Source organism: Pongo abelii, chromosome 10 (assembly GCF_028885655.2).
Source record: "Pongo abelii isolate AG06213 chromosome 10, NHGRI_mPonAbe1-v2.0_pri, whole genome shotgun sequence".
Lineage (NCBI taxonomy): Eukaryota > Metazoa > Chordata > Mammalia > Primates > Hominidae > Pongo > Pongo abelii.
The window spans coordinates 33,913,834-34,058,012 of NC_071995.2; the positions used below are offsets into that span (position 1 = coordinate 33,913,834).

The 144,179-nt window shown below is 41.1% G+C and overlaps 1 protein-coding gene and 1 pseudogene across 2 annotated transcripts; one reads left to right on the plus strand and one right to left on the minus strand.

Moving 5' to 3' along the window:
• Positions 1-8,391: 8,391 nt before the first annotated feature.
• Positions 8,392-113,952, minus strand: PKP2 (plakophilin 2). 2 transcript variants are annotated; one of them, XM_024257391.3, is made up of 13 exons: positions 113,626-113,952; positions 95,916-96,028; positions 94,842-95,539; positions 85,964-86,099; positions 68,038-68,245; positions 58,281-58,458; positions 41,389-41,506; positions 39,799-39,963; positions 38,685-38,858; positions 20,076-20,229; positions 13,748-13,937; positions 10,286-10,373; positions 8,392-10,134 (listed from the first exon to the last, which is right to left on the minus strand). In XM_024257391.3, the coding sequence occupies exons 1-13, from the start codon at positions 113,846-113,848 to the stop codon at positions 10,066-10,068; spliced, it is 2,514 nt and encodes an 837-aa protein (XP_024113159.1). In that variant the 5' UTR covers positions 113,849-113,952; the 3' UTR covers positions 8,392-10,065. The 2 variants fall into 2 exon arrangements, with proteins under 2 accessions (XP_024113159.1, XP_063568181.1); XM_063712111.1 differs by lacking the exon at positions 113,626-113,952 and adding an exon at positions 97,648-98,263.
• On the plus strand, positions 80,146-80,488 carry LOC112135756 (large ribosomal subunit protein eL33-like; annotated as a pseudogene).
• Positions 113,953-144,179: the final 30,227 nt, after the last annotated feature.

Here is a 144,179-nt window from a genome sequence, read left to right on the forward strand (position 1 = left end):
CTTGGTTCAAGTGATTCTCCTGCCTCAGCCTCCCTAGTAGCTGGGATTATAGCGCCCGCCACCACGCCCGGCTAATTTTTGTATTTTTAGTAGAGACGGGGTTTCACCATGTTGGCCAGGCTGGTCTTGAACTCCTGGCCTCAAGTGATCCACCCGCCTTGGTCTCCCAAAGTGTTGGAATTACAGGTGTGAGCCACCGTGCCTGGCCCAAAGATCTCTGTTTTAATGTTATAAACATTTAAGAAACTCCATTAACAAACAAGATTAGGTTTTTCCGGTAAATTAATTATTCCAATTCCTAGAAAATAAAAATGGTTAGAATATGTACCAGGGTTTAGTGCAGAAAACACAATTCACTCTAGATATCTGCAGAAAGTATTTAATTTTTTTTTATTTCCATAGGTTATTGGGGAACAGGTGGTGTTTGGTTACATGAGTAAGTTCTTTAGTGGTGATTTGAGAGTTTGGTGCACCCAACACCCAGAAAATATTTAGCACTGGAATTTGGGTGCTTATATAACTGTGGAAAGGGTTGGAGGAGCACAAGTTGGGGCAGGCTGCTGCACTTAACTGCCACCACATCTGCCACTATCAAGGATGCCAGCACTCAGGAAGCTGGTAACTAGAGGCTGATGACTTACACTGGGACTTGCTCCCCAGCCATAACACCTGCTGGAAAATGGCCTCCACCTTCTTATCCAACTGATCCTACTGGCAGAACCTAAGGTGCATCCAAAACCCAACTGTGAGGGGCTGAGAAATCTAGCCCCAACGATACAGTAGGAAATTCAGAAGTCAAACAGGGTGCTGAGTGCCCAAAGGCAAGATTCATTAAGCAAAAATCCCACAAATCCACATAGGACTGTTTATTATGACTTGGCAATGTTTCCTAAACATAATATGCACATGCAAAACTGGATGCCTTTTGTCATACATTGCCTCTGTTAGATACATTGTATTAGGCAACTATGGTTTTCCTGCAAGTCTTTAAAAAACGTGACCTAAGTTTGGCAGAAAACGATTTCCTCTTGACATCTATCAGCAAATACACTGTAGAAAGCAGACTTTGTTTGCTACACAGTATTTCCCCCCACCCCTCATCTTTATTAAGGTGTAAGTGACAAATACAAAAGATATATATTCAAGATGTATAATGTGATGTTTTCATATATGTATATACTGTGAAATGACAACCACAATCAAGCTAATTAACATATCTATTACCTTAGCTTTTTTTGGAGAGATTATTTAAGATCTTTCTTAGAGAATTTCAAGTATACAATACAGCATTAACTAGTTACCCTGCTGTACATTAGGTCTCCAGACCGTATTCACCTTAAAACTGCCAAGTTTGTTGGCCAACATTTCCCCATTTCCTTACCCTTGGCCCCCAATAACCATTCTTATAATGATTCTATGACTTTTTTTTTTTTTTTTTTGTGACACAGTCTTGCTCTATCACCCAGGCTGGTGCAGTGGCACGAACACGGCTCACTGCAGCCTTGACCTTCTGGGCTCAAGCAATTATCCTGCCTCAGCCCCCTGAGTAGCTGGGACTACAGGTGTGCACCACTACGTCCGTCTAGGTTTTTGATTTTTTGTAGAGATGGGAGTCTCACTTTATTACCTAGGCTGGTCTCGAACTCCTGAGCTCAAGTGACCCTCCTGCCTTGGTCTCCCAAAAGTGCTGGGATTACAGGCATGAGCCACCATGCCTGGCTGAGTATGACTTTTTAATTTTTATTTATTTTTTGAAATGGAGTCTCACTCTGTTGCCTAGGCTGGAGTGCAGTGGTATGATCGTGGCTCACTGCAGCCTTGACCTCCTGGGCTCAAGTGATCCTCCTGCCTCAGCCTCCTGAGTAGCTGGGACTAAGGGCATACATGCCACAATGTCCGACTAATTTTTTGTAGAGACGGGATCTCCCCGTGTTGCTCAGGCTGGTCTTGGACTCCTGCGATTGCAGGGAGTGCTGGGATTACAGGCATGAGCCAACATGCTCAGCCTATGACTTTTTAGACTCCACATGTAACTTAGATCATTCAGTATTTGTCTTTTTGTGACTGGCTTATTTCACTTAGCTCAATGTCCTCAAGGTTCAGCCATGTTGTAGTGTGTGACAGGACTTTATTCATCTTTAAGGCTGAATAGTATTTATCTATCTATCTATCTATCTATCTATCTATCTATCTATCTATCTATCTAGTGTGTGTGTATACACACACATACATACCACATTTTCTTTATCCATTTATCTATGACAGACACTTAGTTTGTTTCCATATCTTGGCTATTGGTTAGTTATATAGTTTTACAAATTGTTTTAGGTACTACTTTTTTTTTTTTTTTTCCTTACAGGTATGGTTCCCAAGGGAAATTTGGCACCATTAGGTCAGTTCTGTTCCTTCCAGCTCTCTCTTGGACTTGTATTGTCTATATAGCAGAATTAATTTCACAGCATGGCTGAAGACTGCTTTGTAAAGAGCATTATCAATAGGATAAAGGGCTCTAAAGTCCAAAATTAACTCACTGAATTCAATTATCTGTGTATTCTCACTAGCAGTTTAATCTTCTAGTTGGTGTTCTAACTTAGGACAGAGGCATTGTATCTCCTGGGTTTGGAAATTTTAATTTTTTTTTTTTTGAGATGGAATCTTGCTCTGTTGCCTAGGCTGGAGTGCAGTGGCGTGGTCTCAGCTCACTGCAACCTCTGCCCCATGGGTTCCAGCTATTCTCGTGTCTCAGCCTCCCCACTAGCTGGGATTACAGGTGCGTGCCACCATGCCTAGCTAATTTTTGTACTTTTAGTAGAGACGGGGTTTCACCATGTTGGCCAGGCTGGTCTCGAACTCCTGACCTCAAGTGATCCACCTGTCTTGGCCTCCCAAAGTGCTGGGATTACAGGCATGAGCCACCATGCCCGGACTATTTTTTTAAAATTTGATTTTGCTCTAGATGTGGTGTCAAGAAGTAATAGTTACAACTAAGTTTGAGTGTGATTTATAAAAAACAAAATAGTAGCTTAAACCCAATTAAAGTTTATTTCTCTCTCATGTGTGCAGATGTCTGAAGGTAAGGGATCCAGAGCTGCTGTGACCCGGCTCCTCTCAGGTCACTGTACTGCCATATAAGAGTGGCCTCCATCCTTGTGGTTCAGGAAGGCAGCATCAGCTTCCAGGCAGGATGAACAAAGTGGGAAAAAGGAGGGCAAGGGCACACACATGCCCACCATCTCTGAAGGAAGGCTTTGAGGAGCTGCTGGGTTGTCCTTCACTCACATCCCACCGGCCAGCTCTCAGTCCCATGCCCTCACTCGGTAGTGAGGAGGGTGAATGCAGTCTTTCCTTTTTCTTTCTTTCTTTTTTTTTTTTGGGCAGCAGCAAGATTTATTGTGAAGAGTGAAAGAACAAAGCTTCCACAGTGTGGAAGGGGACCCGAGCGAGTTGCCTGGGGAATGCAGTCTTTATTCTGAGTACCATGTGCTCTGTTAGACTTTCTATTGTGTTGGAAAAAGGAGAAAAAGGATATGGTGGAGGCAATGAGAGTCTTTGCCACATCTGACTTTCATATGAACAGAAAACATGTGTTGGCTCCAAGTTATCTTCCAAATTTTTTTTTTTTCCCAGAAAAGTAAATCAATAATTACTATTGGGCTGACCTAATCCATTATTTACTCTGAGTAGTACAGATGCTTTTTTAAAACTAGGAAAACATATTATTTCCACCTGGGTTAGCGAGACCACATTGTCTTCTGCTGCAACCCTAGCAGCAAGAAGGGGAGTCCTCTCACTTTGTGTCCCTGGAAGGCTCCCCTGATTTGAGTTCTCCAGGATGGGGTTTGGTGTGGAAATGGGGAGGTCAAGGAACTGTGCGGTTGTGAATAACAGATCAGCAAGAGAAGTGATTGAAACCTGGAGCCATGAGGAGAGGCTGCTGGGAACGAGGAGATTCCGCAGGTACATTTACCCCGCCCCTCATTTCCTGTTTTGCCACTGTGGAATTTGCTTTCTGCTCGAAGATGATCCCTGGGACCCGGTGGAAAGCATGGGAATAAACGGGTGGTGGTGGTGGTGGTAGGGTCGGGGTGGGGGGAAGAGGCAGGAGGCAGACGTTGAAGCCCGGGGGTCCCTGGGTAGCAGCCAGATCTACAAGAGGAAGTAATCGTTACCTTTTCTTGAGTGCCCAGGTGGCAGACATTTTGACAACATCATCTCATTTTATTCCCTCAACAATCCTACGAAGAACTGAGGTAAAATGGACACCCAGAAAATTAAAGTCACCTGCAGAGTCACGCAGCCAGAGACAAAGTCAGAATTCAAATTCACATTCTCTCCACTGGGCTACACTGCCAGGGCTGATGTCTCAGTGGGGAAACTAGACTATCCAACAACCTCAGGCGCAGACCGACTTTCTTTCAGAATGATTCTGTCAATGAAGGTACAACTTCGGGTCCATAATTACAACTTAAAGGTGAGAAATGGTGGATGTCAAGCAAAGGAGAGAATGAAAAAGAGGCACCATAGCTTCTGAAATGACTTTTCTACTCCCTGTTGTAAAACTGAGCATCACTTTTATTATTCTCCCTGAAATCACTGGGCTAACTGCAGTTCCTAGCTCGCCCATCATTCTTTACCCACAGATTTTCATGGACTGGGTCCTAAATGCAACACAACAATCATAGTAGAAAAACTTACAGTAGACACACCTGCAGGGTTTGAAAAAGCAAGGTTCTCTTATAGGCCAGGTGAAATCAATTTGCTAACAAAAAAAAAGTTGAATTCTTCCTTCATTGAGTGTCTCTCTGAACTACATCCAGTTATCAATGTTGGCTAACTAGTCTACAGCCATTTTTCCCCCCTTGCTCAGTAAAACCCTCCGTGAGCCTCGGGAGGTAGGCCCAGCCTTCGGTGAAATGTAATTGGCTTAAAGGCATAGTAGTCGCACTTTTCTCACCAGAAACTGGCTTAGGAATGGATGTGCAACGCAATTCTGGGCAATAAGAAATAAAAGATGTTTGATGGAGATTTCTAGAAAAATTTACTTATAAAAAAGGGCTCAAGAAAGGTTTATTCTTCTGGCCTTTGGACATGGCTCTGTGAAGATGGAATGTTTGAGCTTGATGAACTGTACTGAGAGCCAGATAAACACCCCTTGTCCTCTTGCGTATGGCACAGGTGGATGTTGGTCAGAGTTTACAGCAGCGGCATAGCTTCAAGAGTTGTCTAAGAAAAAAAGGGCTTACAGCTTCAAAGAATAGGTCTCTGACACGCAGCATAAGCTGTCCCTCCTTGGAGATTTTACAATTACAGTGCACTCATGGCATGCTGAGAAGTCATGCCATGGCCAAGAATCTTTTGATCTTTGTATAACTATGCTTTTTTCATAAAGAACATACTTATTTAAGTATGGGATATTTCTTTTCTTGTAACACTTAACTACCCACAGAGGACTCACGTTCTGAGGAATGGACATTCAGAGTCACTTGCCTGGGCCATATTTGTTTTCCTCGTTTCTACCTGGCCTTCTATTGGGGCTTTTAACTGAACCAGCCATATCTACAAAGAGAAATTCACAAGAGATGAACTTAAAACGAAAAGCAAAGACCTCCAAACCAGGGAATTGCAAGTAATTTAGTTAGCATTTGTATTAGTTTGTTTTCACACTGCTATAAAGAAATACCCGAGACCGGGAAATTTATAAAGGAAAGAGATTTGATTGACTCACAGTTCCACATGGCTGGTGGAACCTCAGGAAACTTACAATCATGGTGGAAGGGGAAGAGCCATGTCTTACATGGTGGCAGGCGAGAGAGCAAGTAAGAGCAGGGAAAACTGCCTTATAAAACCATCAGATCTCATGAGAACTCACTAACAGCAGAACAGGATGAGGGAAACCGCCCTTATGAGCCAATATGATCCAATCACCTCCCACCTGGTCCCTCCTGCAACATGTGGGGATTATAATTTGAGATGAGATTTGGATGGGGACACACAGCCAAACCATATCAGCATTTATTGAGTAGATACTATTAGGCACTGTTTCAAATGCTTTGTATTTATTAACATAGTTAACCCTCAAAACAACCCAATGAGGTAAATCCTACTGTCACTCGTACATTACAGATAAGGAAAGCTGAGGCTCAGGGAGAATGAGATGTGCCTCAGCTAATAAGTGGAGAAACCACAATTTGAGCGCAGGCTGGCTGTTCTAGAATGAGTCCTCTTAACCATGATGTCATACTGAACTCTTTACTCTCTAAAGATAGCAAAGCCAAAGAGACCTCCACTGTTCACCAGCATGGAGACATGGATTGTTCATTCTTGGTTCACAGGGGACTCCCAGAGAGGAGCCAGACCATTTAGGTTCACAAAGCCCCTCTGCACTTTCCAGCTATGACAACCTCTGTCTGCTTCGAGGTTTTCTTTCTCACGCTTTTTAAAATGTTAAAAAGTAGGCCGGGTGTGGTGGCTCACACCTGTAATCCCAGCACTTTGGGAGCCTGAGTGGGGTGGATCACGAGATCAGGAGACCAAGACGAGGTGAAGCCTTGTCTCTACTAAAAATACAAAAAATTACCCGGGCGTGGTAGCATGCGCCTGTAGTCCCAGCTACTTGGGAGGCCGAGGTAGGAGAATTGCTCAAATCTGGGGGGCGGAGCTTGCAGTGAGCCGAGATGGCACCACTGCACTCAAGCCTGGGCCACAGAGCGAGACTCTGTCTCAAAAAAAAAAAAAAGAAACGGATGATTTCATGAGGCTGTGAGAAGTACTCAATATATGTCCACTATTATCCTATCAAAGCTAGTCTCATAACAGCCTCCCCCTATTGATCCTGGTTTCATCCTCTATGTTATGCCAGAACAAGCCTATCACCTTCTCTACAGTGGGCTTTCAAATATGTACAGAGAGGTGACACAACACCCTTCTCAGGCTAAGGACTGCTGGATCCTTTCACTGAGTCTCCCAGACTAGGGCCTTCAGGGCACTTTCCCTTCTGCTCATATTTTCAGCAATTCTTATGCCAATGCTTGGGATTTTTGAGCTCTTTCCTGAACATCATATCACAAAGAGTTTTTCTTATAGTCCTTCAAAGGTTAACATTTACTTCATAAGTGATGAAACTGTCAGTGTCACTATAAACTAAAACATGAAACTTAAAGCAGAATTTTATTTTGAAGTTTGTTCCCTTTTTTATCTATTTTCCCTCCCACAGAAATACTTTAATCCAACAGTGATCTTGAAAAGAGCCAGTTATATGGTCATGTTGAGCATTAGTTGAGTGTATGACTGTATGTTTTTCTTTTCTGTCACATTAATAAGAACTGAGTCTTTTTCATGCAAGATGATACTTTGAGGAGGATTTGACCAAATGCCTTCTAAATTCCCTCTTAATCCTGAGATTCTGTGATTTGAGGCTTCTTTTGCAATTTTGTTCAATGTACACACATACTGAAGTCCTCCTTATTGCAAAGCAGTAAGTTCATTAGACATTTTATTTAGGGGAAATCTCATTTTATAACTATAGTATATAGGCACACATACACACACACACATATATATGTAGGTGTCCATATATAAACGTATGTGTGTATATATATATATCTCTCTCTCTCTCCCATCTCCTGTTTTCTTCTAAGAAATTGCTTCTTCAGAAGGTGATTAAATTGGTTTTATAGTGGTTTAGCTAGTCCTGCTGCTTATTCTCCCACTTGACATGTTAATCCCCTCTCTATTTTATCAGATAACCCTTTGGTTATTGCCATCAGATCTAAACAAACGTTTCCAGTGATGGAAATCTAGGGCAGCAACCTCCTTCATCCCAGAAGACCATTAAGAATTCTTGACAGAGAGCAGCCCTTTGGAACAAATAAACACAAATAAACAAAAAGGCCCAGCTTTGCCCATTAGTTTCTCTGAAGGCATGGGCCCTGTCTGGGACACATAGGAAAACAAACACATTTATGTATAGACCTGTGATCAAAACTGTTCATTCACAGAAGAACCTCCCTGAGAGGTGTTCACAAATTGTAAAGTAGTGAGGTGTTTGCAAACAGAGTGGACAAAGCAGCACATGGAAATCAAACGTAGTCTGTCTTTTCACAGTCACAGAATCACCCAATAATATACTAAAATCTAACCACAGCTAACATGTCTGCATGTATCCTCATTTTTATGGTCACCATCTCGTCCCACCATTCTTACAGGAAATGTCTCTTGGTAAAAAATTTAGGATTTTAATTAGGGGGAAAATATAAGTAATTACAAAGTATCAAACCCTTAGTAATTGAAGTTTACAAGGTTAAATCCTCAAATTTTATGTCATTCATACCATATATTCCAAGATACACAAATAAACCAGATATACACAGACGCCAATGCAAGCAACACTACTTTTGTCTCATTTTGTATTTAATATTATCGAAGGCTTTATTAATGCCTTAAAAAACACAAAAAGTTCTGAACACACATTTATTATCTGGAGGAATAAATGCACTCCAAATGCTTATCATCAGAACTCTGGAAAAAGACATATAAATTCTCTCCAGTATTTTAAAAATTGGTATCTAAATAATTTCATTTTGAACTAGGTTAGTAACCTAAGTTGTCTTCATTCAGCTTTTAAAATTGAAAAAAAATTGTTTCAAATATAATAAAGACTTAAGTACACATTCAAAATTTATTTTCTATTACACTTTTCTTGCCAAAAGGAGTTGAAGAATTTTTTTGCTTATCTTACTTAGGACAAATGTTGTCAGATTAAAAAAAAAACAGAATAGTAGTTGTAAAGACTAACTCTATATGAATGGTTTTAATCATAGCGCAGTTAAAACAACATTTAATGTAGATTCATTTCGCTGGATGATGTCACCATTTAAAATATCAGTATTTCTCATATCATTTCTGGAATGGTCTTGACACATTCTTATATCTTCTTCAACATGACTTCTTCACTTTTTTTCTCTAGAGTTTTCTTGAGTTAAAATAATGGCTTGAAGACGATCATATGAGATCTAGTGGCTCTGTGATATTTCTTAAATGGTGGGCAAGGCTGGGCTGGTTGATAATGTAACTCATTAACATGAGCTGTATTTTCAGTGCCCCAGGCTGGCCGGACAGTCTGATAGAAGGCCTTAGTTCCTCTTGCAGATAAAGATAGAGTCCATTCTTTCACTAGTCTAGGGCAGTGGCCAAAAAAGTCCAGGAAAGGCATTACATAGAATGCCATCGTTTAGAAGAGATTTGGATTTAATGGCGTTGTTATAGGTAAAGTATTTCTTGAGAAAAATCTCATTCACTCAGTGTTTGGGGGAACGTTAAATTTTATAATCACAGTTGCCATTCTCTGTGGAAAAGATTTTATTTATTTATTTATTTTTTATTTTACTTTAAGTTCTGGGAGGAAAAGACTTCTTTAATTTGCTATGATAACTTCCTCTCAATTTCTTTTTCTTACAGTCATGCATACTCTGTAATCTAAATTTCTTAAGTTTATTTAAAAATCAGAGGAAAAAAACCCAAGGGGATAAAAACAAGCACAAAGTAAAGAAAGAAACCAATAATTTTGCCATTATACTTTCTTCTGGATAACTACAGATATTTCTTGTCATTTCCATTCTGTTTCAACACTGCAGAACAATACACTGGAGGCCCAATGGCAAAGCAATGTGCACATGAGTGACAAAACATGGGAACCAGAAAAGGAATATAAATGTAAATCAAACTTTTAAAATCCCAGTAATGCAACAGCTTCTTTCCTTATTTATTGGATTAATGTCCCTTCCACATGAATTCACATTTTGATTCCAGGAAGCCATGTACCATAAGCCCTAATAACAAAGACCACTATTTGTCGAGCCCGTGGCCGGTATCTACTGGTGGCAAACTTGCAAAGGTCTTCTGAAGACTCATAAAATTATGTTCTATTTGTTTTCTGGATTCAGGGGACCATGGAAATAGAAAAGGATAGAAACAAGGCATGCTTTTGAGGTTTCTTGGGCTGGGTAGTAGAAAAATAGGTGTTTTCCTTTGGGGATTTTTGCAGCCTAGAATACTTTGTCATTTTCCTCAGTCTTTAAGGGAGTGGTAGGCTTTGGCAGTCCGGCTGTTGACAAAATCTGTCTTCTTAAACTGAGCCTTTGGAATAAGCAAACAGAAACGTGAAAGGTAACAAAACTGGCACATGATAAAATGCAGTTTTTTAGTGATTTCTTACTAGGGTCAAGTCAAGTGGGCCATTATTACCTGGCTCTGTTAACTATGACACATTCCTTGTTCATGTTCTTACCTTCTTGTAGGCATGATGCAGTTCCGTGTGTGCCCACAGAGAATACAGAAGGACGGAAGCAGCTTTACTTGCTTTGTTGGAGGCATAGCTGAAAAGAAAAGGACATTCTGAGATCAGGGAGAATGAGTGAGGTTTCTGGATGCTGCCTGTGGGCGTTCTGTAAGACCTCTTCGCTCCTCAACTGCTACTCCCCAGCAGCCTTCCACGAAGTCAGGCCACTCGGTGACCAGACAATTAGGCAGCAAGCTCTGGAAGGCGGGGACCATATCTGTTTTTGTTTTCTTTTTAAACCACTAGCACAGTGCTAATAAATAAATAGTTTATAGGCCAGGTGGGGTGGCTCACGCCTGTAATGCCAGCACTTTTGGGAGGCTGAGGTGGGTAGATCACGAGGTCAGGAAATCGAGACCATCCTGGCCAACATGGTGAAACCCCGTCTCTACTAAAAATGCAAAATCTAGCTGGGCGTGGTGGTGTGTGCCTGTAATCCCAGCTACTCGGGAGGCTGAGGCAGGAGAATCACTTGAACCCGGGAGGCGGAGGTTACAGTGAGCCGAGATCACGCCACTGCACTCCAGCCTGGTGACAAAGCTAGACTCCATCTCAAAATAATAATAATAATAAATAAACAAGTAATTTATACAGAAAAATCCTTGATATTTATAAGGAATGTATCTTTAGATATGTTATAAATCCTTGAATTATTTATAGAATATAATCTATATTTGTATCCTTATAATGTATGTTTATAGAATAAAAATGCATGAAACCATGACTGAAAAATACATACGATTTTGTGACATCATGAATGTAGGAGTAAAGTAATTTTTCAAGTCAATAAAAGAAATTCTTGTGGCAGCCCTTGTTAAAGCAGTTTCAAAATCTCTTTACGTTTCCATATAGAGCAAATGGAAAACTTGTTCCTGCTATAAATATAAGTCACCACTGCATTTGAACTGTACTTAGTATTTCATATTCTGCTTTTTTTTTGAGGCTGGAGTGCAGTGGTGCGATCTCGGCTCACTGCAACCTCCGTCTCCCAGGTTCAAGCGATTCTCCTGCCTCAGCCTCCGAAGTAGCTGGGACTACAGGCGCATGCTACCACGCCAGGCTAATTTTTTGTATTTTTAGTAGACACGGGGTTTCACTGTGTTAGCCAGGGTGATCTCGATCTCCTGACTTCATGATCTGCCTGCCTCGGCCTCTCATAGTGCTGGGATTACAGACGTGAGCCACTGTGCCCAGCCCATGTTCTGCTTTTACATTTATCCTAAATGTCCCACCTCTGGCTTTAGATTAGTGCCGCCTTAGATCTCTTTCTCTTCTATCACCTGATTAGCACATGGCTGATTTTTTTTCTTAAACAAAGATTTTTTTCCCCCCATATCATAGGCATTTGTAAGCATAAAACCAAAACCAGAGAGTACAAAGATGTATGGAGAAGAGCATGGTGTGTTCCTTCAAGAGTGAAAAGTTTTTCTCCTCCATACTAGCCTGGCAGGGAGGAGCAGTCAAATCAGCACTTCACAGACTTGTTAGTAACCCCTGGACTTTTCAGAATCACTTGGTAATAACTGAAGGGCAAATAAATCCATCAAAGTGATGGGTCTCTAATATTCAAAACTGTAAAAAGTTATTAAATTGCAAGGCTGTTATATTCATCATGTTTGTTTATAAGTTGGTTGTTTGATACTTGGTACTCTTTTATTCAAAGATGTAATGTTATAAATGATAATTAGTTCCCAGGCTAGTCCACAAATGATAGGTCAGCTATCTAGTAAGGAAAGAGCAGCAGACACCACTGGCAAGAAGCTCCTTGTTAACTTTTGTTTTTGAGACAGGGCATGTGAGGACTCACAAGTGGACACTCAGGGCAATAAACAAGTAACAGAGTACCTCACCCCCTATCTTGCTAAGCTACCAGAAGTTTCCAAAAGTAATTGCATATTCCCATGTGCAACAATTGTTATGTCTGAATACTCAAATAACGAGCATCATACTGTCTTACAGTGATTTGCTTGGAAGTTTGGATGACTATTTGGAAGAAAAGTCATTTCTGTTTTGCAGCAGTAATTCACTCCACAAAGACTGAGCAACTCTAATACTATCTGCCAGCCTCTGGGGATGGGTGAATATTCTTGGGGAACTGACACTCCAGCCAGTGCTCAGGGCTTGTTTTAATCTGACTCTGAATGCAGTCTTCCTTCCTTGTGTGCACTGCAGAGTGGGGCTGCAGAGCAGAAGGGGCCTAAATTGGGTGGGGCTGTAGTAGAGGTAATATGTACATCCCTGTACAGCCAAGCACACATTTCTTCAGTACAGGTGAAGTCATCTGCTTTGTAACTCATTAAAACTAGGCTATCGTAGCCATTTCTTTTCTTGTTTGGTTATTTACAAAAGTAACATATCTATTTGTAATAAGTCAAACAATTCAGAATTGTATAAAGAGAAAAAGATAATCTTCATGCCCCTTTCCAATCTCATCACTCTAAATTAACTAATAGTAAATAATTTGGTTATACAAGGTATTTCATTCTCCTCCCTTTTTTTTTTTTAATGGGCAAAAGTTGAAAACAGGAACACGGATGTGGAATGACATGCATTGGACCTTCTATTATCAAAAGGGAATAAGATGCGGAAGAGATAAGATAGAGAAAAAACTGTGAAAGCAAGACTTCCTCATCAGGCTACCCCCCCGACTGCTTCTCCTGTGCCATCACTGCTGCTGCTGCTTTTTTTTTTTTTCTTTTTTGAGACAGAATCTCACTCTGTCAACCAGGCTGGAGTGCAGTGGCACGATCACGGCTCATTGCAACCTCTGCCTCCTGGGCTCAAGTGATTCTCAAGCCTCAGTCTTCCAAGTAGCTGGAATTACAGGCACGCACCACCACACCCAGCTAGTTTTTGTATTTTTACTAGAGAGAGGGTTTTGCCATGTTGTCCAGGCTGGTCTTGAACTTCTGACCTCAAGTGATCCATCTGCTTGGGCCTCCCAAAGTGCTGAGATTACAGGCATGAGCCACCGTGCCCAGCCCATCACTGCTTCTTCTAAGCCACCTGGTGTGACGTCCCCTCCTAAGATGGAAGTGAGGAAAAGGGCACTTGCCTATTCAGAGGACTCCTGCTTTGCCTACATTCTGCTGTTATTAAATCACAGCTGTGGCTTTGGGAAACTAATTCATTAGGCCAATACAATGCTGGAATGCACAACCAAGAGAAGCTCTGGAGTCTGACGCTCTCTTGATACTTTAGAAGAGAAGGGACAAGCATGTGGTGTGGTGGAATCAGTTCTTTCCTTGGCTAATCACTGAGGGCTGACCAGATGATCTGGCCTGGCTTTATGTCCTGTTTGCTGCCATGTTGCACATGATGATCATGACTGCACATTCACACCGGATTATTTACACACAGGCTGGTGAGGGGAAAGGGAGGCAGCTGACGGGCAGAAGCTGAAGGACTTACGCATCGCCTGCACTAATGGCCATAATTTTCTGGATGCCTCCGGTGTTTAGAAGGTCCCGTGCATTCTGGTAACTGTTTTGGATTATGTTGTTCAATGTGTAACAGGCAGAGGCTGTAGTTTCAATGAGAAGGTCAGTACTCGGGACTGTGTCAGGAATGATGGAAACCAAATCAGGGAGAGTTTCTTTGGCTACAAAATGAAAAAAAAAAGACACTTGATTAAAAAGATTGTTTCTTAATCCCAAGATCCCAATATATTTTGGGTAAAGAACATTCTTTTTTTTTTTTTTTGTTTGAGACGGAATCTTGCTCTGTTGCCCAGGATTGAGTGCAGTGGTGCCATCTTGGCTCACTGCAAGCTCTGCCTCCCGGGTTCACGCCGTTCTCCTGCCTCAGCCTCCCGAGTAGTTGGGACTACAGGCACCTGCCACCAAGCCTGGCTAATTTTTTTTTTTTTTTTTTATATTTTCAGTAGAGACGGGGTTTCACCGTGTTAGCCAGGATGGTCTCGATCTCCTGACCTCGTGATCCGCTCGTCTCGGCCTCCCAAAGTGCTGGGATTACAGGCGTGAGACACCGCGCATGGCCAAGAACATTCTTAAAAAGAAACACAGCTGGTTAACAACACATGGAAAGATGTAATTTCCCTAATAACAAATTTTTTAAAAATATCTGAAAAGAGGATACTCTGTGCTCAGTACATTGAAAATCTTTTCAGAATGTAATTTGGCAGAAATGTCAAGAACTTAAAACATTTTCATCTTCTTCAATTCGGTAATTCCATGTCTAGGAATACATCTTAGAAATATCACTTTGAAAACGAAAAAAGCTTTCTACAGAGATCTTTATGACAGTACTACATGTAACTGAAAAACTAAAAAGTCTGAATATCCTTATAATACGAATATGACTAACTAAAACACACCTGCAAAGACTATTATTCATCACAAAACCTATCTATGAAGCATATATAATAAAAAGAAAATAATTATGTTAATAGTGTATGTGAAAAATCAGTATATTTATATAAATAATACATAATATTATTGGCCAGGTTCGGTGGCTTACACCTGTAATCCCAGCACTTTGGGAGGCCGAGGCAGGTGGATCACTTAGGGTCAGGAGTTCAAGACCAGCCTGGCCAACATGGTGAAACCCTGTCTCTATTAAAAATACAAAAATTAGCTGGGTGTAGTGGCACATGCCTGTGCCTGTAGTCCCTGCTACTCAGGAGGCTGAGGCACAAGAATTGCTTGAGCTTGGGAGGCAGAAGTTGCAGTGGGCAGAGATCACGCCACTATTCTCCAGCTTGGGCAACAGAGAGAGACCCTGTCTCAAAAAAAAAAAAAAAAAAAAAAAAAAAAGAATACATAATATTACCAAAAAACCCACCTGAGGAAAAATGTTAATAGGAGCTGTTTTTCTACAACAATATTAATAGTGAACTAAAATCTTTTTTTTTTTTTTTTTTTTTTGAAACAGAGTCTCGCTCTGTCACCCAGGCTGGAGTGCAGTGGTGCGATCTCAGCTCACTGCAAGCTCTGCCTCCGGGGTTCATGCCATTCTCCTGCCTCAGCCTCCGGAGTAGCTGGGACTACAGGTGCCCGCCACCACGCCTGGCTAATTTTTTTGTATTTTTAGTAGAGATGGGGTTTCACCTTGTTAGCCAGGATGGTCTTGATCTCCTGACCTCGTGATCCGCCCGCCTGGGCCTCCCAAAGTGCTGGGATTAGAGGCGTGAGCTACCGCGCCTGGCCGAGCTAAAATCATTTTTAAGGCCAGGCAAGGTAGCTCATGTCTGTAATCCCAGCAATTTAGAAGGCTGAGACAGGAGGATCACTTGAGCCCAGGAGTTTGAGACCAGTCTAGAAAATATAATGAGACCCTGTCTCTATTTAAAAAAGTAAAATTAAACAGTAAATAAATAATAAATGAATAATCTTTGCTTCCCAAGGTTTTTCCAATACATGAGTAATACTACTCTTGGTTTTTTTTTTTTTTTTTTGAGACGGAGTTTTGCTCTTGTTGCCCAGGCTGGAGTGCAATGGCGTGATCTCGTCTCACCACAACCTCCGCCTCCCAGGTTCAAGCAATTCTCCTGCCTCAGCCTCCCGAGTAGCTAGGATTATGGGTATGCACCACCATGCCTGGCTAATTTTTTGTATTTTTTTTTTTTTTTTCAGTAGAGACGGGGTTTCTTCATGTTGAGGCTGGTCTTGAACTCCTGACCTCAGGTGATCTGCCCGCCTCAGCCTCCCAAAGTGCTGGGATTACAGGCATGAGCCACTGTGCCTGGCCTACTGTTTTAAAAAGAGAAATAAACTATTTTAAATGTACTTTTCTACTATGTATATAACTTCTTGGTTATAAGCTTTGAGTTTGGCTTTTTTTTTATACTAACAAGAAAGGTATTAAAAAAATAGACATGCCACTTTCACAATTAGGCTATAGAAAATAAAATAGACACATAGACCAATGGAACAGAATAGAGAACCCAGAAATAAAGCAAAATACTTACAGCCAACTGATCTTTGACAAAGCAAACAAAAACATTAAGTGGGGAAAGGCCACCCTATTCAACATATTCAACAAATGGTGCTGGGATAATTGGCAAGCCACACGTAAAAGAATAAAGCTGGATCCTCATCTCTCACTTTATACAAAAATCAACTCAAGATGGATTAAAGATTAAATCTGAGACCTGAAACCATAAAAATTCTAGAAGATAACACTGGAAAAACTCTTCTAGACATTGGCTTAGGCAAAGAGTTCATGACCAAGAACACAAAAGCAAATGCAACAAAACCAAAAATAAGTAAATGGGATCCAATTAAACTAAAAAGCTTCTGCACAGCAAAATAAATAATCAGCAGAGTAAACAGACACCCCACAGAGTGGAAGAAAATATTCACAAACTGCATTCGACAAAGGACTAACATTCAGAATCTACAAGGAACTCAAAAAAGCAAGAAAAAAGCCAAATAATTCCATCAAAAAGTGGGCTAAGGACATGAATAGACAATTCTCAAAAGAAGATATACAAATGGCATATGAAAAATTTTTTGATATGCCTCAAACATATGAAAAAATGCTCAACATCACTAATTATCATGGAAATGCAAATTAAAAGCACAATGAGATACCACCTTACTCCTGCAAGAATGACCATAATTTAAAAATCAAAATATAATAGATGTTGGCATGGATATGGTGAAAAGGGAACACTTCGACACTGCTGGTGGGAATGTGAACTAGTACAACCACTATGGAAAACAGTATGGAGATTCCTTAAAGAACTAAAAGTAGAATTACCATTTGATCCAGCAATACCACTACTGGGTATCTACCCAAAGGAAAAGAAGTCATTATATGAAAAAGACACTTGTACATGCATGTTTATAGCGGCACAATTCACAATTGCAAAATATGGAGCCAACCTAAATGCCCATCAACCAACAAGTGGATACAGGAAATGTGGTATATACACACCATGGAATACTACTCAGCCATTAAAAAGAAAGACATAATGGCCTTTGCGGCAAATTGGATGGAATTAGAGACCATTATTCTAAGTGAAATAACTCAGGAATGGAAAACCAAATATTGTATGTTCTCACTTATAAGTGAGAGCTAAGCTATGAGGATGCAAAGGAATAAGACTGATATAATGGATTTTGGTGACTCGGGGGAAAGGTAGGAAGGGGTGAGGGATAAAAGACTACACATTGGGTACAGTGTACACTGCTCAGGTGACAGGTGCACCAACATCTCAGAAATAATCACTAAACAACTTTTCTATGTAACTGAACACCACCTGTACCCAAAAATCTATTGAAAATTTTTAAAAGGTGTAAATATTTGACAAATCTACTGGAACTTGTCCTGTAGTACATATTTTGGTCAATGTGAACTTGTGCTTAAACTTTTTGTAATAGTTATTTTCATGTATGTTTTCCTCTTTTTCCTCTAACCACTTTATACTCTTCTTAAAAGATAGAGAGCATGCATCTTTTGCTTTTGCTGATCCCCACAGCTTCCAAATACGTGTTGTGTTTATCAGGAATTAACAAATACTGCCTAATTTTATTGTGTGCCTTCATCTGCATTCATGTGGCATCTTGAAGCACATTTTTCTCTCTATGATACTGATTGTAATGAATTGTGTGACTGTCTCAACTTCAAATGAGGCTGTGGGTTCCTTGAAGCCAATTATCTTATTTCTGTGTTTCCAGCATTGATCATTATTCCTGTAATGGACAAGTACTCAATCAAAGGCACTGAATGATATGTCATCATAATACCTGGACCTGATTGACAGGTAAGGCATACCTTTTGCTCACAGGCCTGAACACTTTCCTTTTGACTGTGGTTCAAGCACACAGCATACTGTGGAGAGCTCAGTGTTCATCTAAAGCCAGAGTGCTGTAGTTTCAGTCCTGGTTCTGCTACTTTACGGCTCTATGGCCTGAGCACGCTACTTAATGTCTCTATTTGTTTTTCCCTAAGTTGCAATGTGGGATAATAATGTCTACGTCACAGGGTTGTTTTGAGGGAATGAGTCAATGCATGTTAAATGTATTGCAGTAGTGGGCATGTGGTAAGCTCTCAGTGGATGCTATTATCAGAAGTCTTCCTCTTTTTAATAAGTTAAACTACAGAATGAAAGGCCTTGACTGGCAAAATAGCACTGTGAGATACAAACCCATGTCTTCTGTGTGAAATCTGTTATTCTGTTACCATGCTCCATTGTCTGTCTTTAAGTTTTTGAGAAAATGTAAGTTTCAAGTTTATTTCTCTAGATGTAAGTGAAACATAACAACTTTATTGCAGGTAAGAACAGGGAAAGTTACCTGGCTTAGAAAGCTCTCATGAGAAACGCAAAGCATGTGTTCAAGCTGACTTTCACTTATTTCTTGCTATTAAAATTCTGAATTAAGAGAAGTCCTTTTACTTATATATTTGACATGAAGCCAATTTGGAATTTTAAAATTGCATTTATCTTGCTGAAGCCTCTTTTCTCTGCTATCCTTAAAGTGAAGTTTATCAACAGAATCATCTAATATAAACCATGTGGCTACAGCTATACCTTCCCGACATTTAGGGGACTGCAGAACCTGAGGCCAACAGCATTTCTGCCCTGAAGGTACATGCTTAATGTGTATAGCGCTGTTATTTACCTTGGTGGTGTTTTAAAGATGGAGTCAATTTTTCTTTTGGGAAAAGAACAAAAAAGGGAGAAGATAATACACCTCTATTGAAGTTCAGCACAAAAGACCACGGGGAGAGCATTTTAATAATTCTGAGAGTGCCTATGGCGAGGTCTCTTTCAGATTCACTGAATATGTTCCAGGCTATCTCTACTCATAATGAGCATGAAACCATTGTATAAAACCTCCTGTCAAATGTGCTGCTGGCTGGCTTTGAAAATGACATTACTAAAACATAACTGCAGCCTTTAATATCTCTGGGGCTAAATATGTGCATATTTAAAAATCTAATCCATTAAAACAAGCAAAATATTGTTTATAATTTTTGTGAAATGCTGTGAAAAACTGAATTTGAGTTGTTAGAAACGACCGATTTACAGAGCATTATGAAGCATGTTTAATTTTAGCATTATCTTTCTATCATCTCAGTTTGTAATTTTCTACTAGATACAACAAACATTTATCACATACTTCTTGGTATAAGTAAACAAATAAAAAATTATGTTATTTGATAATGTAACACCGTTATCATCTCTGTCAACAATATAGTCAAAGGCAAAATATGTCTCATCACAGTTACTCAAAAAAAATCGATGCCAAATTTGCTATATTCGGTGACTCCTTTTTTGTCTTTTTATTGTGATCTGTTTATCCATTTTTTAAATAGTCCAACACACTGCCAAACTACTAAAGTAAACCACCACTATATGTGTTTTTCAAATGTTCTAGAATTGTGGTGCTTAAGAGAGCCACAGAGAAAACATTCTGAAAGACAACTATATGGATTAGAAAGACTTCACTGGATGGTATGACTGAGGGTGCCGCCCAGTGAAAAATATCAACAATATTACTTATCTTGTTAATTATTAGTATGCTCTAAAATTTCTCTTTTGTAGTAATTTTTTTTTAAAATGTTGGATATTTAAAAAAAATCTCTGGTGAGATCCACTGAGAAAGCCTGTTTGTGATATCTGGCGACACAAAAGGCAGGCCGGTTTATCACCTACTCCTTACTCCCATTTCCCGTGCATCTTTGTGAACGGGAGGTGATACAGACAACATTTCATTGCATTGTATCTTCAGCATGTACATATTACACATAGATACTTATACCCACTCACCAATTTCATTCTGCAGAGAAAGATTCCGGGACAGATTCCTCAGCAGCGAGATGGCTGTCTTTTTCACACTTGGGTCACCAACATGCAGCATCTTTCGGGTGTGCTGCAGGCCACTTTCCTTCTGGACAACTGTCTGAGCCACTGATGTCGGCATCTGTTTTGTGAGACGTATCCTATAAGTGCTATTGTATTTGATTTCACGATAACATTAAGTTTTCTGTAGATTACCAGAGGTTGATGAAGATGTTTTATTTTTATCTTATTTACTTATTTTGAGACAAAGTCTCTCTCTGTCATTCAGGCTGGAGTGCAGTGGTGTGATCTCAGCTCACCACAACCTCCACCTCCCAGGTTCAAGTGATTCTCCTGCCTCAGCCTCCAGAGTAGCTGGGATTACAGGTGTGTGCCACCACGCCCAGCTAATTTTTTTGTACTTTTAGTAGAGATGGTGTTTCACCATGTTGGCCAGGCTGGTCTCGAACTCCTGACTCAGGTGATCCACCTGCCTCAGCCTCCTAAAGTGTTGGGATTACAGGCATGAACCACCATGCCCAGCCGAAGATGTTTTAAAAATTAGAACTGTGATGAAACTAGTCTAAAGGTATTTTCTTTAAACTCTTATTAGGTTTTCAAGTCAATTACTAGATAAAAACTGTTTATTCAGTACTTTTAAATGCAATCTTGGGGCCAGGCGTGGTGGCTCACACCTGTAATCCCAGCACTTTGGGAGGCCAAAGCTGGCTGATCACCTGAGGCCAGGAGTTCAAGACCAGCCTGGCCAACATGGTGAAACCCTGTCTCTACCAAAAAATACAAAAATATTAGCCAGGCGTGGTGGCACATGCCTGTAGTCCCAGCTACTCATGAGGCTGGGGCAGGAGAATCGCTTGAACCTGGGAGACAGAGGTTGCAGAGAGCCAAGATCATGCCACTGTGCTCCAGCCTGGGTGACAGAGTGACACTGTCTAAACAAACAAACAAACGCAATGCAATGTTGGATTTAATTAGGTTATTAACATTTTTTTCCATCTGTGTTTATAAATAAAATGGATTTCCCTTTTCCTTTTCTTATACTACCCTTTTCACTTTTAGAATCAAGGTTATACTAACATCATTAAGTTAGTTGGGTAGTATTTAATCTTTTTCTATCTCCTTTAGCTATTTGTGTAATACAAGTAATCTCTTCTTTTGGTAGAATTTGGCCATACAAATTGAATATCCCTTCACTGAAATGCTTGAGACCAGAAGTGTTTTGGTTTTTTTCAGATTTTGGAATATTTGCAAATATATAATGAAATACCTTGGGGATGAGAACCAAGTCTAAATATGAAATTCATTTATCTTTCATATGCACCTTACACTCATAGCCTAGAGGTCATTTTATCCAATATTTGTAATAATTCTGTGCATGAAATAGTTTGTATACGAGGAGCCATTGTAAAGCAAAGGTGTCACTAACTCAGCCACCCATGTGGACAATCTGTGGTTGTTTGGCATCACCATTATTCCTGACTCTGAATTCATGTACTACTGATAAGCAATCATTTTCTTACACTTACACATGTACTTAACAGTTAAAAATATGATACGCCATTAATACAGGTAAAAAAAAGAATGTGTTCAGGTAACTAAGCAGCACAGTAGCATCACCAGAATACCTGTCTCAGCTGTTAGACAGCAACAGACACGGCAGGCTTTCCGTCTCTACCATGCTGTGTTTTGATGGAAAGGTTACTGTCCACTGTATTTTTTGTTTTCAGGTGAGAAGAAACATGAAAAGCAATTGAGGGACCAGGAACTGGGTCCTTTAGGGATGAGGAGGCATTCTGTTGGATGGTTTTGCAAAATGTTGCCTCTAGAGTCATCTGCCTCGTTAACAATGGCTTTTTTTCCTTCAACTTTTAAGCTCAGGAGTACATGTGTAGGATGTGTAGGTTTGTTACATAGGTTAATGTGTACCATGGTGGTTTGCTGCACAGATCATCCCATCACTAGGTATTAAGCCCAGCACCCATTAGCTATTCTTCCGGTGATGCTCTCCCCCATCCCCCAACAGGCCCCAGTGTGTGTAGTTCCCCGCCAAGTATCCATGTGTTCCCATTGTTCAGCTCCCACTTATAAGTGAGGCCACGTGGTGCTTGGCTTTCTGTTCCTGCATTAGTTTGCCAAGGATAACAGCTTCCAGCTCCATCCATGTCCCTGCAAAGGACATGACCTCATTCCTTTTTATGGCTGCACAGTATTCCATGGTGTGTATGTATGACATTTTCTTTATTCAATCTATCACTGATAGGCATTTGGGTTGATTCCATGTCTTTGCTATTGTGAATAGTGCTGCAATGAACATATACATGCATGTATCTTTATATGAGAATGATTTATATTCCTTTGGGTATATACCCAATAATGGGATTGCCGGGTCAAGTGGTATTTCTGCCTCTACATCTTTGAGAAATCACCACACTGTTCTCCACAGTGGTTGAACTAATTTGCACTCCCACCAATGGTGGAAAAGTGTTCTTTTTTCTCTGCAACCTTGCCAGCATCTGCTGTTTTTTTGACTTTTTAATAATCACCATTCTGACTGGCATGAGATGGTATCTCACTGTGGTTTTGATTTGCATTTTTCTAATGATCAGTGATGTTGAGCTTTTTTTCGCATGTTTGTTAACCACATGTATGTCTTCTTTTGAGAAGAGTCTGTTCATGTCCTTTGTCCACTTTTTAATGGGGTTGTTTTTTTTTTGTCTTGTAAATTTGTTTAGGTTCCTTGTAGACTCTGGATATTAGACCTTTGTCAGGAAGATATATTGTAAACATATTCTCCCATTTTGTAGGTTATCTGTTCACTCTGATGGTAAGTTTCTTTGGCTATGCAGAAGCTCTTTAGTTTGATTGCATCCCATTTGTCAATTTTTGCTTTCACTGCTATTGCTTTTGGGGTTTTTGTCAGGAAATCTTTGCTGGTGCATATGTCCTGAATGGTATTGCCTAGATTTTCTTCTAGGGTTTTTATAGTTTTGGTTTTCACATTTAAGTCTTTAATCCATCTTGAGTTGATTTTTGTATAAGGTATAAGGAAGGGGTCCAGTTTCAATTTTCTGCATATGACTAGCCAGTTCTCCTAGCACCATTTATTAAATAGGGAATCCTTTCCCCATTGCTTGCTTTTGTCAGGTTTGTTGAAGATCAGATTGTTGTAGGTGTGCAGTCTTATTTCTGAGTTCTCTATTCAATTCCATTGGTCTATGTATCTGCTTTTTGTACCAGTGCCATGCTGTTTTGGTTATGGTAGCCTTGTAGTACAGTTTGAAGTCAGGTAGCATGATGCCTCTAGCTTTGACCTTTTTGCTTAGGATTGTCTTGGCTATTCAGCTCTTTTTCAATTCCATATGAATTTTAAAATAGTTTTTTCCAATTCTGTGAAGAATGTCAATGGTAGTTTAATGGGGATAGCATTGAATCTATAAATTACTTTGGGCGGTAGTTTATTGAGAGCTTTTACCATGAAGGGATGTCGAATTTTATCAAAGGATTTTTCTGCATCTATTGAGATCATGTGGTTTTTGTCTGTAGTTCTGTTTATGTGATGAATCACGTTTATTGATTTGCGAATGTTGAACCAACCTTGCATCCTGGGGATGAAACCCACTTGATGGTGGTGGATAAGCTTTTTGATATGCTGCTAGATTCAGTCTGCCAGTATTTTACTGAGGATTTTTGTATCTATGTTCACCAAGGATATTGGCCTGAAGTTTTCTTTTTTTGTTGTATCTCTGCCAGGTTTTGGTATCAGGATGATGCTGGTCTCATACAATGAGTTAGGGAGGAGTCCCTCCTTTTCAATTTTTTGGAACAGTTTCAGTAGAAATGGTACCTGCTCTTCTTTGTACATCTGGCAGAATTCAGCTGTAAATCTGTCTGGTCCTGGGTTTTTTGTGGTTGGTAGGCTATTTACTACTACCTCAATTTTAGAACTCATTATTGGTGTATTAAGGGATTCAATTTCTTCTTGGTTCAGTCTTGGGAAGGTGTATGTGTCCAGGATTTTATCCATGTTTTTCTAGATTTTCTAGTTTATGTGCATAGAGGTATTCATAGTATTCTCTGATGGTTGTATGTATTTCTGTGGGGTCAGTGGTGATATACCGCTTATCATTTCTGATTGTGTTATTTGATTCTTCTCTCTTTTCTATTAGTCTAGCTAGCAGATCATTTTACTAATTTTTTTTCAAAAAAACAGCTCCTGAATTTGTTGATTTTTTGAAGGGTTTTGTGTGTGTGTGTGTGTGTGTGTCTGTATCTCCTTCAGTTCCACTCTGATCTTGGCTATTTCTTGCCTTGGGGTTCGTTTGCTCTGGTTCTCTAGTTCTTTTGGTTGTGACGTTAGGTTGTTACCTTGAGATCTTTCTAGCTTATTGATCTGGGCATTTAGTGTTACAAATTTCCCTCTTAACACTGCTTTAGCTGTGTCACAGAGATTCTGGTACACTGTCTCTTTGTTCTCATTAATTTCAAACAACTTCTTGACTTCTGCCTTAATTTTGTTATTTATCCACAAGTAATTCAGGAGCAGGCTGTTCAATTTCTATGTACTTGTGTGGTTTTGAGTGAATTTCTTAATCTTGAGTTCTAATTTGGTTGCACCGTTGTCTGAGAGATGGTTTCTTATGATTTCGGTTCTTTTGCATTTGCTAAGGAGTGTTTTACTTCTGATTATGTGAACAAATTTTGAGTAAGTGCTGTAGGGTGAGAAGAAGAATGAATATTCTGTTGTTTTTTGGTGGAGAGTTCTGTAGATATCTATCAGGTCCGCTTGATCCAGAGCTGAGTTAACTCTTCTTGTTGAATTGAACCCTTTACCATTATGTAATGCCCTTCTTTGTCTTTTTTTGATCTTTGTTGGTGTAAAGTCTGTTTTGTCAGAACTAGGATTGCAACCCTTGCTTTTTTCTGTTTTCCATTTGCTTGGTAAAGTTTCCTCCATCCCTTTAGTTTGAGCCTAAGTGTGTCTTTGCATGTGAGATGGGTCTCTTGAACACAGCACACCAATGCGGGTTGGCTCTTTATCCAGTTTGCCATTTTGTGTCTTTTAATTGGTGCATTTAGGCCATTTACATTTAAGGCTAGTATTGTTATGTGTGAATTTGATCCTGTCATCATGATGCTAACTGGTTATTTTGCAGACTTGTTTATGTGGTTGCTTCATACTGTCACTGGTCTGTGTACTTCAGTGTGTTTTCATAGTGGCTGGTAATGGTTTTTCCTTTCCATATTTAGTGCTTCCTTCAGGAGCTTTTGCATGGTAGGCCTGGTATTGACGAATTCCCTCAACATTTGCTTGTCTCAAAAGGATCTCATTTCTCTTTTGTTTATGAAGCTTAGTTTGGCTGAAAATGAAATTCTGGGTTGGAAATTCTTTTCTTTAAGAATTTTAAATATTGGCCCCCAATCTCTTCTGGCTTGTAGGGTTTCTGCTGAGAAGTCTGCTGTTAGTCTCATGGGCTTACCTTTGTAGGTGACCTGGCCTTTCTCTCTGGCTGCCCTTAACACTTATTCTTTCATTTTGACCTAGAATCTGATAAGTATGTGTCTTGGATAATCTTCTCATGGAGTATGCTACTGGGGTTCTCTCCATTTCCTGAATTTGAATGTTGGCCTGTCTTGCTAGGTTGGGGAAATTCTACTGGATGATATCCTAAAGTATGTTTTCCAACTTGGTTCTGTTCTCCCTGTCTCTTTCAGGTACCCCAATCAGTCGTAGGTTCCGTCTCTTTACATAATCCCACATTTCTTGGAGGTTTTGTTCATTCCTTTTCATTCTTTTTTCTCTATTCTTGTCTGCCTGTCTTATTTCAGAAAGATAGTCTTCAAGCTCTGAGATCCTTTCCTCCACTTGGTCTATTCTGCTGTTGATACTTATGATTGCACTGTGAAGTTCTCATGTTATATTTTTCAGCTCCATCAAGTCAGTTATGTTCCTCTCTAAACTGGCTATTCTGGTTATCAGCTCCTGTATTGTTTTATCATGATTCTTAGCTTCTTTGCATTGGGTTACGACATGCTCCTTTATCTCAGCGAAGTTTGTTATTTCCCACCTTCTGAAGCCTACTTCAGTCAACTCAGCCATCTCAGCCTCATCGCAGTTCTGAGGCCTTGCTGGAGAGGTGTTGCATTCACCTGGAGGAGAAGAGGCACTCTGTCTTTTTGAGTATTCAGCATTTTTGCATTGATTCTTTCTCTTCTTTGTGGGCTTATCTACCTTCGACCTTCGAGGCTGCTGACTTCTGAAGGGGTTTCTGTGGGGTCTTTTTTGTTAATGTTGTTGTTGTTGTTTTCTGTTTTTTTTTTTTTCTTTTCACAGTCAGTCTACTGACTGTTAGCAACCATAGGGCTGCTGTGGTTTGTTGGGGGTCTGCTCCAGACCCTAGTTCCCTCTGCTTTTCCTGTACTTGGAGGTATCAACAGTGAAGGCTGTGAAGCAGCAAAGATGGCAGCCTGCTCCTTCCTCTGGACACTCCATCCCAGGGTGGGTACTGACCTGCTGTTGGCCCAAATGCTCGTTTCAGAGGTGTCTTAAAGAAGCAGTCTGGCTGTAGAGCAGGTGTGCTGTGTTGGGGAGGACCCTTCCTCATCCGGACTGCCCAGACTCTCTAGAGTGGGCAAGCTGGAACAGCTCAGTTGACTGAACCACAGAGATGGCGGCCTTCCCTCCTGCTGGGAGCTGCATCCCAGGGAGAGATCAGAGCTCTCTGTCCATATAAGCCTGGCTGGAGTGATTGAAGGCGCCCCACAGGGAGGCCCTGCCCAGTGAGGAGGAATGGATCAGGGTCCCACTTTAAAGCAGTTTGGGCACAATCTGGCACAGCAGCTGTGCTGTGTTGGGGGGTATCCCTTCCTCATCTGGACCACCCAGACTCTTTGGAGCTGGCAGGCTGGAATGTGCAGTTGACCAAACCACAGAAATGGTAGCCACTCCTCCCCCAGGGAACTCCATCCTGTTTCACACAGAGACTCATTGTGTTGCCATTGGCTGGCTGGAATTCCAAGCCAGTGGGACTTAACTTGTGAGGTGCTGTGGAAGTGGGGCCCGCAGAACAATGCTGCTTGGCTCCCTGGATTCAGCCCCCCTCCTAGGGGAATGTACAAAGGGATCTGTTGCCTTGCTGGAAATTCTGGGGCCGGAGTATGTAAAACTCTTGTCTCTGTGTGTACCTGTGCTGAGACTCCACACAGCTCTGTTTATTGGACCCAAGGCCCTGGTAGCATGGGCTCATGAGGGGATCTCCTGATCCACAAGTTGCAAAGATCTGTGGGAGAAGCATGGTTTCCTGGGCAGGTTGCACAATCAGTCACTGCTTCCCTTTGCTGGGGGTGGGTGTTCTGTTGGCTCCATGAGGCTCCTGGGTGGGCCACTGACCCACTCTGCTTTTCTTTATTCTCTCTGGGTCAGGATAATTATCTAGTCAGTCCCAATGCGAGAACCTGGATATTTCAGTTGAAGGTGCTGAATTCACTTGATGCTTTCATTCCTCTCTGTGCTGTGGACTGCAGCTGCTTCTAATGGGCCCTCTTGGCCCCCATCTCAACAATGGCTCTTATTTTAGCAGTCTCTCTTTGATTTTATAAATAGACATGAGTTGTTCTGTTATGAATGCCTGCTGCTCTAGTTCTTCAACAAGCCCATCACACGATTTCACCCTGTCATCTACAGGCACTTTTTCTGCAGTGTTAACAATATCACTATTACCACAATTACCTTATTCAGAATCATTTTGGCCATTTCACCATTAATCAATGAATGAACAAGTGGAGCCTTGTTATCAATGTTAGAAACTTCTTTAGTATTCACTTCTTCCAGCTTACTGACGGACTGTGAAGGTCTATTTTTTTGCAAAGGTAAGAAGTTCAGCCATCATTTTTTTTCTCACTTGACATATATAATCCTTCAAAGTCACCATCTGGTGACTTCATTACTACTGGACATAGTTGTAGGCCAGAGTTGTGCCAGTCATGCACACCTGTTTCAAGCAATGGTAACAGCATATAGAGCATCCTCAGGCTAAACTCCTTTTGGACACTTTCTCACACCCACACCTCTGCACACTGCTGGTAGCTAGCATGCTATTCAAGAAAAGTGTTTTTTTAATCTACTCTTTATTGATCTAAGGATACTCTGGTCACATGGTTAAATTGACGAAGTCACATTTGGGGGAAAGTACATAGAATAAACATTTTTTAAATGAGAATTTCAGCTGGGAGATGAGCAGAACAGTTGTCATGTAATAACAAAATCTTTGCAGTCATCATCCAGTTGAGTCTCCCTGCAGCAAGCATGAGCCACTTGGTACCAAATGTTTGTGAAACCAATCAAAAAAGATGACCCTGGTGCTCCATGTCTTTTTGTTAGCATAATAACAGACTGGTAAGAAATTCACTCCTTGAAAACAGTGAGGACACAAGTTTTTAATCTATCACCCCACTTATGTATGCCTGATGCATTAGCACATCCCAGCATATTCTGTTCTTAGCAGCCTTAATTCTAGTAGGTGCTGTCTCATCAGCTGTAGTCAGTGTCTTTCTGAGGCAATGATGCCAAAACAATGATGTTTCATCAGCATTATAGACTTGTTTTGGCTTCAGATTTTCATTAGCCATGACTCTGGCAAACTCAATGAATTTCTTCACTGCTTTGTGATCAGCAGATGCTTTATCATCACAAATCTTTAAAAATGTAATGCTGTGTCTTTTCTTAAATTTCTGCAACCAGCCTATTGATTATTCACAGTTCCTTTTAATTTTCAGTTCATCACTGACCTTTGCTTGTTTCATGGTCAGCATACCATTATGTGCCATGTGTTCACTGTGACGTGGACAGATCTGCACTTTCAATACATGATCAAGATCTTCAAGTTTGGCTTTATGCAGTTTTCTAATCTTCACTAACTTCTGTGAATCAGTTTCGGCATAGAACTTCAACGGTGTATCCTTCTGTTTCTTCAGGTCATATATGGATGTTTCATATACTCCTGTCCAGTTTCTCCAACAGCTTGGCTTTCTGTGCTAGGGGTAAACATAAATGCTTCCTCTTTTTATCAGTTACCCTGAGGGGTATCTGCAGGCCATTTTGTCATTTTCAACAATATCTTTACATCACAGAGCAAAGAGAGTAAGCAAGCAAACACAGTTGAGTCATGCATGTAGGTCTTGGCTCCATGTGGGGCATTGTGGGAAACCTGCCATCAGCATGCCTGGCCTGCACACATGCCATTTTACTATCCTTTGTGGGTGTGCTTGCTTGCGTGGGGGAAACTGGGTGTATGTGGAGAAGATATATATGGCAGTTGAAGAGAGCTGGGAGGTTTTTGTTTTTCTGCTTGGGGATGCTGAGTAAACTGTGTATTGTGTGCCTGTGTTTTGACTGTGACTTGTCACATAAGGTCAAGTATAACATTTTCAACGCATGGTGTCATGCTGGTGCTAAAAAGGTTTTGGATTTTGAAGCATTTCAGATTTTGAAAATTTGGATTAGGGATGCTCAACCTACATTGCTGTATATCTGCCACTCACTTCCACGGTGACATGGAATCTGTGTTCACCCAGAAAGCTAACTGAGCTGAGAAAAAATCTTAAAGGGAGATGTCTTTCATTATTTCAGTTTATTTACTGGTTGATGATTAGTCATCTTTTCTGTTTCTTCTTGTTCAAGTTTTGGCAATTTACACACACTAATTAATTTACTCATTTCTTTTTCTTTTTTTTTTTTTTTTGAGACAGAGTCTTGCTCTGTCACCCAGGCTGGTGTGCAGTGGCGTGATCTCGGCTCACTGCAATCTCCACCTCCCAGGTTCAAGTGATTCTCCTGCCTCAGTCTCCTGAGTAGCTGGGACTACAGGTGCCCACCACCATGCCCGGCTAATTTTTTGTATTTTTAGTAGAGACGGGGTTTCACCATGTTAGCCAGGCTGGTCTTGAACTCCTGACCTCAAGTGATCCACCTGCCTTGGCCTCCCAAAGTGCTGGGATTACAGGCGTGAGCCACCATGCCTGGCCATTATTAACTTTTAAATGGGAAAACTCATCACTATTTCCATACAAATGACTTGCCAATTGACTTTCTGTAACCCACTTATAAGTTTGGATGTATATTCGGTCAAATCCACGTTAACTTGATCGCAGTCCTTGCATTTGTTATTCCTGGTTGTAGCTGTAAACTATCGTGGGCACAGTCAGTCTGAAGGTGAGAATTTTATTTTTGAAAATATAAAATATCTTGACTTCCAGGAGCTTACTAGAGAAATAAAAAAATGTAGCCTGCAGTTTTCAAAACCAATTCATCACAAGATTGAAGGTTATAAATCTAAATAATGGTCAGTATTGGCCCAATAGTGACCAAACAAACATAAAACAAAAATGTAAACAAAACCAAAGCAAAAAACTGAACAAAACAAAACCCCCAAACAAACAACCAAACAAATGGACTAAGCCATAAGGACCCCTTGTGAACTGTCATATGGATGTCTGGATTTTAGGAACAGGATTATCAGATCAGTGGGAGAAAATGTATAAACATTGAGAAGTAGAATCATTTCAAGTTCATTTTGGGCCTTCAGATATGACTTTAATGCTAATCAACTTACTTTAAACTGAACCTGCTTAATATATAATGAAACAAATAATTGTCATGGCTTATTGTTTTTATAATTTAGTCAGTATCTTTTTTTCAATATTAAAAATAGTAGGAAGAAGCTGGGCCTGGTGGCTCATGCCTGTAATTCCAGCACTTTGGGAGGCTGAGGCAGGAGGATTGCTTGAGGCCAGGAGTTTGAGACCAGCCTGGGCAACAAAGTGAGACCTTGTCTCTATAAATGATAAAAAAATTTAGCTGGGTGTTGTGGTATGTGCCTGTGGTTCTAGCTTCTTGGGAGGCTGAGGTGGGAGAGAATCACTTGAACCCTGGTGGTCAAGGCCGCAGTGAGTCATGATTGCACCACCGCACTCCAGCCTGAGTGATAAAGCAAGACCTCATCTTGGGGAAAAAAAAAAGTAAGGAGGAAGAAAACATGTAATTATTAGATACAATTGCAATACTCTATTAGTTATTAAAACGTAACTTTTATTAGACTCTGAAAGTGTCCATGACTCAAAGGAATTTAATTACTATTTTATAATTTTTGTTCTATTATAAACAAATTAAAATTTGTCTTTCATTAATTTGCAGAACATTCTATTAGACTATTTGCTTTCCTCTGAGAAGAATCCTTCCCCTGTAGCCATCCAAGGAGGAGACTATTGGACACCACTCCTGTATCCTGGGCCAGGAGGGACGTTTGGTACTCCTCTCTCTTCCCAGCTGCGCTTCTGCACTATTCTGTTTTCCCTCAAATGCGTAAGTCCTGCTCTTCTGAGTCACCACCGTCCATCTCTACCACCCCCCCACAGCATTTTCTTTGCTATCACAAGGCCTATTGTTCTTTCCTTAACATTTGCTGGAGGCTTTGGAGCCCAGTTCACAGCCTTCTCCACCTCCTATTCATATACCTCATCAAAATGATTACCTCACAGTTCCTAGACTTCCCCACAGTCCCTGACTTTCATCTCTTCCATACATCAGCCACTCACTTCCATGGTCACACAGAGCCTGTGTTCACTCAGAGACATGTTGCCTCTGAAAACATAAACTCAGCAATGTCAGGCTCTGAACATAGTTTCCCGTTCTCCTTGCTCTCCCTCCCTCCCTCCTACCATGTTTCTCTTCAGCCTCATCAAGAACTTTAGTCCCTTTACCCAACCTTCATTCCTTACACCTCAAGTTATCAATTCTCTCCTGTCTTAAATTTCTTATTTAGACTACAGTGCACAAACCATTACATTAAATATTATCTTTCCAGGCTGGGCACTATGGCTCAAGACTGTAATCCCAGCACTTTGGGAGGCTGAGGAAGGCAGATCACCTGAGGTCAGGAGTTCGAGACCAGCCTGGCCAACATGGTGAAACCCCATCTCTACTAAAAATACAAAAAATTAGTTGAGCATGGTGGTGGGCGCCTGTAATCTCAGCTACCTGGGAGGCTGAGGTAGGAGACTCACTTGAACCCGGGAGGCAGAGGTTGCAGTGAGCTGAGATCGTGCCACTGGACTACACCCTGGGCGACAGAGTGAGACTCTGTCTTAAAAAAAAAAAAAAAAAATTCCAATACTCTCAACAATCTTGTCAGTCCGGTTTATTTTTCTCTTACCCATCAAAACTGCAATATAGGGTTCATTTAACTTTTTTCTTTTCTGATTTTATACTTGTCTACCAAATATTGCTAGGGCAAACAATGCATTTGCAGAAGAACCAATCTGCAAATTATGGCCTCCAATCTCTACAAGGAACTCAATGTTGCTAGTAAACTTGTTGTCTCTTAAACACCAGTGGGGGTTTCAAAGCCTTACACCAGAATCACCCTTGTAAAATTTAATCTGATTATGTTCCACACCTCAGATTTAAACCCTTTCATGACTCTCCATCGCCTTCCGAATGATGTTCAAACATCTTAGTATGGCTCATACAGTCCTCTGTAGCCTGACATTTTCTTTCATTTCCTTCCTTACCACTACTCCCTAATTCTCTAGATTACAACTCTCCTAAACTGCCTATCTCTCCTACAAGACCATTCATTAGCCTCTTGAAAGAATGTATCTTATCCATCTTTTCTCCACCTCAGTGCCTTGTATAGTACCTTGCACATGATAGGTCCTATACAAATGTTTACTGACCTGAATTGTATAAATAATATGCTATCAAGTTTCCCTGAAGATTTATCATCTCAGAAGGTACTTGAAAACAAGATGAGGAATCAAATAGTCACAAAATATTTCTTAAAATTTTTGTTTTCTTTTAAAACATGAGAATTTCTTCAGAATTAAAATCTCACTTTATAGATATATCATACTATACTATTTAATGATATACGCTGAGATATAATAAAGAGCATTAATGTGTTCATGTTAATTGGTAAGAACAATCATTGAAAACATGTGACTGTAGATGAGGTCTGATTCCTTAAATGCTGTTTGCTCAGCTTGGGGACCGCGTGGCAAAATTTCACTAATTCCGATTCGCTGAGGGAAATGAGAATGCCTGAAGTAGGATGACCTTTAGAATTTGCTCCATAAGGAAAATAAGCAATGAGTGCTACCAAATAGAGATTCTATATTCTAGCTTTTGTAAGTACGTGAGAATGACTGTTAATTAGCTGGTCAACTGTTTGCAAATAACACTTCTAATTCATATTGCCTTGATCATTAACGAGGTTGAAAAATGTTTTCAAATGTTTATTGGCCTTTAAAAAAAATTTCAACTTTTAGATTCAGAGGGTAGATGTGCAGGTTTGTGACATGGGTATACCGTGTGATGCTAAGGTCTGTGATATGAATAATCCCGTCACCCAGGTAGTGAGCATAGTACTCAAGAGTTAGTTTCTCATCCCTTTCCCCCTCCTTCACTCCCTCTTCTTGTAGTCCCCAGTGTCTATTGTTGCCATCTTTATGTCCATGAGTAATCAATGTTTAACTCCCACGTATAAGTTAGAATATGTGGTATTTGTTTTTCTGTACCTGCATTAATTCACTTAGGATAACGGCTTCCAGATGCATTCATGTTGCTGCAAAGGACATGATTTTACTCTTTTTTATGGCTGCATATCATTGCAGGGTGCATATGTACCACATTTTCTTTATCCAATCCACCATGGATGGGCACCCAGGTGGATTCCACGACTTTGCTATTGTGAATAGCATGGTGATGAACATATGAGTGCACGTGTCTTTTTGGTAGAATAATTTATTTTCCTTTGGATATCTACTCAGTAATGGGATTGCTGGGTGGAATGGTAGCTCTGTTTTAAGTTCTCTGAGAAACCTCCAAACTGCCTTCCACAGTGGCTGAACTAATTTATATTCCCACCAATAGTATGTAAGTGTTCCCTTTTCTCCTAAGCCTCACCAGCATCTGTTGTTTTTTGACTTTTTAATAATAGCCATTCTAAGTGGTATGAGATGGCATCTCACTGTAGTTTTGATTTGATGATTAATGAGGATTAGTGATGATGAGCATTTTTTCATGTTTGTTGGCCACTGGTAATATCTTTTTTTGAGAAATGTCTGTTCATGTCTTTTGCTCCCTTTTTATATGGGGTTATTTAGTTTTTGCTTGCTAAATTTTTTAAGTTCCTTACAGATTCTGGATTTAAAACTTTACCAGATACATACTTTGTGAACATTTTCTCCCATTCTGTAGGTTGTCTGTTTACTCTGTTGATAGTTTATTTTGCTGTGCAGAAGCTCTTTAGCTTAATTAGGTCCCAGAATAGACAACCCAGCAATGAAGCTCCACACCTACAGCCATCTGGTCTTTGACAAAGTTGACAAAAATAAGCAATGGGGAAAGGACTCCCTATTCAATAAATGGTGCTGGGATAACTGGCTAGTCACATGCAGAAGAACAAAACTGAACCTCTACCTTTCACTATATATAAAAATTAATTCAAGATGGATTTAAGATTTAATTAAGACCTCAAAATGTAAGACTCCTAGATGAAAACCTGCAAAACACCATTCTGGACATTGGCCACGGGAAAGAATGTATAACTGTTGGCTATTTCAATGTTATCTTTCATCAAGTGTCTATTAAGTCTCTTGTACATTTATTTTTCTATTGGGCTGTCCATGTCTTGTTTATGTATTGTTACCTCAACTCTTTATATTTTCTGGATACCCACGTTTGTTACTTACATATGTTGCAAAAATCTTTTCCCATTCTGTGGTTTGCCTTTTTAATGTCTTAACATGTCTTTTGATAGCATAAGTTATTAATTTAGTCAATTTATCAAATATTTACTTTAAGGCTAGTCCTTTTTGTGTCCATTTTAATGAAGTCTTTCCCTATTCCAGGTCATGAAGATATTCTTCCATGTAATTGTTTAGCATCTTTATTATTTTACCTTTCATATTTAGGTTTCATTCCTGTTGGTATTTATTTTTGGGTAAGGTATGCGGTAGTGGGTAAGATCCCAACCCCCAGGTCACAGTACCAGTCTGTGGACTGTTAGGAACCCGCCGCACAGCAGAAAGTGAGCAGTGAGCGAGTATTGTTAGTGTTTGAGCTTCACTTCCTGTCAGATCCGCAGTGACATTAGATTCTCACAGGGGCACGAACCCTATTGTGAACCGCACATGTGAGGGATCTAGGCTGTGTGTTCCTTATAAGAATCTAATTGATCTAAGGTGGAACAGTTTCATCCTGAAACTATCTCTCCCCAGCCTAGTCTGTGAAAAAACTGTCTTCCATGAAACCAGTCCCTGGTGCCAAAAACGCTGGGGGCCGCTGAGGGAATATGTTTCATTTTTTTCCGATCGATATTAAATAAAGGGCTTTTAAAACTGTTTATTTCAGGCTGGGTGCAGTGGCTCATGCCTGTCCCCAGCACTTGGGGAGACTGAAGTCGGCAGATCACTTAAAGTCAGGAGTTCGAGACCAGCCTGGCTGACATGGTGAAACCCATCTCTACTATAAATACAGAAATTAGTTGGGAGTGGTGGCACACGCCTGTAATCCCAACTACTCGAGAGGCTGAGGCACGAGAACTACTTGAACCCAGGAGACAGAGGTTGCAGTGAGCTGAGATTGCACCACTGCACTCCAGCCTGGGCAACAGAATGAGACTCTGTCTCAAAAACAAAAAAAACCCCAAAAAAACCAAAACTTTATTTCAATGACTTTTAACTTTTACTACACAATGTTTAATCTTTTAATTTATATTATATTTAAAGAGCTTGCTAAATAAGTAAATTTTATTATTCCATCCTTTTGCTACTAGAGTGACCATTATATCTGAACGAATAAAGCTTAAACATACTTTTACTAACTAGAAATTACTGTTGTAATTCTGTATGTAAATTATATACTCTGTCTTTTAGGAAGCCATTTATTTCAGCTTGGGTTCTTTGCCACGTAAGGTGCACGGTCATTAATTGTTCAGTGCTATCTCAGTTATGATCACATGGCCAATGGACTTGATATTTTCTGGTACTATGTGTATGACCTAATTTTCATGTTTTCCTATTCAATGATTCCTTGTTTGAAATTATAAAGCCAGAGATCTTTATCACAGCATGTGAGCATAGAAAAGTAGGAAAAGTAATTATTAAAAAAACCACATATGTCAAAATTTTAAAAAGCATCCCGTAACTTAAAAGAATAAAGGGAGGCTGAGTGCAGTGGCTCACACCTGTAATCCCAGCACTTTGGGAGGCTGAGGCTGGTGGATCACGTGAGATCAGGAGTTTGAGACCAGCCTGGCCAACATGGTGAAACCTCATCTCTACTAAAAATACAAAAATTAGCTGGGCGTGGTGGCGGGCACCTGTAATCCCAGCTACTCGGGTGGCTGAGGCAAGAGAATTGCTTGAATCCAGGAGGTAGAGGTTGCAGTGAGCCAAGATCGTGCCACTGGACTCCAGCCTGGGCAACAGAGTGAGATTCCATCTCAAAATAAATAAATAAATAAATAAAATAAAATAAAATAAAATAAAATAAAGGGGCCTCATATTTGTCCCATGCTGCTAATGATTTTCTCTTATAAATCTCCAATCAAGTCCAATTCTAACAACCTTGGGTATGAATCAGTATCAGTTTAGTGTAAGCTTCCCTTTAGGGATGGCCTATTAGGCCCCTTAGGTATGACTTGGGCCCTTTATGGACCTGGTACCTTAAATTTTTCCTAGTACTTTAAATTTCTGTTTTTCATCCCAGTAACACTGTTACTCAACACATGGATTTGTCTTATTTACTGCTGTGTAACCTACACCATAACTGCTAGTGTCTGTTATGTAATATGCTCAAAAGAACGTTTGTTCAGCAAATGAATGTAGGAACTTAGGAACTACGTAAGACACCAATATTCAGAGATTAAGTGGCATAAATATCCCTGTATCCTCAGAAAAATGAAAGCACCCCTGGTCTGGATTCTGTGGGAGGCTCTTGGAATGGAAGAGGCTAAAATCCAAGCTTAAAGGGTTAGCTTATATTGAACTAGACTCAGACCACAGCAAGCTTACACACACACACACACGCACACACACACACACACACACGCACACACACACACACCCCCATTTAATTTTCTTTTATGCTAGCTGAGAATTAATAAGAGGGCTTCTATAGTTTAGCAAAGTAAGAGAAATGGTTTTGGGAAACCTAGCATAGGAAAATGGGAAATAACGTGATTCATTAGCGTCCCTGTGTCATTAAGGGCTCCTTGGTAGTTTCCAGTTTCTTTCTCAATGTACATTTTGCAGAAAGCCAAACAGATGAAAGTTTGGTTGCATTCTTAACCACAATGCTAAGGTAAGAGAAATATTGGTTTTAGCATTTCAAAATTTTATTCAAACAGAGAACGAGCTTCTGTGTAAACACACATATTAAAGAATAAATATGGTTTCTCAAGGAAAACATAAATATTTTTCACTACTTACAATAGTACTTTTCTCTATAGAGATAATTGGAGACTAGACAGACAATGAGCTATTTGGGGGGAGTTTATTCTGATCGTTTCATGACCAAGGCAAAGAACACAAGCTTAGTTTAAATCATTAAATACTTATAGAATACCTTAATATATAGGAAGGGTATAAAATACATGGGGAAGGGAATAAGCTTTTACTATTTTAATTATTTTGACTTTGCTGGTATAAAGTAAGTGCATCTGGAAAGAGGATCAGCTCTTTATTTTGTAGTTGAATTTCTGGGACACAAAAGCACAGATGGCCTTTCCAACTCCACACTGCAGTAGACATCTGCTGTTGTTTTTGCCTTCCCAGCATTTATTCCTCCTTCCTTTGGTAGTAACAGTCTCATTTTCCATTAGGGAGCACTCCTTTACTATTTCAGCCCATGTGGTACAAGTGGCAGTGGCCCTCATCCAATCAAACCCATCCCCTGGAAGTGCACATCTGGGCATATGATCCAGACTTGGCCAATTAGAACATCACAACCTCATAGACACAGGTACTGGTTCGAAAATGGGCAAGAGGCCCAAGCCAGCCCGTGAGACATATTCTCCGACTGCTTAACAACACTATTGGGAAAATGGTAGTTTGTTTCTTGTGGAGGACACATTGGGCTGATAAAACGTGAGCCTGAAATAATTCATGGCTGTCTTTGTTACCCTATGGAGAGAGCCTTTGAGAACAAAACCAGCAGAGGAAAACCAAGCCCGGAGATGAAGAAAATCAACTGTAATCACTGGTGCACCTAAGTCCAGTCATGACAGAAAGAAGGCCCACCCTGGACTTTTCAGTGCCATAAGCCAAAAATTTCCTCTTTTTTGCTTAAACCAGCTTGAGGCAGGATTCTGAGATCTGTAACTGAAAGAGTACTGACCAATAGCAGCCTGACTTGACTTTGCATAAGCTGAGACCAAAACCTTCTGTAATTTCTGAGAATTGTCTTGACTAAAATAAGAAACGTTTTTCCCTTCCCTCACTGTTTCATCTCTGAATCGAATGTAGGTATGTCTACAATATCATTATTTTAAAAAGTAGGAAATCAGGCCCAATACTCACTGGTCCACTTCCGGCCGTGAGGTTCTGCAGAGCTCCTAAGGATGCTTCCTGTGTGTAGTTGCGGACACTCTTGGCGATCAAGGACAGATACATCCTTATCACGATGGAGTGCCACAGCCACTCCACGCCCTTGGGGTTGCTCTTTTCCTCTGGCATCGGCATGTCCTGGTATTGCTGACCCCACACAAAAGGAATCCAGAATTAATGCATGTCAGGTGATGGCTATAATTTCACACTCAAACCAGGAGACCAGAAATACTGTCTAGAAAGGCTCATAATTTGCATAAGAAGCCCTTGAAATAGAAATTTTAAAAGCAAATATATATGATTTCTAATCACTTAACTTTTAGCCCATAATGATTATTTCTTCCTAATAACACTCCACACCCCTAACTTGATATTTCTCCCAGTGAGAGAAAATTCAGAGAATTAAGCATAGGCCATTCTAGAATGGTTTTCAGGCTGCTGTTGAGCTAAAAGCTAAATTAGTCACAACCACCCTGTAGATAAGAAAAACAGGCCTGTTCCCTCAGAGTCTTGTGAAAGTGTCCAGGATAACGCCAGGGTTCTAAATTTACCAGCTGGTCTCCACAAATACCATGATACTCAGAGAAGGAGGGGAGGTTACATTCTTTTAGTTTTCATATCAGTATGGAAATAAATATGTATTCCTTCCTATGAGGTTTGCTTTTAGTATGTCCAAAGTTTGTTTTTAGAATACCCAAGGCCAAATATCAGGGTCGACTTTAATAAAAACAATTTATATACAATTAGCTATGCTGCATTAAGCTTATTTCCTAACCTATAAGGCATAAAGCAATATGGTTCATGGGTAGCCATGAAAATCTGGAGCCAGACTGCCTGGGATTGTATTCAATCTCTTCCACTTATTTGCGAATTATTCCGGGAAAATTAATCTTACTGTGTCTCTGTTTCCTCACTGGTAAATGACGGTATTAATAATACACACCTCAAAAGGTTGATGTAAGAATTAAAATAACTTAAAATAGTGCCGATATATACCAAGTACTTAGACATACACGTATACACAAACACACACTCTCTCTCATTCTCTCCCTCTCTTTCTCATTCTTTCAAAAACTTCCCAAAATACCTCTTTTACTTTCCTGCTTCGACTGCCAAAACATCCAATACTTTTGTTGTTGTCAGTCTGGATATTCCGGTTTTGAATATAGATATTCTGGGAATATTTCTCCGGGAGCTCTGCCTCCAGCTGGTAGGAGAGGTTATGAAGAATGCACACACAATTCTCCGTGGCCTGAGAAAACAGGACAAGAATATTGATTGTATACATATAGATATCCTTGCTGGTGTGATATCACAGGACACAGGCTTTAGCTCTTACAAGGTTTACCAGATGCAACTGGGTGTGCTTAAACTGCGGGTTGCCTGGGGGAAATGCAATGAATATGGCTAGAAAAGCTAAGGTTATCATGAATAGTCAGGAGTACAATGCTAAGAAGTAGAGGCTGAATTTCTTAAACAATGCAGAGTCTTTTTAGTTTACTTTCTAAAGAGTGTGTCCAGAACAACTGTATAGCTTAGATACGTAACTTACTAGCCATGTTGAGTTGGAGAAGAGGAGGGGATACTGTTTATAGGGACCAACTAGGAGGCTATTGCAATAATCGGCATGAAAGATGCACAATGTAGGAAAACATTAGAAGCATTAGAGGGAAGTGTAAGAACTGAAAGCCTTTTCAGAGGTAGACAGCACACGATTACTCAGATTTCCATCTTCTTTTGGTGGATGGTGATGATTATTAAGAAGGATTATAGGCTGGGTGCTGTGGCTCACGCCTGTAATCCCAGCACTTTGGGAGGCTGAGATGATGGATCACCTGAGGTCAGGAGTTCAAGACCAGGCTGGCCAACATGGCAAAACCCTGTCTCTACTAAAAATACAAAAAAAGTTAGCTGGGCGTGGTGGCGCACACCTGTAATCCCAGTTACTTGGGAGGCTGAGGCAGGAGAATTGCTTGAACCCAGGAGGCAGAGGTTGGCAGTGAGCCGAGATCACACCACTGCACTCCAGCCTGGGCTGGGTGATGAAGCTAGACTCTGTCTCCAAAAAAAAAAAAAAAGGATTATAAAAAGAAGGAGCAAGTTTGGGAATGAAAAAAGAGATACATTAAAATTCATTGCTGAACATGTAGCATTTGGGCTCCTTTCAAATATCCACATAGTGCGGTTAGACAGACAGACACTGGAGCCTAGAAAATAGAAAAATAAGGCAATAGGTTTTAATATTTCTTTTTTTTTTGAGACAGAGTCTTGCTCTGTCACCCAGGCTGGAGTGCAGTGGCGCAATCTCTGCTCACTGCAAGCTTCGGGGTTCACGCCATTCTCCTGCCTCAGCCTCCTGAGTAGCTGGAACTACAGGCGCCCGCCACCACGCCTGGCTATATTTTTTGTATTTTTAGTAGAGATGGGGTTTCACCATGTTAGCCAGGATGGTCTCGATCTCCTGACCTTGTGATCTGCTTGCCTCAGCCTCCCAAAGTGCTGGGATTACAGGTGTGAGCCACCACGCCTGGCCTAGGTTTTAATATTTCTAAGGATGTATGGAAAATCTTAGGCTCAGCAAATGAATCAGTGAATAAACCTAAAACCAAGTGGCTATCTTAAGAATATTCTGAAGCATCTTAGTAAGACAAAACAGGATATTTATCTCTTGAATTACCTTGTCATCTGGCTGGTAATCTGCAATGGTTCCTCTGACATAATGGACCAGTGAGTCAATGAGTCCTTCACATCTTCTCATCGCTTTTCTCCCATCAGGGCCAGCAGAACTCATGTTTCTATCAGAAAAAACAAAAAACAAAAAACAAAAAAAGTAAGTCTAGGCTGTGTATCCAACAGGTCTTTGTTTTGACGTTTTACTTGATGCTTCTTCCAGGTGTTTGGAAACTGGCAAATTTGTAAAAGTGTGACAGACTTGCCCAGTCAACAAATCATTGACTGCCTAATGGATCAACTATGAACACACTTTCTAAATATTTCCAAACAACACATAATCGTGTCATAAGTCTTCTACTTCACTCCAGGTACCATGATCAAAACATTATTTACTTAATCTTCACTCCATTTTGAGTGTGGATATGAGGCAAATGTTTTTGCAACTAGAACAAGAGCAAATGGCACATTAGACATTATAATATACTGGATGCCAAGTCCCAATTTGCCCCACGTTTTAACTCTAAGTAACTTAAAGTTGCTCTGGGCCTCAGTTTCCTCACTTGTAAAGACAGTGTGTTGGACTACATTCTTTGTGGTTTTCTAAGTTTCAGTATAAACTGTTATTGACAAATATTAAATCAGATGCTCTAAAATGCGATTTTATCATTAAAAGGCAGAGAGATGTTACAGAAAACATGAAAGAGCTTGCAGTGTGTAAGGCTTCAGTCAAAAGTATGATCTATAAACATCTTTACACTTAGTCTATTTCTAATATTGCTAAGTCATGACACCTTTCTATAAACAGTAACTAAACCTATAATTGGAAGTTATTTACTGAAAGAGAAATGAAACTTATCAAATACAGGAAAGTAATGCATTTGGGGATTACAGTGCAGATTCAGATCATGTTTATAGTCTGGTATTATTGTTACTACCTTCCCTTAGATTAAGTTTTTCTTACTAGCATTAACTACTTAAAAATATTTTTTTTTCCAAAAATGTCAATACCTTAGTCAACAAGAATGACAAAAAATAGGGCCTTCAGGTTTTAAGAACTTGAGAATCACCTCTATTCCCAACTTTAATTGCTAAGAACTGTCCCTATAAAATGTATCAGATCAGTTTCTTTTTTTTTGAGACGGAGTCTCACTCTGTCACCAGGGCTGGAGTGCAGTGGCGTGATCTCGGCTCACTGCAACCTCCGCCTCCTGGGTTCAAGCGATTCTCCTGCCTCAGCCTCCCGAGCAGCTGGGACTACAGATGTGCGTCACTACGCCCAGCTAATTTTTGTATTTTTAGTAGAGATGGGGTTTCACCATGTTGGTTGGCCAGGATGGTCTCTATCTCTTGACCTTGTGAACCGCCCGCCTCGGCCTCCCAAAGTGCTGGGATTACAGGCATGAGCTACCACGCCTGGCCCAGATCAGTTTCTTTTACTGGTAGGTAGAATATCCAAAATATGTTCGGGACTTTTTCTTTATAATGTGTTAGTGTCATTCTGAACATCAAAAAGAACTGCAACTTTGAGACATTTTTGAGCCTTATTTTCTTCATCTTTAAAATAATATAGGCCAGAAGCTGTGGCTCATGCCTGTAATCCCAGCATTCTGGGAGGCCAAGGCAGGAGGACTGCCTGAGCCCAGGAGTTTAAGACCAGCCTGGGCAACATGGCTAAACCCTGTCTCTACGAAAAAATACAAAAAATTAGCTAGGCATGGTGGCATGTGCCTGTAGACCCAGCTACCTGGGAGACTGAGGAAGAAGATTGCTTGAGCCTGGAGGTTGAGGCTGCAGTGAGCCGAGATTGTATTACTACACTCCAGCCTGGGTGACAGAGCAAGACCCTGTCTAAAAAATTAACAAAATAAAGTAATATAATATAAGTGATTTCCAAAAGACCTTCTGCCTTAAAATACTGCTTTCAGTGCATGTTTGTCAAAGAAACAAAGGTGCCTAAGCATTATATCAAGAACTAAAGGTGGCTGGGTGTGGTGGCTTACGCCTGTAATCCCAGAACTTTGGGAGGTCGAGGCGGGCGGATCACGAGGTCAGGAGATCGAAACCGTCTGGCTAACATGGTGAAACCCCGTCTCTACTAAAAATACCAAACAAAATTAGCCAGGCTTGGTGGTGGACACCTGTAGTCCCAGCTACTCGGGAGGCTGAGGCAGGAGAATGGCGTGAACTCGGGAGGTGGAGCTTGCAGTGAGCCGAGATCGCGCCACTGCACTCCAGCCTGGGCGACAAAGCTAGACACCGTCTCAAAGAAAAAAAAAACTAAAGGGAATGAGAGGAAGATGCACAATATTATACCTTGCTTTCACGGAGATCACAGCAGACTGTTTTAACCCTCAAAAATGGCAATTTCATGATTCAACCTGACAGTTGAGGAGATAACATACCTAAAACTAAGAATATACTAACAATTTAATGGTTGCTGAATTGATACAGTGAATTTTTTAACAAAATCTCTTCTGTAACTGATTCTCATTTGACCCTTCTACTTCCTTATTAATTTTTACTGTACCTGAAAAACTCGGACAGTTTGTTCATTTAAAAAAAAATGAATGGGTTCATAAGCTGGAAATAAAACAATTTTTTACTTAGCTTTTTTCAAAGAATGATCATTTCAACCAAGATCCTCTATCTACTTTGTGAGCCCTCTAAGAATCATGGGGCTTCAGAAGCTTGAAAAAGAAACTGAAAAAGCATCTTTTCCAGTCTCCTTATTTTATACATGAAAAACTAGAAGCCAAAAGAGTTTCCGTTACTTTTCCTGGTGACAGCAAATTAGTGGTAAAGTCAGGAAAAGAGGGCTGTTCTTTATTCTGCACCCAGGGTGGCCCAGAACAGAGCAAATCCCATCTAGCATTCATTCAGTCTGCAAATACCATATGTCCCCAACTACGTGATGTTATCAAATGTTTAAAAGCTTCCCTTTGGCCTTTTCAACCTCTGGCCAGGATAAATGGCAGTAGTTTAAAATTGCTTTGACAAATCAAAGGGTCTTTCTTCCTGGCTAAGCCCACTACATACCTTGCAGATGGATGACTTAGCTTTGTTTAACCCCAGGGTGTTTATTTCGGGTTAGAATGGTAAGTCAAGTTGGCAGTACTGCCAGTTCACAAGTACTAACTGTTGTCTTGCTGTTTGGTATTATCCAGACTCTACTTGCTTGAAATGGGACTTATCAGGGGTTTCTGGCAGTTGATACTTTTGCTGACAGAAAGTGCATGGAACCCCATTGCTTTAGTATTTGCTCCTGCATATCAAAAATAGTTCCCACCTTACTCAACTACACAGAAATATGAATGATAAGGGCAGATTATTTTATACCACTGCATCCATGAATAGAAGTCATTAGACAGAAAGTAATTTGTTATTGCACCACTCCAAAAATAACCAATAACTATAGAAAATGATACATCCATCTTAAAATATTTTTTTTTAACAGCTAGTACTTAAGCTTGTGGGAATCAGAAAATTAACATGGATACCCTTAGGCAGAATTCATCTTTTTTATAACATATCTCTTGAATCATAAGAACTATTTATTGATTAGTTTCCCATACATTACCCAATGGTGGCTCAATAGAAAAATATCTCAAAACTGTAAGTGAAATATACTGAAACAATTAACTTATTGAAAATTAAAAGAGAATGAGCATACAAACATGGTAGTTACTCAATAAATAGTGCTTATTAAAGTTACCAATAGAATATATTAAAAATGTGTAATTTAGTGCCTGTTGTTTGCATTTGATTAAACGATGGGTTTATTTCCCCTGGTATAATCAAGCCTAAGTCTGAGTAAATATCTGCATACCTTTAAGAAAACTAAAACTGTATACTGTTATATACTGAAATTTAAAAACAGGTCCTTAGGGGTTGAAGGCAAGGGGCTAGGGCCTTAGGAGAGGTAGAGTGAGGAAGGAGACAAACTACTCTTCACATAAAGGCAGGAATTATTTGGAGTTCTTCACCTCCACTGGTCCCAAATGGGAAGACACCAGTTTGACTTGTGGCCAGTGCTTGATATCGGGAAGAATCTCTCCAGCAATATGACTTGTAATGGGGGAAGAAATAGAATCTGAACCTCTGTGTGTCTCTGAAATGGTCACAGAGCTTCACATATTTAGGAGGATTCAGGTGTTTTATCAGAAAGCAAATCTGTGACTTTTCACTCCCTCTAGGACCTCTTATCTCACACATTCCTGAGTGTCACAATGAAAAAGAGAAAAGAAAACACAACACCCTGGACCGTGATAGAATTAAAAGAAAGAATGGTATGTTAATGGTTGAGATTAATGACAGTGTGACTAAATCTTAGATTCATATGGTAAACCGAAGAATGGACAGTGACAAATGGAAAAAAACAGCTGCAATTTAGTGTTTGCACTAGACATTATGGTAGGCAACTTATAAATAGCATGATCTGTAATTTTCACAAAATTCCTGAAATTAGGAGAATTTCATTCTGGGAAATTCTGACCTGTGTTTCTCATTTAAAATCAGAATTAACTGCTCTAACAGGATTGTTACAGGCTCTTCCATATAAGGTAGGATATAAAGTAGTTTGTCTGTGGCTTATGTGCAGGGGTGCTGTCAAATACGCTTAATTGACGAGCGCTGAAAGGAAGTTTGTTACAACACAGAACATCCAAGCTCAGTGTACAGTGTGTGGTCAGCTGGTCTGGGGAAACAATGAGCTGAAGGAGATGGTTAAAGTAAAAGGCTACAGTTAGTTTCCAGGATATGAGAATGGCCGGCAACAATAACGTCTGAGTGCATCTTTTCAAGACACTTCACCACCAGACAAAATAAATAACTTTAGGAGGCAGAAATTTTTTTTGTTTTGTTTTTTTGAGATAGTCTTACTCTATTGTCCAGGCTATAGTGCAGTGGCACGATCATGCCTCACTGCAGCCTCAACCTTCCAGGCTCAAGCGGTGCACCTATCTCAGCCATCTGAGTAGATGCGACTATAGGCATGCACCGCCAAGCCCAGCTAATTTATTTTTTGTACAGACAGAATCTGTGTTGCCCAGGCTGGTCTTGAACTCTTGGCCTCATGTGATCCTCCCACCTGGCCCCCAAAGTGCTGGGATTACAGGTGTAAGCCACTGTGCCTGGCCCAGAAATTTCTTTTTTTATTTTTTTTTGTTTCTTATTTTTTTTTTGAGACAGAGTCTCACTCTGTTGCCCAGGCTGGAGTGTGGTGGCACAATCACAGCTCACTGCAGCCTTAACCTCCTAGGCTCAAGGGATCTTCCCACCTCAGCCTCCTGAGTAGCTGGGACTACAGGCGCATGTCACCATGCTCAGTGGATTTATTTTTTGTAGAGACAGGGTCTCATGGCATTGCCCAGGCTGGTTTCAAACTCCTGGTTTCTAGCAATCCTTCTGCCTTGGCCTCCCAAAGTGCTGGGATTACAGACGTGAGCCACCGTGACCAGCCAAAATTTTGCTTTTTAAATGGGACTATTGCTACTTGATAATAGGTATGGTTTTTTTACTAACACACAGTTTATGTGCATGTATTGTATACAAGGCCTGGTGGCTGTGGGACCAGTCTTTTTTTTTTTTTTATTTTTTTGAGATGGAGTCTCACTGTGTTGCCCAGGCTGGAGTGCAGTGGTGAAATCTTGGCTCACTGCAACCTCCGCCGCCCAAGTTCAACCGGTTCTCCTTCCTCAGCCTCCTGAGTAGCTGGGATCACAAGTGTGTGCCACTGTGCCCAGCTAATTTTTGTATTTTTAGTAGAGACAGGGTTTCACCATGTTGGCCAGGATACTCTCAAACTCCTGATCTCAGGTGATCGGCCTGCCTCGGCCTCCCAAAGTGCTGGGATTACAGGTGTAAACCACTGCACCTGGCCTGGGACCAGTCTTCAAGTTCTAATCAGCACTCTGAGATAGTGATCACTTCAATGGTTTTAAAAAATTATGCACGCATCACCAACAAGTATAGGCTTCCTAATACTGTGTAATGTAAATTGTATGGTAAGACCCTAAGTGGTACCAGTCAGATAAACACTTGGTGGGCAAAGTTAAGAATCTATTCCAAGACTAAGTAGGTACTTGATAAGACATCAGCTGATACGGAGGCATCCTTCTTCCTCTTGTTATTTGAGATTTAGGCTTGGGCTTTTGTTTAACTCCCACCTGATACACATCAAACAGTTGGGCCTTGTCTGTGATTAACTAAGAGAAGCAGTACAGTCAGCTTGTGGTTGCACACAACAAAAGGGGAGCCTCATTTGAACTGGCAGAGGAAGAAAAACTCGATGCCAAAAGAAGGCTTGTCTGTTATTCTAAAGTCAACATTATTTCCTGAAGGTATCAGCAAACATCAGGCAAAGTCAGCTGTTCATCTACAAATAGAGAACACTGGGAGGCAGAACAAGGCCCTACAGCCTACATATCTTGGTCCTACGGGGACAAGCAAAATTAATGGAACAAAGCTATGTTGTCATCTGTTCCATACCAAGAAACCAGAAGGTGGTAGAGGAGAAAATCTAACCTTAAAAATCCTTTAGCTCTGGCCAGGCACGGTGGCTCACGCCTGTAATCCCAGCACTTTGGGAGGCCGAGGTGGGCAGATCACCTGAGGTCAGGAGCTCGAGACCAGCCTGGCCAACATGGTGAAACCCTGTCTCTATTAAAAATAAAAAATGAGCTGGGTGTAGTAGCGCATGCCTGTAATCCCAGCTACTTGGGAGGCTGAGGCAGGAGAATCACTTGAACCCGGGAGGCAGAGGTTGCAGTGAGCCGAGATAGTGCCACTGCACTCCAGCCTGGGCAACAGAGTGAGACTGCATCTAAAAAAAAAAAAAAAAAAAAAAAAATACTTTAGCTCTGCTTTCCTGCATTTTCAGGTTTTCCAAAAGCATTCTGAATAGTTAATTCAGCCAGTAATCATCTGGCTGGTAGGCTACATTAATTTCCTCTCAATTAGCTAGAATATGTTATGTAGGACAGAATCCCAAATTCCATTTAAAATTAATTATAAACAGCAAACTGTAATTTTAAAAATATACCTAAGAGCTACTGCAACTTGAATAAGCATTCTTGACACGTAAAGGAGATGTTTGGAATGTCAGACCAGGAATAAGAAAGATGTTTAAGACCTAGAGTAGAATAATATGATGCTCAATCCATACCTCCAAGATAGGCACAGATTTTAACCACACGATAGTGACAAAATCATCAGCTGCTTTATCCTGATGTATCAACCCACTCACTTTTTATAATAATGAATAAAAAAAATTTTAGCAGTCACTTTGATTATGATGATAGTCTTAAATTTTTTGGAAAAAGACTTTGTGTCACAAAATACAGTTCATAAAACACCAATTTGAGCTATACACAGATATTTTTCTTTAAACATGAAGATGGTATTAAAAGTATCTGATGAAGACATTCTTCTGAATTCTTTTTTCTGCCCAAGACTCAACTCATAAGCTAACTGATTAAGAAAGCCCAGCAAAAAGAGTCCACTTGATATAATGAGTAAAAATTAATCTTTTGTTTCGTTTCCTGATTTTTATTCCTCTGTATTGTTCCTATTCATGTATTTTCAGGCAGTCAATATTTATGCACTGATTGATAAGAATAAAGGGTCTCTTTAGCAAAGAGAAGTGTTACATAATTTCTGTAAAGTACAACTTTTAATCTGGACCAATCTGGTAAAGATATGAATAGGACAGTGGAAAATGTTAGTCTGAAGAACAGGGACCTTTGTAAGGTGGTCAACTGGTTGTAGATGTGCTACTTCAGGATCTCAGTGAGACATGTACTCTTAAAAACACTGGGTTCAGGAAGACCATGGGTGACCAGGTAAGCATAGCCGCAATTGTTTTGATTTTGTTTGCTTTAACAACTTAAGAACTGTTGAGAGATTTCAAAATAATGGCCTAAAACCCTGAAGCTTAGTTCATAAAACAATCATTTTTAAAAATCAGGATCTTCTTTACCCATTTAAATACCACTTCCACCTTTTAAATTTACTTAAAGAAAAAGCTGGCCAGGCGCGGTGGCTCCTGTAATCCCAGCACCTTGGGAGGCCGAGGCAGGCGGATCACGAGGTTAGAAGATCGAGACCATCCTGGCCAACATGGTGAAACCCTGTCTCTACTAAAAATATAAAAAATTAGCTGGGCGTGGTGGTGAGCGCCTGTAGTCCCAGCTACTCAGGAGGCCGAGGCAGGAGAATTGCTTGAACCCGGGAGGCGGAGGTTGCAATGAGCCAAGATTGTGCCACTGCACTCCAGCCTGGTGACAGAATGAGACTCTGTCTCAAAAAAAAAAAGAAAAAAAAAAAAGAAAAATTTACAAAGTAATTTAATTAATTAAGCCATGTACTTGTTTGTATATCTAAAGTAACCAACAGAAAATATGGTTATGACTGGTTATGACAGTGTAACATTAGAAATATTGCCAATTCCATTATTTATTAACTTTATATTGCTTATGTTTACACATGAAACATAAAGAGTTTAAATAATTAGCCAAATAACTGAGGCTGAAGTTGATGATTCAGTTGTCTTTCTATTTCTGGGAAAGCCAGTCTCTGGGCTGAACTATCTAGATACTTTCATCAAGTTTCCATTTTGTTTGCACTATCTCATCTAGCATTACTCTTCTAGTTTTATGGTAAATTCTTTTCCAGAAGTAAATGCATTTAGATTCTGATCTTCAATAGTAAGTTCTGGCCTCTTTTGGGGTCTCCATCTTACAAAAAAGAAAAATAGCTATTTGATAGTCAAGAAAATTAGATCCTGATTTAATTATCTTATGAATTATCTGGGATTATGCACAAGGCTAGATCAAATAAGTCATGAGTATTCAGAATAAGATATGGATGAGCAAAGGTAACTAGAATGAAAATGCATACAGGCCAGGCACGCTGGCTCACACCTGTAGTCCCAGCACTTTGGGAGGCCAGGCAGGTGGATCACGAGGTCAGGAGTTTGAGACCAGCCTGGCCAATATGGTGAAACCCCGTCTCTACTAAAAATATAAAACCCAGCTGGGCGAGGTGCCATGCACCTGTAGTCCCAGCTACTCGGGAGGCTGAGACAGGAGAAACGCTTGAACCTGGGAGGCAGAGGTTGCAGTGACCTGAGATCATGCCACTGCACTCCAGCCTGGGTGACAGAGCAAGACTCTGTCTCAATAAATAAATAAATAAATAAATAATAAAAAAAGAAAGAAAAGAAAATGCATAATCATGAAAATGTAGATGCAGTAAATTTCTAAAGTTTGGTACCAAGATATGTATTAAAAATTATATTCGGTATGTGGTTTTTTTGGTGTGTATGTGCTGGAGAAGACAGTTGTAACTGAATGCATTAAAAATGTACATGAAGACATTCATTTTCCAGAGAGTAGCTCATATTGATATTCCAAAACAACTTGCCTTTAACTCTGTGACTAATTAGAAACAAGACTGATAGTTATAGCCTTTCTTTCTAAAGGTACAGTTTGCTTCCTCTGACGACTCCCCACTCCAGCTAGATTTCCAGTGTAAGAGACAATGAAAATTTCTTTTAAGAATTTAAATAATTTTAAGTAATAAAATTTAATGTATAAAAGGATATTATACATTCAAAACACATTTACTATACGATGACAGGTGGGGAAAAGTGAAATTTATGCCATTTGTAGGAGAAATGCATTACAAATTGCTTTTCTTCTTTAACCAGCATACACAGGCATAAAATGCATTGAGAAAAAAGAATATATTTTAAAATCTGTAATGACAAATTCTGGGGAGGGCTTCACAAAGCAGACTGCACCTTTATCTTAAGGTGGCAATTTTATAAGCCTGTCTCGTAAGTAGACGGTCAAGAAAATATAGTAACTCAGGAAAGTGACTTTTTAGGGCTTTATGAACTCACATTTTAAATATGACTATAGTATTTAAGAATGTTGGTGATGACCTAATGATAGAATGATGAACTAAAGACTGAGAGGACATTTAAACACCTACTCATCCTTTAACAGCTCTTTAAGTTTGACTTTCTCGAGAAAAAATTCCCAACTCCCAAGGCAAAGTTAGTGAAGCAACTTTCATCCCTCTCTTAAATCTCTTACCAAATGCATTGTCATGATCTCTTCAGGTGCCAGTTTCCTCCATGAAACCCAGAGTTCCTCCAGGGCAAAAACAGGTCCCATTCCCTTTTGAAATCTCAGAAATTTAAATAGTGGTTTGGATAGAGCAGGTCTTCAACAAGTACTCAAGGAATAACAATAGGGTTGGATAAGAGGGAGAATAAAGGCAGACCAGTGGCAGAATACCAAGAAGGCTGGACTAGCTGTCATTCTCAAATTTCTGATAGCTGGTTCTACAATTGTGGAAGAGTCTTGGGGACTTAATTTCTTCACCTGAAGAATGAGGCCACTAACAGAAGCTCCCTAGATGTGTTTGTTTTTGACTTAAATGTTTTCCAAAAAACTTGACTCTCACTGCTCTTGGGGCAAGTGTTTTTTCCCTTCTCTAGTCTGATGAAGCCCCTACCATTCCTCACGGTCTTACACCTGCCCACTTAAGTGCCTACCTGAACCGTGAGGCATTTTAATTTATTACCTCTAAATTGCTTCCAGGTCTTGTCCTTTAAGAGAAGAAAGAAGACTTGGGGGGAGGAGGGAAGAAAGAAGAAAAGAAAGAGGAGGAAAGAAGCTATAAGAATAATATGCAGAAATGATGATAAAACTTTGGCAGCAATTTCAGACTTATCCCAAATACTAACCATTGGTTTTATTTATGCTACATCCAGAGGTTTTCCAATCAGTGATGTAGAAAACAGAGTTAATAGTCAGGTCACACCAATTCCCTAGGAACTGATACTATGAGCCACAGTATAAATTCATATTAAATTAAAAAAAAAAAGGGACTCAAAATAGGGGTGTGTGTGTGTGTGTGTGTGTGTGTGTGTGTGTGTCTAGGGGAGTATAGAATCAAAGAAGACAGCCATTTCTTTTTTTTTGAAGTAGAGTCTTGCTCTGTTGTCCAGACTGGAGTGCAGTGGCGCGACTTCGGCTCACTGCAAGTTCCGCCTCCTGGGTTCAAGCTATTCTACCTCAGCCTCCCGAGTAGCTGGGATTACAGGTGCCCGCCACTATACCCAGCTAATTTTTTGTATTTTTAGTAGAGATGAGGTTTCACCATGTTGGGCAGGCTGCTTTTGAACTCCTGACTTTGTGATCCGCCTGCCTTGGCCTCCCAAAGTGCTGGGATTACAGGCATGAGCCACCGGGCCCACCTACTTTTGGGTAATTTAAAATTCTAGGCCTATTATATAAATATTTTGGAATTTGAAATATTTGGAAGAGCAATCTGATAACTGCAATACATATTTTAACTAAGTTATACTTCTTACTCCAAGTAAATAAAGGATGCTGTGAAAAAAAAGAGATATTTTAGCAGCTTTTCTCCACTGAAGAAGAAAAAGAGGACAAAAAGAAAGAAGAAGAAAACATGCTGAAGTTTCATTATACTGTCCAAGAAAACAAAGGAATTGTTTCTTCTTTGAAAAGGAATGTTTTAGAGAAATATGCCTGTACCTTAGTTATCTAGACTGTGATGTTAAAGTAATCAACTAATGGAAATTCAATGCTAGCAGTGTGCTGATAAATGTTTAACAACCAGCTTTCTGAGGCGGGGGAGGGGGAGATGTCTGACTTACAGTGTTTGCCAATTTCTTTCTTTCTTTGTTTTTAGAGATGGGTCCATGTAGCCCAGGCTGGACCTCTGGGCTCAAGCAATCCTCCTGCCTCAGCCTCCCAAGTTGTTGAGACTACTGGCACACACCACCATGCCTGGCTTGTGTTTGCCAGTTTCTTAGTAAAATACTCCCATCATGGCTAGTTTCAAGCTACCAACATGATGTCACTGAACACGGAATTATGCTGCAATGCCAAGAATCACTCTCACTTGCTGGCTCCAACACATTGGAGTGTACAATTTATTTTCCTCTCCTATCTTGGATTTTACCACTCATTAAGCTAGTGGAGTATTACTTAAGAAAAAATTGGAAACTTACGTGGGCACATGGTTATCCCTATTGCAAAATTTGTATCACCTTTAAGTGAGTGACTTCAATTGTGAAAAGTATGTAATTCCAAAGGGACCTAAAGACAGCACCGATGCCTGTGGTAAATGCTGTTGTGGGCACATGCTCATCCTAAAGACAAATGATCCGATACATCCTCAAGGTGGTGGACCTGACAGTGCTAGTCTTTTTTGAAGGATAAGTTATGCATGTTCTCTTAGATGAGTGATCTCACCATAGAAGCTTCAGGTGGGCAGAACTGAAGTCACTAACACAAGTTCATTAGTTAAGCAAACATTTTACATGCAGAGCAGATTTACTCAGCACCATTGCCACATGCAGACCAGAAATGATCTCAATGTCAAGTCTAGTAAACGGAGAAAGTTCACTGTTGTATGCACAAGTTTTTCTCCAAAATGGACGGAAATAATTTGCTATAGTAATCTAAATCAAACACAATGCCCGAAATACTACTCAATTTAGTTCACTGTCGGCTCTGAATACACTCTTGGCTCTGAAAATAACACCAATGAATTTGTGGCAATTAAGATATTCGGTAACATTCATGATTTTTAAAAATATAGCTAAGATTAACTCTTACTAGAACCAGTCAACATCTGTCTTATAATTTTTAAGAGTGAGCTGTAGACATAAATGAGCAACTACTCAGCAGATACTTTCATGTCCTGGAAATCAATGCTACGTGACTGCAGGTTCCATGGAGGTCTTTTCTTACATTCTGACTCATATCCTGAATATTCTCCTAGTGGCCTTTCTATTCATTGTGACAACATTTACCCTGAAGTCGTCTGCAATGCCATCTCCTACCTTGGAAAGGTGTCCCATTTCATATGCTTCATCTTTGTATCTTCTTTGATTATATGAAATGCAGTGCAGAGTTCTACATGTACAGAACTTCAAAAAGAACAACACTGAAATGCTGATACAATGCCCATAATGACAACTGAATATGTCTGTAAATTGGCAATATCTGACCCTGTGATGTCTTGAGACTATGAAGGGCAGGGGCTTTATCCACAAAATCACAATCTGTAGACATGTGACAAATACTAATGTATCATACTGACTAAGACCTTTGGCTTTGAAGACAAGCTTCCGGCATTTGAGTTTCAATTCTGTCTACTACTAGCCATATGACTTTAGGAAAATCACTCAACCTCTCTGAGGCTGTTTCCTCATCTATAAAATGAGGAAAACCTACCTTGTAGGGGCTGCTGCTGAGAGTAAACTGAGAAAAGCCTCATAAAGCATTTAGAGCAGTTTCGAGAACATAACAACAATAAATGTTAGCTATTATTGTTATAAATGAGATATACAGATGAAATCGGAATGGACAGTTTAGTAAGCGTATACATTATGGCACTCACTTCCCAGATTTTGGCTATATTCTGCTTTTGGAAGGTGAAATTCAAAAGAGTGGTCTGGACTGTTTTGCAAACACTGTTTAAAACGGTGCTATTCTGACTGGAGTGCATTCAGCTACTATATGTTCTGAAAAATGTGTGCCAACCAGGGCATTGCTACAACCAACCAATGTATATCTTCTACTCATCAATCATAAGGGGAGACTACAGGAAGAGATTTGTAACTAACATCGTTGCCTTTAGATTTTTACCTTCACAGTACACCTTTCCTGTTGATACTATTCTTCTTCTTCCCACAAAAATTATCATATCTCTGTCCTCCATACTAGCTAATTTTGCTTACAGAAGAAAAAAATTAACTCCTGTTTCTCAAAGAACTGAAAACAGAATTAACATTCAATCCAGCAATCCCATTACTGGGTGTATATACAATGGAAAATGAATTGTTCTATCAAAAAGGCACATGGGCTCGTATGTTCATCACAGCACCGTTCACAATAACAAAGACATGGCTAGGTTCCCATCAATAGGAGATTGGAAAAGGAAAATGTGGTACACATACACCATGGAATACTACACAGCCAAGAAAAAGAATGAAATCATGTCCTTGGCAGCAACATGGATGCAGCTGGAGGCCATTATTCTAAGCAAATTAATGCAGCAACAGAAAACCAAATATCACATGTTCTCACTTAAAAATGGGAGCTAAACACTGGGTACAAATAGACACAAAGATGGGAACAATAAACACTGGGGATTTCAAAAGCAGGGAGGGACAGAGCAGGAAAAAGGGTTGAAAATCCATCTATTGGGTACTAAGTTCACTATTTGAGTGATGGGCACATTAGAAGGCCAAACCTCGGCATCACGCAATGTACCTGTGTGACAAACCTGTACATGTACTTCCTGAATCGAAAATTAAAACAAAAAAAAATTAACTCCTTAATGTGATCCTCAAGATCCCCACTATCTGGCTTTAGCCTATGTTTCCAATTTGTTTGATTACTTTCTACCACAAACTCCATACTCTTATCAGACTTGATTATTCACCAAATTCACCATGTATTTTCATTTGTTCACTCATTCCTTTATTCATTTTATTCAAATACCTTACTTACTATATGCTAAAAACTTTGCTAAGTGTTAGGCATTAAAAATGTTTTATAAATGCATAGGCTTAGCTTTTATGGCACAATCTATTAATAGTAGCAAAGGTATGTAAACAACTATCATATAACAACAATGTGACAAAATCAGTAACAGTGGTGACTTGCCTATGAATTCCCATTTGAACCCTCAGGAACAAGCACTAGCTTTTGCTGGGGAAGCTGGAAAATGTTTCATAGAACATTTATGAACATTATGAACTTTATCTTCAGTTTTAAATCAGTAGGAGATTAAGTATTCAACAGGCAGATAACAGAAAATGTTTACCAGGCAAATAAAATTAAATACAGTATTGATACGAAAGTACTATGACATCTAAGGAAAAGCAAGCACTTCGGTGGGTGTGAAGTATATTTGTGGGAAAAAAGGTGGTAATGAAGGTTGTGGATAGACTGAAAAAGGCTGTGTATGCTGTGATGGACCAAGGTGTCTTCCATTTTTGTTTGGTTCACCCAGTAAGTTCTTCCACCCCTTTTCTTATGGTAACAGATCTTGCTGTCCTTGCTATGAAAGGAGGTTATCTGATCCAGGCTTGGACAATCCAGGCCAACAGTGGCTCAAATGATGTGCCCCTTTCTGAATCAAGGCCAGGAAAAAACTTTCCCTGTGACTGGCACAATCATTTTAAGAAAGATGTGCACTTTTTTTTTTTTTGTGGCTAAGCAAGGGCTGCCTACAATTAGGTTATCTGCTCAGTAGAGAAAGCTTGTTTGCATTTGCAGAAAATGAGCCCACTATGAAAAAAGAAGAGCAAGCAGAGATGAGATACAAACAGAAAAAGAGTGAGTCCCAGGAAAGCTGAATTCTGTCCCAAAAAGGGAATACGGCCATGGTTCCTGGTATACTTCCTTCACTTCCTCAAGTGACCTGCAATATCTCAGCCACATGGGCCAATGAATTCTGACTTGTTTCAGTGAGTTTAAGTTCGGTTCCCACCATTTTCAATGGAAAGAGTCCTAACACATCTGCCATACTAAGAACTCTGTTTTATGTGGTAAGGCAATGGGAGCTGGAGAGAAACTTTAAGACGTGAAATGTGTTTAAGCAGGTGAGCGATGGATCAAAGTGCACTAGAAAAGCAGATTCAATGGGCAGTACAGAAGATGGATTCGAGGAAGGCCACTTAGGCACTTCTTATGCCTTTCAAGAATGTGGTCCTTTATCTTTAGAGAATTTCTGACTACCAAAATAGTCCAGCAAGGCCCAGCTCACTTGACACCTCTTCTCTAGTGCCCTTCTGATCTCACCAGATGCCATGAATGGTCCTTTGTTCTGCATTCCCGCAGCACTTCACTTGTACCTTTGACATCCTAGTTTGCAAACTTCAGTGACTGTCAGAATCATCTAGAGGCTTGTTAAAACTAGATTGCTGGGCCCAACCTTGAGTGTTTCTGATTCAGGAGGTCTGGGGTGGGACCTGAGAATTCTAACAACTTCCAGGTGGTGCTGGACCTGTGGCCAGCTTTGAGAACTGCTGCTCTAACACATTTCATTGTAGCTGTCTTCTAGTTCACTTGCTTATCTGTGTCCCCCGCTCCACTAAACATTCCTTATGGATATTCTTGTTTTGTATTTTTTGAGACAGGGTCTTGCTCTGTCACTCAGGCTAGAGTGCAGTGGTGCAATCATGGCTCACTGGCACCTCAACCTCCTGTGCTCAAGAGATTCTCTGTCCCAGCCTTCTGAGTAGGTGGGACTACATGTGCACACCATGATGTCCAGCTAATTTTTTCATTTTTTTGTGGAGACAGGGTCTTGCTATGTTGCCTAGGCTGGTCTCAAACTCCTGACCTCAACTGATCCTCCTGCCTCAGCCTCCCAAAGTGCTGGTATTACAAGGTTGAGCCACCGCACCCAGCCAAGGGTTTTCTTATTCATCTTTGTATAGCCTTCAGTAGCTAACATAATGCTTTACACAAAATTGGTATTTGATATCTATTACTATGTGATTAACTATGGAGAAGAAATAAACATCTTATCATAATAAATTCTTTCAGTTACCATCCAAATAAAGTCTCTCAAAAAATAAACTGTGTAGGCCGGGCATGGTGGCTCATGCCTCTAATCCCAGCACTTTGGGAGGCCAAGGCAGGCAGATCACTGTACTCCAGCCTGGGCAACAGAGCGAGACTCTGTTTTAAAAAAGATAAATAAAACAAACAAACAAACAAACAATCAAACAAACTGTGTAACTAGAAAAGAACCAAAGGCAGAATATATCCTGACTTCCTTGGGGCTACCTAATTTTTTACTGCATCTTCTATCAGGGCAGGGTACAGGTAGCATTACCTTAGGCATCCAGTGACGTTGTAGAATATGTCAAAATCGAGCAAACCATTTGCTTTTGGGTAGTCTCCTTCAGGCCACCCAGAAAAGGGGATGATGATATTCTCCGTCAGCGTAAGCAATGCTTCCGTTATCATGAGATTCTTGAGTTTGTCATTAGATGACAAATTCCACAGCAAACCTAGAAAAGCACAGAGTTACCATGAAAACAGTGCAGGGTGGGACCAAAATGACCGCTGAAAAGTTCAGTTAAGGCCATCAACTCCAGGGCTATGACTAGTCATAAAAAAATTTGGGGGTGGGGGGGCCAGCCCCTTTCTCAACTGGAAGAACCCAATTAGAACTCATTAGATGGTGATGGAGGCTAACCCACATGAGCAATAAATACATGGCTTAGGTTACAAACTGTGCAGGTTTAAACTAATCAGATATACAAATAAAGGCCAGACATACTTAAGCATTTATTGCTGTTTCTCTTAAAGGGCCCTACCACAAAGCTGACCTGACCGGGATAATAAAGTCTGGGCTCACCAATAGGCAGGCTTAAAATGGTCCTATTGTAACTAAAACATCAACATTTTTAAAGAGTCATATTTTTTTCTCCCTTAGATACACATGGGAAAATATCTTCCCTGCCTCCTTCTCACTAACTGTAACTTTCACCTGACATTGTGCCTCCCGGTAAGAGCAGGGAAGGTCTGCAGAAAGCCTTTCTCCATGCCTGTCAACAGGAAGCTGATCAACATCACCAATTAATGTTATTGACTGCTACCCAATGACAGAATCACGTCCTCCAGCAATTTATTCTGGCTACCTCATGTATTCTTATGTTATAGTTTGGCAGTGAAGGAGAGACAAGAGCATCTTCCCTATCGGCCAACTTGCATGGCCTAAGTACTGCTTAAAGATTAGTACCCTATTTACTCATTAAATTTTCTCTTTCCTCTTGAATCCCCCATATTAAAGAGAAAGACCATATAGGCCAATCCAGAAGAAACTGAGATAATAGCATGTTGTACTTTACAAGGTATATACTGTGACATACAGACTGAGGCTGGGTACTGAGAGAAAACAGAAAGTGGCATATACATTTAGGATTTTTTTGTTTCTGAAATTTGGAGCTCGAATCCTTCTGATTCAGTGGAAGGAAGGCTGTACACCAATTGCTTGCTATTCCAGGGACTCCCAGCAGGTGTAAAGTTGCCTCGTCATCTTTCTTTCTTTTTTTTTCTATTGCCCATGCTGGAGTGCAGTGGCGGCTTGATCTCGGTTCATTGCAATCTCCACCTCCCAGGTTCAAGCGATGCTCCTGCCTCAGCCTCCCAAGTAGCTGGAATTACAGGTGCCCGCCACCATGCCTGACTAATTTTTCTATTTTTAATAGACATGGGTTTCACCATGTTGGCCAGGCTGGTTTCAAACTCCTGACCTCAAATGATCTGCTGCCTCAATCTCCCAAAGTGCTGGGATTACAGGCATGAGCCATTGCCTGGCCCGCCTCATCATCTTTCATACCGTAATAGGTTACACTAACTCACTAATGCCCAGGAAAAGGAGAAGAGGGGCAGAAAGAGAAGGGATGGATGACTCTTTCCTTTCTACCCTATCCTTCTCACTGCCCAGGCAAAAATTCCTACTTCTTTTTTCTTCACCCGAGATGGAGTACTGCTTTGTTGCCCAGGCTGGAGTGCGGTGGTGCGATCTCAGCTTCCCGAGTAGCTGGGATTACAGGCACACACCACCAAGTCTGGCTAATTTTTGTATTCTCAGTAGAGACAGGGTTTCACCATGTTGGCCAGGCTGGTCTCGAACTCTTTACCTGGTGATCCGCCCACCTCGGCCTCCCAAAGTGCTGGGATTACAGATGTGAGCCACTGTGCCTGGCCCAGCAATTCCTACTTTTTTTTCTTTTTTTTTGAGACAGAGTCTCACTCTGTCACCTAGGCTGGAGTGTAGTGGCACAATCTCGGCTCACTGCAACCTCTGCCTCCCGGGTTCAAGTGATTCTCCTGCCTCAGTCTCCTGAGTAGTTGGGATTACAGGCGCACACCACGACGCCCGGCTAATTTTTTTGTATTTTTAGTACAGACGGGGGGGTCTCACCATGTTGGTCAGGCTGGTCTCGAACTCCTGACCTCGTGATCCACCCGCCTTGGCCTCCCAAAGTGCTGGGATTACAGGCGTGAGCCACCGCGCCCGGCCAGCCATTCCTACTTCTTAAAATGACTGTATGGTCTGTGCAAAGGAAAAAGGAAGCACAGGTACTCAGGGCTGGCTCCTTTATGAACATAGCAAATGTGGCAGACTTGGCTCAACTATGTGGCAAACATCGCCTCCCCTGAAATAACAGTCTGTATAGTTAAAGCTTGGTAATTACTCAGCATACTTATATTTGGTCCAACCAATTAGAACACATTAGGCTTCATGCAGTCTTTTGGGCTTAAACAGTTTGCTTCTGCTGTGCACAGGTAGCTACTTTTTGAAACTGTAACCAGATTTCGACTGGAGCCTACACAGAGCTTCCATTAGATACAGTGACACTGGGTCTGGTGTCTTGTGAGAACTAGATTTCTGGCTTATGAGGAGGTATTTTCCTGATCAAACTAGCATTTGGGGTTAAGGAGCAGTGTCCCTCAGCCACAGGTTTTGCAACACAATGACTTCATTCCTCCCACTTCTCCTTAAGAGGCCCTGGAAGAGGGACAGATAAAACTCAGAAGGTGGTTGAAAACAATTTAAAGGCAAGTCTGAGGTTGAGTTTTGGTTACTAAGCTACAAAAGCAAGTTAGGAAGAAGAGAGAAATGAAGAAAAAAAAAAAGCTTCTTTAGTCCTAAATAAGCAAACAAATTAATAGTCTCTGCCTGCCAGAAGCTTAAGAACGTGAAGCATAATGACATTTCCTCCTTTTAAAAAGGACCACACAGGGCACTCAAAGGAAAAGTACACCTTACAATAAAAACCAGAGAGGATTAATTGGAACAAAGGGAGTGGAATTTTCCTTCAACAGTCAGTATCCTTCAGAGCTTGGCATGCTCCATTATTTCTACAAAAGTATATGATTTTGGAAGTTTCAGTATAATTTTAGAATTTCTAATATAGGATTTTACATAGAAATGTCATGCCTGTCAAATTTCTGGGTGGCATGAAAGCTGTGAAAGAACTAAGATGTTCAATAGAGATTCAGGATTACATATGCTTACACACACACACCCTCACACAAAATCAGTGAGTAACCAACTACAAACTGGGAAAATATGTACAGTATGAGATAAAAGGTTAATACTCTTAATATATAGAGTTCTTATAAATCACTAAAAAGTGAAACACCAGTAGAAAAATTGGGAAGGTACATAACACAAAACCAACTGATATTAGGAACTAATGTACACAGGAATCCATGTTCTCTAGTAACTAAAGAAATGCAAATTTAAACAACTAGATATCATTTTCCATGACTAGAGGAGGCAAAACCAGAACCAATGAGTGGAAATTCTAAAGAAGGAGATTTTGGCTCACTGAAAGTATAAACTTCTAAGAGAGCTTTGAAGAAAACAGAAGGAACTACTTGTAAGACCCAGCTCTATCACTGGAGGGAATAAAAATTAGCTTATCTCTTATCAGAAAGTAGATGAGGGCTTTTACCCTGAAATTAAAGTGTTAGACTAGATGAGCAGTTTCCAAATGAGCCCGGTGACAAAACAGACTCACAGTCTTGGGCCATGCCCCAAATTTGCTGAGCCAGAATCTCAGGATGGAGTTCAGGAACTTATATTTTTTTAAAAAATTCCAGTTTTGGGCATGAGGAAACCAATGGACTAGATGATTCTGAATAGATGTCCCTTCAATGATCAGATTCTGGATTACCTAATATAATATTTACGGTTTGGGTTTTCATGTGTCTCATCTTTAACTGCTGGTCAATTTATTCATAGTGTTTTAATGTCTACTAGTATAGTTCTTTGTTGCAGATGGTCTGTCTGCCTGTAATTTTCTACTATGAGACTCTCATTCTAGCCAAAAAGAAAGGGATCCGGACTCTGTTAAGGGATATAATTAGAATAATTATCAATTATAAGAGACAGTAACTGCATTATCCAGAAATTTACTGCCAACTGTGATGTTTGCAAAAAATAGCTAACCAGTAAAGGGATCTTAGATATTACAACTCATGTTAAATAATAATGACCTCGGCCGGGCGTGGTGGCTCACGCCTGTAATCCCAGCACTCTGGGAGGCCAAGGCGGGCGGATCACGAGGTCAGGAGATCGAGACCATCCTGGCTAACGTGGTAAAACCCCGTCTCTACTAAAAATACAAAAAAAATTAGCCAGGTGTGGTGGCGGGCGCCTGTAGTCCCAGCTACTCTGGAGGCTGAGGCAGGAGAATGGCGTGAACCCAGGAGGCAGGAGAATGGCGTGAACCCGGGAGGCAGAGCTTGCAGTGAGCCAAGATCATGCCACTGTACTCCAGCCTGGGCAACAGAGCGAGACTCCATCTCAAAAAAATAAATAAAAATTAAAAAAATAATAATAATGACCTCTAGGACAGAAAATACAGTAATTTAACAAATCTGCCTTAACACTTAGGCAGCAAAACTTACAAATTTTATGATTAAATAAATCCCTATCTTCAGTGAAAAAGAATGAGGAGGGAAAAGATGAGGACAATGACCGCTTGGACAAGGACAAGAAAGAAAACTGGTTCTTTTTAACCGTGTTTTTCAAAGTGGTCAAAGAGTGGGAGGAATTTTTTTTTTTTTTTTCTTTTTTACAATTTCCCTTGTACAGATATACCCCTCCTTTCACCTAAATTTTGCAAATCTTAACTGGAATATCAGATTATTGAAACGGCCATGTTTGCCAAGTTATATATAAACCCAGGGTACCTTGTTACACATTATGAATGCAGAATAAAATAATATACAATTACTTAAAGAAAGTGCATAATAAATATTTTATAGCAAAACATTTTGAGTATTTTATTAAAATACAGCAATCCAATTAAGTACTTTTATAAAACATGCAGGGATTAATATGCAGTTTCAACACATTTCACTGACAATCACCCCTGACTCTTTCATATGTAATGAAAGAGGGATAAGAATCCCTGCTGCACTCTTATCATGACTTGTCCGTTTTAATCCAAGGTATATCCCTGCTCACTCCAGCTAATGCTCACTACTCAGTGACCTTGAAGATGAACTTCTGAGACCAAGATGTGCCGTTCTCATTTCAATTACGGGAACACTACCACATTCACTTAGTAAGGGAGAAAGAACAATCTCACCGGGGTGGGGGGAGTGGGGGTGTCTTTGATTCTGAAGTTCTTTCATTAGAAGAGAAGATCCTAGGCTACTACTGCAGAAGTAGAGCGAGAGATGAAGACAGCTTGAACCAAGGCAGAGACAAGAAGACAGAGGGGCCGGCGCAGTGGCTCACATCTGTAATCCCAACACTTTGGGAGGCCGAGGCCGGCAGATCACCTGAGGTCAGGAGTTCGAGACCAGCCTGACCAACACGGAGAAACCCCGTCTCTACTAAAAATACAAAATTAGCCAGGCATGGTGGCGCATGCCTGTAATCCCAGCTACTCGGAGGCTGAGGCAGGAGAATTGCTTGAACCTGGGAGGCAGAGGTTGCGGTGAGCTGAGATCGCACCATTGCATTCCAGCCTGGGTAACAAGAGTGAAACTCCTTCTCAAAAAAAAAAAAAAAAAAGAAGAGAGAGGAAGGGTGTCAAAGAGGAGCGAGGAAGAGCTCTCTGATCAGAGTCTCAAAGACAAGCCCCTTCTGAAAGACTATACAAATGAGTCATCACGTGCCTCAAAAGTAGGTGGTGAGCCAGCAAAACACTCAAATACAACTAGGTTCAAACCTGGGCTTTCTTCTTTACTATTTATGCAACCTTGGGCAATTTACTTAACCCCTCTGAGTCTCACACTGATCATATGTAAATCACCAATTATGCTTTCACCTCTTACGGAGTTGTCAGGAGAAACAGGGATAAAAAAACAGAAAGCCCTAGCTTAGTGACCAACACATAATAGGGGTTCAGAAAAAAAAAAAAAAGGTCTAAGAAATAGACCAGTAAGATTCACATATATACTTACTTTCTTTGTGTTTCTAAACAAAGAAATAAATATGTCTATATTAGGTTAACAATTTATTTCTGAGGCCCAGAAAGCCCTTATTTAGCTCTTCTATTAGTAGAGCCAAAGGGAGTAATTTAGAAGGATTTGTATCAGATGTTCAAATGTCTGTTCGGTTCAATTAGCATGTAATGAACACCCTCCAGTAGGGATGTTTGGCTTATACTAGAAATCCTGGGTGCTGCACAATCAACTTCCATTTATCAACTCTATAGATGATCTAATGATGCCTGAATGGTTTCATATAGCATCAACATCACAGAATGTTCTCTGACGTTAGTCTCCTATTGCCTATGTAGAGGAGGAAGCGTGATTCAATGGCTTGTTCCCTTGACACACACACACACACACACATGCAAGCACACACACACTTCCCAAGCTCTCTAACTACCAGGCACTCTAACTCCAAATCACGATATTTTCCATGTCTCCTCTAAATGACCGGCAGCTAGTTTCTTTCTGCCTCTTTGCCTTGCTAGTGATGCTCACTTTGTGAGGAATAACTTTCATCCTCCTTCAAAACACCAATCCAAAGCCTATTCCTCTTTTAAGGTCCACAATGAAACATAACCCCTTCAGGAAGTATTTCCTGACTATAAAACTAGTAGATGGGGAAACAAAATCCAATGCGGGTGCAGTGGCATGTCCCTGTAGTCCCAGCTACTCAGGAGGCTGAGGCAGGAGGATCTCATGAGCCCAGGAGACCAGCCTAGGCAGCACAGTGAGATCCCCATCCTTTAAAAAAAACAAAAACAAAAAAACCCCAAATCCACACCCTCCCTAGGCTGTGATTCTCAGTACCTGACCCCTGAAAGCCACTCTGTAAATGTTGGTTAAATGAACGGAATCACTTTTAATTTCTACAGGCATTTTAATACAAATCATGGCTATGAAAAGAAATCCCTCATGGGACATGACAGAATGCTGGCAAGAGGGTAGCATGGTACTGGTCAGGCGCGGTGGCTCACGCCTGTAATCCTAGCACTTTGGGAGGCGGAGGCAGGTGGATGGCCTGAGGTCAGGAGCTCGAGACCAGCCTGACTAACGCGGCGAAACCCCGTCTCTACTAAAAATACAAAAAATTAGCTGGGCGTGGTGGTGGGCGCCTGTAATCCCAGCTACTTGAGAGACTGAGGCAGGGAGAACTGCTGGAACCCTGGAGGCAGAGGTTGCAGTGAGCTGAGATCATGCCACTGCACTCCAGCCTGGGCAACAGAGCAAGACTCCGTCTCAAAAAGAAAAAGAGAGTAGACAGAGTAGCATGGTACCTCACATAGTTTTATAACATTAAAATATATCAGAATTTAAAACGTGATATTTAGCAACATGTATACAGCTGGAGGTCATTATCCTAAGCAAATTAATGCAAAAACAAAAAATCAAATACCACATATTCTCACTTACAAATGGGAGCTAATCATTGGGGATACACGGACATAAAGATGAATAAAAGAGGGAGGAAAGGATGGGGGCAAGGGTTGAAAAACTATCTGTTGGGTATTATGCTGAGTACCTGGGTGACAGGACAATTCGTATCCCAAACCTCAGCATCACACAATATACCCATGTGACACACTTGAACACGTAACCCCATATCTAAAATGAATGTTGAATTTTTTTAAAATGTGATATTTTAAGATATAAAGCGAGTAGAGATAACATAATGACAAAATCTTTATAGAAAAATTAAACCTATTGTATAACTAAATGAAGTAGGTAGAAGAGCAAAATATATTCAATTCACTTTAAAACAATATTTGTGGAGTACTTCCTTTAAAAGTATTTACCAGAACACTGTCAACTATTACACATAGTTAATAAAAAGAAAAACCTCTTCTACGGTATATATTCTTTGAGCATTGGTTTCCTCATCTGTAAAATTGAGATATAACACCTGATAGTACCTAGAAACCCAAGGTTTTTGTGATAATTAAATTAGAAAATGTACGTATATCACTGAGACACTGAAGATATTTAACAAAAATTTACTGATGATTGCACTCAGTTATGCCTCCTGCAATCTTTGTTAATTTTTTTGAGATAAGGTCTCACTCTGTTGCCCAGGCTGGAGTACAGTGGTGCAATCATGGCTCACTGCACCAGCCTCAACCTCCTGGGCTCAAGCAATCCTCCCACCTCAGCCTCCCGAATAGCTGAGACTACAAGCACACACCACTAACACACCTGGCTAATTCTTTATTTTTCGTAGAGACAGGGTCCCACTATGTTGGCCGGGCTGGTCTCGAACTCCTGGGCTCAAGCAATCCTCCTGCCTTGGCCTCCCAAAGTGCTGGGATTACAGGCATGAGCTACTGCACCCAGCCCCTCCTGTACTCTTTGTACTATGTGCAGGGAACACAAGCGGAGAGCTGATGGTGATGGCGGGGAGAGTGCTTATTCTGGAACAAATCATTTTCTCTGGTTTAAATCATTTTCTCTGGAATAAATCATTTTCTCTTTTATCATACGATAAAAAAACAGTCGTTCATTTAAATGAAACTAGCCCCTTCTCTTCATGCTTAGAGGACATATTACTAACGCTGCTGTTTTAATTCTATCTGATTAGTCCATCTCTCCAATTCATTGCATAAAAAGGAGACATTTGCTCAAATCAGTATTTGAACAAAAATATGAAGTAGAGAATTAAAAAAACAAACATATCCAGTTACTCTTTTCTTCTTTCTTTAAGGTTGCCGTGAGCTAAGGAGGTGGTACTGAGAGGAGTCCAGATAATGGAAAGATTGGAAAAAACAGTTTCTGATATTTGATTAAATTGATCCTCCACATTGGAAAACTATGTGACACTCCATTTCATTTTCTTTTTCTATAGATCCAGCAAGCTGGTTGTTGAGTAAATAATACAAACAACTGGGTGTGGCTCTTGTCAGTTTTCTTTAGAAGGTTTGGGACACCTAGGATAACAGTGAAATCCTACACGTTCTTAAACTACAAAGTGGGCTGTCAGTGAATTTAAGCAGAATTTTCATTGCAATGAGTCTTGTCAAGTTGTTTTTAAAGCCATTTAGTCAAAGGTGCATAGAGTTTCTAATTAAGAATATTAAGCAAAAGCCGCAGAACATTTTCCCCTTTAGAAAAAAGGAATTCAGGCTGGGCGCAGTGGCTCATGGCTCATGCCTGTAATCCCAGCACTTTGGGAGGCCGAGGCGGGCGGATCACGAGGTCAGGAGTTCGAGACCAGCCTGGCCAACATGGTGAAACTAAACTTTAGTAGAAACATGGTCTCTACTAAAAATACAAAAATTAGCCGGGTGTGGTAGCACATGCCTGTAATCCCAGCTACTAGGGAGGCTGAGGCAGAATTGCTTGAACCCCGGAGGCAAAGGTTGCAGTGAGCTGAGACTGCGCCACTGCACTTCAGCCTGGGTGATGGAGCAAGAGTCTGTCTCAAAAAAAAAAAAAAAAAAGGAATTCGAATATGGCTCAAATTTGGAGTCTAAGCCAGCAGCTAACAATGTTCCTTTAAAGCCATCTCTAGCATAACAATGAGCCCATCAATCATTTGCTCCATGAAACTTAAGAAAAGGAGATGATGTAAGGCATCCGGCTGGAGCACAAATCTGTTAGGTTCTTCAATGTTCAGTAAGCACTACCTGTTATTTGTTTTTTAGTCTCCAAGTCTCTGGTTTGCTTCAGCACCTGGAGCAGCCGAGGTACCCCATTTAGTTCAGCCACCTCCAATTTGTTGTCATTGTCTTCAAATACTAAGTTTCTCAAGGCCCCACACACAGCTCGCTGAACATCTTCATACTGAACTTTTAGGAGCTGCAGAAGCTTGGGGATGCCACGAAGCTGGTTAACCTGGGGAAGAAGTAGATGCATATTTCTAATATTAATTTTGATGTGGCATCAAGGCATTCAATGTAATACAAATAGATGAAGTTTACTGATGCTGATTATAACCCTTCTTCATCAACAACTATGTGTAGCACAACTGAGGCTCTTGTAGAATATACCCTGGCTATAAGGCAGTATCTGTCATCAAGGAACTTATAGTAAATTTGGGAAGTTAAGACTGAAACCTAGGAAATAATTGCAGGGGAAGATTAAGTGATAAAGGGTACTAGTTAAACAAAGTTAAGTGATAAAAGCTTGGAGCATAATAGAAATGAAGAGAATTGAGAATCTAGGCAGTAAGGAGAGTTTTTTTATTAAAGAATCCAAAATTACGTACGTTTTTTCCTAAGACAAAACTTTATAGTCCATATAAAATGAATAGTATCACTTTCATTAACAGAAATAAAAATGCATTTACCATATCAACCTCAGTAGTAACGCAAACTAACCCTAATTCTTTTTTTTTTTTGAGACGCAGTCTCGCTCTGTCACCCAGGCTGGAGTGCAGTGGTGGGATGTCAGCTCACTGCAAGCTCCGCCTCCCAGGTTCACACCATTCTCCCGCCTCAGCCTCCCGAGTAGCTGGGACTACAGGCGCCAGCCACCATGCCTGGCTAATTTTTTGTATTTTTAGTAGAGATGGGGTTTCACCATGTTAGCCAGGATGGTCTCGATCTCCTGACCTTGTGATCTGCCTGCCTCAGCCTCCAAAGTGCTGGGATTACAGGCGTGAGCCACTGCGCCCGGCCACTAACCCTAAATTCTTATAATCAATTGCATGGAGTATTTTAAAAGACTTATAAAACTTATGCAAGCACTTTAAGCAGATAAAATAATTTTACACTTTTAAATGTGTTATTTAAAAAATATTCCTTCTATCCAAATACATAAGAAAGCGCATGCTATTAGAGAAAGGGCACAACCAGGAATGGGAAACAAATTGATGTAAGAAGGGGCCAAATAATCCTAATCTAAGCAGGGAGATTTTCTGTTTTAGTCAGAAAATATTATCTAAAGAAATTAAAGGTAGACACAGCGTTGGTGAAATAAAACATTAGGTTGTAGACTGAAGGCTTTCCTTCTCTTAGGCTTCCATTCACATCTGATTTTGAAACTTTTAAGCTGCCAAGAGCTGTTGGTAAAGATCTCATTTTAACTATCTTCATGCAGAAATTTTGAGGAAATAAGTTTTCATCAATGGGCATGAGCTTGCCTTTCAGATGAAGTTTGTCACTTAGGAAGGACACCCTAACTGCCAGCAGCTTATGCTCAGTGCAGAGCTGCACGCCTGGCCCAGGGCAGATTTGCATATTTTCTATGTACCAAGCTCTAGCCTCCCTTTCATAGACAGGTAAATGGTATTTAGGACACAGCCCTCCAATATTACATATTCCTTTGACAGGACTGGAGAAAAGACTAGAAAGGTGGAAATAAATATCAGAATTGTAAAACAATCTAAATAATAGCCACAACAATAACAACCACAGTCATCATCATAAAGCAAAAATTACAACTCCTCTCCCTCCTACTTCTAACATTAAGAAGCGTCAGTATAATGTTAGGAGTTTTATATACATTATCTAATTAATAGATTGCAAGAACCTTAAGAAGAAAGTACTCTTGATTCCTTTAAGGCTTCACTGGACATAATAAGGAGTAAATACTTCCACCTGCTGGCTCCCTTCTGAGGAGACATTTGCAGAACAAGAGACATGGGAGAGTGGCCACAGCAATTCTGTTGGACTGTGTCTAAAGCCATTTAAATGCATGATAAAGATTTCTTAGCTGGCGGGGCACGGTGGCTTATGCCTGTAATCCCAGCACTTTGGGAGGTCGAGGTGGGCGGATCATGAGGTCAGGAGTTCAAGACCAGCCTGGCCAACATAGTGAAACCCCATCTCTACTAAAAATACAAAAAAATTAGCCAGGCATGGTGGTGGGCACCTGTAATCCCAGCTACTCGGGAGGCTGAGGCAGGAGAATTGCTTGAACCCAGGAGGTGGAGCTTGCAGTGAGCAGAAATGGCACCGCTGCACTCTAGCTCGGGCGACAGTGTGAGACTCCATCTCAAAAAAAAGATTTCTTAGCTGTCAAGTAAATCTGGTCCAACAGATTATTTCATCACTTCATCTATTCCTATTACAGGCTAAGTATCCCTTATCTGAAAATCTGAAATCTGAAATACTTCAAAATCTGAAACTTTTTGAATGCTAACATAATGCTCCAAGGGAGTAATTCAGATCTTGGATTTTTGGATTAGGAATGCTCAACCAATGTAATGCAAATATTCCAAAATCTGAAAACCCCTAAATTCAAAATACTCCTGGTCTCAAGCATTTTGGATAAGTGATACTTAACCTGTATTACATTTCCTTAAACGAAAAAAAAAAAAAAAAACAAAATACACAATTTATGTTAAAACAATCTGTAATTCACGTTTTCCTAATTCTCTAATTTTTATTTCATGGTAAGGTTTTAAGGTAAATTCATACTTTTTTTTTTTTTTTTTTTTTTGAGACGTTGTCTTGCTCTGTCGCCCAGGTTGGAGTGCAGTGACACAATCTTGGCTCATTGCAATCTCCGCCCTCTGGGTCAAGCAATTCTCCTGTCTCACTCAGCCTCCCTAATTGCTGGGATTACAGGCACGCCCTACCACACCCAGCTAATTTTTCTATTCTTAGTGGAGATGGGGTTTTGCCATGTTGGCCAGGCTGGTCTCGAATTCCTGACCTCAAGTGATCCACCTATCTTGGCCTCCCAAAGTGCTAGGATTACAGGTGTGAGCCACCGCGCCCAGCTGGCTTCCTCCTTTTAATAAGTTAAACTACAGAAAGAAAGGCCTTGACTGGCAAAATAGCACTGTGGGATATATACCCGTGTCTTCTGGGTGAGATCTGTTATTCTGTTACCATGCCACAGTGCCTGTTTTTAAGTTTTTGAGAAAATATAAGTTCATAATATAAATTCACACTTTATAAGCTTCATGAATGCCAGGTAGACCAAATCCTCCCAGTAGCAGTATACATATCAGATGCAAAAACAAAATCCTATTTGTCCTGAGGTACTTTGGAAGCTTTAGAAATATTTTATTAACTTAATTCATAATTTATAAGTTGCTTTCTTCAAAATATGATGGGAAATGACTTACTGGCCATATTGCATTTCAAGCTGAAATGATAGAATTAGTAAGAAGTGGCATACAGAAGCCTCCCCAGCTCAGACCTGCTCCCTTACCCTGTCACCTTTATCACTTTGGCTTTCAGCACTTGCTCTAGCCCGGAAAGAGAGAACTATAGACACACCAGTGCTCAGATAAAGGCCGAAATCCGGCTACAGCTCTACTTACTGTAAAACTCGACTCCCTAGTGTCTGGCACTTATCCCAAGCTTAAAAATAGACTTTAGTTGCTTTCATCCATTTTATCAAGCAAATGGATATAAATCCTGCTAAATGCAAAAAGTTAATGACCTTCTCCTTGCATGTAACTAGAAGATGGTAGGTGATGAATCCTATCCACATTAGGACCAATGTCAAATATGCTGCTCTTGTCCCTTAACATTCAGTGAAGCAGCTGGAACCAGGGAGGTTTGATGAGTTTCCCAATTATACTGAATCCTCAGGGTATTTTTCCCTCCTTTGGGAAAAGGAAAAAAGAAATAGACTACCATGAATGTTTCAGAACTTCAAAAAAGTTCTCATTTGAGTTCGTTTCTAAATACATGAAAGGGCAGAGTTACATATGAGAATTTTAACTCTCTCTGTGGCTTTATTCTATCTTCCCTGTCAATTATAAAATAAGTAAATGATGAGGACTTCTGGTTGCAAATAAGCATAGGGAACACACAGCCTCTGCTGAGGCAAAGGCTCTCTCCAGACCTGGAGCCTTTGCTCTCGCTTCCTCCTCCTGTCTGGAAGGTTCATTCCACTCTGCCTCTCTTCTGGCAAAGCCCTACTCATCCTGTGGGATCCAGCTCAAATGTCACCTCCTCTATGAAATGTCACTCCCTTTCTCTGCTTTCCTTCCCATTAGAATTAATCACTCCCTGTAAACTGGCATAACCTTTCAGGAAGGCAAGTGGCAATATGTGTCAAAACTTTTAAAATATTCACTTCTAGTAACTTTTATTGGGAAACAATGTGAAATGAAGACAGAGACTAACATGCAAAAATAGTGACTACATCTTTTATAATAGCAGAAAATAAGAAACCATTAACATTCAGCAATGGGGGAAGACTGGTTGATGGTTGTCACATACCCACATGTTGAGGTATCCACGGGAGAGGCAGAGCTGACAGGCACTTTATTAGCCATACAGTTCCCTCATTAGTCAAATGGGAATTACTGTGTAAGATGAGCAGTTACATGTCAGGCACACAGTAGTTACTCAACACAAGGTAGCAACTACCATCACCTTTAAAAATGTTAACTGAAATTTATAAAATATTAATACTATAAAAATTCATATGTCATTTAAAAAATGGAATAAGGCCAGGCATGATGGCTCACGCCTGTAATCCCAGCACTTTGGAAGGCTGAGGCAGGTCAGATCACTTGAGGTCAGGAGTTCGAGACCAGCCTGGCCAACATAGTGAAACCCCGTCTCTACTAAAAATACAAAAAATTAGCTGGGCGTAGTGGCGCAAGCCTGTAATCCCAGCTACTGGGGAGGCTGAGGCAGAAGAATTGCTTGAACCCGGGAGGCAGAGGTTGCAGTGAGCCGAGATCGAGCCTCTGCACTCCAGCCTGGGCGACAGAGCGAGACTCCATCTCAAAAAAAAAAAAAAAAAAAGGAAGAAAATATCTATGAATTTCTACTCATAAACACAGGCCAAAAGGAAATGAGATTGGGGAATTTGGGAGAAGTGTTAAATGTATGAATAATAAATAGGATCTGCCATTTTCTATGTTTTCAAATAATGAGCCTGTATTTCTGTACACTTTTAAAAATCGAAATAAATTTTTTTTTTTTATGGGGACAAAGAAAGCTATGCAATTTGATTGAAGATATGTAAATATATGCATTAAAAATTAGAGAACAAAACCAAAATGATAATGGTGAGATTATGGGTGCATTTTCTTTTTTGTTTTTTAATTTCTCAAATTTCTTATCAAAAACTTGAATTTGTTTTATAATAAGTTTTTGCAAGACATTTATGGCAGTAACTACTTCAGTGATGAGATATGAAACAGGCATGAAAATAAGGCCATGTTAAGAAGGGTCTTACAGACTAAATTATGGGATTTGTCTTTTATCCTGCAGGCAATGGGGGCAGTTATTGGAAAGGTCTCCCTGGGGGCTGTGAGGCATGAGACTATTAGGAATGGATAAGAATGGAGACAGGGATGTTAATCTGGAGAAAGCTGGATTAACAGAAGATGGTGCTGGGACCAAGACAGTATCTCTGAGTAGGGAGGGAAAGATGTGGGTAGATTCCAAATACTTTTAGAAGTAGCATTAATAGGACCTGAAGACTGAGTGACTATGAGAGGTAAGGAAAAAAGAAGGTTCACCGCATGTTCTCACTCATAGGTGGGAACTGAACAATGAGAACACTTGCACACAGGATGGGGAACATCACACACTGGGGCCTGTCATGGGGTGGCGGGAAGGGGGAGGGATAGCATTAGGAGATATACCTAATGTAAATGACGGGTTAATGGGTGCAGCACACCAACATGGCATACGTATACATATGTAACAAACCTGCATGTTGTGCACATGTACCCTAGAACTTAAAGTATAATTAAAAAAAAAAAAAGAAGATTCAAAGAGTATTGAAGTTTTGGTGTCAAATTACCTGGGTGAACTACCCTCCTACCATTCACTCTGACAGGGAACAATATGCTCGGAGTTATTGCCTTGGGGCAGGCAGTGCACCATTATCTGACTGCATTCTCAGGACAACTTTTGGTAGAACTATTTCCACTTTGTAAGTAAGAAAGCTAAAGCTCAGAGAAGTAAAATATCTTGCCCAAGGGCACCTATGTAATTAGGGTGCTGGGATTCAAACTCAGCTAGCAGTGACTCTTCAGAGTCCATAATTAAACCACCAATGTCCTGCCTCCCAGCCCAACAGGACAGAGGGAGGGTTGGAGAGTAGAGAAGAAAAGTAAAAGAAGATAATATGTTCAGGCCAGGCGCGATGGCTCATGTCTGTAATCCTAGCAATTTGGGAGGCCAAGGTGGGAAGATTGCTTAAGCCCAGGAGTTTGAGACCAGCCTGGGCAATGCAGGGAGATCCCATCTGCACAAAAAATGTTTAAAAATTAGCTGGGCACAGTGGCATGCACCTTTAGTCTCAGCTACTTGGGAGGCTGAGACAGGAGGATTGCTTGAGCTCAGAAGGTCGAGGCTGCAGTGAGCCATGATAGTGCCACTGCACTCCAGCCTGGGCAACAGAGTGAGAACATGTCTCAGAAAAAAAAAAAAAAAAAAAAAAAAAAAAGAGAGAGAGAGAGATCAACAGCATCAAACACAAAGAATCCTAATCAAACAAAATGAGGACTGAAAAGCTGCTACTGGTTTTAAAAGTATGATGATTTAAAATTTTGATCTCTATGTCCAAATTATAATTTTCTTTTATACATACATTTAAAAACTATAGCACCATGTTTAATCTAAGAAGGATTTTTCAAATGTTCTTGGGTTATGATATTATAATTCTTAGATTTTCTATGAAGCATATACATTTTTAGGTTTGCATATAATTTTCATGTTTCATCATTCTCAAAACCAGTCTTTCTTCTACCTTTATCTCCAAGTGACAGTCAAGCCAGCAAGCACAACTTCAATCCTATGTATAAGCAAAATGATATTTTTAATCAAATTAGTAATTTAAGAGAGAGCAGAAATCTAGCCCAACTTGGGAAACAGAATAAAAATCCCGGTAATTTGTACTACGAAATCGAAGCATACGTAATGATGCCCAGTTTTTATAAACTGGGAATAGGCCCTGGTGTGGTGGCTCATGCCTATAATGCCAGCACTTTGAGAGGCCGAGGTGAGAAGACTGCTTGAGCCCAGGGGTTTGTGACCAGCTGGGAACACACGGAGATCCCATCTCTACAAAAAAAAAAAAAAAAAAAAAAAAAAAACACGCCCCAAAAAACCAGGAATAAAAGATTTAAAGATTTATCTCTGACTAGCTATTAAAGGATCAATATTCAGCCCCATTCCCTTCACCGTATAAAGAATGTTCATCACTAGCTAAATGTCTTCTAAAATCCTTATTCATTCTTCCTACGGAACAAATAGGCAAAGCGTCAGTGAGAAATGCTCCATAATTATACAACTTTTGAAATGGCAAAGTCTAGATGTAGGGATAGGTCTTTTAAAGCAATATCTAAAATACAGACATCGAGATGAAAAATATTTAGTTTGATCTCACAAGAATTTTAAAATCCTGCATGATGAAAGATACAAAAAACAAAGTTAAAAACAACAAAAATAAAGCAAGAGAACTATTTGCCACATATGTAACAACAAATTAGTATGTGTAATATGTAAAGAACTGTAAATCATTAAGAAAGAGATATATCTTAGTAGAAAAAATACACAATGGATTAAAAATGACAATTCACTGAAGAAATACAAAGTCAAAAACCACACCAAAAGTTGCTCAACTTCATGAATAATTAATGAAATGCAAGTGAAAAAAAAATCAGCAGAAGCTCTTTTGTGTGACCCTTACTTGACTGACCTGCAAGGCTAACCAACAACATTCTCTTTTCCCTCTGTGAAACCTCCTTGATTCTCAGAGTACTATCAAAGCTGGTAGGTTACTCTATTTGAGCCTTTGCACTTCTATTTCTACCAATTGAGTTACATGTTTACCAATAGTAATTTAGGTTTGCTTCCCAGGGTATTTATGTCAATTGTATTTGTTGTAATTATGTAATTTACTTACCTATTCTATAAATGGATGAAATATAAGTATAGAAAGAGTACTTATTTCTCTGAAAATTAACTTGAATGCTTTAGAAAGACTAGATAAAGGTGAAAAGCTTAAGAGAGCTCTGTAATTAGTGATGGATAGAATTAATGTAAGAGACTAGGATTTGAACTCAGATGAATTAGTTCCATTAAGTTCTCATTACACTTTAAACTTAAACTAAAAATGGCAGATGATATATAATGGGCATAGTTTATGCATACAAGACGATGACAAATTCTATAAAAGGGTTTATTTTATCATTTAAAAAAATATTTTTCTCAATAACTTTTTTGTGTGTGTATGTGTGTGTGACAGAGTCTCTCTCTGTTGCCCAGGCTGAAGTACACTGGCATGATCTTGGCTCACTGCAACCTCTGCCTCCTGGGTTCAAGATATCCTCCTGCCTCTGCCTTCTGAGTAGCTGGGACTACAGGTGCATGCCACCACGCCAGTTAATTCTTGTATTTTTAGTACAGATGGGGTTTCACCATGGTAGCCAGGCTGGTCTTGAACTCCTGATCTCAGGTGATCTGCCCGCCTTGGCCTCCCAAAGTTCTGGGATTACAGGTATGAGCCACAGCATCTGGCCCTCAATAACTCTTTGATTGGACAACTATTAGTCTTGATTTCAAATATAAGAAAATTTCTATGATAATGAAATGCCTATTTTTGCTTATCAGATTAACAAAAACAAACAAAAGAATAATACCTTGTGGTAGTAATGGTACATGGAAATGAACACTCTGATAAAATGTTGATGGGAGTGTAAATTTGTACAATTTTTGGGAGGACTTATTGGGGAGCTATTTACCAAAATTAAAAATGACTCGATAGTAATTAACAACTCAACTTACCTACTGCCTGAAACAAAAATTGGACAAAACATACAATGGTTTCAATAACTGAAAATGAGTAAATGATGGATGGCGATCCCTTAGATATCACTGCCTCGGGAGAGTTCCCAGGCTATGGGGCAGTGAGAGAAAACTTAAGTGAAACTCAACAGAGTTGAGGGCACAGAGCTCAGAGTTTGAGAAGACCAAAGGGGCTAATTTTTGCAGAAAAGAGTACCACAGAGAAAAGAGCTGAACAGAAAGAGAACTCCTGAGATCTGCAGAGGACCTGCCTGCTAGTATTCAGTAGAGTATTAATTAGTACATGTGGTATGAGGAAACTGTCTGAGGCCAGGGAAATAATCATCCAAAAGGATTTAAGGGAACAGCTCCTTATCTTCACACAGGCCTAGGAACAATGACTATTCTTACCAGCCAGCCAGAAAAATCTCACAAATTCCTGCTACATTAGATAGAGTTCTCAGAAGTGTCTTGCCTTAAGAAGTAGGGATTAATTATCTCTAGAATAAGTGCTGCTCTGGTTCCACTTAACAAATCTTAAAAGTAGAATTTGAGGGCAAGGAGAGGGAAAGCATTAGGACAAATACCTAATGCACGCGGGGCTTAAAACCTAGATGACGGGTTGATAGATGCAGCAAACCACCATGGCACATGTATACCTATATAACAAACCTACACACTGCACATGTATCCCAGAGCTTTTTTTAAAAAGTAGAATTTGGTCTGGGTGCGGTGGCGCACGCCTGTAATCCCAGCACTTTGGGAGGCCAAGGTGGGCAGATCACGAGGTCAGGAGTTTAAGACCAGCCTGGCCAGCATGGTAAAACCCCATCTCTACTAAAAATACAAAAATTAGCCAGGCATGGTGACATGCGCCTGTAATCCCAGCTACTTGGGAGGCTGAGGCAAGAGAATTGCTTGAACCCGGGAGGTGGAGGTTGCAGTGAGCTGAGATCGTACCACTGCACTCCAGCCTGGGTGACAGAGCAAGACTCTGTCTCAAAACAAACAAACAAACAAACAAACAAACCAACCAACCAACCAACCAGAATTTGAAAGGATCAAACTGTTTCCAAGTACCTTAACTGCACCCAGAACAAAGCTCAAGAATATTTACAAAAATATCCAGCATCCAACAAGATAAAATTCACAATGCCTAGGAGCCAATAAAAACTGCCAGGCATGCAAAGAAGAAGAAAAATATGACCCATAATGTGGAGAAAAACCAATCAATCAAAAGCTACCTAGAATAGACACAGATGTTAGAATTAGCAGACAAGGACATTAAGGTAGCAATTTTATCTGTCTTCCATATGTTCAAAAATCTTGAGCAAAGATAGAACATGTTAAATAGAAACATAGAAGACATAAAAACACTGAAATCTAAATTTTAGAGATGAAAACTACAAGGTATGAAGAAAAATACACTGAATAAGATTAATGGCATATTAAACACATATTAATGTATTAATGGCATATTAAACACATATTAAGAGATTAACAAACTTAAAGCATAGGAATTGAGCTTATCTAAAAACACAGAGAAAGAAGACTAAAAAAGAAAGACCTAAAGAAGCCTAATGTGTATGTAATTGTAGTTCCCAAAGGAGGAATAGAAAAAATGTGAAAATTTTCTAATTTTGATGAAAAGTAGAAATTCACAAATCTATGAAGCTCAGTGAACTCCCAAGCACAAAAAAACTAAGAGAAACTACACTAAGGCACATGTGACCAAACTGATCAACACCAGTAAGAAAGAGACAATCTTAAAAGCAGCCAGAGGTGGGAAGAAAAGACTCATGTATGGAGGAAGAAAGATAAGGATGACAGGAGATTTCTTATCTGAAACAATGCAAGTGATGCAAGTGAGAAGACAGTGGATCAATTTCTTTCTTTCTCTGAGACAGAGACAGAGTCTCACTCTGTCGCCCAGGCTGGAGTGCAATGGTGTGATCTCAGCTCATTGCAACCTTCGCCTCCTGGGTTCAAGCGATTCTCCTGCCTCAGCCTCCTAAGTAGCTGGGATTACAGGCACCCGCCACCATACCTGGCTAATTTTGTATTTTTAGTAGAGACAGGGTTTTACCATGTTGCCCAGGCCGGTCTTGAACTCCTGGCCTCAAGTGATCTGCCCACCTCAGTCCTCCAAAGGGCTGGGATTACAGGCGTGAGCCACCATGCCGTGGCCAACTTTCAGTACTAATATTTAGAAACTGTTAACCTGGAATTCTAAAGCCAGTGAAAATACCTTTCAAAAGCAAAGATGAAATTCTTTTTCAGACATACAGAAGCTGAAATAATGCAGGTTTGCTGGTGATGAACTAAAATAAATATTTTTTAAAAATTCTTCAGGTAGGCCAGGCATGGTGGCTCACACCTGCAATCCCAGCACTTTGGGAGGCCAAGGCGGGTGGATCACCTGAAGTCGGGAGTTTGAGACCAGCCTGACCAACATGGAGAAACCCCATCTCTACTAAAAATACAAATTAGCCGGGCATGGTGGCACATGCCTGTAATCCCAGCTACTCGGGAGGCTGAGGCAGGAGAATCGCTTGAACTCAGGAGGTGGAGGTTGCAGTGAGCCAAGATCGTGCCATTGCACTCTAGCCTGGGCAACAAGAGTGAAACTCTGTCTCAAAAAAAAAAGGAAAGAAAATTCTTCAGGTAGTCTGGACATGGTGGCTCATACCTATAATCCCTGCACTTTGGGAGGTAGATCACTTGAGGAGGACCCAAATGGATCACTTTGAGAGGCAGGTGGATCACTTGAGGTCAGGAGTGAAAGACCAGCCTGGCCAACATGGCAAAACCCTACCTCTACTAAAAATACAAAAATTAGCCGGGCGTAGTGGCGGGCACCTGTAATTCCAGCTATTCGGGAGGTTGAGTCAGGAGAATCGCATGAACACGAAAGGTGCAGTGAGCTAAGATCGCGCCACTGGTTGCAGTGAGCTAAGATCACGCCACTGCATTCCAGCCTGGGTGACAGAGTGAGACTCTGTCTCATAAATAAATAAATATTCTTGCCTCGCCATCTTGGATCCTGTGGAGACCTGCTAGGAACAGGACTTCTAAACGGAAATACGACTGGAAAGCAGGCTGTAGTCCGAGGCCATTTTTGCTGGCTATAAGTGGGGTCTCCAGAACAAAAGGGAACACATCTCTTCTTAAAATTAAAGGTGTTTATGCCCGAGACGAAACAGAATTCTATTTGGGCAAGAGATGTCCTTATGTATACAAAGCAAAGAACAACACGGTGACTCCTGGCAGCAAACCAAACAAAACCAGAGTAATCTGGGGAAAGGTAACTCAGGCCCATGAAAACAGTGGCATGGTTTGTGCCAAATTCTGAAGGAATCTTCCTGCTAGAGCTATTGGACACAGAGTCCGAGTGATGCTGTACCCCTCAAGGATTTAAACAATAATAAACAATAATAAATAAAAGTGGATTTGTAAAAAACAAAACAAAATAAAAAATTTCAGGTAAAGGTAAAGGATCACACTATCTACAGAAACAAATAAAGAGCACTGGAGCAACTTAGATCAAATGGACAAATCCCTTGAAAGACTCCCTTGAAAGACACAAACTACCAAAGCTCACTAAAAAAGCCATTGATAGCCTAAACAGCCCCACAGCAGTTAAAGAAACTGAATTTGCAGCTAAGAACCTTCCCACACATAAAAATTTTCAGGCTGAGATGGCTTCACTGCTGAAGTCTACCAAACATTTAAGGAAGAAATAATACCATTTCTAACCAAACTCTTTCCAAAAACTGAAAAGAAGGGAATACTTCCCAGTTCATTCTATGAGACTAGTATTACCCTCAACTCAAAATCAGACAAAGACACTAAAAGTACAGATCATGTCTTTTATACAGATATAAGATTTCTTAACAAGATTTTAGCAAATCTAGTCATAAAACCTACAAAGTGACAGTACATCATAACCAGGTGGGGTTTATGAATGGAATAACATTTTAAAGTCAATCAAGGTAATTTACCATAATGGCAAAATTAAAATAAAAAACCATAAAAAATATTTCAATAAACGCATAAAAAGCATCTGACTAAATCCAACATCCATTCGTGATTCAAAAACTCCATTAAAGCAGGAGTAGAAGGGAAGTTCTTCAACTTGATATGGTCATTTATAAAAAACCTACAGGTAGCATAATATTTAAGGGTGAAAGAAAGACTGAATACTTTTGCCCTGAGATTAGAAACAGGATAATATGCCCACGCTCACCATTTCTTTTCAAGATTGTAGGAGAAGTTCTAGCCAGTACTATACACACACACACACGTAAATATATATAATATATATATATATATCTATTCTATATACTAGCAATGAACAACCAAAAATAGAAATTAAAAAGTACCATTTATAATAGCATTTGGAAATATGATAAACTTAGGGATAAATCTAAGAAAAGACATGAAAGACCTCTACAGTAAAAACTATAAAACTCTGCTGAGAAAAACTGAAGACCTAAATAGATGTTAAGATGTACCATGGTCATGGGTCACAACACTCAATATTGTTAAGATGTCAGTTCTCTCCATATTGATCTACAGATTCAGTGCAATCTCTAACAAAATCCCAGCAATTATTTTTTAAGAAATTGACAAGCTGATTCTAAACTTCAAATGGAACTGCTGAAGATGCAGAATAGCCAAAACTTTGAAAAAGAATAAAATGGGAGGACTAACATTACCTAATTTCAAGACTTATAAAACTATAGTAATCAAGACTGTGGAATTTGAATAAGACAGACAAATAGTCTTCATCTTTGCTGAAGACTAATTACTCTGGGATTATTATCTAACATGTCTGTTTCTCTGAATCAGATGATGAGAAGTTGGCCCCTTTCTGGGTGAAGGCTTTTTGAAAGTAAGACGTGGTTGACTTGAGTCATTTTTATTTGCACTAGGATGTAAGAATGTTTCACATTCCCAGTTTTCCATGGTATCCACACAAAAATGAATTTTCTCAAAATTCATTTAGGAAATAATACTTGGGAATAGTAAACATTCAAAAATAATCTTACAGGCCGGGTGTGGTGGCTCACACCTGTAATCCCAACACTTTGGGAGGCTGAGGTGAGCGGATCACTTGAGGTCAGGAGTTGGAGACCAGCTTAGCCAACATGGTGAAACCCTGTCTCTACCAAAAATACAAAAATTAGCCGGGTGTGGTGGCAGGTACCTGTAATCCCAGCTATTCAGGAGGCTGAGGCAGGAGAATCACTTGAACCCAGGAGGCGGAGGTTGCAGTGAGCCAAGATCATGCCAACTGCACTCCAGCATGGGTGACAGAACAAGACTCCATCTCAGAAAAAAAAAAAAAAAAAAAAAAAAAAAATCGGCTGGGCATAGTGGCTTACGCCTGTAATCCCAACACTTTGGGAGGCCGAGGTGGGCAGATCACTTGAGGCAAGAAGTTCAAGACCAGCCTGGCCAACATGATGAAACCTCAACTCTACTAAAAAAAAAATACACAAATTAGCCATGCATGGTGACACATGCCTATAATCCCAGCTACTCGGGAGGCTGAGGCAGGAGAATGGCTTGAATCTGGGAGGCAGAGGCTGCAGTGAGCCAAGATTGCGCCACTGCATTCCTGCCTGGAACAGAGTGACTCCGTCTCAAAAAAAAAAAAAAAAAAAAAGACAAATAGATCAATAGAACAGAATACACAGTCCAGAAATAGACTCACATATTTGATCAATTCCTTTTCAGCAAAGATACAAAGACAATTTAGCAGTGAAATAAAAGTCTTTGCAACAAATGATACCTGAACAATTAAATTTACATATGCCAAAAAAAGGAACTTCAGTCCACATCTTACAATATATAAAAAATTAACCACAAATGGACCACAGAACAACTAAAATATATAATACTTACAAAACTTCTAGGATAAAATATAGATTATCTTCTAACCTTTGAATAGGGAAAGATTTCTTAGATACACATGAAAAGCACAAACCATAAAGGGAAAAAACTGAATAAATTAAATCCCATTAAAATGAAAACCTATTAGGAGATGAAAAAACAAAGCACAACTGGGAGAAAATATTTTCATATTATATATCTAGAAAAGGTCTTGTGTATAGAAAATATTCAAAAACTTCCAAAATTCAATAATAAGAAAACAAAACAAAACAAAATGGGCAAAAGAATTGAATACACATTTCACCAAAGAAGATATGTAAGTGGCAAATAAGCACATAAAGAGATGTTTTGGCTGGGTGTGGTGGCTCATGCCTGTAATCCCATCACTTTGGGAGGCCAAGGTAGCTGGCTCCTTTGAACTTGGGAGTTGGAGACCAGCTTGGGCAACATGGTGAAACCCCGTCTTTACAAAAAATACAAAAATTAGCAAGGTGTGGTAGTGCACCGGTAGGCCCAGCTACTTGGGAGGCTGAAGTGGGAAGATCACTTGAGCCCGAGAGGTGGAGGCTGCAGTGAGCCAAGATTGTGCCACTGCACTCCAGCCTGGGCAACAGAGGCAGATCCTCTCTCAAAAAAAAAAAAGTTCAACCCCTTTGTCATTGGGGAAATGCAAATTAAAACCACAATAAAACACCTGTACAAACTTACAGGCTAACATTAAGGCTCACTACATCAAATGTTAAGATGAGGAGGAACTGGAACTCTCATAAATTGCGAGTGAGAATGTGAAATGGCACAGCTACTTTGTAAAATGGTTTAGCAGTTTCTTAAAAAGTCAAACATACACCTACCATACCATCCAGGCATTTACTCCTAGGTATTTACTGAAGAGAAATAAAAGCATACATCTACATGAAGACTTGTATACAAATGTTCACGGTAGCTTTATTTGTAATAGCCAAAACTTCGGATTAACATGAAATGGGTGAATCTCGAAAGACTTACTCTGAGTAAAATAATTCAAACTAAAAAAAGCTTATATTCTATATGATTCCATTTATATAAAATTCGAGAAAATTCAATCAATAGTGACAGAAACCAGATCATGGCTGGGCATGGTGGCTCACGCCTGTAACCCCAGAACTTTGGGAGGCCGAGGAAGGAGGACTGCTTGAGCCAAGTGTTCCAGACCAGCCTGGGTAACATAGTGAGATCCCCATCTCTACAAAAAATACAAAACTTAGCTGGGCATGATTGTGTGTATCTACAGTCCCAGCTACCCAGGAGGCTGGGGTGGGAGGATTGCTTGAGCCCAGAAAGTTGAGGCTGCAGTGAGCTGTGATCACACCACTGCTCTCCAGCCTAAGCGACACAGTGAGACCCTATCTCAAAACACAGAAAGAAAGCAGATCACTGATTGTTTTGGGAGGCTGTTAGTAGGTTGCGGGCAGGTGGGATATATGGATTACAAAGGGGCACAAGAAAATGCTGGAGGTAATGGATACATTTGTTATCTTGATTGTGATGATGGTTTTATAGTGTCAAACCTGTCAAAACTATGTCAGATTGTACCTCAATAAGGTAGTTAAAAAATGAACCAACAAAACTGATACATTTAGACAACAGAAACCTATGCAGCATCTTAAAAGAATGAGGTAAAATTAATATATATTGAAGATTTCCAAGATACAGTGTGAAAAAATAAAGTACTGTAAGTAGTAAGTTATCATTTATGATTTCATGTTTTAAAAAGGATACTCAATCAACTGTTTCAACAATTGTTTCTACGTGTATAAAATCTCTCTGGAAAGATGAAAAAATTGACATATGTGTTTGTGTGTGAGAGAGAGTGAAAGAGACAGAACAGAGACAATATATAGGCTGGAGTTTGGAGTACAAGAGACTTAACTTTTCACTGAACACCTTTTTGAGCTGTGATTCCTCCTCCCTCACAAATGTATCACTTTTTAAAACAAATATAAAATAACATATTGATTCCATCTCTGAGGATCTGTCCTACAGGAACAGAAGTGTCAAAACATATGCACAAAGCAATTCATTGAACAATTGTCACAAACGTTAATGGAATCACTGAATAAAAAAAGTTGCAAAACCCTCACCTCTGGGGATGGTTCTAAATGGAGAGGTTGAGGAGACAGGAAAAGAAGAGGGAGGTTTGTGTAGTGACTTACTTTCTACATTTCCGAATTGCAGGAAATATTTTTGGTAATGAGTGGCTGTTTTCTTTTAAAGTAAAAGACCTCAATGAAGTTTTTGTTTGTTTTTTCTTCTTCAGGATGAGTCTCGCTCTATCGTCCAGGCTGGAGTGCAGTGGTGCAATCTTGGCTCACTGCAGCCTCTGCCTCCTGGGTTCAAGCGATTCTCCTCCCTCAGCCTCCTGAGTAGCTGGGATTACAGGCATGTGCCACCACACATGGCTAATTTTTGTATTTTTTTTTAGTAGAGTTGGGGTTTCATCATGTTGGCCAGGCTGGTCTTGAACTCCTTGCCTCAAGTGATCTGCCCGCCTTGGCCTCCCAAAGTGCTGGGATTACAGGCGTGAGCCACTGCACCCGGTCGATTTTCTTTTCTTCTCTTTTCTTTTTTTCTGAGATGGAGTCTTGTTCTGTCACCCAGGCTGGAGTGCAGTGGCGCGATCTCAGTTCACTGCAACCTCTGCCTCCTAGTTCCAGCGATTCTCCTGCCTCAGCCTCCCGAGTAGCTGGGATTACAGGTGCCTGCCACTGCACCCAGCTAATTTTTGTATTTTTATTATAGACAGGGGTTCCACCATGTTGGCCAGGTTGGTCTCAAATTCCTGACCTTGTGATCCACCTGCCTCGGCCTCCCAAAGTGCTGGGAATATAGGTGTGAACCACCGCGCCCAGTCCCAATTTTTAAAAATTTAAATAAATTATTGGTTTCAGTGTGCAAGGTCACCATAACAGAAGTGAAAGTGTGTTGCGCTTTGCAATGGACTGAAGATGACACTCACCCTCTTCCGAGCTTCAGATTTCTGGAAGCACTCGTGCTGTATGAAAGTGGCTGCAGCAGAAATCCTAGACGCCGATATGTGGTCTGCATCAAGCATACTCACTGCTCGCTCCAGAGTCATCTCCATGTCTGCATTCCTAGACAAACAGGCACAGATTCAGCCAGATTCCAGACCTCCCTCCTCCTGCCTACCAACTTGGTCCTTCAGATATGACTCAGCAAATACTGGGAAGCCCATCTAAACCTTGGCTTTTCTTCAGCCAAAAGAAAAATCAGCACCCAAGATCACAAGGCAGAGGGACTACTGGCTAGAAATTCTCCAGCTCTGATCAGATAGGAGACATTGGACGATGTCATTTGATTGAATTACACCATATACCAAAGAAAGAGCTGAACTTTTAAAAATAAATATGAGGCTGAGGTGGGCGGATCACTTGAGGTCAGGAGTTCAAGACCAGCCTGGTCAACATGGTGAAACCCCATCTCTACTAAAAATACAAAAAATTAGCTGGGTGTGGTGGTATACACCTGTAATCTCAGGTGTAATACTATAATACTCAGGAGGCTGAGGCAGGAGAATCACTTGAACCCGGGAGGTGGAGGTTTCAGTGAGCAGAGATAGTGCCACTTCACTCCAGCCTAGGAGGAAAAATGAGACTCCATATCAAAAAAAAAAAAAAAAGGAAAAAAGATAAATATGTATCCTATGATTCTTACACCTTTAAAAGCAACTTTAAAGGCACAATAAGACTTTTAAAAGAATCCAAAAGAAATCTGTTTACAGAAATTAAAAATTATTTCTAGGCTGGACATGGTGGCTTACATCTGTAATCCCAGCACTTTGCAAGGGCGAGGCAGGAGGATTGCTTGAGTCCAGGAATTCAAGACCAGCCCTGGCAACATAGTGAGACCCTGTCTTTACAAAAAACAAACAAACAAAATCAGCTGGGTGTGGTGTCATGTGCCTGTAAACCCAGCTACTTGGAAGGCTGAGGTGGGAGGATCGCTTGAGCCTGGGAGGTCAAGGCTGCAATGAGCCTTGGTCACGCCACTGCACTCCAGCCTGAGCAATAGAGCGAGACTCTGTTTCAAAAACAAACAAACAAACAAACAAAATAATGACTAAAGACATGCTTTAAAGGTAATTTAGGACTGTTCTTTGGCTTCAAAGAGGGTTATACCTGATTCATTCCAGGTAATAGAGACACTGGAGACATCCTGAGAAGGAGTTTTCCAATATCTACTAGCAAGCATAGTGAGTAAATACTCTTTTCTATTAGCCTAACCCATGAATACATGCACATGTGTACAGGTGTTAGTGTGTGCAGCGTTATGAAGGGTGTGCCTGTGTGTGGGTGGGTGTGGTGCAGGTGGGGTGATAAGAAGTAATGCGCCTCATGACTAAAAACTAATACCCCCTGCTTCTGAAACACATGTTCAAACACAGAAGGGTTACCTCATAAGTATAAAGGGTATTAAAAGTGAAGCAGAAAATCTCTGGCATCTATACTGAGAATTATATAATGATCTCATATTTTTAATGTGCCTCACGAGTCAATTATAATTAGTAAAAAAAATGCAGGCTATTACCATTAAAAATAGAATTTGAGTCCCTTTTATCTAATATTTTTATCTAATACACACACACCTTTTAAAGGAGATGGGAATATTTTACATTTATGGACTCTGAGGCCTTTACAGAGAAGTTAAAACTCTGTAAGTCTAGTCTCAAGCTCAATGGCAAAGTCTTTACCAGCCATCACGGGTGTTTTAACTGATGAAAGATCATTCATAAGAACAGCCTTCTGTTATGCAGCTTTTTTTTTTTTAAAAAAAGATTGAGCCATTAATCCATTTCATAAGCCATACATGACTCAGGAAAGTTTGAATTTCCCATCTCTAACACCCACAAATAATTCCACTACTCTAATCCTTTATTCTCCTGAACATGATTCACATAGAAGCTCTGTGTTCACACTTAGGCAACCCAATGCGATTTCACTTTATCACTAAAAAAATTCCTAAACTAAGTGAAGACTTCCTCAGCAAGGTTTACTGCAGCTGTCAGGGGGTCAACTTTCTGTTTGACTATCAAGTCCAACTCCATAACATGGCATACATTCTGGCCCAAGTCTGACTCTATTTCCTGTCATCCTCAACCTCTTTTCCTCTCCCTCCTTGGATCTACTACACCTCTCCAATCACACCAGGCTTTTAATCCTTCTCTAAACACTGCCACCTTCTTCACAAGCCATCTTCTTTGACTTTTCCAGGAAGCTTATCATACTACCTAATTCTTACCCATTCTTCAAGACTCAATTCAAATATCTTCATTTCTTCTTGTTCTTTTTTTAGAGAGACACAGTCCTGTTCTGTTTCAGGTGTGAGAGTGCAGTGATGTGATCATAGCTCACCATAACCTCAACCTCCTGGGCTCAAGCGATCCTCCCACTTCAGCCTTCTGAATAGCTGGGACTACAGGTGCACGCCACCATACCTGGCTAATTTTTTTAATTTTTTTTTTTTTTTTTGAGACGGAGTCTTGCTCTGTCACCCAGGCTGGAGTGCAGTGGCACGATCTCGGCTCACTGCAACCTCTGCCTCCCAGGTTCAAGCAATTCTCCTGCCTTAGCCTCCTGAGTAGCTGGGATTACAAGCACCCACGACCACGCCTGGCTAATTTTTGTATTTTTAGTAGAGATGGGGTTTCACCATGTTGGCCAGGCTGGTCTCGAACTCCTGACCTCGTGATCCACCCACCTCAGCCTCCCAAAGTGCTGGGATTACAGGCGTGGGCCACCGTGCCCGGCCGAATTTTTAAATTTTTTGTAGAGATGAGGCCTCCCTATATTGCCCAGGCTGGTCTCCAACTCCTTGTCTTAAGCAATCCTCCTTTCTCAGCTCAAATATCTTCATTTCTGTGAAATCTTTTCTGTGCCCCTATCCCAGCTAGAGCTATTCTTTCCTCCTCTATTCTCCTATAGCATTCCCCCGTTCTAGCTCCTTTTCTCTGTCTTCCTCCCTCCTTCTCTCTCTCCCCACTCACTTATAAAACATTTCTTGAAGGCTGCAGAAATGTGTCTTGGGAGATGGCGATGGGCCTGGGCTGGAGGATCAGGAAGAGAAGCTGTTCCCTAGCCCCACTGACCCCTGAACATATTCTCCAGAAGTAAGTCATTTCAACAATTTTTTAAATGATATCAGTATAAATTTAAAAATGTAAGAGAAAGCAGTGTAAAATATCACTGGTCAGAATATGAGACATTACAGGGGGAGAAAAAAACCCAGTAACTTGGCCAGGCGGTGGTGGCTCATACCTGTAATTCCAGCACTTTGGGAGGCTGAGGTGGCTGAAGCACCTGAAGTCAGGAGCTTAAGACCAGCCTGGCCAACATGGTGAAACCCCATCTCTACTAAAAATACAAAAAATTAGCTGGGCGTGGTGGTGGGCACCTGTAATCCCAGCTACTTGGGAGGCTGAGGCAGGAGAATTGCTTGAACCTGGGAGATGGAGGTTGCAGTGAGCTGGGATCGTGCCATTGCACTCCAGCCTGGGCAACAAGAGTGAAACTCTGTCTCAAACATACAAAACAAAACAACCCAGTAACTTGTGTGTCTGTGTAATCTCCCAGTAGCCAGCATTCCTGCCAACTAACAACACAGCCCTGCCCAGGCTGGTTCCCCTGATATTAGAATATGGCTACACCTCTGAAGGCAAAGCAAACATAAAATAATGAATGGATAGCTCCTACAAGTGTTGTCAGATGCTCAGTAAATGCAAATCCCCACAAATATTTTAAAGTATGATGAAAGCAATGCTTTGGAAATATGACTCTGGAATGGATATGTGTTTCTTGAAAGAAAGAGACAGCGTTGAGGGCACTATAAAAGGTTCAGCTGAGGCAAAAAAGCCTTGAACTGGGCTGTTAAAAATGGAAATGGAAAAAAAAGGTAGAGTTGAAAGAGATGAAAAATCAAAGAACTAAAGCAGGTAGTAATTAAGAGGACGTGGAGGGAAGTCAATATGATCTGTTTTCTGCTCTGTGGTGCTCTTGGTCACAAATTTGACTGTCAATCCTAGAGAAGATCCACCCTCTCTGCTTAGTCTCCCTCAACTAATTCCAGAGCACAATGCTCTTGTGGGTTTTGTTTGTTTGTTTGTTTTGCTTTGAGACAGGGTCTCACTCTGTTGCCCAGGCTGGAGTGCAGTGTCGCGATCATGGCTGACTGCAGCCTGGACCTCCCAGGCTCCCAGATTCTGTTGCCTCAGCCTCCCGAGTAGCTGGGACTACAGGCATGCACCACCATGCCCAGCTAATTCTTGTACTTTGTAGAAGTGGGGTTTTGCCATGTTGCCCAGGCTGGTCTCAAATTCCTGGGCTCAAGCAATCTGCCAGCCTCAGCCTCCCAAAGTGCTGGGATTACAGGTGTGAGCCACCATGCCTGGCCCTGTTCTTGTGTTCTTTAAATTTCTGTAGACACTAATATGTATCACATAACCTAGCACTTGATGATATATCCGATTTTTCACTGCTCCTCTCCTAGACCATCACACATCTCACTCAATTTTCATCTTTTATTTATTTAATTATTATTTTGGAGACTGAGTCTTGCTCCTTCGCCCAGGCTGAAATGCAATGGCACGATACCAGCTCATTGCAACCTCCGCCTCCTGGGTTCAAGCAATTCTCCTGCCTCAGCCTCCTGAGTAGCTGGGATAACAGGCATCCACCACCATGACCGGCTAATTTTTGTATTTTTAGTAGAGACGGGTTTTCACCATGTTGGCCAGGCTGGTCTCGAACTCCTGACCTCAAGTGATCCGCCCACCTCGGCCTCGTAAAGTGCTGGGATTACAGGCGTGAGCCACCGCGCCCAGCCCATTTTCATCTTTTGTGATGCTTACTGGGAAGGACCTATGAAGATCCTAATACTCATTTGCAGAACCATCAGTCTCCAACCGGTCATAAATCATGGTTTTAGAAAAATTCATCTAGAATTTTTTTGTGGTGATTCTTAAAAACCTTTTTCATCAGTTTGCTTTAGAACATCGGTTTCATCAGTTTGTCTCTCTCATACTCCAAGTCTCAGTTTTTAGCTGCATTAGTAACTGTTTAACCAGCCATTCTTCTTTTGGAAAGCCAGGTCCATTGTTTAATACCTTAGGTCATTATGCAGGTTTATGGTTTTGTCCAGTTAATATTCAACATATATGACAGAATACTCCTTTACATGTGGGAGTTTCACTAGGCATAAAAACTTAAATCCCCCCAAAAAAGGGGCTGGAGAAAGTTTGACAATGCGGGACCAAGGAGAACACAGTGTGTGGTCTCAGGGCAGGTGTCCCAGGGAGCAGCCTGGGGAACTGAAATGAGGCGTGGGGCCCAGCAGAGGAAAGGGGGAGGTCAGGCAGGCGCAGGCACCACCTTGGGCATCTATCTTCCTCATTACACAAAATACTTCTGGCTCCCTCTCCTTTTCACAGAGAGCCAAATTTTCCTTTCATAATCAGAGAAAAAAACTTGATTTCTATGATTTCTACTCTCTAGAATCTGGGGAAATCTCAGGAAGAGATTTCTTACTCATTATTTTTAAATTTATTGACCCAAGTGTTCCTTCTATTCTTGGAAATATGATTAAATAGTCTAATACAATTTACCCTATTAAAACAATAATCCAAAAATAGTATGACTAATATTTCTAGAATTTGAGCAACAAAAGAACCTAGATGGCAAAACGTAAAGTTTATATTTCATTTCTCCTTTCTTTAATTCCTTCACTCTTTCACCATATACTTATTTTTTGAAAGAAGATCTCATTCTGTTGCCCAGGCTGGAGTACACTGGCACAATGACAGCTCACTGTAGCCTCAACCTCCCTGGCTCAAGCAATCCTCCCACTTCAGCCTCCAGAGTAGCTGGGACCACAGGTGGGCACTATCATGCCAGGCTAAGTTGTTTATCTTTAATAGAAGTGGGGTCTCCCTATGTTGCCCAAGCTGGTCTCAAACTCCTGGGCTCAAGCAATCCTCCAGCCTGGGCCTCCCAAAGTGCTAGGATTACAGGTATGAGCCACTGTGCCTGGCCTCATCATATATTTATACAGTGCCTACTACAGACCTACTTCCATTTTAGTGTACTGAGAATATAAAGATGATTGAGCATTCACAAAAAGTTCAAAGTCCAGAGGGAGAACAGATAAGCAAATGAATAGCCACAATATATCATCCTGATAGAGACACTCACACAAGGCTGCTATCTGGGGCACCTAAGCTAGACTGGGAAGGAAGTGGTCAGAAAAAAGATGGTATCTGAGCTAAATCCAGAATTATAAGTAGTCAGACAAAAATAGAGTTGCATATGTAAAGGTCTGGAGTGGGGGAAAAGGAAAGAGAGAGAGAATGAATATGGATAAATATCTTGCATTAAGGAAAGTAAAGAGGTTCCAGGTGGTTTGGATATTGGTATGTGGGTATGTTTGGGGATGGTGGTGATGAAGGCAGAGAAGAGTAGAAGGAGAAGAGGCTGAAGTGATAAGCAGAGCTGAAAACACAATGGGGCTTGTAGGTCATGCCTAAAAGCATGAACACTTAGTGGAATTATGGAAGGGTTATAAACAATCAGATGTGGAAAGATAATTCTGACAGTCCTAGAGAACGGTTCTGACTGAGCAAGACCAGAGGCAGAGAGGCCTGTGTAATGGAAATGGAAAGAAGGGTAAAAATTCAAGACCCATTATAGAAGGAAAAATATGGCTTGGTGATAGGTGACTACAGAGGGAGAAGATAAGAATGACTTCCAGGTTTGAAAATAGTAGACTACAGCAGGAGGAGATGGGTGGAAGTTGAGGATAGGGAGACGATGAGTTTAGTTTAGGATATAGTGAGTTTGAAATTTCCAGGAGGTTGTTACATTTTCATATAGGTCCAGAATTCGCCATCAAGGATGGAATTGCAGACAAAACTTTGAGAACCATAAGGATAAAAGTGAGGTACACAGGGCCTCTCTGGAAGAGCATCAAGAGTTGGAATAGAAGGGTTACTGAAGATGCCTTCCTTAAGCAGGCAGAAAGGGAGCACACAGAGAAGACTAACAAAGAATGGCTGGAGAGGTGAGTGGAAAACCAGGGGAAGCTGGCGCCCTGAAAACCAAGGGATGAGAGAATTTCATGGTGTCTCAAACACCACCCACAGGTTGAGTAATATAAGCAGTGCTTATATTACTCAATATAGTGTCTGCTTAGGATGTAGCAGATAAGGCCGTCATTGCTACATTTGTCAAGAGACTGTTTAGGTGGAATGGAGGGGACTGAAATCATATTGCAGTGGGTTAACGAGAGACTGGGAAGTGACAGGGTGGTTCAAGAAGCAAGGGACACAGAGACGGAGGAAGAGAATGCCAGTTGTTGGAGGATGTCGGATAATAATTTTGTTACTGTTAAAATCATTTTGCTAAAACTGTGGCTATCACAAATCCTAGGCTATGGTAGGCATTCCATAAAATTTGAATTACCTGTTTAAAAGCCTTTATCAGCTTTTTCCTCCATAAACAATGACCTGACACATTTTCTCTCTCTCTTTTTTTTTTTTGAGACGAGGTCTCACTGTGTTCCCCAGGCTGGAGTGCAGTGGCACAATCTTGGCTCACTGCAACCTCCATCTCCTAGGCTCAAGCAATCCTCCCACCTCAGCCTCTCGAGTGGTTAGGACCACACGTGCACACCACCACACCCAGCTAATATTTATATTGTTTGTAGAGATGGGGTTTCACCATGTTGCCCAGGCTGGTCTTGAACTCCTAAACTCAAGTGATTCGCTCGCCTGGGCATCCCAAAGTGCTGGGATTACAGGCATGGGCCACTGCTCCCGGTTTATTTTTCCTCTTTGTAAGTATGCTTATATTGCCAAAGGTCTGCTTACTGTAAGAAATGTTAGAAATCTCATGGTGAATTTTACATCATAAAAAATATTTCCTGTGTTAAGATTAGATTAGCCCTCATCATTTTGAGAAGTAGTTTAGTAATGATGCCTACCTGGTCAGTGAGCACTCTGTACAATTTCACTTGAAGGGACGTTTAGAGGTAGCAACTATCATTAGACAACTTTAGCAATCAAATGACAATAACATATCTAATGTTTTATCCTAATGATGATCATTATTACAGGAGTTACTGATCTAAGCAGCCATCCATTTCTCAATCTTTCTCTTAGTAACATGCTCAGTTTATAAAATTTGTGATCAGGCATTAAACTTGAATAAGGGTTAAGTTCCAAACACTAAATTAGTCAAGCTATAAAGTAGGAACGGAAAGGAATGACTTAAAAATTCAGTTATTTTAATAATTTAATATTGCCAAAGGAATACCCCTTCAAATTACTGACACTATAAATCTAAAAGGTACCAAGTACCAAAGGAAGAAAAGAGACATCTAGAAGTCAGCCATCTTTCCTTAGCTCTTTTTACAGTCATAGTTATCCAAATGGCATTAGCGCTAAGAATAAGCATTTTTTCCTTTTATTTCATGGGATGATGAAGAAAATACGCGTGCAGTTCTCCATTTCTTGGCCTACTTTGGAGTTTAGAGCAGATTTTCATGTGGCTGAGGGGTAGGGTCCCTTCAGCCAGCATCTAATCTGGAACAGATGGACTAAATGTCACATTTCCACACAAAGCTGCCATGTGAGCAGGTAGCTTGGCCCCTGTCCCTGAGGTAAATAGGCTGATCTGTCAATTAGGCAGCTGCCTGAAAAGTCATTATTTTAATCACTTATCTCTGGAAGCCTTTCTCTCAAGCCCCAGAAGTGCCAGCTCATGCTGTCAGGGCTGTGGGAACAGAATGTGCTGGCAATGACTGAGCTGCAGAGTCAGGAGGGGACTTACCCCAGCTGGGAGTCAGTGAAAGTGCTTCTCTCGGTGAGCAGATTCCCACTTCCCCCTGCCGCCGCCTGGCCAACGGTCAAGTGCGCTTTCCTCCCGCTGGAATCCACGGCGACACTGGGCCCAGCTTCCCTCAGCGTGTGGGTGCTGTGGAAGGAGCTCTGATGCCAGGAGGACCTGGAAGCCCTGTTCTGAGTGACGGGCTGCAGGGGCACCAGCGGCCTGACCTGCCCGACGGTGAGCCCTGCGGTCAGGTAGTTCTCTTTCTCCAAGAGGTTGCCCATGCTGCGGCTGGTCCCTGGCCTGGGGTACGTGAGCAGGGCCGGGTTGGCAGGGAAGCTGTCAAAAACGGTGTCGCTAACAGAGCCATGCTGGTACTGTCTATGGTATGTGTCAAAGTGGCGCTGCCTGCTTGTGGTGCCAGCACGGCTGACCCCCACGATCTCGGAACGAGCATATCTTGGTGGCACTAGGAGGGCGGCCCGCCTGCTTTCTTGGTGGCGCAGGGTGTGCCCAGCCTGGCTTCTCTGGCTGTACTGGTAATCGCTGTGCGTGTAGTGAGCCCTCTCTGGACTGCTGTCAGGAGAAATCTCCAGTCTCCTCAGAGGATGCCTCAAGGACCTTTCTTCCACGGACTTCTGGGAGCTGTACTGTGCTGTTCCTCTTCCCCAGCGACCTTCATAAGTGGCAGTTGTGCCAGCCTGCACATGAGAGAAATAAAATTTAAAGGAGGCATAAATCAAATTTCAACTTTGCTGAGGACTAATTACCCAGGGACTATTACCCAACATGTCTGTTTCTCTGAATCAGATGACGAGAAGTTTGCCCCTTTTTGGGTAAAGGCTTTTTGAAAATAAGACTTGGTTGACTTGAGTCATATTTATTTGCACTAGGATGTAAGAATGTTTCACATCCCTAGTTTTCCATGGTATCCTCACAAATATCAATTTTCTCAAAACTCATTTAGGAAATGATAATACTTGGGAAAAGTAAACACTCAAAAATAATCTTAGGAAGTTTGAAAATATTTTCATGGTAGTAATCTGATCACTAGGGTTACATTCTTTGATATCCTACCTTTAGCATGTCATAGGTTTTAGGAACAGGGGAACGGCCTCCAACAAAATCATTTTCAACCAAGTGTAGGTTGTAGACATACTCAGGAACACTGCTGGTTCGGTGAAGATTTCCTGCAATCAAGCAAATATTAAAATAACTCAGAATACAAGTGGACTAATTAATATTTACAGACTGTATAACAATGATGTATTAAACTTTTAAATTTAAGTAGTGGAGGCCAAGAACAAGTATTAAATGTACGTTAATGTTTTTAAATGCTAGTTTCACACCACCCTGGGATATGGCAAGTGATCAAAGGTTATCAAAACATTCTCTACAAAAGTTTTTCAGCTGGGCGTGGTGGCGCACGCCTCTTATCCCAGCACGCTGGGAGGCTGAGGCAGGTGGATCACCCGAGGTCAGGAGTTCAAGACCAGCCTGGCCAACATGGTGAAACCCATCTCTACCAAAAATACAAAAATTAGCTGGGCATAGTGGCAGGCACCTGTAATCCCAGCTACTCAGGAGGCTGAGGAAGGAGAATCGCTTGAACTCAGGAGACAGAGGTTGCAGTGAACCAAGATCATACCATTGCACTCTAGCCTGGGCAACAAAAGCGAAACTCCGTCTCAAAAAGAAAGTTTTGGCTGGGCACGGTGGCTCATGCCTGTAATCCCAGAACTTTGAGAGGCAGAGGTGAGTGGATCACCCAAGGTCAGGCATTCAAGAGCAGCCTGGCCAACATAGTGAAACCCCCTCTCTACTAAAACTACAAAAAATTAGCTGTGCGTGGTGGTGGGCACCTGTAATCCCAACTACTTGGGAGGCTGTGGCAGGAGAATCGCTTGAACCCGGGAGGTGGAGGTTGCAGTGAAGCTGAGATTGCGCCATTGCACTACAGCCTGAGCAACAAGAGCGAAACTCTGTCTCAAAAAAAAAAAAAAGTTTTCAAAATGAAAGTTGAATTTAAAAAAAGAAAAACAAGGGAGAGGAAATTCACAAAAATCTAAAAATGTTTGGTTGTTATAGTGCTGAAAAATTTGGGACTCATTGTCTGGTTTAGGTGGTCTAGACTATAAAATTCAGTTTCCCGAGTCACAGAACTCTGTTCCCAAGGCAGGAATTCGGAAGCTTCTTGTAATAAGCAGGTGTAGGCAATAAATATAATGGTGACTCAGCACTACTAGATAAGACAGCTTGTATAAACAACAAGATAGGCCGGGCGTGGTGGCTCACACCTGTAATCCCAGCACTTTGGGAGGCTGAAGTGGGCGGATCATGAGGTCAGGCGTTTGAGACCAGCCTGGCCAACATGGTGAAACCGGTCTCTCCTAAAAATACAAAAATTAGTCGGGGGTGGTGGTGGGCGCCTGTAATCCCAGCTACTCGGGAGGCTGAGGCAGGAGAATCGCTTGAACCCGGAAGACGGAGGTTGCAGTGAGCTGAGATAGCACCACTGCACTCCAGCCAAGGCGACAGAGCAAGACTCCCGTCTCAAAAAAACAAAAACAAAAACAAGAAAAACAACAGGGTAGATCAGCATGATCAACGGAAACATGGATCAACTTCAGGCCAACGCTAGGGTTGAGATATTTGGCAACAGGAGAGTTAGGCAGGAAAGGAAATCAACCTCTATACTCCATCCAAATGGCTGCTTTTGTGGAATCACCTGGCCCCTCCTTTGTTTGGTGGTCTAATAGCCAGCCCACTCTCATGAAAACACAGACAGGAGCCAGCCCTTTGTGCTCACCTCTGTGAAGCCTGTAGGGATTCAACTGATGCCTGTCTCATACATCTTCACATACTCCTCTCTGAGGAGGGGGGAGTGATGGAAAGCAGTATGTTGTGTCCCTCTTCTGCCTCCTTTATCCTTCTCTCAGCTTTTTTGTTCTCTTTTGAGTTTTCTCTTACTGCCTTAAAAAAAGGCTAATCAAAATAATCAACAATCTCCAAAAGCCAAATAATATCTACTTTCTTACGTTTAACTGAAATTTTTTTCTATCATGTAGCATTTTTTAGAAATCGGAGGGAAAATATACTCAATTAACTCTTCTAGGCTTCAGAGACTCATGAAAGATGTTGAGAATACAACAACACAGGGTGCTCCTTTCCAGTACAATAGGAACACATCAACATAACTTTTCCAATAAACTGTTATAAAGACAAAATTTCAAAATACTGATGATACATTCAAGGGGAGGGAGAACGGTAATTTGAAATTATTTTTGTCAGAGAGCTAAAAAGTCTAAATCCATCCCAAATTATGTTTGTACACGTGTCCTTATTTCCTACAGCCAAACTATCTGCCTGATAAACAATTTTCAGGCCTCAAGGAGTCTTGTGAGGAGGCAGTGGCAGGCTTGTAACTGTCACCCTAGAGACAACAGCAGTTGAGATAAACCACGCATCTCCTGTTTCCAGGGGCTTGATTTCTCCACAAGGGCTGGCAAAAGGTCAAGCAGCCACTTAATTTTTAATCTCTGTGGCAAAGAACGGCTGGAACTTGTACCTTAAATAAGGAAAAAAAATTTTTTTCCATAAATTTTATTAGAGATGGAGTCTCGCTATGTTGCCCAGGCTGAACTCCAACCTCTGAGCTCAAGTGATCCCTCTGCCTCAGCCTCCCTTACTTGAAAGCAATCTTTTACATGACCCCACAGCCAATTTAAGAGAGAAATCAAGGACACATTAAGAGTTGGATCCTTAAGGATGCTGACATTTATTATTATAAATAAGTAGAAAGCAACTCATATTATTATTGTTGTTATTATTTTTTGAGACGGAGTTTCGCTCTTGTTGCCCAGGCTGGAGTGCAATGGCACGATCTCAGCTCACTGCAACTTCCGCCTCCCGGGTTCAAGGAATTCTCCTGCCTCAGCCTCTGTGAGCCACCGTGTCCGGCCTCATATTATTATTTTATGTTGGCTGAGGCCCGCGCCTAGGCTAACCCTTTATCCTCTACTCTGCACTCCTTCTCTCTTCCCCAGGCCACTAGGGAGGTTGGCCTGCAAGGGCCCGGCTGGTGTGGGAAAGGAGGCTAGCAGGCCAGGTACAGGGAACATAAAAAGGTTCTAATCCTGAAGAGTCCGGGGACCAGAGTACCCTCAGCACTGGGAATATGCAGAAAGGGGAAGGGTTCGGGGTAGGGGGAGTGGCTGGGGAAAGTGCTTACACTACCCCCACCCCCAATAAAACAAGCCTTTGTACAAAGGCCACAGCCAGGCAGAACATTATTAGTTAGCTGATACGTAAGAAATCCAATTTACTGTCTTTATAAAAATTAGTTTAGGGCTGTCCATGTTCAAACCTTTAGACCAATGAAAACTGAATTAGGAAAGTCAGGGACAATCTAGAATGGCAAAATACTAATGGTCATTTATGGACCGTAGCTGGAACCATTAATTCCTGTTACTCTATAATAAAATGGCAGGTGATGAAAGCAGGCAATTTTAGGAATTCAAGAAAAATTCTGTAAATCAGCCCCTTTAGCCCATCATCACCTGGAATATACCCTTGCCCTAATTCCAGGAGTAGGTAGATATTCAGGAACAGTTAATAGCGTGCTTCTTCCATCTTTAAGCTGAGATCCCTGCAAAGGTTTTCTGATGTGTAAGAATCTTTGGACAGGACCCAGTGAAACAGTATATCCTATCAAATAGCTAATTAATCAGTGAGATTTATAATCAGGTTTATTGAACTAAAATGTTTAACTGACATTAAACATTCAAGTTGTTGCTGTGAGTTTTAAGGCTTTTTAAAGCAACTTGTGTGAACTCCTTACATTTTAATGTGACTTTTCTTTTAAGGAGCTCAAATTATTTTATGTTCCTTTATAATATTCTGTGATGCGGAGCCAGCTACTATCATCTCTGTTTATAAACAGGGAAACTTAAATTACCTGCTTTAAATTGCAAAGAGATTTAATAGTCAGGGTTGATTATTAAATCAACCTGGGTTCCTCCTTGCCCCGGTCTCTGCTGTCTGACTGCAAGGTGGCTATTATGACATTGTCATTTATCAAGGCCTTAGAGGTATTAGTATTATAGTTTTGATATGAGGACAAAAAAATTATTTTTCTTTCCTCTAAAACCTTCACTTACGCAACTCCAAATACTCTGTAAATATTAATTCTTTATTTGCCAACATAAGCTCTTAGAAGAAAGCTGCTTCTTCAGTTTTCAGATGAATGAACTGAGACTGGTTTAATGGTTCCCCAAATAATTACGAAGTAGTTGGAAACAGGGAAAAAAATAAGATTGAATTTTTAAATCACAGACACTTTTCCTGTGGAATACACATGAAAGATGTGACTCCAGATATTCAGCCTGCAAGTTGGCACAATCGATGGTTTTTCTGGATAAACAGCCAATCTCAAACAACAAATACTACAGACTAATTTGCCTAGGCAGTCATGAGTTTGAGATCAGTATGCTGGATTAAAGGTGAATTAATAGCTGTGTTCTAAGATTTTAAAGCAATTTTGGACTGAGTAAAATTTTTTTAAAGTAAATACTAATAAGGATGGAAATGACTCTCTTTAAGTCATTTTCTGTTCAATCAGAGAATAAGATGATATTGTGATGACTGTTGAACATATAAAATAACTCAGCCATGTCCTTTTCTGAAAATAGAAGCAAGAAAGCAAACAAAAACATACTATACACACAGGTGCATCCTGCTTTAAACAAATCCAACACGAAAATCCAGATTTTCTTACACTGAAAATTGAGGTGTGATTCTGTTTCAAAGGATTTGTTTATTTCGAAAAAGAAGTAGGCATCTTCCCCACATTGAAGAAATCCGTAGGCTTCATCTGGAACCCCTATTCTACCGCTTTGTATGTGTCTGGACAAATCACTGAGATGCCTGTTTCCCATAATTCCAGCTACTAACAGGACTGCTGAGAGAGAGGTTTACCTGAGAAAGCATAGACTCAAACGCTTTCAAAATTGTGAAGTGATAGGTTTCAGGACATGTCATCCCAAAATATGGCACTTGGCACTCGAGGAAGCAGCAGGCGCAGGAAGTGCATCCTTACGCCTTCCTCTCATCCCTTCTCCCTTGAAGCAGACCATATAAAATCAAGCTGACCTTCCTTTGAATTAGGTCAAAGACTCATTCCAGAAGGATCCTCCCTATACCTGGAGGAAAGGAATGTCACAAAGGGAAGTATCTGAACAAACAAGCCTTGCTAAATTCCCTCAATTTATTACCATTAGATCAGGCCCACCTTTGTCTAATCAGACTTCTGCATGACTGTCTATAAAAATACAGTCTTCTGCCAGGCAAGGTGGCTCACGCCTGTAATCCTAACACTTTGGGAGGCCCAAGTGGGCGGATCGCCTGAGGTCAGGAGTTCAAGACCAGCCTGGCCAGCATGGTGAAACCCCGTCTCTACTAAAATGACAAAAATTAGCCGGGCGTGGTGGCAGGCACCTGTAATCCCAAGTACTTGGGAAGCTGAGGCAGGAGAATTACTTGAACCCAGGAGGCAGAAGTTGCAGTGAGTCAAGATCACGCCATTGCACTCCAGCCTGGGCAACAGAGTGAGACTCCATCTCAAGAAAAAAAATAAATAATACAGTCTTCCCTGTTTCTTTGGGTCTTCATTTCTGAAGACTCCCATGCCACATAAAACTTATATTAAATAAATTTGTTATGCTTTTCTGTTTTTAATCTGTCTTTTGTTATAGGGGTCTCAGGCATAAACCTGGCGATGGGTAAGAAAACAAAACTTTTCTCTCCTACACAAGCAATATGCAAAAATGAGATAAGGTTTTTAAATAGAATTTGAGTCATAAAAATTTGTTTTTCACATTTTTTCATGAATTAGTCTATTCTAATAACAGGGATAAACTAGTGTGCATGCTTTACACTGTGTTGTAGAGCAGTTTTTTCTTTCTGCTAAGTTTACTACTGGTCTTGAATTGGACTTTTTCTGGTTGTTTCTGATTGACCCGCCACTGAGGAGCACGATGACATTACTGTGTTTTCCAGCCATTCATTTCACTTGCACAGTGCATAATGTGCTTTCGATGTTTCCTAAAGAAGGGGATGATTTACTAGGAAATATTTAAAATTAACATGGGCTCAGGCAACATTACCTACATTGTTTTTTCTAAAAACACCATGCACATTTTATGGAGCCCATTTTAAGGAAAATAAAGTAGGTAGTTGCAGAGCAACTTTAAATTCCACCCTTCTCAAATAACAAGCAATTCAGGTCAAACCAATTGCGGGGGCGGGTAATGGTGAAGGAGGTCTGTTTGGATGGTGGTAGGATTCTAAATTCCTCAGAAAATTGCAGAGGTGAAGCCGTCACAGGACAATGTAATTTTCTCCCTTTCCCAATCTGAATGTTCATTGGAATGATATGATTCCTAAGCAGCTGTTATGGAAAAAGGAGCTTTGTGTTTGGTCACCAATACAAACATTGCTCGAAATAATGAATTATTGTCAGGGTTAAAAATAGTCAATAAGGCCAGGCATAGTGGCTCACGCCTGTAATCCCAGCACTTTGGGAGGCCAAGGTGGGCAGATCACTTGAGGTCAGGAGTTTGAGACCAGCCTGGCCAACATGGGGAAAGCCTGGCTGTAAAACATAAAATACAAATCCTGTCTCTAAAATACAAAAATTAGCCAGGTGTGCTGTTAGGCACCTGTAATTCCAGCTACTTGGGGGCTGAGGCATGAGAATTGCTTGAACCTGGGAGGCAGAGGTTGCGGTGAGGAGAGACCGTGCCACTGCACTCCAGCCTGGGCAACAGAGCAAGACTCCGTCTCAGAAAAAAACAAAAAACAAAAAACAAAAAACTAAGTTGATTTTCATAATCACAGTTTTGTGAACAATTTTATTATGTAATTGGTTAGATTTAATATATTTATGAAATCAAATTGACAAGTCTCTATTGTGGTTCCATTACCTGTTTCTGGGCATATTTATAAAAAACCAACAACAGTTTCTTTTACAGCAAGCAGATGACAGAGAACTGCTAAACAAGCAAGACCTTTATATAGCCGGCTTCTATTAGAGAGAAGAGAGGTGCACTCACATTCAGAAAAGTGTCTTTTCTTTCAATCTTCTAGCACTGAGTGTGGTTTAAAAAAAGTGATTTGGTTCACGCTGAGCTCTAAAAGGAGGATTTCTGGAGATGAAGATACGTGTAGAGGTTCCCATAAAAACAGGTGTGGTTAAATGTAACCACAGAAATCAGCAGGTGTTCACTATTAGTATTGATTTAAATGCTGCAGGTAATTGGGCTAACAACCATGAGCAGTTGTCCTCACAGTGTGGATTCATGATGGTCTTTTAGAAGGAAAGAGAGCCTGAAAGTCTAAAAGCTTATCATCTTACTGTTATTTGGTCTTTCTACAGTAATCTCTGGCTTGCAATAGCTCTCATTCTCCACAAATCTTAAAAGATTTAACTTCTCCCATTACAGTAAAGTTGAGGACATGTTATTCCAGGTAAGACATGGGATCTTGACACTTATTCAGAGGAATTTGTATAGCAATTCATATTTGAATGGATCCTTAAAGTCATTTACTAGCAAAAGTAGGAGCTTAAAAGAAAGCAAAAAATATACTGAGACTCATCAAAGACCATATGTATGTCCGTACTCCTGAGTTGGTGAAGGAATTTTTTTTTGTTTTTTGTCTGCCTGTGTTGGCATAAAACATATGATTCATTTCCTTGGACTTACATATTTTTTAAAAGTATATTTTATCTTCTATTTTTACTTTCCATGAAGAACAACCAGATATTGATGGAAACCACAACAGCCCAAGTAAGCATTTGCTTAGGCTGGAAAATAAGTAGAATTTGTTGGTTTAGAAAACTATAGTTGGCCGGGCAGGGTGGCTCACACTAGCAATCCTAGCACTTGGGGAGGCTGAGGCGGGTGGATCACTTGAGTCCAAGAGTTTGAGACCAGCCTGGGCAATATAGTGAGATCTCGTCTCTACAAAATTTTAAAAATTTAAAAATTAGCTGGGCATGATGGCATGGGCCTGTAGTCCCAGCTACTTGGGAAGCTGAGGTGGGTGGATTGCTTGAGGCCTGGAGACAGAAGTTGCAGTCAGCTGAGGTTGGGCCACTGCACTCCAGGCTGGGTGACAGAAAGCAAGACTCTGTCTCAAAAAGGAAAAAAAAAAATGGGAACACTATGGTGAAGAATTGTTTCAAAGCAGATGAAAGTCTAATAAAGTTTTATACTATTGAAAATTTAACCAACAGTTGTACTGTGCTATATTTTGTGACCAGTTAGCTCACATAATCAACCATGGGAAACAACTTTGAGAAACAACTTGGTGTATCAGGTATATGCTAGAAAGTACTGGCTATGTTCTTACATAGTTGAACATAGTACTGGCTAAGTTCTTACAAAGTTGAATATGCCAGGGACAGAACAGCTCTCCTGCAAGAGTGGGCCACACATTCCACGTGCCAGTGTGCGACTGACTAATCCATCGCTGTTATCACTCACACAATATACCAGCCACTAGAGTCCTTATTTTTCAGGAGCCCCCTAAGCAATTCAAGAGCTATCCTCTGATATACCAATTTATGACATTTGGGGGGTAATCCTCAAATCACTGCTCTAGGTAATGACAAAAATACATTTTAAATGTCCCCCTCCCACTTTTTTTATTGAGATGGAGTCTTGCTCTGTCGCCCAGGCTGGAGTGCAGTGGTGCGATCTTGGCTCACTGAAACCTCTTCCTCTCAGGATCAAGCGATTCTTGTGCTTCAGCCTCCCGAGTAGCTGGACTACAGGTGTGTGCCACCATGCCTGACTAATTTTTGTATCTTTAGTAGAGACGGGGTTTTGCCATGTTGGCCAGGCTAGCCTCAAACTCCTGGCCTCAAGAGTTCCACCCGCCTTGGGCTCCCAAAGTGCCAGCGCTTTAGGCGTGAGCCATTAAATGGCCCTTTTATATCACAGGTGTTCATGTCATATTTTGTTTGAGGTATTAGAATATGTAATTGTAGAATTTGTTATTATAAACTGGTAATTTAGCATCCTGGTGAAGTATTAAATAGAAATATCCTGAAAGTATCTAAATCTGTTCATTTCTCAGCCAGGCGTGGTGGCTAATGCCTGTAATCCCAGCACTTTGGGAGGTCAAGGTGGGCAGATCACTTGAGTCCAGGAATTTGAGACCAGCCTGGGCAAAAAGGCAAAACCCCATCTGTACAAAAAAAATACAAAAATTAGCCGGGTGTGGTGGCGTACACCTGTAGTCCCAACTACTCAGGAGGCTGAGGTGAGAGAATGGCTTGAGCCCGGGGGGGCAGAGATTGCAGTGAGCCAAGATGCACTCCAGCCTGGGCAACAGAGACAGACGCTGTCTCATGAATGAATGAATGAATCAATGAATGAATACACTGTTCATTTCTGTAACTGTGTCTTTACTTTGGCATTCCTGCCAATTATTTGCTGAGATATCTCATAAGACTTTAAGACTTGTAAGACTTTATAACTTCCATGGCAAATATCACATTATACTCCCAATAATATAAAAAAAGGTGAATTTATAGAACTCACAAATTATTTTTTGCTTTAAAATACTTACTACAGGTTTTCTTCATAATGACTTTTAAGTCATTATATTTCCCCTGCCTCTCACTTGCCAGGGCTAACCCCTCCCAACTGATTCATAACTGCTATCCCAACTTTTCTTTTTCTTTTTTTTTTTTTTGAGACAGAGTTTCACTCTTGTTGCCCAGGCTGGAGTGCAATGGCACGATCTCGGCTCACTGCAACCTCCGCTTCCCGGGTTCAAGTGATTCTCCTGCCTCAGCCTCCCAAGTAGCTGGGATTACAGGCATGCGTCACCACGCCCAGCTTATTTTTTTTGTATTTTTAGTAGAGACAGGGTTTCTCCATGTTGATCAGGCTAGTCTCAAACTCCCGACCTCAGATGATCGCCCGCCTCAGCCTCCTCCCAAAGTGCTGGGATTATAGGCGTGAGCCTGTAAGAGCCCGGCCTCTTTTTTTTTTTTTGAGACAGGGTCGCTCTGTTACCCAGGCTGGCGTGCAGTGGTGCATTCAGAGCTCACTGCAGCCTTGAACTCATGGCCTCAGGCGATTCTCCAGTCTCAGCCTCTCAAAGTGCTGGGATTACAGGAAAAAGCCACCGTGCTAGGTCTGTTCATACTTTAAATCCACCAAATCTGTCAAATGTATTTTCACAAAACTCCTGCACTTTTCATGTTTCTTCCCTGTGGAAATATCTGTGACTCACAATTATCAAATTATTTAACTTGCATTCAAGATCAGAGGAGAGGGGTGAAGGAGGCTGCCTATAAGGGACACCACTGAACTAAGTTAACCCGGCAAGAGAAGGAAGGGAGGGAGACAGGGAGGGGTAGAAATACCAAGCAAGATAAACTGCCTGTGTGTGTTTGGTGGGGAGCAAGGGTAGTGGCCCCAGGGATGAAGTTTGAGAAGTTGCAGGCATTAGATCACGAAGAACTTGGAATGCTGTGTTCAATAATTTTACTCTTGTAGATAACAGCAAGAAACTGAAGGAATTTAAACTGGGAAATGGTGCAATGAGATTTTAGAAAGTTCACTCTAGCAGCTGTGTGGAGAATGGATTGGAGCGGGGCCACGTTAAAACAAAAAGAGGTTATTTTCTCTTCCAAAGAGATTTTGACAGAAAGAACTGTATCTTACACTACCACCTCTAGCACAGTCTTGCATCAGTACTTGACAAGTTAATTGTTGATTAGTCAGATTACCTGTACATTAGAAATATCCTAGTTACACAAATTCAGTTTGCGCTTAATCATTCAGGCAGGTATCTATTCTGTGGCTCACCAGAATGGAACTAAAATGTGAGTATGATCGTCACATACATGCTTTTGTCTTGGGGTAGATGGAAGGTGCTCAAATAGTTTTGACTATTCTCTGTCATTCTGGGTATATGGAGAGGAAGAAAAGTTGCTTCCCCAAAATGTAGGCAGACTTTCTTCTTAAGTTATTAGAAAAGCAGACTTTGGGCCGGGTGCAGTGGCTCATGCCTGTAATTCCAGCACTTTGGGAGGCTGAGGCGGGTGGATCGGTCAGGAAATCGAGGCCATCCTGGCTAACACAGTGAAACTCCATCTCTACTAAAAATATAAAAATACAAAAATTAGCTGGGTATGGTGGCACACACCTGTAATCCCAGTTACTCGAGAGGCTGAGGCAGGAGAATCACTTGAACCCGAGGAGGCGGAGGTTGCAGTGAGCCGAGATTGTGCCACCGCACTCCAGCCTGGGCATAGAGCGAGACTCCGTCTCAAAAAAAAAAAAAAAAAAAAAGAAAAAGAAAAGCTGACTTTGTTCATTTTGGCAAGGTTGTTTCTACATTTGAATAATATATGTTTACTATCATTCTTTTATCTGTATGGCTTGTGTATTTATCTGTAATATTTTGGTGGCCTATAATAAGTTCATATTATCTGTCAAGAAAAGTTCCCATTTGTTTTCATTCTTCAATGAGAAAGAGTAATCAAGATCCAATAAGCTTGATGCTCCCCTACACCCACCCCATGAATAGCTTACTGAGAGATTCAGAAAAAATAATCCATTAAGCTTCTAATGAATGTTTTCATCCACAAATTCTGGAAATCAAGGAATTGCAGAACTTTGATTATGACTGCTTTGGTTAACGAATGTTACTAAGTCTAAAGCTGATTATTCTAAGAATATAAATATGTGAATTATTTTAATAATAATGGCAGGTTGTGTCTTCAAATGCTTAAGTTTCTTTTTTCCAACTGTCCATTTTTATTTAAATCTACATATTGAAATCTCAAGCTTTTGTCTTTAAACACTTTAAGAACATTACAACTGTTTTTATGTCCAATATCCAATCACCAGAAATGGCATTACAGAAAAGACACAAAGGCTGGGTGCGGTGGCTCACGCCTGTGATCCCAGCACTTTGGGAGGCAGAGGCGGGCGGATCACCTGAGGTCAGGAGTTCGAGACCATCCTGGCCAACATGGTGAAACCCTGTCTCTACTAAAAATGCAAAAAATTAGCTGGGCTTGGTGGTGGGTGCCTGTAATCCCAGCTACTCGGGAGGCCGAGGGCTGAGGCAGGAAAATCACTTGAACTCAGGAGGCAGAGGTTGCAGTGAGCCAAGATCGTACCACTGCACTCCAGCCTGGGCAACAAGAGCGAAACTGTGTCTCAAAAAAAAAAAAAAAAAAAAAAAAAAACAAGACAAGACACACAACAGGTTTTTAATGTTTTTATTATGAGAGCACTTGATAGTCTGTTTAGTAGTCTTACTCTACTAGTCAGGGGAGCCAGGTGGTTCACTTTAATAGAAAAATAAAGTTTTCTCCTAATTTATTGTCTATTCCCACTTGCATTGCTGCCTTTTACTGCTAATTTACTTCCCCAGGAGAAGTAGGGTATTTATCTTCATATATTTGCAGACATGCACAAAATACCTGAAGTCCAACATTTGTCTCAGAATTGTATAATTTAAACTTGTTGAATGTCATCTGAGATGGAAATAAATCATCTTATAGGCCATATTAATCATCTGATTTATAAACTCCAGAGGTTTTAGCAACATATTTATTATATTTCATTACTATCATAGATAGGTTGCCAATAATATGCTTGTTCTTTCAGAGAAAAAAATCAAAACTTTTAATGATTTGTATTGATCAGACTAGGAATTCAATTGTAGGGTAAAATCAATGTTAAAATGTGAAGATAAAATAATGTAAGTATGTATAGCCTTATTTTAATAAATGAGAAAAAACTGTAAAGTTGCTATCTAAAACTTTGAGGAAATGTGAACTACAAATACCCAGAATATTTAATACAAAAGCTACCCTCTGTTCCCATGACTGTGGAACTCTTAGCACAGGGCATACAGATAACATTAACAGTCTTTTAAAAGCCTAAATGAACAGTCTTCCTCCCTTTAAGGTAATTTCTTGTGTCTTATCTGTCACACATAGAACAATGTACTTTCATAATCAAACCCTGCTACTCTGGGTCTACTTGTGGTTTCTTATAGTTCCATGGATTCTGAAGCATCCTTACTTTACCATCACACAAAACTTCACCCCTAAGAGATGTGTTCTCAACATTTCCAGGGATGTGAAGTTTTTTTTTGTGACTACCATTTTGTTAACATTCTATTTCATTTCACTTACTATAATCAGAAGGATTTCTTTAATTATTTTTGGACTTACTGAACTCAATCTGCTTGGCCCTGGACAAAAAGTGGCTCACAGGCCATATTACACAGACACAGAGGTGCATTTAATCCAGTGTGCTACTGACACCTCACATTCAGAGCAGAGGGCCATGACCCTGCCACCCGCCATCTCACTCTTTTTTTCCCTTTCCTGATCCCTCCTACTTTCTGAACCATTAGTCACCTTGCTCCCCAGAATTGCTTCATTCCTGGGATTCCTTTTTGTCAAAGGAAGAATTTATGCAGAATTTGAACAATGTCTAACTTTTTTTAACAGTAGCACCTAGTAACTACCTTTCTTTTGCTACCCTGAGCTAATTTTCAATTCTCTCTCCAGAATTCACTTTTTTTTTTTTTTTTTGAGATGGAGTCTCACTCCGTCACCCAGGCTGGAGGCAGTGGCATGATCTTGGCTCACTGCAACCTCTGACTCCCAGGTTCAAGCAATTCTCTTGCCTCAGCCTCCCCAGTAGCTGGGATTACAGGTATGCAACACCACACCTGGCTAATTTTTTATTTTTATTTTTAGTAGAGATGGGGTTTCACCATGTTGGCCAGGCTGATCTCAAACTCCTGACCTCAGGTAATCCACCCGACTCGGCCTCCTAAAATGATGGGATTATAGGCATGAGTCACGGTGCCCAGCCCAGAATTCACTTTGATCACAGATATTGAAAAGCAGCTTCACCAAGGAAATCACCTAAGATAATAGTGTGCCTCAAGTTTTGTGGTGGATTTCCAAAGAGGTTGTAAATATAATTGCATTAGGAGATTGTTCACTGTCCTTTGTAAGTAGTAAATACAATTTAAAACATAACTTTCTCTCCACTAAGATACCTGGGGGAGAGAACTGTGTAACAAGTAGTACTTTTAAGGCAAGTGTAATAAATAGGATATGGACGCTTTCAATTTTTCCCTTTGCCAATACTTGCAATTCTTAAATGTCTTCTGTTTATTTTAGAAAAATATTTTAACTATTAGCCACAATACAGACTTACTTCACCATGCTGCTATACACCTCTGAAGGCCCGCTTCCCAAAGAGTTACAGCCAACTTTAAAATGTTCAGCACAGTTAAAAATAACACCAAAAGTCACTGAGTGATTTACAATGAAAATCACCCAGCTATACTAAGGCATTGGAAAGAAGTCAAAGGGTTAAAGACTCTTGCAAGATACTTATCAACAAATCAGCCACATTTATCTCATCTCTGCTTTCAGCAGGTTATCCACTGTCTCAACCTTATAGGTTTGTCAACAACTCAGAATTCTCCAGGGCCCTGGAGCTAATAGCAGTTAACATCAGGGTCTTTTCTTCCTGGAATTTCTTGTGTTGATACAGGATTTTTTCCAGACCAGCACTGTTTCAACAATTGCTTGTCTGTTTCAACTTGAGAGACAGGATAGTAACATGGAAATAATAAAAATTATACTCAGAACCACCACGAGCCCCCAGACCTTTTCAAAGAACTTTAATTAAACAATACATACGAACCACCCCTGGTAATTGTTTCATGGCATGCTAATGTTAAATTCCTTTGAAGCTGATTTCCTTTTTGAGTCTCAGAAAGCTGAGGCTTTAAAGTAAGTAGGTGTTGTTTGCTGCCTTATCTCTCTGCCTGATTTGTACTTCTGTGTAGGCTGCAGTGTATTTCAGCTTACTGGAAAGCTGCTGTTGCCATCAAAATATTTCAAACGCTTTGTTCCTTAGTTGGAAGAGCCAGTCAAGTAGTTGCCCCAAGCATTATAGCAGAAGGACCAAGATAGTGCCCTTTGTTCTACCATATCAACTCTGTGAACTGTGAAATATTCATTCTGTTCCCTCCTAGAATGATCTTTCTCCAGTCACCTCCCTATGTCCAGTCCTACTGAATTTTTGAGATCTACCTCCAGGAAGCTTTTCAAAATTTCCTGCCACCAGGAGTAACTTATTATTATTATTATTATTATTTTTATTTTTATTTTTTTGAGACGGAGTTTCGCTCTTGTTGCCCAGGCTGGAGTGCAATGGTGAGATCTCCGCTCACTGCAACTTCTACCTCCCGGGTTCAAGCGATTCTCCTGCCTCAGCCTTGCGAGTAGCTGGGATTACAGGCATGCGCCACCACGCCCGGCTAATTTTGTATTTTTAGTAGAGATGGGGTTTTACCATGTTGGTCAGGCTGGTCTCAAACTCCCGACCTCAGGTGATCCTCCCACCTCGGCCTCCCAAAGTGCTGCAATTACAGGCATGAGCCACCGCGCCCGGCCAATTTACACTTCTAAACTCCATAATATATTAGCCATTCTTTTGGGTCACTTACTACTTTTTATTTGGTAATGTATTTTTCTAGCGGTTGGCTTCCTTCTTTAAACTTTTTGCTTTAAAGCAAGCAGAGTCTTTGTGTTTAATTCAGCACCTGCACAGTGCCCGGCATGAAGAACATACTCATTCGATGCTTGCTGAATTCACCACACAGGTGATGCATTACTTTGTAGAAAGAACAGATTATGTGTGGAGTTGGGATTAAATTTCCAACCATTGCTGACAGACACATACTTCATATGTGAGACGGATTCTCATATCTATCTCACACAATTGTTTCAAGGATATAATGAAGATTCTGGAATAGGCACATAGTAGATGCTCAGCAACATTCCCTTTTCTTCTGTCCATGGCTCCATTCCCTCCATTTATGGAAGAGTTGTATCTGCTTGCTCTCTTCCTAGCTGGCCATTCTCAGAGGATAAGAAAGAATATCTAATATGCCTCCTGTGTCTCCTATGCAGAGGAAGCTGATTTGGTTTCAGTTTAGCACTGGACCTATGGGCGCAGAGAATGAATGGGTGTAATGGCTCCACTTTTCAAAGACTGGCCTCACTCATCCTGCAGTCTTCAGTCAGACTCCTAAGTCTAAATAAATATAAGGTCTTTCCCTCCATGTATTGCAGCAGTTCTGTGTTTTCTAGACCTCCCCAGCCTTTCAGAACTTCCTCAATTTTATTTAAAGAAAAATGGGAGGGGGCCATGGAGAGGCTTAGCATCTAACAAATCCCACTTTGTATTAATCATTTTAAAACTTAATGATAAAACTGATAAGCTTAAAATTCAGGTTTGGGAGTTTAAATACCAGCTCTGCCACTTACCATCTATGAGAGCTTCAGTGTTACTTAAGTGCTTAGTTTCCTCATCTGTAAAACGAGGATTAAAATACCTAACTCACAAGTTTTTAAATATCTCTCTCTCTCAAACGAATGCAAACCACATTGCCCATAGTAGGCATTCAGTTATATTAACTACGATCATTGAACATCTTCTCTTTACCTTTCAAGTATGTTAACATTGACTACCTGATCCTTTAGGATTCTTTTACACACACAGTACAGCCTCCCAGACTCTGCTGTTTGAAACCTGTGGTCTGGCCTGTTAGAATTTTTCTGTTTTCCTAATAGAAATTAGAATGGGTTAGCCTACATTCGCCAATGCCCAAGTTACTTCATACAGAAACAACTGAACGTTGCAGGAAACAGATATTCCAACTTAATTGCTCAATTTCTTTCCTCTTCTTTTTGCTATAAACCAACATAGTGCTTTTATAATGCAAAGTCACATACACAACAACAAGAAGTAAAACAAGGGTTACTGAGTTGATCCCATCACCTGACTTCAGCAGGAGAGAAAAGGATACATCATGATCTCTAATTTTCACAAGTGGCTTGCCATTTTCTTTCCCTTCCACCTCCCCCGTCTATCAATCATGAACATAGTGTGCATGTGTGTGCTTACACCCCTTTCACCTTCGGGTTTAATTTTTTGGAGGGATCAGACTTGCACCACGCCCGCACTGGTGGGGGTGGGAAGCGCAGCTAGGTGGGCAGGGCTGTTGCCGGCAGGGCCAAAGTCCCCTACCTCCTCCTCGGCGTGTTTGTTCCCTGGACCAAAGCCTCCTAGCCACTTTTTTCACTTCCTAGATCCACCACTCGCCTCCCACACAGGGTGGAGCGCCCCGAAGTACTTGCACAAGACAGCACAATCCCAATTTATAGGTTATAGGAGCGCCAGTGCTGTCGGTTTTTTTCCCCAAGATATTTATGGGGGTCATGAACTATTTAACAAATCTAATAAAAGTGAAGGGCTCCTTCTCCCAGAAAAAGATCGTACACACCAAAAATTCTGCATAGCATCTCAAGGTGTTTACAGACTCCCTGAACCTTCAAATTAAGTCCGCACCAGTGAGGGGCGCGGACCGGCGGAGTAGAAAAAGAAAGGGGTGAAATCTTGAAGCGAGTTCTTTAACATTGATAGATATGTACAATATTTAATATACATAGGTACCTATATGACAAAGCTGAGTAATAGGTTATGGAAAAGACTGCTTTCCACAAGCAAGTCGGTCATACCGAGGACGGCGAGCAACAGGTGGGCAGAACACAGGGTCCCGCAATCCCAGCACGCGGGATGAGGGCGGGATAGGAGGAGGTGACCGGGTGCGGGGCAGGGGGCGGCGCCGGGGAGCGGCGGGCCCCACTCACCGTTGCCCACGGAGCTGCGGCCCTTCCGGGCGAGGGTCTGCTGCACCTGCTCCTGGATCCGCAGGCTCTTGACGGTCTGGCCGCCGCGGCCGCTGCTCCCCGCCAGCTTCAGCTTGGCCTCGGAGGGCAGCGCCAGGCTGGAGCTGTCCAGTTGTCCCAGGATCTGCTGGCCCAGGACGGTCCGGATGTAGCCGTACTCAGCTGGGGCGCCGGGGGCTGCCATGGGGCCGGTGGTAGCGACTGAGCCGCTAGCTTGCCTCTGGACTCGCGGGCGAAGCCGCCGCGGAGCTGGGGGCCCTGGCGCGAGCCCCGCCCCGCTCGGGTCCGGCCCCGCCCCTGGCCCGCCCTCCACGCCGGTGAGAGGCCCGGGCCGGGGGTAGCTCGGCCTCGTGGGCCGGACGCCCGGCCTTCCCTGAGGAGGGGGCGCGGCTCCAGCCGGGCACGCGCAGTCGGGGGCAGGGGGGGCGGGAGAGGCGGGGGCGGGGGCGGGCCGGCCCCGCTGCGCGCGCGGACACCTGGAGACGTGTACCCGCCCGTGGGGAGGTGGGGAGAGGGGCGCGGTTCGCCCGGGGTCGCGCACGTTGTCGGAGTCCCGGCGGATACCGCCTGCCGGGGCCGCGCCCCGCTGTGCCCACGCCCCGCGCTGGACAGGATGGATTTCCGCTCGGTGCAGGGAGGGGCTGCCCTGCAGGCAGGTGAGCCTTCGAGAGTCACTCCTGTTTTTGGACTGAGGCTTGCCTCTGGGATCCCCGAGCGAGTAGTATGTCTGGTTAGTCAGGCTTTGTCGCACTGTTGGAAACATTTCCTGGTTTTCCTGGACCTGAGGGTGAGAAAGGGCTATTTGGTCAGGCAGAAAGGGCAATATGAGGGAAATGGGCCAAGAAGATAAAGTGTGAAATAAAAGACTTTCTAAAGAGAGTGTTTTTTTCTTAGTACAACTTCAGGACTATGTACTTTTTGCACAGATGCAGTCCCAGAAACATATGTTCTTCCTCATTGAGAGCTTCTGTTTTCTCTTGGATACACAAATTGTACCCAGTACTCTTGCTCACCCATTCCTCTCTTACGAACACACCCACACAGAGAAACTCCAACAAGAGGCTCTAGAGAAGAAATGAATTTTAGTAGCGATGCTTTTTAAAGAGCCCTGCTAACGTTAAGTCCTCTTTATTACAGGCTCTTTGTAGAGAGATCCACGGAGAGGGCCTCCAACTTTCAATCGAATCTTCCACAACTTGTATTTATCATGCTATTAATTATGTTTCACCGCAGTCTACTACTGAGAACTTGAGAGCTAAGCTCAACAGAAAGGATCCTTGACCTTAAAGTTTACAACCAAAGCCACTTGTCCTGATTTTCCTCTTTGGACTTAAGAGGCAGAAAGAAAAACATGTATCCCTGGTATTAAGTAAGATAATCTTCCCTTTGATTGCTTGGGTTTGTATGTTCACTTTCCCTCGAATCACTCAATTGCTGCAAAACCCCACTTACTCAAGTCTGAAGTGTTTGGAGAACGCAGCTTCCCTCGTCTTTGTTTTCCTACCCACACCCTTCTGCCTTTAGACACACACTGAATGCTTAGACACACAATGCACAGGTATATGGCCTCCCTTTTTACTTGAGCGTCCAGGGAGTAAAGAGGAAACCAAAGGACTGAAAGCGTGGACAACAGAGTAGTGACAGTTCTGCCACCCTTTGTCAGCAGGCCACATGACTAAGTGGGAGCCATATGGATGTGAGTCCTGGAAGCAATTGCTCCCACCCCAATAGAATGGACCACTATTTAGGCAAATTACACCTTGTGTAAAGCTTGGTTATATAGCCAGATGGAAACATCCAACCATGATGCTGAGATGTAATTGAAAAGAGAGGTGAACTGAAGGTAAGTGATGATAGAAACGTCCAGCAACGTTCTGGTTCTCTCTCTCTCTCTCTCTCTTTTTTCATGGCCTCTTCTGGCAGACTAGAATCTGCTGCTTTGAGAGACAATTTCAGTATCTGTCCATACAGGGTCAGTTGGGGCATTCCTTGTTATTTTGTACCTGAAGAGCCATGACTTAAAATGTCAGCTCTGCCTCCAATTAGATTCCTCACCAGGAGAATAGAGAGAAATTTTTCTCATTTATTTTAATGAGACAAACCTCAGATACTTTTTTCCTTTCAAATTAATTTTTTTAAAGTGTGATGTTGGAATTGATTATCCTGTTGGGTAGGTACCAATAATTGGGCACATAGAAATCTTGTTGGATTGTTAGGTGATTTGAGGGGAGGGAAGGTGATTAAAAGCACAGCTTGTGAGTGAGGAAAATCTGGGTTTTAACCTTAGCTTACCCCTTGTAAGTATATGGCCACAAGCAAGTTTCTTTAGATTTTTATACCTCTGTACATTCTCTTATCTATAAATGGGAGCAATAAAAGTATCTACTACATAGTTGTATTAGTCTGTTTGTACGCTGCTGTGAAGAACTACATGAGACTGGGTAATTTATAAAGAGGTTTAATTGACTCACAGTTCCTCAAGGCTGGGGAGGCCTCAGGAAACTTAGAATCATGGCAAGAAGGCACCTCCTCACAGGGTGGCAGGAGAGAGAATGAAAGCCGAGCAAAGGGGCAGAAGCCCCTTATAAAACCATCCACCCCATGAGTCAATTACCTCCCACTGAGTCCCTCCCATGACACATGGGGATTACGGGAACTACAATTCAAGATGAGATTTGGGTGCGGAAACAGTGAAACCATATCAATAGTGTTGTTGTAAAAGTTAAACAATAAGTAGTACATTAGACATGTTCAACTTCCCCAGAGATCCACTTCCTTTTCTTTTCTTTTTTTTTTTGAGACGGGGCCTCGCTGTGTTGCCCAGGTGGGAGTGCAGTGGTGTGATCTCGGCTCACTGCAGCCTCTGCCTCCTGGGTTCAAGTGATTCTCCTGCCTCAGCCTCCCAAGTAGCTGGGACTACAGGCATGCACCACCACACCGGGTAATTTTTGTATTTTAAGACTGGGTTTTGCCATGTTGGCCAGGCTGGTCTTGAACTCCTGACCTCAGATGATCCACCCACCTCAGCCTCCCAAAGTGCTGGGATTACAGGCGTAAGCCACTGCACCCAGCCCAGACATCTACTTCCTTTGTTTTTTTTTGAATTTTTTATTTCCATAAGATTTTGGGGAATAGTTGGTATTTGGTTACATGAGTAAGTTCTTTAGTGGTGCCAGAGATCCTCTTTTCTTTTTTTATTTTTCATTTTATGTGTGTGTGTGTGCATGTGTGTGTGTGTGAGAAAGGGTCTCAGGTCAGGTGTGGTGGCTCGCGTCTGTAATCCCAGCACTTTGGGAGGCTGAGGCAGGAGGATCACCTGAGGTCAGGAGTTCGAGACTAGCCTGGCCAACGTAGTGAAACCCCATCTCTGCTAAAAATACAAAAATTAGCCGGGCGTGGTGGCAGACACCTGTAATCCCAGCTACTCATAAGGCTGAGTCAGGAGAATCGCTTCAACCCAGGAGGCAGAGGTTGCAGTGAGCCCAAGATGGTACCATTACACTCAGCCTGGATGACAAGAGCGAAACTCTGTCTCCAAAAAAAAAAAAAGGTCTTGCTGTCACCCAGGCTGGAGTGCGGTAGCCCAATCTCTGCTTACTCCAACTTCCATCTCCCAAGCAAACCCCCTACCTCAGCACCCTCACCCCCATCGCCAAGTAGCTGAGACCACAGGCGCGTGCCACCACCCCCTGCTAATTTTTTGGTATTTTTTTTGTAGAGACGGGTTTTGCCATGTTGCCCAGGATGAGATCCACTTTTAGACCACCTCACTTCTTTCAGGTCTCTGCTTTTTTGTCAACTTACTGGATAAGACCCTTTCATATACAGTCACTCTTTCCCTTCTCCACTTAATTCTTCTCCATAGCACTTATTTTAATCACACATGCTTTATGTTTTACTTATTTAATTGTTGATTGTTTCCTTGCGGGGAATATAAACTCTGTGAAAGCAGGGATTTTGTTTTGCTTACTGCTGTTCTCCAGGACCTAGAATAGGTAGGCAATAGGAATACATGGAATGAATGAATCATACATAAAAGCTCTTAGTATCTTACATGGCATATAATAAGTGCTTAACAACTGTTAGTAATAATGATTTAGGCTTTCAAACTCTTGGCAACTCTTATCTTTTAAAAAGTCACTTAGGACTGGGTGTAGTGGCTCACACCTGCAATCCTAGCACTTTGGGAGGCCAAGGCAGGAGGATGCTTGAGCCCAGGAGTTTGAGACCAGCCTGGGCAACATAGGGAGACTCTGTCTCTACAAAAAAAAAAAAAAAAAAAAATATTAGCTGCTTGTGGTGACAGTGCACGCCTGAGGTCCCAGCTACTTGGGAGACTGAGGTGGGAGGATCACTTGAGCTTGAGAGGTTGAGGCTGCAGTGAGTCCTGATTGCTACTGTACTCTAGCCTGGGTGACAGAATGAGACTCTGTCTCAAAAAACCCACAAAACAACAACAAAAAGTCACATGGATACCATTATATGCTAGGTAGTCTGCTAATTAGCTATGCAATCATCCTTATAAATAAAAAACAAACTAAACCAAAATAAAGTTTAAAATTTTTGAATACTCACAGAATGCAATGATTCAGTAGAACAATACCTTTGAAAATCAGAAAAACAACGTAAAAGGATATTTTTGCCGGGCACGGTGGCTCACGCCTATAATCTCAGCACTTTGGGAGGCTGAGGCGGATGGATCACGAGGTCAGGGGTTCGAGACCAGCCTGGCCAATATGGCAAAACCCTGTCTCTACTAAAAATACAAAAATTAGCCAGGCATGCTGGCAGGCGCCTGTAATCCCAGCTACTTGGGAGGCTGAAGCAGGAGAATCGCTTGAACCCAGGAGGCGGAGGTTGCATTGAGCCAAGATCACACCACTGTGATTACTTCAGCCTGGGTGACAGAGCAAGACTCCGTCTCAAAAAAAGAAAAAAGAAAAAATGATCTTTTTAGAGGTGAGAACCTCACCCACAGGGTGAGGATGTATGCAGACTCTAGTGTTGTGCTCCTAAATGTAGCCTAGATGTGCTTATATTCCAACAGCGAGCAGGCCCTGTCATGTTCTTCTCATTTCTTGGGAAAGCTGCCTACCCAACTTCCTAAACTGTGAGCAAACCCTGAGATAACAGTGAAAGGTAGCTTCTGGCTAACAAAGCGAAGCATGGAATAAAATGCTTCCTTTTATTGAATCCTTTTGTGGTGTTTGGCTGTTTTACGATTTGCCACCTTTTAGTATTTAGGTTCAGTTTTAAAAACTCTTCCATTTCTTTGGTTTTCATTTACCACCGGAATCTGAAAAAAGAAAAATAAAAGGCAAAACCACAGGAATGTTGAACTGGAATGTAAATAACAGATAACCAAATTATGAGGCTACAGTTCCTTTTGCTTTGAACCTACAGTAAAGATTCAGAAATTCTTGAGTTTAAACCTTGCATTTTTATTTGATTTATACACTATATAGCCTCAAGCAATAATCATTTATCGTTTTAAAATCTACAGTTAGGGCTTCCACAGAGTAATCTTTATTTTCTTTAACCATACATAAATTCCTATATGAGAAATTTCAATATTCAAAAAATTCAGGAAGTTATTAGAAGACTAAATATAGTATAAATGTTGGAGCAGAAAGAATATTTTAATGGAAAGAACATTAATGGCACCAAAGCTCTTTGATTTATATTTTAAAAATAATAAACTAACATTCTCATGAATGTTAACTTACTCGAAATATTTTCTGCTACTATCTCTAGGCTATTAATATATATTGCTTTTTAAAAAAATGTTTCCTAAATTAGTGTAAGGGACCTGGCAGGTAGAAAATTTAAAATAAACCTCATAATTTAGTCCCTCTTTTAGCAAACAGATATGTTGCCAAGGCAATCGGTAGCAGTTTTATCATTAACCACATGTAATGAAACTGGATCAGGGCTAGAAAAGGAAGCTATTCACATGTAAGATGCTGAAAACCACTCTCTGATGGGGACTTTCAACAGCAGTGGGGGTTAAGGTGTTTATATGTCATTCAGATGTTCATTTTGTCTGCAATTTTGGATATATTGTAGGCGTGTAGGTTTGAAACCTATTCTTTTTGAAAGACCCCAAATGTGGTGTAGGAGGTGGAAATCAGGTGGGCAACCCTAAGGGCTGGCAATGAACAATTTGTTCATAGTCACGGAGGCTTCAAAACAGTCCCTTTAATCATGACTCATGGGCATGCAGAAGCACAGTACATTAGTTAAAATGAATACCTTCTGGATGGATGACCACAGCTGCCCCATTAATGGTTGTCAGATCTTTCACCTGATGTTCAGAGATGCTGAAGGGCGAGCACACCATGGACAAGTCCTACCATAGGTTCTTGGCTTTAATAGGGACCATGGTCAGAACTCCTTTGTCTCTACCATAGAACCCAGCACTGAGATAGCTAGCAGGTGCTCAAATGAATAGTGAATTGAGTGTAATATCTCACCTATAGGTATTTCAATTAATTAGTTTGCCTGTGGGCCCAGCTGCAGCTGAGCAGAAGGAAACATCCCGAAGGACATGGCCTGGCCTGAAACAATATGCCGAAGTGAATTGAGTGCCGGCTATGGGAACACAATGTTTAGTGACTTCTAAGCTTATGAAAATATCAGAGAAACTCAGTAGGATTGATTTTCCTAACTCTGTAGAGAATATAGCACCTCATTGTCATGCATTGTTTAAATAATACTGCACTGTATATATTTTTGAATTGTTTGGATATTATCTGTATATATTGATGGATATAGGTATATAAATTCTCAAGTAATTTGCGTTTTTAATACGTCTCATTTTTTCCCCATACACACTATTATTTCCTTGAAATTAAAAAACTGAAGTATTACATTTCATATAGAAAAGTAATACTAATAATCTGGATTGGATTCTAAAAGCCCCCCTGCCCCACACAGACACCCTTTTTTCTTTCACAAATTTGAAACATCATCATAACATACTAGAGTGATAAAATATATTATTGATGTCAGACAGAGCTGGGTTAGATTTGTTGCTTTGCTATGTGACCTTGGGCAAGTCATTTATATTCACTGAGCTTCAAGCTTTTTGTTTGTAATAGGGTATTATTAATAGTATTGGCGTCTTAGAACTGGCAGAACATTCACTTAGTTACTAAATATAAGGTACTTAGATCTCCTAGTTTAGTGTATCAGTTATCTATAGTTGCAAAAGAAAAACATACACACATAAAACAAAAAACCTTCCCAACATTTAAGAGCTTAAAACAAAAATGATCTCTTTTTCATGATTTTGTGTTTGATCCAGTTCTGTGGGCCTGGGCTTTTTTCACTTTTGTGGCTAAGGCCAGCAGGTGACTTGGCTGGGGCTGGATAGTCTAAGACAGCCATACTCACACGTCTGGGATTGTAACTGGTATGACTGGAACAACTACGAGGACTGAGCCTCTCCTTCCATGCGACCTTTCATCCTCCAGTAGGCTAGTTTGGGCTTCTCCACAAGGTGGTCTTGAGTAGGAGTAGCATTCTAAGACAACAACAGCAGAAGCAATCTAGATCTCTTTAAGTCTAGATTCCCAGCAAAATGTCATTTTGACAGACTTCCTTCCTTCCTTCCTTCTGTCCTTCCTCCCTCCCTCGCTCTCTCTTTCGCTCCCTCCCTTCTTTTCTTTTCTTTTCTTCTTTTCTTCCCTCCCTCCCTCCCTCCCTTCCTTCCTTCCTTCCCTCCTTTTCCCTCTCCTTCCTTCCTTCCTTCTCCCTCTCCTTCCTTCCTTCCTTCTTTCCTTCCTTCCTTCCTTTCTTTCTCTTTCTTTCTTTCCTTCCTTCCTTCCTTCCTTCATTCTGTCCTTCCTCCCTCCCTCGCTCTCTCTTTCCTTCCCTCCCTTCTTTTCTTTTCTTTTCTTCTTTTCTTCCCTCCCTTCCTCCCTCCCTCCCTTCCTTCCTTCCTTCCCTCCTTCTCCCTCTCCTTCCTTCCTTCCTTCTCCCTCTCCTTCCTTCCTTCTCCCTCTCCTTCCTTCCTTCTCCCTCTCCTTCCTTCCTTCCTTCTTTCCTTCCTTCCTCTCTTTCTTTCTTTCTCTTTCCTTCCTTCCTTCCTTCCTTCCTTCTTTCCTTCCTTCCTTCCTTCCTTGCTTCTCTTTCTTTCTTCTTTCAATGGAATCTTGCTCTGTCACCTAGGCTGGAGTGCAATGGCATGATCTTGGCTCACTGCAACCTCTGCCCCCTGGGTTCAAGCGATTCTCCTGCCTCAGCCTCCCGAGTAGCTGGGATCACAGACGCCTGCCACCATGTCTGGCTAATTTTTGTATTTTTCATAGAGACGGGGTTTCATCATGTTGGCCAGGCCGTTCTCAAACTCCTGACCTGAGGTGATCTGCCCACCTTGGCCTCCCAAAGTGCTGGGATTAACAGGCATGAGCCACCATGCCCGGCCTCATTTTGACCACACTCTATTGATTGAAGCATGTCACACGACCAGCTCACATTCAAAGGGCAGGGAAAGAGACATCACCTTTTAAGGGAGAAAAGACAAAATTGTATTACAAGGGGTATGCATGTAGGTATGGGAGGAGATATTGTGGCAGTCTTTGCAAACCATCTTAACACCTTAATGCTCGGTAAATGGTAACTATTATTATTATTTTTTATTTTAGAGTTGGCATATCTCTCACAGGTTGTCAGGATTATTATTACTTTTTGATGGCTGGAGGAAATAAGTCAAAGGAAGGCAATCTTGATTTACCCATGATGAGATACATTGTCTCTTACATAGCTCTCTGCCTGTGATATCAGTGGAGCTTAAGCTCTATTCACAGGAACCTTGGGTATCTAGGAATCATGACGTTTTACTAGACGTGAAGAAGTCCCTGCTGTTCCTCTGCTGGTTCAAAAGTGAGTGGAGTTCCAATTTGTTCCCCGTCTTAGTAAGGTCACTGATGCTTGAACAGTCACTATCTTGTATTTTATTCAAAGTACATTTATTAATAATAGAAAATACTAAATGCACAATTGAACCTCAAAACTGATTAATAATATGCTCTTATTGTGGTATCCCTACTTACAATGATAAGAGAAAAATACATGATACCTTTACAATAGTAAGAAGGAAAGTGTGCTATTCATTTGGAGTATAGCTGTTGTATTTCAGAATAACAGCAATTTATTTGTCCAATCCCATTATTTTACACTGCTTTCCCATTATGTTTTGTTCTCTTTTATTAGGTCTGCAGTAGGATCCTAATTTAAAAGTTGTCCACGTGAGGCTGAGAGGTAGGGATTCCCTCATTATTTCTTGAAGAAATATACCTGTGCATTAATTCTTTCCACTTCCTGGAATATGTTTTCCACAGATTTCCATGGGCTTCACTTGTTGTTGTTCAAATTTGTTTAAATATCTCTTCCTCAGAAAGAATTTCCCTGGCCAACAGTCTGAAGTAGCCAACTTGTCACTCTCTGCAAAGTACTTAGCATGACTGATAATGTTCTTGTTTGCAGAGGTGTATGTGTTCATATGTATTATCTTTCCTAGTAGAATGTAAGATCTAAGCAAGCAGAAACTGTATCTTGTTTACCAATTCTTCTGTAATTCTTAGAATCCATACATAGAGTAAGCTTACAAGATGTGTTAAATGAATAATAACAGAAAGACATTTTAATTTTAGTGCTTCTCTCCTTTTTTTAAAAAAAATTTTTTAGACAGAGTCTCGCTCTGTCACCCAGGCTGGAGTGCAATGCCACTATCTTGGCTCACGGCAACCTCCGCCTCCTGGGTTCAAGTGATTCTCCTGCTTCAGCTTCCCGAGTAGCTAGGATTACAGGCACCCACCATCACGCCCAGCTAATTTTTGTAGAGAGCGGGGTTTCAGTATGTTGGCCAGGCTGGTCTTGAACTCCTGACCTCAGGTGATCCACCCACCTCGGCCTCCCAAAGTGCTGGGATTAAAGGTGTAAGCCACCACGCCTGGCCTGCTTCTCTCTTTTTAAATAGAGTTTAAATCTGGGGACAAACCTTTTCGTATTTTTCTGAAAGATGGTTTATAATGAAGATGAGATTCTGAGACATTTATATGATTTCATTATTATTATTTTACTTAATGCTGTGAATAACAGTGTGTTAAGTGAAGGTAAGTTTAAGCAATCACCTGTGTTCCCAATCTGTTTTGATTCTGGAACCTGAAACCCAGAGCTTAGTGCTGAGTTCTGGCAAATCTCCTAGAACCACTACCCTTTAGTTAGGGCTTCTGTGTCAGTTCTCTAAAGGGCAAAGGCCTTTTGGGAAACTGGATTTTCATGGTTTCAGGGATAGGTCTAAACAATACATACTTCTGAATCCCCAAGGTCATTTGTTTTATCTTTATAGCCCAAGATTTCCTGCAGCAACTGAAATTCTCCAATATTTTCACTGGATTGAACTTAGTTCAAATTTAAAACCTATTCAGTTATACTCTTTTTAAGCTTGAAGTGTTCTTGCTTAGGTAGCAGGAAACTTTTTGAAGGGATATTCTTGCTACAGAGCCAAAGTCAAATAGAAATCCGAGTGGTTACTTTGTGGTACAAAAGAGGATATAAGAACATTCTTCTGTAGTTGTGATTGTGGCAACAGCTTCTATGAAAATCGTTCAAATAAGTCTGGGTGCGGTGGCTCACACCTGTAATCCCAGCACTTTGAGAGGCCAAGGTGGGTGGATCACATGAGGTTCGGAGTTCAAGACCAGCCTGGCCAACATGGAGAAACCCTGTCTCTACTAAAAATACAAAATTAGCCGGGCGTGGTGGTGCATGCCTGTAATCCCAGCTACTTGGGAGGCTGAGGCAGGAGAATTCTTGAATCCGGGAGGTGAAGTTTGCAGTGAGCTGAGAATGAGCCATTGCACTCCAGCCTGGACAACAAGAGCGAAACTCTGTCTCAAAAAAAAAAAAAAAAAAAGAAAATGGTTCAAATGATGTGCTAGCTATTTTGATTAACCTTGAGAATATTTCAATTTTGTCGACTTCAGCAGAAAAAAATGATCTTTTGAGTCATGAATTAACAAGGCAATTATTGACTCAATAAACAAAATGTCAGGGATGTTATCAGAAAAGTACTAAGTGAGGAAGTTACCCCATTGAAGTCTTCATTGCTTAAGTGATCAAGACAGCATTAATTATCATGGCATTCCAAGACCTTCCTTCTGGGCCTCACTTTACCAAGCTGACTTTATCTCAATGTATGGAACTCTTCAGCATAAACATTCAAAAGCAGCCAGGCCAAAATTCTTATTATACCCTAAATTATTGGTGCTCATTTCCTTTTATTTTGGTGGTTACATAGTTTATTTCTGCCCATCTTTTAAGGTCCAGTTCATGCTTCCTCTCTTTAGTAAGGCTGACTTCATCTGCCCTCATGGGTTCCTCCTGTCCAATTCCCTAGAATTTTTAGAGTCATGTTTTTGCTTCCTGATAATCAAAGGAGATGACATAACATTTTTAAAGAGCTCAGCCTAGTGTCCTGAAAAAAGATGCCCCTTTTTTGTTTGTTGGCATATATAACATACCGAAAACAAAAACTGGAGTATTAAAAATGAATAATAAATGCACGAGGTATGAAGAAATATAGCATGATGGTTTAGACCATAGCCTCTGGAGTTACAGAAACCTGAATTATTTTCCTTACTTGGCCCCTTACTACTTGTTTAACTTTGGTTAGGTTGTTAGACTTTTCCAAGCCTTATTTTCCTACCTTGAAAAGGAGGGTAATATGTAGTACACGTTTAATAGGGTAAATGTGACAAGTGAAATAACAGATATGAAAATATTTACAAATCATAAAACAAGTGAAATAACATATATGAAAATTCTTTATAAATCATAAAAGGGCTGGGCGTGGTGTCTCACGCCTGTAATCCTAACACTTTGGAAGGCCGAGACAGATGGATCACCTGAGGTCAGGAGTTTGAGACCAGCCTAGCCAACATGGCGAAATCCTGTCTACTAAAAATATGAAAATTAGGCCAGGCATGGTGGCTCACACCTGTAATCCCAGCTTTGGGAGGCTGAGGCAGGTGGATCACCTGAGGTCAGGAGTTCGAGACCAGCCTGGCCAACATCGTGAAACCCTATCTCTACTAAAAACACAAAAATTAGCCGGGCGTGGAGGTGCGGGCCTGTAATTCCAGCTACTCGGGAGGCAGAGACAGGAGAATTGCTTGAACCCAGGAGGCAGAGGTTGCAGTGAGCCAAGTTCGTGCCACTACACTCCATCCAGCCTGGGTGAGGGAGTGAGACTCTGTCTCAAAAACAAAAATCATAAAATACTATATTAATGTTAAATATTATCTTGTATATTTTAGAATTTTTATATATGTGGCATCAGAGTAACAGATTTCTTTTTTCTTCTTTTTGAGACAGAGTTTCACTCTTGTTGCCCAGGCTGGAGTCCAATGGCGCCATCTCAGTTCACTGCAACCTCCACCTCCTGGGTTCAAACAATTCTCCTGCATCAGCCTCCAGTAGCTGGGATTACAATGGCTTGTGCCACCATGCCCGACTAATTTTTTGTATTTTTAGTAGAGACGGGGTTTCACCATGTTGGCCAGGCTGGTCTCAAACTCCTGACCTCAGGTGATCCACCCATCTCGGCCTCCCAAAGTGCTGGGATTACCGGTGTGAGCCACCACGCCCAGCCTACAGATTCTCTTTAAGCCAGCAACATGCAAGACAATAGCTATGAACTTGGCATCCAAAGAGAAGAAGTCACATTCTTTCCCTGGAGGGGCTTTCACTGTAGATAGGGGGACAAAATATGTCTCCTCATAAAGCAGAAATATGTCAAAAGTGAAATAACAATAGTATGTCAAAAATTACTCAGGCAAAAATAAAGGAGGTGGTACAGGGTGTCAAAAAATTGGAAAGATAAATAATATTTCTGAAGTCCCAGGAGTAAGAGATTGCTTTCAGATTGGTGTAATCAGGGAGGATTTGTAGAGGCTATGGTTGGGTGTTAAGTGAGCAGGGGCTTGAGGGTAGGTAGGATTTGATTAGGTGGAAAGTGGGTAGAGGGTATGAGAGAGCAGAAGTGTGGAGGTGGAAAAGGGTAATAGTTGGAAGGTTAACAAGGAAACCAGTGTGACTAGAGTAATTCAAGCTAGTGTTCCCAGACTCAGTTGAATATTAGAATCAAAGAGGAAACTTTAAAAAATTATACAGATTTCTGAGCTCCATTGCAGATGAAATAAATTAGAATCTCTGAAGGGTGGGGTCTGGAATCTGTAGCTTCAAAAAGCTTTCAAGGTGATTCTAAGGAATAGCCAATTTTGGAAATCACAGATAAAAAGGATTAGTAGTTTATAAGCAATAAACTTAATTAAGGTTCAAACTCCAAAGGCCTTGAATGTTAAGACTGTGGATTGTATTTAACAACATTCTCAAACTTTAGTAATGTATGGATATTGTTTAAAGGGAAAAATGTCTCTAGGGACTCTATAAGAAACCGCAGAATTCAGTGGAGAGTCACAGAAAGTTTTGGGGGACTGACCGTGCTCAGAGGTATAATTCTGAGATATCAGTCTATTTGTCATCCTGGAATGGGCTGGAAGAAAAAGAAAGTGGAGATGGATTGATAAACTAAGAGACCACAGGTACAGTGTAGGAATTATGGGATCAAAAAGAGAATTCAGGGCTCTAGAGCCTGTGTTTCCTCAGCCAGATACAGAGGAGGGAATGGTAGCAGAAGCACTTGTTATATAGGGTGGATGTTTAGCACCATTCATAAGACCCCTGAAAAGTTTGGTGGTTTAGAAGGTAAAGACTGCTTCTTTGGCTGGGTGTCGGGGCTCACCCCTGTAATCCCAGCACTTTGGCAGGCTGAGGCAGGTGGATCACCTGAGGTCAGGAGTTTGAGACCAGTCTGGCCAACATGACAAAATCCTGTCTCTATACTAAAAATACAAAAATTAGCTGGGTGTGGTGGAATGCATCTGCAATCCCAGCTACTCGGGAGGCTGAGGAGAATTGCTTGAACCCAGGAGGCGGAGGTTGCAGCAAGTGGAGATGGTGCCACTGCACTACAGCCTGGGCAAAACAGCGAGACTGTCTCAAAAAAAAAAAAAAAAAAAAAAGACTGCTTCTTTTAGGCTGGGCGTGGTGGCTCACACCTGTAATCTTACACTTTGGGAGTCAGGCAGATTGCTTGAGCCCAGGAGTTCGAGACCAGTCTCAGAAGCATGGCGAAACCACATCTCTAAAAAAAGTAGAAAAAAATTAGCTGGGCATGGTGGCGTTCCCCTATAGCCCCAGCTGCTTGGGAGACTGAGAAGAGAGGATCCCTTCAGCTGAGGGAGGATCGTTTCAGCCTCGGGGACATTGAAGCTTCAGTGAACCATGATAACACCATTGTACTGCAGCCTGGGTGACAGAGTGGGACCCAGTTTCAAAAAAAAAAAAAAAAAAAAAAAAAAGACTACATCTTTTCCCTTCTCAGTCTCAATCTCCTATAGCTCTTAACACAAGCAACTCTTGTAATACAGACGAATTGTGGATCTATGTAATATATGTAAATTAACTGATAGAAGACAGTTTTTCAACTTATTTTCTTGGGAATTCCAAATTTCTGGTCCTGTTCTTAAAAAGCTATTCCTGTATACATTTTTCTAGCCAGTCTATAAATTTAAATTAATGGTTTTAAAATCATGGTCCACAGAATTTTAGGGATTTCTGAGACCCTTTCAGAGAGTTCTGCAAAGTAAAACTATTTTCATAATAATACAGAGACTTTATCTACCTTTTTCCCTGTGTTGACATTTGCCCTGATGATAAAAAGCAATGGTGGGTAAAATTGCTAGCAATGGACTAGTAGTCATTGTATTCTTCGTTGCCACATCCTTGCAGTAAAAACGGAGATACCAGTTTTATTTAGAGTTCTCCTTGATGGAACCATACAAATTATTAATTCTGTTAAAGCTTGACCCTCAAGTACATACCTTTTAAAAATTCTAGGCTGGGCATGGTGGCTCACACCTGTAATCTCAGCACTTTGGGAAGCCGAGGCAGGTGGATCACCTGAGGTCAGGAGTTCGAGACCAGCCTGGCCAATATGGTGAAACCCTGTCTCTACTGAAAATACAAAAATTAGCCAGGCATGGTGGTAGGCACCTGTAATTCCAGCTACTCAGGAGGCTGAGGCAGGAGAATTGCTTGAACCCGGGAGGCAGAGATTACAGTGAGCCGAGATCATGCCATTGCACTCCAGCTTGGGCAACAAGAGTGAAACTCCGTGTCAAAACTAAAAAATATTCTATATGATGAATTTAGAATTACACATGAATTACTTCTGCTGCACTTAGAAGTGTGAGGATTGTTTTGAGAAGCATTTGTACAATGTTTGAGTTCTAAGTGAAACTAGCACCTTTGTTCATTTGATATCAATTTTTACTTGTAAGAATGACTGACACAATACAGTTATTCAGGCTTGGGTAACTGGCAGGTATTTTCTTGAAAATTAGTGAAGTAAACATGTCAATTCAAGGATATCAACTACAAATATTTGTTACAAATTGCAAGATTCAAGGTTTTAAGTAAAAAATTAGAATTTTGGAAAACATGTGTCTTTAGTCCATTTTGTGTTGCTACAAAAGAATACCTGAAACTAGGCAATCCATGAAGAAAAGAGGTTTATCTAGTTCATGGTTCTGCAGGCTGAGAAGTCCAAAGGCTTGGCCCTGGCTTCTGGTAAGGGCTTTCATGTTGGATCACAACATGGTTGAGAAGGTCAAAAGGTAAGCAGACATGTGTAAAGAGGGGAAAATCTGAGCGTTGTCCTGTTTTTTTTTTTTTTTGAGATGGAGTCTTGCTCTGTCACCCAGGCTGAAGTGCAGTGGCGCAATCTCAGCTCAATACAAACTCCGCCTCCTGGGTTCATGCCATTCTCCTGCCTCAGTCTCCCGAGTAGCTGGGACTACAGGCGCCTGCCATCGCGCCTGGCTAATTTTTTGTATTATTTAGTAGAGACGGGGTTTCACTGTGTTAGTCAGGATGGTCTCGATCTCCTGACCTCGTGATCCACCCGCGTTGGCCTCCCAAAGTGCTGCGATTACAGGCGTGAGACACCGCACCCACCCTATCCTGGTTTTATGACAACCCTTTCTCACAAGAATTACTACATTCCCAAGAGAACTAATCCGGTTTCTTAAGAGTGAGAACCCACTCACTACTGGGAAAACAGTCCAAGCCATTCATGAAGTATCTGTTCCCATATCCCAAATACCTCCCAGTGTGCCCTGCCTCCCAGCGCTGCCACATTGGGAATCAAGTTTTAACATGAGTTTGGGGACAGGCAAACAACATCCAAACCATAGCAACATGTATCTATCACCACTGTGACCTGGAAAGCTCAGCTTCCCATATTTTTCTTTTTTGAGACAGAGTTTCACTCTTGTTGATCAGGCTGGAGTACAATGGCGTGATCTTGGCTCACTGCAACCTCTGCCTCCCGGGTTCAAGCAGTTCTCTTGCCTCAGCCTCCCGAGTAGCTAGGATTACAGGCATGTGCCACCACGCCCGGCTAATTGTGTATTTTTAGTAGAGACAGGGTTTCTCCATGTTGGCCAGGCTGGTCTTGAAGTCCCAACCTCAGGTGATCTGCCTGCCTCGGCCTCCCAAAGTGCTGGGATTACAGGCATGAGCCACCATACCCAGCCAGCTTCCCATATTTTTCTAATGAGATTAATGGTTGTATTAACAAATATGATTTTTTTGCCATTGTATAATATATGTATCAACATGTGGAGGAGACACATAACTCAAGGTACCAACATCTATAATGTTATGATCATGCATGATTGAAAGATCTATTCAAAGTGCAAAATAGACAGATAGATTTTAATGTAATTGATTAAGAAAATATAGTTTCAGATTCCACATTACAAACAACCTTTTTTTAATTCTTTAGACAGAGCTCATGCTGTTGCCCAAGCTAGACTGCAGTGGTGTGATCTTGGCTCACTGCAACCTCCACTGCTTGGGTTCAAGCAATTCTCTTGCCTCAGCCTTCTGAGTAGCTGGGATTACAGGTGTGTGCCACCACACCTGGACAACTTTTGTATTTTTTGTAGAGATAGGGTTTCACCATGTTGGCCAGGCTGGTCTTAACTCTCGACCTCAAGTGATCTGCCTTCTTTGACCTCCCAACTTACTGGGATTACAGGTGTGAGCCACCGTGCCCTGCCACAACCAACCTTTAAGATTCTTCTATCTGTTGAGTTTTCATGTAACATTAAAGCAAATGCCCACATTATCTGAAAAGGCTATAAAGCTACTTCTCCCTTTTCCAACTACGTCTTATACTATTGCATTGAGGATTAGGTTTCAACCTATGAATTTTGAGGGGATGCAAACATTCAGACTATAGCAGGTATATGCCAAAAAGAACTGAAAAATGATAGTCAAACAAATACATAAGCACACATCTTTTTTTGTTTTTTTTTGAGACAGGGTCTCACTCTGTTGCCCATGCTGGAGTGCAGTGGCATGATCATGGCTCACTGCAGCCTTGACCTGTCAGGCTCAGGTGACTCTCTCACCTCAGCCTCTTGGGTAACTGGGACCACAGGTGTGTGCTACCAAGCCTGGCTAATTTTTTTTGTATTTTTTGTATAGATGGGGTTTTGCCATGTTACCCAGGCTGGTCTCAAACTCCTGAGCTCAAGTGATCCACCCACCTTGGCCTCCCAAAGTGCTGCGATTATAGGTATGAGCCACCACGCCCGGCCCTCACATGTCATAGCAACACTATTTACAATAGCCAAAAGGTGGAGACCCAAATATCTATCAACAGATGAAAGGATAAACAAATTGTGATACATTAGATCTAATGTATCTAATTAGATCTAATGTATGATACATACATACATTAGAATATTATTCAGCCATAACAAGAAATGAAGTACTGATATATGCTATAACATGGATGAACCTTGGAAACATTGTGCTAAGTAGATGAACCAGACACAGAAGATCGGAGATATGGTTTGACTGTGTCCCCACCCAAATCTCATCTTGAATTGTACTCCCATAATTCCCACATGTTATGGGAGGGAATAGGTGGAAAATAATATGAATCATAGGGATGGTTTCCCCCCATACTGTTCTTGTGGTAGTGAATAAGTCTCATGAGATCTGATGGTTTTATCAGGGGTTTCTGTTTTTGCATCTTCCTTATTTTCTCTTGTTGCCATGATGTAAGAAGTGCCTTTTGCCTCCTGCCATGATTCTGAGGCCTCCCCAGCCATGTGGAATTGTAAGTCCAATTAAACCTCTTCTCTTTTTCTTCCCAGTCTTGGTTATGTCTTTATCAGCAGCGTGAAAATGTACTAATACGGTAAATTGATACCAGTACAGTGGGGCATTGCTGAAAAGATACCCGAAATTATGGAAGTTACTTTGGAACTGGGTCACAGGCAGAGGTTGGAACAGTTTGGAGGGCTCAGAAGAAGACAGGAAAATGTGGGAAAGTTTGAAACTTCCCAGAGACTTTCCCAGAGACTTGTTGAATGGCTTTCTCCAAAAGTCTGATAGCGATATGGACAATAAGGTCCAGGCTGAGGTGGTCCCAGATGGAGATGAGGAACTTGTTGGGAACTGGAGCAAAGGTGACTCTTGTATGTTTTAGCAAAGAGACTGGTGGCATTTTGCCCCTGCCCTAGGGATTTGTGGAATTTGAACTTGAGAGAGATGATTTAGGGTATCTGGCGGAAGAAATTTCTAAGCAGCAACGCATTCAAGAGGTGACTTGGGTGCTGTTAAAGACATTCAGTTTTGTAATGGAAGCGGAGCATAAAAGTTCAAAAAATTTGCAGCCTGACAATGTGATAGAAAAGAAAAACCCATTTTCTGAGGAGAAATTCAAGCCAGCTGCATGAATTTGCATAAGCAACGAGATGCTGAATGTTAATCACCAAGGCAATGGAGAAAATGTCTCCAGGGCATGTCAGAGGTCTTAACGGCAGCCCCTGCCATCACAGGCCTGGAGGCCTAGGAGAAAATGGTTTCATGGGCTGGGCCCATGAAACTTAAGCTGTTTGCAGCCTAAGGACTTGGTGCCCTTTGTCCAAGCTGCTCCAGCCATGGCTGAAAGGGACCAACGCATAGAGCTCGGGCTGTGGCTTCAGAGGGCGCAAGCCCCAAGCCTTGGCAGCTTCCACATGATGTTGAGTCTGTGAGTGCACAGAAGTCAAGAATTGGGGTTTGGGAACCTCTGCCTAGATTTCAGAAGATGTATGGAAATGCCTGGATGCCCAGGCAAAAGTTTGCGGCAGGGGCAGGGCGCTCATGGAGAACCTCTGCTATGGCAGTGCAGAAGGGAAATGTGGGGTCAGAGCCCCCACACAGAGTCCCTACTGGGGTGCCACTTACTGGAGCTATGAGAAGAGGGCCACCGTCCTCCAGACCTCAGAATGGTAGATCCACCGACAGCTTGCACCATTCACCTGGAAAAGCCACAGACACTCAACATTAGCCCTTGAAAGTAGCTGGGAGGCTGTACCCTGTAAAGCCATAGAGGCAGAGCTACCCAAGACCATGGGAACCCACCTCTTGCATCACTGTGACCTGGATGTGAGACTTGGAGTCAAAGGAGATCATTTTGGAGCTTTAAAATTTGATTGCCCCACTGGATTTTGGACTTGCATGGGCCCTGTAACCACTTTGCTTGGCCAATTTCTCCCGTTTTGGAACAGCTGTATTTACCTAATACCTGTACCCCCGCTACAGGTATTAGGAAGTAACTAGCTTGCTTTTGATTTTACAGACTCACAGGAGGAAGGAACTTGGTTTGTCTCGGGTGAGACTTTGGACTGTGGACATTTGGGTTAATGCTGAAATGAGTTAAGTCTTTGGGGGACTGTTGGGAAGGCATGATTGGTTTTGAAATGTGAGGACATGAGATTTGGAGGGGCCAGGGGCGGAATGATACGATTTGGCTCTGTGTCCCCACCCAAATCTCATCTTGAATTGTACTCCCATAATTCCCACATGTTGTGGGAGGGACCCGGTGGGAGTTAATTGAATCATGGGGGCGGTTTCCCTCATATTGTTCTTGTGGTAGTGAATAAGTCTCACGAGATCTGATGGTTTTATCAGGGGTTTCCGTTTTTGTATCTTCCTCATTTTCTCTTGCTGCCTCCATGTAAGAAGTGCCTTTCACCTCCAGCCATGATTCTGAGGCCTCCCCAGCCATGTGGAACTGTCCAATGAAACCTCTTTTTCTTCCCAGTCTCGGGGTATGTCTTTATCAGTAGTGTGAAAATGGACTAATACAGTCATATATTGTATGATTCCATTTATATGAAACATCTGGAATAGGTGAACCCATAGAGACAGAAAGCAGATTGGCAGTTGCCAGGGGCTGGAGGGGAAAGGAATGGGGAGTGACTGTTCAATGGGTATAGGGTTTCCTTTTGGGGTGATAAAAAACAGTTAGGAACTAGTTAGATGTGGTGGTTGTACAACACTGTGAGTGTAATTATGCCATTGAATTAAGACTGTTAATTTTATGTTATATAAATTTCACCTCAATTAAAAAAAAAAATCACAGCTGGATGATCACCAGATATAGGCCCTAGCACTCGGCAGGGATTCAGAATTTCTTTTTCGGTTTTACTCAAGTAAGCAAAATGAACAATATCTGTTTTCTTTCTGTTGGCAGTGTTTCGAGTATCTGGTGCTAGTATAATCATTATTTTGGCTATTATCAGACTTAGCAATGCAATTTTTGCTTTGATATTCTTCCCAGTTGTTGTGTCAGGAAGAAGGCAGAATTAGGCAGTGTGCTAAAATCAAATCAGTATTTCTTACATAAATGATTGGTTGGGTGAGTCTGTTTTTAGTCACCCATCTCCTTTGAAGTCTGAAAGCAAGCAAGAAATTTGAGACTGTTGACATTTCCCACAGAAGAGCTAAAATGTACTGTTATTGAAAGACCACAAGATTTATCAACCAAAAATGCATCAACTTCAACACCTTCAATTTATTATCCAAAGGTGGGGGTCACTTATTGGGTTCTTTGTCCAATGTACAGGTTGTTCTGTCCCTCACTCCCAGCAAAATTTTGTGAAATATCTTAAGTTTATTGGATTATTGAAGAGCAGTTGGCTTACAGTTCTGTGGCTTGCCCCTGGCTTTTCTTCCCTAGCAACTAAAAACAATACGACTCATCAAGAAGACTGCATCTTATGTCATTACATAGATCTTTTTTTTTTTTTTTTTGGAAACAGGGTATCACTCTATTGCCCAGACTGGAGTAATGGCGTGGCATGATCTCAGTTCATTGCAACTTCGGCTTCTAGGGTTCAAGCAATTCTTGTGCCTCAGGCTCCCGAGTAGCTGGGACTACAGGTGCACACCACCACGCCCGGCAAATTTTTGTATTTTTTGGTAGAGATGCGGTTTCACCATGTTGGCCAGGCTGGTCTTGAACTCCTGACCTCAACTGATCACCCACTCGGCCTCCTAAAATGCTGGGATTACGGGTGTGAGCCACTGCACCCAGCCATTATATAGAGCTTTTTATATTTAACTTTCAGTCTAATTTTCCTTGAAGTCTGCACACTGGACAATTAATTGGTCAGCAGCAAGGTGATAGTTCTAGTAAGACAAAGCAGCATCTAGAGGAGAGAGTGAAAACCAGACAAGGTATTTGCATTAGTATTTCAGACTTTAAGACTGAGTTAATTAAGGGTGGAGAGGCACTATTTTGGCTTAAATTTCTTCATCTGTAAAGGTATGTTAATGGTACTATCCACATACAGTTTTGTGAAAAAATATGTGTATGTGAAATGTTTTATATAGAATCAGGCATATAATTGGCCAACAAAGGATGTTTTTTGTTTTTTAATGAGGAATAATGCTGCTGATGAGCAACTAAGATAGTGTTCATCATAGAAGAGAGAACCAAATAACAAAGGGATGTGAGGCCAGCTCAGTTTTCCTTCAGTTAGAAAATAGACATGTAAGTAAAGCATAATATATAATTATTGTTATGAAGCAAGTATACACTATATAATAATTAAGGAAGAGAAAAATAAAGAGGTGACATGAAGAAAAGAAGGTGAAAGAAAGAAGGGATGAGTGAAGGATAGTGTACATCCAAAACTTCATTTTGAGTGACATGTGAGGATGTGAAAATATAAAGTTGTTGGGTTTTATAGAATCAGAGAGGTCAGCTTTCATTCTCTAATATTATAAATTAAGAGAGATGTAGGGCAAAGTAGAACAGAGATTTCTCAACCTCACTAATATTCAGAATCACTTTGAGAAACTTATAAAAATATAAATGCCCGTACCCCACCCCAGTGACTCTGATTCTTAGTTCCAGGGTGGAATCCAGTGATCTGTGTGTTTAAAAAGATCCTTAGATGAATTTTGATGCACATCTACATTTGAGAATGGCAGAAATGGGCCCTAAATGTTTGCCTGTGTCCAGTAGTATCTGTTCAGTCCCTTCTTGTAATTCTCCTGTCTCTACAGAGCAAGAAAAAGAAACATGATGGAATAACCCAATTTAAAATTGAAGCTGGGTATGGTGGCTCATGCCTGTAATCCCAGCATTTTGGGAGGCCGAGGCGGGAGGATCACCTGAGGTCAGGAGTTCTAGACCAGCCTGACCAACATGGCAAAACCCTGTTTCCACTAAAAATACAAAAATCAGCCGGGCGTGGTGGCGGTTGCCTGTGATCCCAGCTGCTCAGGAGGCTGAGGCAGGACCCAGGAGGCAGAGGTTGCAGCTGAGATCGCACCACTGCACTCCAGCCTGGGTGATAGAGCAAGACTCAGCCAAAATAAAATAAATAAAATAAAATAAAAGATTACCTTTTAAAAAATATCCATGAAAATATATAACCTTATTCCCCTTGTTTTTCTTTTCCTGCGACTGATTTGGGAGGGCACCGGCTTCTTTTCTCCTCTAAAGCGGGGCTGAGCTACAGCAGTGACACCAAGTGGTTGTTTTAGGGGATTTTCCTTTTCATTTGAAACTTCGTGATTTTTAAATGACTGAAATAAAATGTTGTTTGCCTTCTTTCTCTTTCCCATCAGTTAGAGCATGTATTCTTCAGTTCTTGCATACCACATTCACCAGAAATGCTAAAAGAATGAAGAAAACAACAAACAGGATTTGACCCTGACATTTGATCTTTTGAGTGCTTCCAATATAAACACCTTTGTTTAGTTGTTTCTAGGACCAGGTGGTTTCAGCGAATTGAAAGAAAGCCTAAACTAAACTCTACATGCTAAAACTATGATAATGATGATGAAACTGTCAGTGCATTTAAAGTTATATGACTCATAAAAAGAGAGTACTGTGAACTTAAAAGTAAGAATGCTGCAGACTGATGCCAAGAAAACTCAATGAGTCTGTGATGAAGGTCGAGACTCCCTTCATAACCATCTGTGGCGAGCTAAAACTTAGGTATCCAAAGAATAACAATGCTTAAGATGTGTTGCTTAGGAAAAAAAAAAGTAAAAGTAGGTTTGGAAAGCTCGAGTCTTAGTTTGGGCTGCTATAACAAATTACTATAGACCGGGTGGCTTATAAGGAAAAGCTATTTCTCGCAATTCTGGAGCTGGGAAGTCCAAAATCAAAGGACTGGTGTCTGGTGAGGGCCTGCTTCCTCACAGACAGGGCAGATAGGGCCATGAGTTATCTGTTGTCTCCTTTTTGTTAATTATAATTTTTTGGTTTTTAATTATTTTTGAAAAAATAGAGATGGGGTCTCACTATGTTGGCCAGGTTGGTCTGGAACTTCTGATCTCAAGCAGTCCTCCTGCCTTAGCCTCCCAAAGTGCTAGGATTACAGGTGTGAGCCACCATGCCTGGCCTGGAGTCTCTTTTATGAGGGCACTAATCTCATTCATGGGGTCTCTTCCCTCATGACTCCAGCCCAGGCTGGAGTGCAATGGTGTGATCTTGGCTCACTGCAACCTCCGCCTCCTGGGTTCAAATGATTCTCCTGCCTCAGCCTCCTGAGTAACTGGGATTACAGGTGCCTGCCACCATGCCCAGCTAATTTTTGTATTTTTGGTAGAGACGGGGTTCACCATGTTGCCCAGGCTGGTCTTGAACTCCTTACTTCAGGTGATCCACCTGCCTCAGCCTCCTAAAGTGCTAGGATTATAGGCGTGAGCCACCGTGCCAGGCCCACTTTCAGGATTTTTACCTTATAATAGCATTCATCAAAGATTTCTTTAAACGGCAATTTCACCAGTACATTTATACTATGACTAAGTTCATAAATATTTGATATACAAACTTTTAAGAAATACATTTGCTAAGTAACATGGACACACACAAATTACAAACAAAAGAAAGAAGAGGAAGTTAGGGTGTTAACTGGCAAGTAGACCAGAGAAGTATATGTAGTTATGCAGAGGAAGAACAATCAATTATAAAGAAAAGCACACAGAGGAAATGGGATTACTGTTGGTTCCAGGGACCATCATTGTGTAGGTGGAACCAACAGATTTGGTTAAGGACATTCTGCTAAAGACAATGCAGCTAGATTAGCCACTAATCACAGGCTAGTGTGGGAACTGCAGGACATATTCCTCAATGCCCGAGAAATGTTGGTTGCTTTTCCTCCTCGTGTTTCTCAAATGTCATTTTACTTACCTTTTATTCATTATATCTGTCCTATGCTTCTACAATCTGAACATAAAATGAAATGTTTTATTTTATTTTATTTTTGAGACGGAGTTTCATTCTTGTCACCCAGGCTGGAGTGCAGTGGTGCAATCTCGACTCACTGCAACCTCCGCCTCCTGGGTTCAAGCGATTCTCCTGCCTCAGCCTCCCAAGTAGCTGGGATTACAAGCATGTGCCACCACACCCGGCTAATTTTTTAAAATATTTTTGTAAAAACAGGGTTTTACCATGTTGGCTAGGCTGGTCTCAAACTCCTGACTTCAGGTGATCCACCTGCCTGGGCCTTCCAAAGTGCTGGGATTACAGGCATGAGCCACCGCGTGTGGCCCTTCATTTTAAATCGTAGCTTTTACCATCTTCTATATGGGGGAAATAACTAGTCCTCAGTTTATTTCCTTAATGCTTACTAATTTTATGTCACCAGTGGTTGGCAGAACATTTTAGAAAACTGTGAAGAGAAAAATTTGTATAGAAACTAAAAACAGCAGTCAGCTGATCTGGTGGGCCATGGACTTGCTGCTGTAGACAATGGAATGATCAGAAATAATAAACAGGGCGAGAAGTTTATCTATTTTTGAGCTGAATGTTCTAACATTTATGAATGACTAAGTGATGAGGCATCAATCTAAAATGCCTCTGCATTTCACATTAGTATGTGAAAAACTGGTAGGGATTAATGAATATTTTTCTTCAGCTTCTGAGTAAGAAACAGTTCCAAGATGAGGAAAGAATAGCTGGCTTTGCCTTAAACTGAGTGTTCCTAACTCTGAAACTCTGGGAACTTTATAAATCCCTAAGACATTGTTTAAAAGCCCCAAATAAGAGGACTGAGTTTTCACTTTTACCCAATTAGATGCTAAAGTGGATTGAACAAAATTACATATTCTTGGATTATAGACTGGAGCATAAAAATTTGTATCATAGCCAATAATGACTGTCCTTTTGCCAAACCATTGTACTCCTAATCCCTCTACCCCCATGACCCACGAGTGTTTCTTAAGCACCCACTAAACATGAGAGAAAGCAGCAAAGGTAGACTGGGAGCACATTGTGGATGGCTTGATATTTTCTTCAGCAATAAATGGAAGTTGTCAAGGAAACAAAAGACACCATCAGGCCTGTGCTTTGGGAAGATGTAACTGGCAGTGGTGTGTAAGACATACTGCTGGAGGATGAGGCCAAAGGTGGGGAGACTGGGAAATGCCATGGCTGATAAAATGGAAAGGAGGGTAGAAATTACGAAGTGTGGCTTCTGTGAACTGCTGTCTTTTGTTGTTTTAATTTAGAAAGAATGAATGCTCAAAAAATAGTTGAGGCTGGGTGTGGTGGCTCATGCCTGTAATTATAGCACTTTGGGGGGCTGAAGCAGGTGGATCACCTGAGGTCAGGAGTTTGAGATCAGCCTGACCAACGTGGTGAAACCCCATCTCTACTAAAAATACAAAAATTAGCTGGGCGTGGTGGCACGTGCCTGTAATTCCAGCTACTCGGGAGTCTGAGACAGGAGATCTCTTCAACCCAGCAGGTGGAGGTTCCAGTGAGCTGAGATCATGCCACTGCACTCCAGCCTGGGCAACAGAGTGAGACTCTGTCTCAAAAAAAAAAGTTAGTTGAATGCATACTGGTTATTTGTTGAGGGGAGGAAACAAAGATGATGGTGAAGTTTCAAGTCTTAATAGCTAGGCGTATTAGTCAGGGTTCTCTAGAGGGACTAATAGGATAGATGTATATATGAAAGGGAGTTTGTTAAGGAGTATTGACTCATACCATCACAAGGTCAAGTCCCTCAGTAGGCCATCTGCAAGCTGAAGGGTAAGGAAGCCAGCCGGAGTCCCAAAAACCTTAAAAGTAGGGAAGCCAATAGTACAGCCTTTAGTTTGTGGCTGAAGGCTCAAGAGCCCCTGGCAAACCACTGGTGTAAGTCCAAGAGTCCAAAACCTGAAGAACTTGGAGTCCAATGTTCGAGGGCAGGAAGCATCCAGCACGAGAGACTCAGCCAGTCCAGTCTTTCCAAGTTCTTCTGCCTGCTTTTATCCTAGCTGCACTGGCTGCTATTAGACGGTGCCCACCCAGGTTGAGTGTGGGTCTGCCCTCCTAGTTTACTGACTCAAATGTTAATTTCCTTTGGCAACACTGTCACAGGAACAATACTTTGCATCCTTCAATCCAATCAAGTTGGCAGTCAATATAAACCATCACACTGGGTTAAGCCCAAACTCATTCTGTGTCCATCAACATTTGGTCCTTCTCTTGACTTTGCTAAAATTGTCTGTGGCTCATGCTTCTCTCAGTTTCTTAGGGAAACTTGGGCTCAAAATCTTGACCCAATGGTTCATTTCTTTTCTCCCTCTCTTGCCTTCTACAACAAGTTCCCAAGTTTTGTTCTCTCGATTGGGCAGTAGCAATGACTTCCTAATTGGTCAGGGCCAACACATAGTTTTATTTCACCTTTAACCTTTCTCACATACTACTGACACTTCAATTTTAATCTTAAAATCATAACTTTGAACAATTTTTTTTTTGAGACAGAGTCTCGCTCTGTCGCCCAGGCTGGAGTGCAGTGGCGCAATCTCGGCTCACTGCAACCTCCACCTCCTGGGATTCTCCTACCTCAGCCTCCCAAGTAGCTGGGACTATAGGTGCCCACCACCACGCCCAGCTAATTTTTTTTGTATGTTTAGTAGAGACAGGATTTCACTGTGTTAGCCAGGATGGTCTCAATCTCCTGACCTCGTGATCCACCCGCCTTGGCCTCCCAAAGTGCTGGGATTACAGGCGTGAGCCACTGCGCCTGGCCAACTTTGAACAATTTTTTAAAAATTTTATTTTAAGTTCAGGAGTACACGCGCAGGTTTGTTGTACAGATTATTTTGTCACCCAGGTATTAAGCCTAGTACCCATTAGTTATTTTTCCTGATTTATCTCCCTCCTCCCAACCTCCATCCTCTGTTAGGGCCTAATGTCTCTAACTACCATGCTGCGTTTTGATTAAAAGGTTACTGTCCACTGTATTTTATTTTTTCAGGTGAGAAAGAAACATAAGAAGCAGTTGAGGGACCAGGAACCAGGTCCTCTAGGGATGAGGAGGCATTCTGTTGGATGGTTTTGCAAAATATTTCCTCCAGAGTCATCTGCCTCATTAACAATGTTTTTTTTTCTTCAACTTTTATTTTAAGTTCAGGGGTACATGTGCAGGATATGCAGGTTTGTTACATAGGTTAATGTGTGCCATGGTGGTGGCTGCACAGAGCATCCCATCACCTAGGTATTAAGCCCAGCATTCATTAGCTATTCTTCCTGATGCTTTCCCTCTGCCCTCACCAACAGGCCCCACTACGTGTTGTTCCCTGCTATGTGTCCATGTGTTCTCATTGTTCAGCTCCCACTTATATGTGAGAACATGTGGTGTTTGGTTTTCTATCCCTGCAGTGGTTTGCTGAGGATAATGGCTTCCAGCTCCATTCATGTCCCTGCAAAAGACATGATTTCATTCCTTTTTATGGCTGTATAGTGTTCCACTGTGTATATGCACAACATTTCCTTATCCAGTCTCTCGTTGATGGGCATTTGGGTTGATTCCATGTTTTTGCTGTTGTGAATAGTGCTGCAATGAACATATTCATGCATATATCTTCATAATAGAAAGATTCATATTCCTTTGGGTATATACCTAGTAATGGGATTGCTGGGTCAAATGGTATTTCTGCCTCTAGATCTTTGAGAAATCACCACACTGTTTTCCACGATGGTTGAACTAATTTACACACCCACTAACAGTGTTTAAGTGTTCCTTTTTCTCTGCAACCTCACTAGCATCTGGTTTTTTTTGACTTTTTTATTAATAGCCATTCTGACTTGTGTGAGATGGTATCTCATTGTGGTTTTCATTTGCATTTTTCTAATGATCAGTGATGTTGAGCTTTTTTTCAAATGTTTGTTCACGACATGTATATCTTTTGAAAAGTGTCTGTCTGGCCGGGTGCGGTGGCTCATGCCTGTAATTCCAGCACTTTGGGAGGCTGAGGTGGGCGGATCACCTGAGGTTGGGAGTTCGAGACCAGCCTGACCAACATGGTGAAACCCCGTCTCTACTAAAAATACAAAAATTAGCCAGGCGTGGTTGTGCACGCCTATAATCCCAGCTACTCAGGAGGCTGAGGCAGGAGAATCACTTGAACTCGGAAGGCAGAGATTGCAGTGAGCTGAGATCACACCACTGCACTCCAGCCTGGGTGACAACGTGAAACTCTGTCTCAAAAAAAAAATAAGAAAGAAAATCACATTTTATTTAAGTCAAGGGGAGGAAGAAAATGTGGTTAAGAGTGCCAAATACTGTAGATGCAAAGAAAAATGAAAAGAGACTAAAGGATTCTATATGTAACAATTAAAAGAGTCATTGGTGATTTTTTTTGAGACAGACATTTCATAAAATTATAAACCTTTGGGGCTGAAAGGTCCTACAGAGATCTAGCTCTCTTTCTCCTTCTAGGAGAAACTTCTAGGATTCTTTCAAGAATCCTAGAGATTCTTGGGTGTCAATTTTTCCACATTTAAAAAACTGGGAAATGTTTTCTTGGGAAAACTGACACCCAAGAATTTGAGGGGTTTGCCCAGTCTCTAGGAGCGCTATCTAATACTCTGTATTTCTTTCATTTCAGACTTGTGTCTTGTATTTGTCTTTTTTTTTAATAAAGAATTTCTGAGCTAATCTGCTTCTTTTTTTTTTTTTTTTTTTTTGAGATGGAGTCTCGCTCTGTTGCCCAGGCTAGAGTGCAGTGGTGCGATCTCGGCTCACTGCAACCTCCACCTCCCAGGTTCAAGCGATTCTCCTGCCTCAGCCTCTGAGTAGCTGGGACCATAGGCATGCACCACCATGCCCAGCTAATTTTTCTATTTTTAGTAGAGACAGGGTTTCACCATGTTGACCAGGCTGGTCTTGAACTCCTGACCTTGTGATCCACCTGCCTCGGCCTCCCAAAGTGCTGGGATTATAGGCATGAGCCACTGTGCCTGGCCTGCTAATCTGCTTTCCGACCACATCAATTTAGGGAATGTGAAAATCTAAGAGGCAGATTTTGATAAGAAAAACTGGCACTGAGGGATGAAAGAGAAAAACATTACTCATCGCATGTTTGTGGATATAACAAGTTCTATAATTTTAAAGTTCAAAATGTCTTTTAGTGTCTCCCATCATGCAGAGGCAGTTTCTTCTGTACATCTTATCACTGGAATGAGGTTCTATGTGTTGAGATAGTTGAGCAGGGGGAGAAGAGATGGCTTGTAGAGTAGGTAATGTCCATGGATGTTCCCTTTTCTCTTTTACTTTTTTATTTTTCTAGAGATGGGGTCTTGCTATGTTGCCCAAGCTGGTCTTGAACTCCTGGCCTCAAGTGATCCTCCCCTCTCAGCCTTCCAAAGTGCTGGGATTACAGATGTGAGCCACCACACCCAGCATGTTTCCTTTTCTATTCTAGTAGAATGAGGAGGGTAAAAGCTAAAATGCCCAGGGTGGAAGAGTGACTAATAAGTGAGGAGTGAAAGAGTGTGGATTGACTATTTATTTAGAAAATAAGTTTGGCACAGAATGATGAGAGGTTTCTAGGAGTGGAAGATAATGCAATTAGGGGAAAAAAAAAGAAGGGTGAAAACACAACCTTTACATGACATTTCTTGTTCTAGTTCAGTCCTCATTCCTGGGTCCCCTTCCAACTAATTTCCTTATTGTTTCCTTTCTTCTTCAGACTCCCTTTGAACATTTACTATCTCTATGAAGATTTTCCTAACTATAATCATCTTATTATATATTTCTGTGTATCCCATACATGACTTTTTAGAATTATGAATAATTATT

Coding starts and splice junctions, on each gene's coding strand:
- PKP2 (XM_024257391.3), bottom strand. CDS start 113,848: ATGGCAGCCCCCGGCGCCCCAGCTGAGTACGGCTACATCCGGACCGTC. Junction 86,100..94,841: donor TTCACTGACTCCCAGCTGGG/GTAAGTCCCCTC, acceptor CTGTTTGTCTAG/GAATGCAGACATGGAGATGA. Junction 58,459..68,037: donor GACTAAAAAACAAATAACAG/GTAGTGCTTACT, acceptor GTGCTTTTCTAG/GTTTGCTGTGGAATTTGTCA.